General features: G+C 44.1%; 1 protein-coding gene and 1 long non-coding RNA gene across 2 annotated transcripts; one reads left to right on the plus strand and one right to left on the minus strand.

Moving 5' to 3' along the window:
* Window positions 1-1,607: 1,607 nt before the first annotated feature.
* On the minus strand, window positions 1,608-86,282 carry RTTN (rotatin). The gene is made up of 48 exons (XM_087818902.1): window positions 86,116-86,282; window positions 84,921-85,098; window positions 83,045-83,134; window positions 80,774-80,864; window positions 79,404-79,518; window positions 78,479-78,629; window positions 76,161-76,326; window positions 74,261-74,442; window positions 72,025-72,140; window positions 64,934-65,104; window positions 61,206-61,418; window positions 59,861-59,973; window positions 58,135-58,261; window positions 55,522-55,647; window positions 54,912-55,028; window positions 53,905-54,044; window positions 52,740-52,911; window positions 51,619-51,718; window positions 50,705-50,793; window positions 49,960-50,077; window positions 49,023-49,119; window positions 48,326-48,394; window positions 45,372-45,560; window positions 44,558-44,797; window positions 43,289-43,433; window positions 37,076-37,230; window positions 35,058-35,277; window positions 34,601-34,729; window positions 34,025-34,135; window positions 32,059-32,217; window positions 30,919-30,990; window positions 29,060-29,249; window positions 27,574-27,665; window positions 25,453-25,546; window positions 23,579-23,771; window positions 22,355-22,445; window positions 20,467-20,620; window positions 19,605-19,742; window positions 18,931-19,148; window positions 15,622-15,727; window positions 14,840-14,937; window positions 13,656-13,733; window positions 11,026-11,152; window positions 8,946-9,148; window positions 6,566-6,833; window positions 4,007-4,110; window positions 2,948-3,017; window positions 1,608-2,011 (listed from the first exon to the last, which is right to left on the minus strand). Exons 3-48 carry the CDS (start codon window positions 83,106-83,108, stop codon window positions 1,929-1,931), a joined length of 6,264 nt encoding a protein of 2,087 aa, XP_087675028.1. The 5' UTR covers window positions 83,109-83,134; window positions 84,921-85,098; window positions 86,116-86,282; the 3' UTR covers window positions 1,608-1,928.
* An 802-nt stretch (window positions 86,283-87,084) lies between these two features.
* LOC148092736 (uncharacterized) lies at window positions 87,085-92,250 on the plus strand. Its single transcript, XR_015714767.1, has 2 exons — window positions 87,085-87,303; window positions 91,848-92,250. It is a non-coding gene; the product is annotated as an uncharacterized LOC148092736 (long non-coding RNA).
* The last annotated feature ends 17,903 nt before the right edge of the window (window positions 92,251-110,153 follow it).

Genomic DNA, 110,153 nt, shown 5'->3' on the forward strand with positions numbered 1-110,153 from the left:
ACAGGTTCAAGCACAAGTCATGTCAAGCCGACGGTGGGAATGACTACATGCAAATCAGCACAACGCAGGGGAAGAGGCGTGAGTGACATAAAAGCTTAAAGAAGAGACCTAAACTGAGCAGAGTTTCCACACGAAACTCAGAGAAGAACTGCCTCCCAGCTGGGCAGGCTGCCGCAGTGTCCTGGGGAAAGTGACATTTCACGCCGGCCTTTGAAAGCTCGGACGGAGATGGAAATGTGGAGGTGGGTGGGGAAAGTTCAAGACTGAAGTCACAGGGGTGGGAGAGGAAGGGCAGGATGAGCAGCCGGGGCGTGAGAAGGAAAGGGCGCTGAGAGTAACGTCCCAGCAAGCACACGTGTCCCCTGCGGTCTTCGTTCCTAAGAACAGGGAGCCAGGCCAGGACTAACTACAGACACAAACCAGAATAGCTTCAGAGTTGCAGGAAACCTTCAAAGCTCACAGTGGGATATAGCCTCTCGAGTGGGACACCACAGGTGGATTTGCTGAGATTTAACACTTCTCCCCCCTCCTAGAAAGGACAGATCCCACGGGCAGGATGGGTGGACACTCCCCCAGCAGAGGCCCCCCTCTGGCCTCCATGAGGCAAGGGCCGGGCTGACTGAGACCCGAGTGTACCTGCTCCTAAAGCATCTGTGCCACATGGACTTGTGACAGGAATTATAAAATTTGGTCAAATGTTAATGACAGAAGTGAGATGAAAAATAATTATTTCTATAAGAACTAAGCTGAGTTCTTGGCAAAGAACTGGTAACACGGAGTCACTTATAAATTGTTGAATTTTGCTCCAAATGAACTTGGGCTGCCCAGAAACTTCCAAGTTCCTAACTCTACTTGTCCTCTCTAATCAGCGATGTGCAAACACTACAAACTTACCTGCTTCTACTTCAGCACTGAACACATAACTTTTTTCCTGTTAACCATAATTCAAATAGAAACTTTTCCCTAAATGAATGTGTGTATCTGCGTGTGCATGTACATGTACACACATGTATGTACACACACACAGCTTTTATTTCTCATTTCTTACACACAATTTTCTCCCCTTACTTTTAAACGTGTTGGGACCCTGCTGAAAGTGACTAGTACCTGAACTGACAAGGATTTAAACTGAGTCGGCGACTCCCACCAGGGAAGGGGCACGTCACCAAGTGCTCGACGGGACTTGCTCCCAACGGACTTTCAGTCTTTGCCCTTCGTGGTGTTTTGGGCTCAGCTGGAATTTGAACCAAGGCCTACATGACCATAAACTACTTCTTCCCTCGTTATTACACAGCATTTCACAAGTTGAAAGATAAAAAGAGTAAAATATAACATTTACAAATCACATGGAAAGGAGTTAATATCACTAAAGACTGCAGAAAAAAGCTACTCACAAAATTACACACATTTACACACACATATCCCTTCACCAATGCATATATTCTGGACAATACAAAGGTTTGAAAGATAAGGATTTCTTTTGACAAGAATCAAATATCATGTAAAAAAATGTTTTTTAAAAAGGAAATCAGAATACGATGCCTTCTCATTCCTAAAATGTGTATTCATGACCCTGATTAAGCCTGCAGGCAGCAATTATCAGTCAATTTTCAGTTTCTAGAAACATTTGTTTTATTAAATAACTGTTAAATAGGATTTTTACAAAGCAAGTTGCATAGAAAGATGGAAATGTTTGTGTCCCCAGCATGTTCTACGCCTTTTCTCAGTCCTCTGCTAGTCGGCTGCTCTTAACCTAGAGCAGCTGGGAGATGAAGGGACAGAGCTGGACATCACTCAGTGTCCGTCAGGAAGAAAGGCATCACCCCTCACAGAGGGCTCCCTTGTCCTCGGGCCATAGCTGTGCACAGCTGGCTCCACACCTGCCCACCTGTCCAGCCACCGTAGCTGCGGGCGGAGTGTCCGGGTCCTCAGGAGGTCAGCTGCTGCACAAGGTTCTCAAGACACTTCAAATAATAGGCATTCAGGGGGCTTTCTTCTGGGTCTGGAAAAGCTGAGAAACATGAGAGGCTGGAGGAGCCAGCTGCCGGAACCGAGCACCAACCCAGAGCGGGCACACAGGCACAGGGTACATGAGGCAGAGCTGTACTCAGTTCTTTGGCATACTCGCATTAGGATATTCCACATTGTAAAAGAATGAGGAAGTTACAGAATTTATATTTACTTTTAATTAACGGTTTAGCCAAAGAGTGAAACCAAAAGCACTGCACCTCCACAAGGGATCCATTTCCTGCCTCCCACAGGAATGCCCTGTCCTTTCCGTGCACCACCCTCCTAACACCGAAACACTGACAGTAACTGAAGTACCCAGGACCTCCAGGAGTTCATGGGCACAGCTAGAAACAAAACAAAAACAAAACACCCACGAGCCAGTTATAAAACATCAGACTATAAAAACATGGGGAAGACACGTGGTCACAGAACAACACTCATGTTACCTGCATCATTAAAGTGAAAACGCACTTTAAATGGAAGGCCCCCCCACCCCCCAGTGTCCTGATCTCGTCGCAGGACTGGCCGGCACCAGGCAATGGGGTCTATTTTTGGAGACTGATTCAGCTCCCAAAGTCAGATCAGTTTTCTGTTCACAGTCAATTCTAACTGAGCCCTGTTCTTATCACTTAACACACTTGAGCACAGCCGTGGCCACCAGCAAAGTTTTGTATAAGAAAAAGATGACTTGGAGAACGATCACAGACATGTCCTAAAAAACCATCTTATTTCATCATTTTAAAAATGTCACAAAGAAAAGCACGGACCAAATGCCAGCAAACTGTACAACACTTTGACCAAAAGCTCCTCAAACATCACTGTGAAACACTGATGCAGGAAACAGTTATTTTGCTGCGAACTGTCCAAGTATTTCATTCATCACAGAATTAACTTAATCGCTTCAAGTTCAAGGGCAATCTCTCACAATGAAACTTACTTTTCTTTGCTAAGGAATATGCTTCATCCACTCTTCTTTTTATTGATGGATTTTTCAAAGTTGTTTTTGCCTGGAGATAACATGGAACAGTCCGTGAATTAGATTTGTTTCCACGTGTTTGGGATCAGGATCCGATCCTCACTGCCGTTCTGACCACAGCAGTAACCAGGACATTACAGAGTAGTAACAGAGCTGGAGAATTAGATACTAGCACAGGCCATCGTGGTGGCGCCACATCCCTCCCCGCCAACCGGTGCCTTCTCTCCTGTTCCTGTTCCTGCTCCCTCCTCCCACCCCTTCTCCCTTCGAATTCCCTCAGACCTGAAGTTTCAGATCAAGTATAGCAAATATCTACTAAGACGACAGCGTCAGATCCTGTGCTGGGCCCTGGGGACACACTGGGAGAGGCAGAGCAGCAGCCTCAGTCCTCGTGGGCACGGACACCAGCCAGCTGGAAGATCATGCCCAGATAAGGGACAACCGCAGAGAGAGCCTGTGGGGATGGGCGTCTATGCTCACACTGTCACTCAGCCACTATTTAACTGGCCACACAGGCATTTCCCTCAGGAGTGAGATGACTGAGCTGAAAGACAGGCCAGAGGCCAGAGCGAGCAGGCGCGAGTCCCCACCGCCTGCCCCCCGGAGGCCTGTGCTGGAACCTGGGAGCTGAGCTCACTCCTAAACTCAGTGACCATGCACACCTGAGAAAGGGAGACCCCACTCTGGATAAAACTCCGTTACTTGGTTTTGTTTCAAGATGTCTTTTTCCTTGACACGTCGTTTAGCAGAAATAATCTCTAACAACATCGCACCAAGAGGGCAAATCACCCTATAGTAACAGGGAAAATTCACTCAAAAGGGAGACACTTCTGGGATGAGGCGGCTGCTGAGATGAGGAGGGGAGGAGGACCTGCAGTGACTTTTCCTAGCTGTGGAGGCACCCCCGGGCCACATGCTCGCTGGGGTCTGAGCTTGCTCTGCTCGTGCCAACCCTCCTGACAGCCTGCTGCCAGAGAGGCTGGTGTCCGCCCCCGGGTGTGACAGAGACTGAACACTGACCTTCTGGTAGTTGTGAATCAGAGCCCACAGCGCGGCTGCTCCGATCCTCTGGGCACTTTGGCTCTCGCTTTCCAGACAGGCGGCTAGCATGCCAACGACTTTCTCTAATAATAAAGACATAAAAAAAGCTCAGTCCCAGACACAGCACTGTTCTTACCTTAGACTAGTCAGGTAGCCTGCTCTCCCATCAGAGTGCAGAGCTACTATTGCTAGACTATAGCAAAAAGGATCTTTCACGCCACGTAACAGTTTCCACACACAGACAGAGCAGCCAGGAGCAGCCAGGGCAGCAGCAGAGGCCCCATATTTTTGGCCCTAACTCAACAATGGCACATTCATTTAAGGACAACAGTGGAGAAGTAGCACTTACACAGTGAGTCGTATTAATGAGCTCTTCAATTACAGTGCACATTTTGGTGGCAGGGAAACAGGTTGCTAGTGATAAATTATAAAGACTGTTGTAGGAACATATCAATAGCATGGGCTGCTATAAAATAATGAAGAAAAACCATGAGTTAAGCCTTTTACAAAAAGACTAGACATCCTAGAGGACTGCTTGTGTGGATGTGTGTCAGAGGAAAAGTGATTTAAAGGCAGATCGACCCACGAAGACAGGCCCCTTTTTTGCACAGCCAGCCAGAAGATGGAGTCAAGACCCAGAATTATCTGCAGCAGCTACTGGCTCTAGGTGAAGATGCAGGGAAGTTGGTGCCAGGGTGTCTCAGACAATGCATGAGGCCGTTTTATTACTTATTCCTACATGTTACACTGAATCACTTTTCCTCTACAGCTTGTGACTTTAAAGTCCTGAGACACTGTTCCTGGGGGCTCTATGCACTGGCCACACCCCACCTGCTGGACACATCTCATTACAGAGCAGTGTGGCCGAGGGCGAAGTCTGCCCGCTCACTGCTGATATTCCAACCACGGGGCCCCTGTATTCTAGGGGCTCAATAAATACCAGTTGGATGAAAGATTCCATAATTTAAAGCAAACAAAAATGCTGTTTCAGTGATTCTATATAGGGGTTTTAAAGAAATTTTAAAGAATTTAAAGTCTTATAGAAAAAAAAAGCAGCTGCTCCATAAAGTGAGCTCGCTCCGTGGTCCCCTGCTTCTCCTGTATCATGACCCCCATAACTAGCCTGTATCAACAGTTATCTGATCGCGTCCGTCCTGGGAAGTGACCGGTAGCAGCTCATGCTCTTGGGGCATGTCATCGAACGGTGTATCCACCTGAGTATCATCAAGAGATGTTGTTACACGTGGTGCCAACACTCAGGTGCACCGCCCATGATCAGACAGGCTTATCCTAACTCCTTTCACAGTTACTAGCTCGGAAAATGCTTTAATAAAGTACACATACAGGTCAATAATGTGCTGCCCCTTCTGATAATGCAAGTGGATCGATATTTTTAAAAACACATTTTATTGTGAAATATAACATGCATACAAAATGCACGTAAACCTGAAACTAATGCTGTATATCAACCAGTTTTTTAAAAAAGCACATAAAACATTTGTAAGCCTAACAAATAGGTATGAAGTGAATTCCCACATTAACATGTAAATAACTTCAAGAGACTACATAGTAAGATACAGTTAAGTAATTAAGAAGTAAGGGGTTCTGAATATTTATTACTTTTCCTCTTAATGATACGATTTTAAGTACAGGGGTGTCATGCTGGGAGCCTGAAACCACCTACAGTAAGAGTATCTGCACCATGAAAATCAACAAGTGCTGCAAACCAGTTCAAAGCTGACAGACTGAGCTTCTGAGAGCCTCCTCTGCGTTTCCAGGTTCAGGAATCACCACCAGGAAACAACAGCAGCTGCACACACGCGGAGTGCAAGCATCATTCCCACCCGCTCGGGAAACTCCGTTTCATAGAGAAACACCCCAGGGAGAGATTACGTGGGAAACGTGAAGGGAAACGAGAGCATCTGCCATGAACCACACACAGTTCCAGGCCCTCTGCGTGTCTATAAACTGACTTTTACCAAAACCAGGAAAGGGGGCTCATTTCAGAGATGAGGAAGCGGGGCCAAGAAGCGCCCGTTACGCTGAGGGAGCACGTGCGTGGTGTGCGGGGTCTAGAGCCCCCCTTTTCTCCCTCTTTTCATGATGACACAACATCTCCTAATAAAACTCCCCCCCCTACTAAGTTCATGCTCCTCATGGAAAGAGCACACGGTTACAAAAACAGGCCTTTCCGTTTCTGTTTCAAATCTTTCCAACTGCTCCCAGCACTCGCCTCCCCTGCCCGCTCAGGATCTCAATCATCGATATTCACCCAGAGCTGCCGGCACATGCCCAACTCCAGGTACTACAGACGAGCAGGGAGAAATCAGACAATCACCTCCTGGTCTCCATCCCCCAGCTGCTGCTTCCCTCTGTGCCGAGAACACAGCGGGGGCTGAATGAACACCTGGCAAATAACTTGCAAAACCATTTTGTGTTTCAATCTGAATGGAATATGCTATGAGCCACCACACGTGTAAATGGACGTCTGTGTGTTGTGCATGTGCATGCGTGTGATGTACAGAGTGGACTACGCACCATTGGCAAGGATCTTGGGCTTGTTGGTGGGGCTGAAGCAAATGTTATGGAAAATGAGGAGAGGCAGGCAAGGGCCGCGCCGGTGCTTGAACTTGCCCATCTCCGCCAGCAAGTCCAGGCCGCCGTCCAGCCGCAGGATCATCTGCTGCCCATCCTCTGCACAGGACACATTCAGGAGCAGCCTCAGCCAGAGAACAGTCAGGCCGCTGAGACGCTGACTCCCTCCTTTCGGCAACGTGAGAGACAGGAAGTTCTGCAAGAAGTTAGTCTGCGGGAAACAGAGAACATTACTTTCTTCCTGAGTCTGCATTCTTCTCCCGGTCCCACAGAGACCCATTAGCTAGCATTCTGCATTTTTCCCCAGCTTTAACGTTTCCTTCCTCAACCACTTCCAAATACTCCACCTACACTGTTTCCAGGTATGAGTGAACAAGTTAAGGAGAGCAAAACTGCTCAAACTTGAATTCTTAGTAATTCTTTCCTGATGGATAAAGCAGTTACGGTCAACTCCATGATTCAGGACTGATATTTCGGTTTGGGGGTTGCTTCAGGCCTCCTGCGTTTACTCTTTCTGGCAATTTTTCTACTCACTGAAAGCTATCCTATGGGGAGGGAAAGGATCAAAACCCACTGACGGCTGCCAGAGGGGAGGGCCGGGGGTGGGTGGAGAGGGGGAGGGACTAAGAGGCACAGCTTCCAGTTATAAAACCAGAAGGCCCCGGGGTGCAAGGTACAGGGCAGAGAGCACAGTCGGCACCATCGTAGTAACTGTACGGGACAGACGGGCCCACACTGATTCTGGCGATCACATCCTAGGTTACTTAAACGTCAAGTCACTGTGTCTAGCCCCGAAACTAACACAACACTGCATGTCAACTACACCTTAATAAAAAATAAACTAAAAATAAATAAAAACTTTAAAATTAAAAACACCACCACCCACACCGGTCCTGACTACCAGCTAACAATTCTGGGAGGACTGGGGATACCTGATCCTCAGAGCTACCTGTGAGCTAAACTCTGTGGTGCAGCCCATGTTCTGTCCACTCCGCTGCTTCTCTTCACAGATTTCTCAGGCTAATGTCACTCTAGTAAACTTGCAGACGAGAACGTGCGATTGCTCCAAGTGTAAGTCATTCCAACCCCCCAATAGAACCCCTTCCACAAAACCCCAGCTCACACTTCACTGTGTGAAAGGCAGTAACTTACTGTCTGGAATAATCTATATGCAGAGAGAGAGAGAGAGTGAATGAAAGTAACACATGAAGCAGCCCAGGGCAGTGTGGAGACACGGCCAGGTGCCCAGGTGACCAAGGAGCAGGAATGTGGTCACTTAACTACCGTAACTGCCCAGGTCTCACCTCTCTCCCAGTTTAACAAGCTACTCGGGCTTGTTTCCTGGTTCTCCTGCACCTGAATACTGACAATGGCTCGAATCTACAAAATAAATCTAACAGTTTTATGTAAAAGGACTCAGTGTGAGGATGGGATGAGCTACAGAGATACTAGCATCGCCCCAGCTCCAAGAACTCTGGGAACCACATGCACGCTGACTGCATGCACCCTCACTCCACCTACGTCTCAGCTGTCAGCCCAAATCAGTGCTTTTTACATTCGTCCCGAGTCCCATCCAGTTAGATTCTGCTGTGACAGTGGCGACCGGGGCTGACGACAGTGGTAAAGTATATGGCAGTGCTTCAGACTGGAAATAGGCTGCGGGAGCTCCGCCTTTCTGCTGGGCCCACCGATGCTTTTTAACAGGTTCCCACACCAGGTGGAAGTGCAGAAGCATGCCATGCAGAGAGAAAGGGGGCACCTGACAATCTCACCTATGCACAGCACCAGCCACACTTCCTAACGCCTGCAGCTGAGGCAGGGAGGGAGGCTACGAGTGTCTGGGTTCCTACCACTGACGGCAGCAGAGAAATGACGAGGTCAACTGCACCTCACACAGTCTCATTACACCGATAGCAACAGATGCTTAATCACAGACTGAGAGCTGCAGATGCCTTAGATATGGTTTAACCTAATAATTTTTGAAATGAAGAAAGTGGATCTTAAAGAGTAAGTCTCCAGCTCAAAGCCACACCTCAGACCTGAGACTGGCATTCACACTGCACTTGGGCCTTCCTACCTTGTTTCCTGCCTGTGTGCCTGGAAACAATTTGGTCATATTCTAGTTTCTGTCACTTTTCCATGTATCGACTATCAACTCGCTTTAAAAGCAAAGTGAACTCTTAAACCTTTTTACAACCCTTTAAATTAAAATGTCTGAGAGCAGAATAAATTAACCCTGGAAGCTGAGTGTTCAACTCAGCATGTCCTTGATGGCAGGGTTGTTTTCCCACCTTTTCTGTGATGGGAAGGGTTAAGTACTCACTTTCTGAATCACTCCCTTGCAGTCATGAGACAAGGCCAGGTTTGACAGGAACATGAAGAGGGTCTGCTGGACTGCATTGTTCTCAAGAGGCACCTGGGAGGCCAACTTCAGGATGCACAGAATCAGGGAGCTGCCGGGGGCTCCTCTGGACACAGCCGGAACAGGAAACTGTCCAGAACTTGACCAGCAAAGAGAACTGCAACCTTAAAAATAACAGCTTGTCACCATGTCTCCTTGGTTTCGCTGCTCAGTTAGGACCGCCTCAGAGGCGGAGTGCATCAGTCTACTGAGTGACCGGCCCTGCGCCCGCGGACTGCCCATCGGCGCTGCAGCAGGTGCTGGGGTCCACGGCCAGCCCGGTGTGCTGCTGCCCTCACTAGGGGCCTCGGGACTGCACTGCAGTGCTTAAAACACTAGGTTTGTTTTACTTTAGAGAATACAAAAAGCATAACAGGCTTTTTAAACAGCTCCTCAATAAGACATCTAAGTAAACAGGAGCAGAATGGTAGAAATGGGAGGTAACTTGGTCTATTTTATGGAAGAAAAGAAAAAAAGTAGCACAATAATTCTGGAGCGGAGAACAGGACAAATGCAGCAGCCAGGGATGCTGGGTGAAGGTACCAGCTCGGGGGGGTCGGCAACTTGCTCACGGTCACGCAGCGCACAAGCAGCAAGAGCCAGCAGTGGCACCAGCTCGCTCTCTACTCTCGTGCCTTCTCAGTAAGTTACACAACCACGTGGGAGTTATCAAGGGAGAAAGGTCATCAGAGGAACTGGAACCACCTCTGACTGTCCCGCAACATAAACCAGGGTTAGTTAACGTGGGGAGGCTGAACTACGTGTAAGCAGAACAGAGGCAAACTCGTTCTGCAGGTAAACCGAATAAACACAGGGCTCCTTCAGGTTCGCACTTCACAGCAGCGTCCGAGCACCGCTGTGTCCGTGACTGCGACTCAAATCTCACCCAGGGTGCAATTCCACTGCGAAGCAAATCAGACAGGAGAAGAGTCTCTTCCTCAATTTAGTGAACTAATCACATTCTGGTAGTTAGTTACATCAATTTTAAGTATAAAGGTAACGCAGATAATAGTTTCAAATGATTGGTATTAAAGTGAATGCTTTTTGCTCAATATTTAGCAACTGATTCTCTTTTCCTCCTGACTTCCCTGGGCACTGAGGTGAGGAAGGACAGGCCAGGGAGAGGAGACAGAGATGCAACACTCCACACGTCACAGTGAGAGTGCAGAAGCCTGAGGTCTGCTTAGGTCAGTCTGTGCTGGCCACTGACAGGCTGCGTGGACTCTGGACAGGGAGGCTCCAGAGAGGGGCTGAGGCCGGTCAGACGATCAAGGAGGGAGCTCCTCTCGGCCCTGGGTGCTGACTGCATGGGCTCTGACCTGTCTGAGCTCCGGTCCTTTCTCTGTGTACCTTCTGCTACTTGGAGAGCCCAGCTGCCGAGCTGCTGAATGCTGAGAGCAGAAAGCACATGCACTTGCTGACAGCTAAACCTCACATCTGTGACCCTGAGTTTCCAACGGGAAACTGAGTCTCTTCACACCTGCTCATCTCTGCTCAAATCACCGCTACCTGTCCAGGCTCACCCTCAGCTGCTGGCTTCTAAAAACGCATGGCCCATAGCAGGCCCTCAATAAAACGCCTGTCCAATGAATGAACGAAAGAGGAGGCACAGTGGTACCATCACCAAACCAACTGTACCTAGAACTACCTTTCATCATGCCAATGTCCAGCTCTCGAAGCTACAAAAGATTTAACCTTTACTGGTGTTGCTTTCACTCTCTCAATTTTCTGATTAAATTCACTTTCCCACTGATATGATCAGGCCAGTTTCTCCCTCTCTGTTCTCTAAGCTGTGTAATGACTTCTTATCTCACAAACATACAAACATACCTGTCTGCTATCAAGATACCTACAAGAAAGTGTGCCTATAACCAACACACCCCCAATAAGTAGGAAACACTTCAAAACTATGTACTGTTTTTCCAGTCCACCCCAGCAACATTACATAAGATCAGCATTTTAGTATACCGTGTCACTGAAAGGCAGTACTGGCTCCGCTTACCCTTTGGAAAATTTGCAGTATAGACACAAAGTAGCTGCAGGGCAATTTGCATCAATGAATCATCCATCAAAAGCCAAGGCCAGAGGGAGTGCAGGACTGGGACAAGGTGAGCCTCCAGAGCTGCCTCCTGTTGAGGAAAGGAAGTAAGGACAGCATTAGTCTGAATTAGGAAATGTAAAATTAAATCAAATCCAGAACAATCATCACCAACATAAGGGGACAAAAACCAAATTTATCTCTGTTCTGATTAGGGGGAGCTGGCATTGAAGTCCCCACCCCAGGCCTGCCCTGTGAGCCTGGCCAGCATCGGGAGGTCCCTTCCTTCCACACCAGGATGGCCAGGATCTACGCCTTCGGTAAGAAGTGCAGAAAAACAGCTTTGCACACACTAGGGAAGCAGGACAGTGCTATCTCACAACACTAAGCTGTAAGTGCTCTGATGTGGTTAGGAAACAGTATTTTCTGGTTAAGTAAACACTCTGATCTACTCGAGTTCTCCCTCCCGCCCTCCCCCCACCCCCTGGGTGTGAATGTGTGTGCACAGATCTGATACATGGAGAGAGAGAGAAAAAGATCAATCAGTGTGAGATTACTGGTTTTAAATCACCTGAGCATAGTAAAAGTCAGTCAAAATACCATGTTAAATCAATACATCCTTAAGTAACTTGGAGTTTAGTTTTTGTTATGAAGATCAGTTACCATTGGGAAAAATACTATAGGTAACATATAACTATTTGCAGTAAATGCAGCCATTTTAAATGAACAGGAATCAGAAGGCACTTGCGGACCTGCGGGCACACACGCGGGCGTTCCTATCAGTACACACACCCTACAGAACTTTATGCAGCGTCAGGGCAGGAGAGCGGGGAGTTGTTCCCAATGCTGCTCCCAGCCATGCCCCGTGCTCCCCTCTTCCTTGAGCTTGGACAGGACACAGCCCTATGGCTGCAGCAGGTGACCTTGCTCAGTTTCACAGCCGGGGCAGCAACGAGCAGCTCAGCTCCCTCTTCGCTCGGCATTTTGTCCACACAGCTCATCTGTGTGTCTGTCCCCTCGTCCGTCCTGCGGCAGTGAGGACCGGTGGTACCTGTGCTGGGGGCTGACACATCCATCTGTGTCTGTCTGGATCACAGCTGCCTGGCCCTCAGGGCCCTTGACCCATCGATTGGCTCCTTTCTTCCTGTCTCGTTAATAACTAGCCCCAATCTGATTTCCTGTTTACATTCGAGCAGTTTACAGAGAAACAAACATACATACTGACTTCCTTTAATGAAAAGCTACGTGTCCTGAACTGTAACAGTGTTCTCATGACCAAGCCTCTAGGAAGAACACCCTCGTTGCTGCCACTGCGCACCTCCTATTTAGTTTTCAGGTTCCTTCCATATATTTTCTGTCCGGATGGTGCCCGGAAGGCCACGCCCACCTCTGCAGTTACCAAGGCCTCACCTACGACTTCTTCTTTCCTTCCTCGGAGCCATGCTAGCCTGGATCGCCTCCAAGCTCTCAGCAATCCCTTCCCACTGTTTTCTGCCTTCTCTTAATTGTATTTTCCAAGGATATGACCTGGACTTCACTCTACACTCTTGAGAAATTTCAACAATAGTCACGGCTACAAACACCATAACTTTGTGCAAACGTGTCAGACCCGAACGTGAGGCTCTCTCACTTTCGCTTGCTCTGCGCAGCACTCTTGCACCAAACTAGAGTTTGGAGCCCCTCTACCTCTCCCGCCCTCATCTTGGATCGACTCCTCCCCCTCCTTCAGCCTTCACATGCCCCGCTGGGGTCTCGTCATCTCCTGCCTGGACCACTACCATCCCTGCTCTAACCTTGCCCACTGTTTAATCCATTTACCACCTCCCAGTCACCGTGACCGAGTCCCAGAATGAAACTCCTCAGTGTTACACGTATACAGAAATGGGATGGGGGAGGGTGGGTCAATCAGTGAATTACCACAAGAGTGACCAACAGCAATGGGGTGTGTCCTACACCCCGGGTAAGTTGGAACAGAAAAAGAAATTAGGAATCTTTGCCCCATGGGACTGTATTTATACTCAAGGGTAATCTTAATATTCCCCTTTGGGTCTACTCCGTATCGACAACTTGGAAATGTAGAAATGCTCCAGCTTACATCCTTACAGGTGCTAGTGTGTCCAAGTGTGAGCACTGTGTTTATAACTGGGGCCCAAACCAGCAGCATCTACATCCACATAAGCAGGCCTGGCTGGAGCACCCCGGAGCGTCCCCTGGTCAGGAGCAATATTAATGCATCCAGTCATGACGACACCATGCAGCACAAGGGATCTGAAGTTTAATAGATGACACCTCTAATCTGAGTAAAAAGCTCATACAAGGGGGATTTCAATGAAATGTACAAATACTTAAATCCCATCAAACTACTTTGAAGTAAGTTGTCTGTCTGTCCGAGCCGCCCGAACTCCAAGTCCCAGTGATGAAGCGAAAATACAGCCATGAGCAAGAGCCGCCACCACACAAGGTGCAAAGATGCCAAGAGTACAGAGTCCAGGGACACTCAGCTGTGCATCTAAAACAAGCCTTTTCCCCTTTCCCGCCCACGCTGTCTCCTAGAGAGGTTACACCACCATGGAAACCCAAGACGCACTACTTACTTTACCTTCCTTGTGTTGATAGAGGCAGTTCCTCAGGAGCTGCATGGCCAAGCCTAACTCCTTAACAGGGCCGTCCTCCTGTCCAGACAGAAGCGGGTGAGGTGTGAGCTCAGTGCAGCTTTCCCTCCCTCCTCCCCTCCGGCAGGTTACAATGCAGCCGCGCTCCGGCCCTGGCGACCATCACTCTGCAGACTGACAGATAATGTCTCTGAAAGGTGGCCGCATCTCCAGAAGTACACCCGCCATGAAAAAGCTATTTCTGTTCTATCGAGCGTAGAGGAGCCGAGGCATATAATAAGCTCCGTGCTCCATCTCAATATAGGGGAGCAGGACCTGCCTGGTTCTCAAGTCATATCAGGACCAACCGACGCTCTCCACGGTGAAGCACAGGCCTCGGCCCAGAGAGGAAAGGCAGGAACAGAAACTGAAACACTTAACTCCCTGTACCAATGACACCATTAAATATGTTCTCTCGGTTTTTGATCAAATGTAGCAGAGACTGGTTATTACATAAATCACGCTCTCCTGGCCTCAGCTATATACATACATGTATATCTACATATTTATAAATATACACATGTCCATTTGCCTGTGTGGCAAATCTTTCAAGGACAGTTATTATTCGACAGTTTTATGTGACAGCGATGGCTGTTTCACATTTACATGAATATGCCATCTGAACATGAGTCCGGCAGACAATGCTACAGACGTTCAGACGTCTCAGAAGGCAGGCATTAATCAGAGTAACATCAGGAAGGTCAGCTCTGCACCACCTGGAGCTGGGGCAGGTGCTGGCTTTATCAATCACTAGTCACAGGGTAGTTGTCATGAGTGCGCATGGATAGTAAAAGGGAAAACATTTAGAATAGCACCTGGCATACTGAGCTGGAGTTCATGCCCAACTTACTGTGCAAGACTTTCTTTCAGCAGTGTATAAAATTATCATGCATGTTCCAAAACATTTACAACAATAAATATATAATATATGCATTTCACTTAAAGATCCTCAAATGAAAACCAAGACACGCAGTCAAAACCCCCAAATCTACATCTAATGTGGAAATCGCATTATTATCTGGCTGTGCCTTCCTTCTAAATCACTCATGTCAACCAAGTGTTGGTGTTGTTCCGAAGCACAAGGACACTAGGAGAGGGTCCCTACACACAAATTCCAGACCCGCTACCTTCTTCCTGAGCGCGGCTTTCCTCGGCCTCAGGGAATCAAGGCTCAGCTGGGCACCAATGTGCTTCATCTGCTCAATGCAGCTGTTGACCAGATCGGCTGCAAGACAAGACCAGAACTAACGGAAGGAAAAGCCATTTCCCAGTAAGTTCGCCCCACACCTATCAATCTAATTCTCAAAACCAACATTTCACTTCTGGCCAACTCCACTGTAGTGTTTTCAGTGAGAGAATAAAGAATGAGAGGGAAAGTCCACGAGAACCAAACCGTGAAAGCCCACCCCCGAATCTCAGGACATGCTGAGGAATGCATAACTCGTTTACACAGCAAATCTCAATTGAAATTCGTGGGCTTGAGGTGCTGTTACTGCCCTTCAACTCTAAGGCCTGTGTTCTCTCATTCCAGAGGAGAGACTGCAACAGCCTGGGGGAGATTCATATTAAAATACAGGACGATACAATGCTGTTATCATCACCAAACTATGTTTTTACTTTCTGGTCTGTAACATTAACACGTGCTTGTGGTCACTAACATTTAATTATTGTAAAGCTGAGCAATGTTACTGTTCAAGCCTCTATACTATTTAAATATTCTCTACCGCAGGAATTATTGCACACAAAAAATCTACAATACTTTTACTTTAAAAGTAGTGCACATTTAACTATTTTTAGCAACCTTCAAAGTACAAGTTTTTTACATTGAGGCCATAAAAAATTTAAAAGGACAAGCAGTAACCCTGAATTGACATATGCCACAAAAATACAAGGTGCGTGGGCGGCCCACCTTTCAGAGCTAGCGTCTGCGCCCTCCTGCTGACAGCCAGCAGGGACAGCAGTGTGTTCGCAGCCACTCTCCTCAGGACATCGGTGGGGGGCTTCATTTCGTAGCACTGTAAAGATAACAGCACACCCGCAGTTATGTCCCCTAAATCCAGGCCACCCCCTTTCTCCCTGCCCCCTGGACAGCCCCCAGGGTTTTCATCATTGTCGTCACCCCCATGCTGTCGAGTTGCCGAGTAACCCAGACCAGTCACCCCACAGAGGCCCACATGCTGGACGTGTCTGTCTGTCCCCTTGTGAAGGTTTTCACCTATCATCTGTCCTCTGTGCTCCCCACTCACTGGGTGCTCTAGCTCTAAGACTTGACTTGAGTCAGGTGCAATCTTTTGTGGTAAGATCCTCATGTGGATATAAGAACACATTTTTATTACAATTTCAAGGGGTTCACCAATTCGTGTCAGAACAAGAAGGTCCTCATTTGATTTCTAAATATGAGGTAATTCAAATTTCATAACTTGTCCTTCTACAGGTAATTTTCAGAATGATCCAGCTTTATAATATCATGATTAAAATTAAGCTTAAATGTTAATTTTACATAAAATATACTACAACATTATTACTAGCTACAACTTGCCGTACAACTGGGACTTGTACTTGGCAGTGGGAACGGAGGTGCCTGCGGGAGGGGCAGCGACTCCCTCTCAGGCCTCAGTCTGTTGCCTCTGTAGGCAAGTCCCTCCCTGGCCAGGGCTTAGATGCTGGATGCCAGGTCGGGGGTCCTGACAAAGGCCACGCTGAGTGTGCCCGGGAAGAGGGGGAGGGCAGGAAGTGCTCTAGGTGATGAAAGTATTTGCAGTAAATGCTGTAGCCAACCAGAGCACCCTGACTTGTTTATAAAGTCAGCCTTCCCAATGCCAGGATGCTGCTCTTCCACACACACCGGAACCGCAGGTATCAGTGATTCAAGGAAACCCGAACCAACCTCGCCGAAAAATCCTCCTCATCGCTCACTGCAGACCACGGTGCAATGCTCCTCTACTCTGTCCTAACCGTGCTGGGCCTTCTGGCCAGCATCACGTCCTCGGGCCCTGCTGTTCACGTGAACAGGAAGGGCACGACGTATTAGGAAGCACTAAGTAACGGGTTACTATACGCACACCACACGGAGTACTTTACACATGCCGCCATTTGGAGGAAACGGGGGAAATTAGCTAGGCCTTAGGAACATCACCGAGGTGCCCTGCGGCTCATTTTCCTTGACCAAGAAAGTAACAGAAAAAGACTATAAACCAATACCTTTGATAACATCATAGAAAATCAGAGGAAGAGGACAGCACAGTAAGTGGAACAAATCCTGTGCCATTTTTCTACAGACGCTATTTAATTTGGTTCGCCACGCCCACGTGGATCCAGGTTTGTCACAAGTCTAATCGCAGTTTCTTGAAACAAAGCCCCGCCAACAAGCAAGAGAAAGTAGCTGGGAAGTAGAACAGCCCACAGGCAGGTCTCTGAATCCACCCAGCAGGACTGGCTGCAGGAGCCACGGTCCCAGCTGTGGTCAAGGCACCCAGAGCTGCTGTGTTCTGGCCTGGTCAGGGGAGGGCCCAGCTCACGGCCCTCGCTGAGGGGAGAAATCCAGGTGGGCCTGCGAGTGACTCAGGCTCCCTGGAACCAGCAGCGCGTTGCCAGGGCCCCACCCCAATAGAAAACAGCCCCTAGAGCCAAAGTCCAGAACTTAATAATGCTCTGGATGGGGCGGGGAGGACTTTTGTCAAGGTGTGAATCTGAGTTTTCCTGCTCATTATATTCTTTAAAGTGCAAAGTAGGGGTCAAGTGACCAAAAGGGAATGCCGGCGCTGTGACGGTGAGAGAGGGCAGTGGAGCGCTGTCCAGCCATGGTTCTAAAGGAGGAAACACTGAGGGAGGAAACACTGAGCATGATGAGTTGGGGACTCACTGCAGGAAAGCTGTGGCCTCTCGAGAAGGAGAGACACTCAGAAGAGCTTTGAGGACTTTTCCCACTAGAGGCCCTTTCTGAAGGAGCCACTGGAGACAGAGGAGGAAACATCAGGGGACCCCTATCAGCACTCAGAGGCAACCAGAGTCTGCTGGGCAAGAGAGCAGGTCCCGTGAGGAGCCCCATGACCCCTCACAGCAGGTCTGGGCTGGAAGGGTGGCCGCCCTGCCTCTGTCCGCCCGTCTGCGTTCCAGCACACTCAGGCTGCTCTGCGCACGGACATGAGGTCCTGCCGGAGGATCTGAACACAGGACGCTCACAGGCTGAAAAGAGCAAAACCCCCAAATCCTAAGCAGCAAAGGGACGGCAACCCATCGGCGGACAAGAAGCAAGTCCCCGCTGCAAGGGCAATGGGAGCAAGTCCTTGGTGTGCGTGTGCAGGGCCCACGGTCACTGCAAAGGGGGACTCTCAGTATTGGGAGATTATAACAGCTCCTAGTTGTAAAAATCATTGTGCCACTTAGGAAACACTCCAGTCGTCTTCACGGTTAACTTGCTTACAAAGTAACAATACTTTATCATGATTTTAGAATCCTTTTGATGAAACAAACATCTTAGTTCATATTTTAGGGTTGCAAGAAGTAAGTTAAAAGATAAACAGGCATCAGAGCTTCGAAGAGGGCATCTTCTCACAAGTGTGATAACCAGGCCGGCCTCCCTACACACATAACCCCCTTAAACATAGGTGGTTCGCGCATATCAATCAAAAGTCACTTAGGTGAGCGTGTTATCAAACATGTAAACTGTCTTTAAAATGGCAACACACTGTGCTTAAACCTTCCCTCCTGAAGCACCCCAGTGGCCATGACGCTGCTGTGACAAAGGGGGGGGCATAGGTGACCAACACTCCGTTTTGAATTTTTACATCATTCTGGTCAACATCAGAGGGTGGAGCTGGACAGGGAATTGTTAATTTAACTTTACATACTCTTCTACCATTTAAATGGTCATGAATATTAATTATTTTTTAAATCAAATGATCGAAAATATTTTTACAAGACCAAAACTAAAAGTAAAGGGTTTTTTGTCATTTTCTAATCCTTACCTGAGGACACATCTATTGATTTTAGAGAGGAGAGGGAAGAGAGAGGGGAGAGAGAAACATCAATGAAAGAGAAACCAATCAGTTGTTGTCTCCCTTACGTGCCTCGCCCGGGGATCGAGCCCACAACCCAGGTATGTGCCCTGAGCAGGAACTGAACCCACAAACTTGGTGTACAGAACGGCGCTCTAACCAGCTCAGCCCTCCGGCCAGGGCTGAAAGTCAAGTTTTAAAGAAATCAAGAAATCACGTACCTGAATGACGACTTCACTAAGCCGTCCCAGAGCCTTCTGGTTTTCCAGAGTTTTGTCGAGGAGCGCAGCCAGCGCTGGACCAGGACGGGAGCCTGCTCTGTCTTCATCCCGTAGATGCCGCTTTGCCTCCTCAGTCAAGAGGACGGAAAGGAACTGCAGGCCGGCCGTGCAGAGGGCCGGGCGGGTGGCCGAGCAGCCCGCACATTCGCAGACCATGTCTGGAAGACAGTTCCACACACAGGTGCTTGAACATTCCCTCAAGATAAAAAAAGTAAATCACACTGACCTGAGTAATTTTTAGTAAAGTAAAGCAATCAGTAGCTCAAGCATCACAAGAAAAGGATCTATTTACTTTTCCTTCCCTTCTCTTTATACGAGTTCTTTTCTAAATGAATGAGTTTGTACGTGTACAGATGCACAGATACCATTCACGGTCTCTGCTAACACCCCAGCCAAGAGGATTATGTGCAGATGACGACTGACCTCTCCGGGATCTGCTGAGACCCATAAAGTTTCTCCAGTTCTTAACTTTTTGTTATTTCAGTGCTAATCTAAAAAAAGTTAATGTGACTATAATTATTGACTTTACAGAATACGTAATTACATAAAATCGTAAACAATGATCATCTTCATGTATATGAGAAGACCCCAAGCCGGTGATGGCAGCTCCTTACCGACCACAGCCGCCCAGTGCTTGGCCAGCCCCGTCACGATGGGCAGGAGGGAGGCAGCTCCCGCTTTTCTCAACAGTGTGGCCAGTAGGTTAAATAAATGCGTCCACGTCTGATAAAACGCCGATATCAACTCTGCATCTATCAAGTTAATCAAAACATGTCAACTTATTTACAGAAAGGGAAAAAAACCTTTTAAAATACAAAATTCACCACTCATTACACTAAAAATAGAAGGTGCGTACTTGTCAAACGGAGACAAACATAACTCAGCATGAAGCATGAATTTAATTCAATTAATTTATCTTTCTCACTGCTTCTAAATCTCTCTCTCCTCCACCTTCCTACAGGCAAAAAAACACACACTCACACATCCCCTCTTACTAAAGCACACTCAAAAACAAGCAGGAGGTATGGCAAACCCAGTAAGGACTTACTGGACACACTGTAAAAACATGTCGTTTGTGCTACTTCTACAGAAGCAAAGGATCTCTGTTTTATTTCCCCCTCTAGCAGCTTTGCATAGGGATGAAAGGGGAAACAATGCACCAAGGTCAGGGCAGAGTAGAAGAGAATTTTTTGAGGGACCAGAAGAGCACTGCCCCATGAGGAAAGCTGGGCAGAGAAGAGGATCTGCAGCTTTGCCTACAGATGACAATGGCCCAATGAACCTTAAGGGGTAAGGAGAGCATGTCCCTTCTCTCTACTTGGCACAGGGGAGCTGGAGGGCAGCTGCCATCTCAGGACTTCTCTGCACACACCTGTCTTCTCTGCCCTCTCCACCAGCAGTCTCTGCCAGCTTCTGTCTAACCCATCACCACGCAAACCGAGCACTTCCTCCCTACACCGAAACAGGAAAGCTTACCAAACAGATCTTTGGTGCACATGGTGAGAACTCGGAAAATGTTGGTGACGAGAGGTGTCAGAAGCTGCTCCTGAATCACAAGGCCAGGATCTACCAGTAAACAAGACTGCAAAAGCCTGGACAGAGAGGCCAGGTACTCGAGGAGAAAGGACACCTATTGGCAGAAGGAGATGCAGTGAAACAAACGTATCATGTGAAAAGCCCATCTTGGGGACAAAGTACTTTACTTTTCTGTGCATTGTAAGTCACTTCTTTGTACACAGTTAATAAACATCTAATGAAGTATCAATCATAATTTTCAAAGACTATAAATGAATACACAGCCGACAGAGCATTTTTTTTCTCATAAGCATATTGTTAATGGCCACATTAACTGCCCACCAACTATAACAACACCCAACAAAGCAATATTTATAAAGCCAACTACTAAATTCCATTTAGAAAAAGAAACCCTTAGAAAGGTTTATAAATATAATTTTTTAAGCAGCTGAATTGTGGAATCAATATTCTGGGTGAAGCAGAACAGGGCATTCCAAAGCCACGAAGCCTGTAATTTTGTAAAGAAAGAGAAAAATTACAAAATACTCTTCAAAGTGCACAACTGGTCCGGGGACAACAACAATGGACGAACAGCCTAATTCTTGCTATAAGTAAAATGCAAATTGTTCAACATTTGCCCCAACTACCCTTCAACGTGAAAATACTACTCTTAATTACAAAAGGAAAATTCGATCTTCCCCAATATTACCAATAAGGCCATCTCTGGAATGTTGCTTGTAATTTTATAAGTATTAACTGACAAAAACACTTTTCAAAAAAATAATTCCCTGGATATGTAAAAATTAAAGAATAAGCTGTGATATCTCATTCATCCCCAGGAAATGAGATGGTCCAACAAGTCAACTTTAGAGAGATGTTCTGAAGCCCTCTGTCCGCACATGTGTACACACACACACACACACACACACACACGCACACACACTTCTTCCCCCGTCATTCTGAGGCCACTCACAGTACTTCGTGTGACTGTCGTGAGGATTACATATATTATACAAACAAGTTCCCCACATATGTTTCTTACTGCAATTACTCCCTCATCCCACGAGTACTGGACCAGCACCTGCCACGGAGCAGGCATTGTGGCGACACTGAGGATCCAATGAAACACACAAACAGGCAAGGCCCTGCCCGCGTGGGGCTCGCCATACCCCGACTCATCTGCCACTCTGCATTCACGTTCTGCACCAGCCATTCCGGCTTTGTGCTTCTGGGGGAGACCACACATACCCCGTTCCTGGGACCCTGCTCTGTCCCACAGGACTAGCTTCCTCACATACTTCAAGTCACAATTCACTGTCTGAAAGGCCTCCCTTAACCACCATATGTGGAAAACGCTACCCTCCAACTAGGACACCACTCCCTGCTCCCTGCTTTAGTTTTTCTTAGATGTCTACTGGTGACACCATCAGATCTACTGGATTTGCTCTTGATTTTTATGTTCTTAGGGAAGATGCTGGTATACAGCAGGCCCCTGAGAAGGACTTGCTGGCTAGACAGAATGGAGGTGACGCCATTATGCAGACCAGCCCCTCTCAGAGGAAACCCTGCACGGGGCAAGTGCTTAAAGACGCTGCGCATGGTGTTCCCCAGCATCAGGAGTCAAATCTAGGTCTTCAAACCCCACAGCTCTTTTCTATCATCCACAGATATCTCAGATTAAAACGTTAAGTAACCTATTTCAAAGAACCTCATCACACCACCTACAACCTGAGGGATTGTCACCCTCTTCTATGGTTAGTGCATCCATAGCAGAGTTTATGTTTCTGGCACTTGAAGCAAACAGACGTACAGACAGACACAAGACGAGAGGGAGATGTGAGATACCCACCTGAGCCTGCGTGTGCTCCACAGGGGGCGACGAAGGCAGCGGGGCCCTGAGCTCCTGAACACATGTCTCTAGAAGGGTGGCATCCGCGATACTGTCCAGGACAAAAAAAAGAAAGCCCTCCAGATGGTTAGCAGGCTTCTCATTACAGATTAGTCAGAATTTCAAGTCTGAAGGTAACCTTGAGTAGAATTCAAGAGAAAGGGTTTTTGTAAAGAAAGTCAGTAAATGTTTATAAAAAGCTATTTCAGAACACAGGAAAAGATCTCATCAGATGAATGTGGGAAGCAAAGAACTCCAAAGAAACATATCTAACGAAACCTTGTCAAAGCATCTCTCCTAACCTTCACAGTAACCACGCAACAGGTGTCACCAACGACACTCTGGAGGTCAGAGCTTTCCTGAGGCTGCAACATGAGTGGGGGAATGACCTCCAGTTAGCCCGTAAATTGGACTGATCTCAGTAGCTAAGGCCTTTCTTACTGTGCCATTTAACCAATAAGAAAGTCAGAAAAAGCTATGTCAGAGGCTTATTCACATCAGATAAATGAAAGAACCAAATCATGTTCCCTAAATGTTATGGGAATACTTTCTCCTAAAAAGTTCAGTCCCCCATAACTAAAGAACCCCAAATGGCCCGGCCGGGCGTGGCTCAGCGGTTGAGTGTCGACCTAGGATCCAGGCGATCAGGGTTTGATTCCCGGTCAGGGCACATGCCCGGGTTGCCGGCTTGATCCCCAGTCAAGGGCGTGCAGGAGGCAGCCAATCTCAGTCTCTCTCCCTCTCCTTTCCTCTCTCTGAAATCAATATATTTAAAAAAGAAAAGAAAAAAAAAGAAACCCAAATGCGTGTTAAAATGAATTTTAACCCTTGGATGTTATTCTGATAGGACCACTCAGCGCTAAATCCGCAAACTCCTTCACTTCCAGGCAGAATGACCAAGGGATGAACTATTCCTGGACAAAGAGGGTTTAGAGCCTCTGACCTCTACAAGATCAGGGTTGTTTTGAGAGGGGCCTTAAAAGTCAATATGAAAGACCAATACACAGGTGGTTTAATGGATCTAAAATAAAAGTGGTCAGGACATCTCTGGCGAAAGCAAAAACCTGCAGTCTAACGAGCTGCAAAGGATGAAGACTCATCCCAGGACATGAAGCCGTACACAGAGCCATGAGGACAGTGCGCAGGATCCACCCCCCACGTCTCTCTGGAGTACTTCTCTCTTACCCACAGAGCAGCTCAAGCAGCCGAGCCCGTCGGAAGGCAGCTGCCGTGTCCCGTGGAACGATCACCAGGAGGCTGTCGGAGAGGCTGCACAGGGCTGAGAGCAGGGGCGGGGTGACCAGGACGCACGGTCTGGGCACAGGAGCATAAAGGGAAGAGTCCTGAGGGAGCCGTGGAAATGCAGTTTCAGGCTGACCTGGGAAGGAAAACAAGCCCAGGAAGCGTCACTATTGTGTTCACCTTGCACCAAGCGCTGCTCTGGTCTTGCGGCTCAGCCAGCACGAATGTGATGCTCTCCCGTGCCATTCGAGGACTGTGCGGACGCAACAAAAAGGCTCAAACACTTTTTCTGTCACCGAAGGGATCAGCAATCAGTGAGCTGTATGCATACACATTCAAAGCACAGTCCTTCCAAATCGAGTGATGAAACCGCCCCACACGTGTGCGTGTCCACGCAGACATTCGCTGCGTTATCATGCATGGTGGCCAAGGGAAGCAAAGGCAAATAGCCACCAGCTGATGAAGGGGTAAGCAACGTGGTACAGCCAGACAGCAGGACGCCGTGTGGAAACAAAGAGGAGTGGAGCCCTGACACACTCTTCAACATGGCTGAGCCTGGAAAATATGCTATGTGAGAGACCTTAGACACAAAGGCCAAGTGCTGTATGATTCCATGTACATGAATGTCCAAAACAGGCCAGTCTATAGAGAGGGAAAGTATATTAGCAACTGTGTGGGGCTGGGGAGGGCCGGGGAGGGGCAGTGACTGCTAATGGATACCAGGTTTCCCTGGAAGTGATGGAAATGTTCTGAAACTGACTGTGGTGACAGCTGCACAACTCTGTGACGTACTAAGAACCAATGCACTGTACCCTAAAATGGGTGAACTGCAGCGCACGTCAGTAACATCTCAATAAAGCTGTTCAAAAAGGTGACACAACACACTCAGAGATAAATATTTATGAAACCTGTTATCAAATCTGTTCCATTCTGTGTCCTTAGCTACTCAAACAATCTCAGTCTGCTCCTTTAGTTCTCAAGAGAATCAAGTATTTCCCGCAATTAAATACTTTTATGTACTGTCAACATAAAAAACTGCTAAAAGCCAACATCGGAAATTGTTTAGGAAGTTATGGAACAAATACTGAAATAAATTTCAGAGCACTGTCTTGATTAAGCAAGCATTTCTGAGTTTCAGACAGCATTTCCTGAGCAGATGCTTATGCCTCAGCGCTTGAAGTCACCTTCTCTTTAGACAGCATACTCCCGACAGGCCAGGGATTTAACGCTACGCTGTAACCTTCAAGTACAGACATATGTGTTCATGTGCGTGCATATATATTTGGAAGCATAACAGAGTCAGAAGCAGTCCCTAATGCAAAGTGTAAAGTTAATACATAGCCATTAATAAGAATAAGCCCAGGGCTACTCATCACGCACGTGTAATAACAGACTTGATGCATTTTGTGAACTTCAAAATGGAAGCACAGTCTTTGAAAACACTCGGGACCAGGTTCTCCTCCTTTCCAGGGGACGTCTGTGCGAACAGAGGTGCTTTCCGAGGAGGGAAGGAATGGTTACTAACACCCGGCCAGCCCGATGATCGGTGCTTCACTAAGGAACCGGACAGCAGTCAGACTACGTTTTGGACGGTGAGCTCCCGTGTCTTAGCTAAGAGTGTATGTGTTGTTACTTCCTGACATCCTCATTCTAATTTACCCATCAGGTTCTGCGGCATTTCATTCTGTTCTTATCCAGACATTTTGTTCTGGGACTTATTTAATTTTGGTCTTATCCAGACATTTACTTTCAAAATATCTGTCTGGACCAACTTGTCCCTTTTCTTTCTGAAAGTGGGATGTCTTCCTATAAGGTACCTGGAGCCACAAATTGGTCACACGAGGCCTCGGGGAGAGACGCAGCCGAGGGCACCGGTGGTGAAAGTCCCGCACTCCCCGATGAAGGTGCCACCTGTGGGCCAGCAAGAAAACTGTTTTACTCACAACAGTCACTCATTAATGTTGTACCTGGAAAATGAAGCACACGCAGTAGATACAGAAGACAGACACCCTTAAACAGAAGGTTCATAACAAAACTACACTCACTAGTCTAACTGGAAAACGTTCTGTATTTTGAGTTATCAGTTTTTGAACAACATTGTCTGCTTCTTATAGAACCTGTTACAGTTTATGTACATCAGTAACCCGCAGGAGTGAGGTTCTGATCTGAAGCCATGAGGACATTAAGGTCCCAATAAGGCCTGTTTTTTCTTATTACCTGAATGCTGAAAGGCTGAAATATACAACTTCACCTACAATTCACTGTGTCCTTCAGATACTTTGCATTTTCTGCTTTTTATGAGCTTCATTTATCTAGCTATTTACTTTTAGACTCCACACGTAAGAGAAATCACATGGTAGTTGTGTTTCTCTATCTGACTTCGTTCACTCAGCATAATGCCCTCGAGGGCCCCCCTTGTCCTCGCAAATGGCAAGGTTCCCTTCTTTCTTAGGACTGAATAATATTCCACCGTGTGTATACATCCTAATTTCTTTATCCACCTAGGCACCCATGGACAGTCAGGTTGTCACCATGTCTTGCTTATTGTAAACGATGCTGCAATGAACATGGGGTGCCTGTATCTCTGAGTTAGTGTTTTCATTTTCTTTGGATTAATTTCTTGATTTCTTAACTCACAATAAAAGAGTTTTTCAAAGTTTGAAATGGGACCCACACACTTTAATAGTGCCTATGAAAAAATTAGAACTATTAAAAAATTGCTCTCTACTTCTCCCCATACTGTAAAAGAACTGTTTAAAAACTCAGGCAATATGCTGACATTGGGTTTCAGAATACTACATTTTTTAAAACATTAAACTTAAGTTCTGTAGAAGGCGAACACAGTGTCACCACAGGTTATAGGTGGGAAGGCAGAGTAGCCTCCTGCTCTGAAGCAGCCTGCGCTGCTGAGTCTGGCAGCTCCTGTGGGAAATGTGCCTTCTCTAGGGATGGTCACTCTTTTCCTTCCCACCAGTTATTTTCTCTGTGGCAGATGAACTTCCCACACCGGACAGGTCCACCACCTGGGTGCACATACTATTTCTAGCTCGGAAGGGAAAGCATGACATCTAGTGGAGCCAGGGTAATTATTCTAATTTTCCAAGTACAGGTTCAATTTAGGACTAAAATTCAACTCTTCTGAGTCTAAAAAAATAAAAGACTCTTAAAACTGCAGCAAAATGTCCCAGTCCCTTGAGACACTGTGTGGCTCCTATAGCTGCCTGTATAATAGCTGTTATTCTTATACTATTCTGCTCCTGGAAGCACAGGAGACAAGACTCTGCAGTCCCAGGTTCTACAAACGCAGTAACTGTTCCAGAAACACTTTACAATCGAACGAACGAACGCACTATTCCTAATTGAGAATGGCTGATCCCAATGCTTGTAAAACAAATGAAACCTAGTGTCAGTCACTACTTAGAAATACTTAGTGTGTCAAACTTTTTAGAACAGAGCAGCTTATGAATGAGAAGAAACAGGAAAAAAAGGCAGGCGGGCGAATATAAACTTCAGGTATTTCACAGGATCAAGACGAGCTTGTCTGAGGCACGTGTGTAGAGACATGCTCACCAGCACCAGCAGGAATCATTCCAGTGGGTCACCTGTCTCCAAATTGCCTTGGCCTCAAGCAAAATGTCAGGGTAATCAGCATTCTTAATTAGCTGAGATCTGTTTTCTTCTACAACTATTATAAACATGTTAAAGTTTGGTTCTATCAGAAAAGATAGGAAAGAGGGTGAAAACTCATCTAAAAGGATAATCAGTGTGGTGACAAGAGGAAGGCAGCCCCTCCTTCTGCGCAGACAGCACTTCAGGTAAATCACAGCTTTACGATCAAACAAAACTTCACACTTCCTACCAGGCTCCTCTCTCTACTGTGTAAATTCATACTGTTCAGGAGACTCTAAAAGAAGCACTTATGAATTCTTTGGAAGTACCATGGTTTCCGAGGTGGAGAGAGAGCTTGGGTCTCGGTCTTGATTGGGCATTCTGGATGGAGCCCTCCAAAACTCTAGTGAGTCATCCAAACCTGTGACAACAGGTAAACAACGGTCAACGGAAGTCTCCAGGGTACTGTAACCATTAATGGAAAACAGTCATCCTGTGAAACCAGTCAAGACCTAAGGAAAGAGGTCCGCCTAATTTTTATTACCCTAATTAATTTATAGATAAAGCTTGTTTCACAGAAAACTTAATGCAATTAGCTGACTGTGCATTAGCTTAATCTAATGCAATTTATCAAGAACACCAGCCACCAAACTGTAATGTGTGTGAGAACCACAGGGAGCTCGCAGAAGCAGCTCTGGGTCCTCTCCCTCCCTTTCCCCAAATCAGGGCGGGCGTAAGTTTGTACTTCTAACAAACTCACAGCACATGTCAGTGTCGGTGGCTCAAGGGCCCTGCTCTGAGTGACAAAGACCCAAAGACATCCAAACAAATGGGTCACTTTCCTAACAGGGACATTTATTTAGAACGTTCAAAATGCCTTCAAATGTCATTTTCCCAATTCCTCCAAGAAGTGAGCAGAAAAGTGATTTAGAAACTTATGCTTAAATATTTCAAGATAAAGAAACTTCATGTCTGCAATTTACCCTTAAATGTCTCAGAAAAGCATAGACATACATACGTGCATCTAAATTAATAAATTTTATTCATTCACACACACATATACACACACACAGCATGGGGAGCCAAGTATAATAAAATGGTAACATTTGGGAATTGTACCTTTTCCGTAAGTATGAAATTATGTCAAAATTTTTAAAAATTACTTTAAAATTAACGTTAAAATCTCATCCATTTTTATGACTAAGTCACTAAAAATTAATGTAAGACATAATTATTATTTACATATGCTAAGATTTTATACTCAGGAAATGCAAGAGAATCTACAAATAGAAAAGGTTTCAGCAAGATAGTTTGATAAATGAGTAACATGCCAAATATGAGTAACTTTTCAATACATTAGCAAAACAAATGAGAAAACTTAGTAGGAGAAGGTCTTATTCATGGTTGCCTGGGAAGAGCCTCTTAAAGTTCAAGGTGACACCAGAAGAAAGTATAAAACTTTGCTGAAGGGCATGAAGTAACTTATGAAACATTTATATGATTTCAAAAATGATTTCCATGAAGAATTTATAACATAGGAAAATGCTCCGGCGATGTTTAGTGACAGGAGGGGATACAAAAATGTACATAAACTATGAATACAATTATGTAAAACAAACAAGAGCTGCCCAGAGGAAGAAGACTGAAAGGAAACACACCTAACGCAACACAGGTAACGTCTGGGTAGTGGACCAACAAAGAAACCAGTTTCCCTGTGTATTTGTCATTGTTTTCAAATATTCTGTACTAAACACACTGGTCTTTAACAGTTTACAAAGTGTTACATTATATAAAAATAGAAAACGGTGCACTTACCATTTAAATCACTGCCTTCTAAAGTTCCACCAGGAGCAGGACAATTCAAATCAAACATAACCCGCCCCAGGTAACACTGTTTCACCATCTGATGCAAATGCTCATAGAAATGGCAGTGACACAAGAGAGCCTGCAGGGCGGGCTTCCCTATGAGCGACAGCCCCGAGTCCTCGTCATGGACACACGGGCCCTGGAGGAAAAGAGGGAGAGAAAGAGAAAGGTCACTACTTATCACATGAATTCTTCACCAAGACCATGGTCTCCCCACACTCCCCAGGAGCGACGTGGCCCCACCCCTGAGGGTCCTGCGCTCACAGCCAGGGACCTAGGGCCTTACTTCCCAGCACTCCAGGTCTCTGCTGCCTAAGAATCCAGTGAAGGCAGAGGCTACCCTCCACCTCCTGTGGGACCATTTAGTTTAAAATTCTTCTATAAAATAGTAAAACTTTAACCAAGTAATTGTGTACTTGAGCCATAAACACAAAAAGCTATTTTACAACCTACACAGGACAGTAAGTATTAAAATATCAGAAATAACATGGTCTGAGCAATCACATTTGCAATTAGACTTCATACCTATGAACAGGCTAGATAAACGCATGGGCCTATCAACATTCACAGTGAGAGCTGTTGGCCACTTTCCTTCCCGCTGCACTAACCCTGACAAGGGGAAAACAAACACACACACACACACACACACACACACGGGCAGGCACGGCGCACACACTGCTCACCAGGAGGCTGAGGGCATGGAAGCAATGCCCCCACCACCCCACCCCGGAACAAGGAGCACATCTAGAGCCCAGATCTCCACCGACAGAAGTCAGGGCTCTCTGAGCAGATGTGTGATCCAGGCTGGGCTGGAAGAGTTTAGAACATCCTGCTGTACAGAGTGAGGAAGTGCTCAAGGACGGGTGAAGGCGTGTGAAAAGGACCCCAGACTCTTCATGAAGGGGTCCTTTTGGCCAAATCTGGAACAATTTAAACATCTAAATAAATAATGACAGAAACAGATTATAACCCATGAAACAAACTAAGTTTTCTGGAGTCCACCTTGGTGTAAATTTTAAAACGTGAAAAATAATAATTGGGGAAGGACAGCTCTTCCTTACAGTAAATGTAACAAATGGGGTAGAAACGATGGAATGAGATGATCACCACTTGGCAATTATTCTGTAATAACTGCTTCAGACAAGAACCTCAAGTAGAAGTTAAAACCAGTGAAAGAAAGCTGGTAAGAAATAGGTATTTATGCCGTCTCAGAGCACCGCCCTGTGAAGGAAAAACGCACTGCACAATGAACATATGGGTGGACTTGACCTCCACCAGGTGAGCAGAGCGAGCATCCCTGCACCAGGCCAGAGATAGCTTGTGTCCTGCCACCCTGACTAGAGCACACACTTCCATGAAACCACAGCCTCGACGACTTCTGCAATACGTGCACAGTAAACACCGGGTGAGCTACTGTTTCTGTTTAAAATTACTTTATACTACAGCCCTGTCGAGTGGCTCAGGTGCTTGGAGCACCATCCAATACACCAAAAGGTTGGGGGTTCGATTCCTGGTCAGGGCGCTCGGCAACTGATTGATGTTTCTCCCATATTGATGTCTCTCTCTCTCCCCTCCTCTAAAATCAGTAAAAACATATCCTAAGGTGGAAAATAAAAAAGCAATAATAAAATAAGCACTACAGAGCAGAACTTATAAATCTGATCAAGCATAAGAAAATTTCATTTTCTTTTAAGAGATCCTGCTGCCTTGTAAGAACTTTCATCAGTAATGAAATACATACCTGATGAAACTTTATCACCAATTAATTTCAGTACCTACCAGGCTGACCGCTGTTTAAAGTCACCCACCTGCCAAGTATAATCCTTTACAATTGCTGATGGCATTGGGATCACAAGGAGATTCTGAAGAATAAATGCAGCCTGAAATTTAAAAAAAGAAGTCAATACTGCCACCCTGTGGTCGCCGCTGAAATAACCGGCATGTCGCAACAATAGCAGAAAACGTATCACTGGTCCACCACACATGCTGACGGTCACCATGAGAAATGCCAACTGCGTTTCCTGCGGGGTGATGACCTAACAGTGGATGACATTATTTCATTGGGATGTATATTTTCTCCTATTGCAGAAATTTTATTTTTCAAAAAAAAATGATTTGTAAAATATAAACTGTTCTGTAGCACTTAGGAAATACATTTTCATGCTTCTATCATCCCCTACAGACTAAATGTGCAAGTACGTACACACACACCCCTCTCCCGGTCTCCCTCCCTCTCTCATACAAGGTCCTCTCAATAAAAATTTGCTACCTTAAAAAGGGTAACAGAGGGGATCCAAAGAATAAAATTCTCAACCATCATAACTGGAAGTCAGTAGATGATATTTAAAGTGGTCAGCGAAGGATGCTACTGTTTTAAGCATTACATTAAAAACAAACACAGCCCTTGGATTGGGAACTAAGGCAATGGTGAGCGCAGGAGCTGCTGTTTCCTTTATTTGACCCCAAGCATGACTTGATTACTGTTTTTAAAACTAATGGCATCAATCATCACTTTGATAAAAGCAGAAACTAAAAACACCCACAAACTATTTGGAAGAATTAAAGTTTACTTTTCTTCTCATATGGTATATGATAAATACTACCAAGTATCTGGACGGCCCCTTAACTAAAGCTTATAAATATCAGAGACCAATAAACATCGTGGTGATACAAAAGTACTTTTTTCTGTCAACCTTTTCAATGTGTAATAAAAGAGTTTATTAAAAATACCAAATTCTGCTTTGACCATATCAGAATAAAGGACTCCAATATTTACTGTTAATTAATACCTTTTTCTTTCTCTACTACCATTTTATTTGGGTGTTTTGCAGGCACAAGAGACGATGGTCAGGGGTCGTCCACCATGTTCAACGGGGAGTTGGTGTGGTCACAAGGACATCAATGGGTTTCCAAGGGAAAGGGGAAGAAGTGCAGAGAGGCAGGCCTACCTCCCGGCGCACCATGCTGCATTCCAACGGGTCCAGGAGGGTGTTCACCACAGTCCCCCAGAGCCCACCAGAAATGTTCTGGCAGCTGCTGGCCAGGGCCACACAGCCGGTTTCCAGGGTGGTCAGTGCGGATCCCAATCCCAGGGAAGTGAACCTCACCTGTGCAAGTTAAAGAAAAGGTTGTCAAAGCAAAGAATCTGATGCCCTAACAACATAAATTCTTAATTTCTCTGGCACATAAAGTTATCATACTTTTATGATAATTTGATGATCCTAAATTATAAAAGACACTGATTAGAAGACAGTGCCCTGTAAGTTTACAAATGAGTAAAATTCTACTCCACAATTCAAGAAAGCAATAACCAAGGGGGAAAAAAGTTAAATAGAAGCAAATGTCACAAAAGTCAAAACCAGGTATAAATTAGAAAAAATACAACTTTTTCTAGAGAAAGCATAGGGGACTTATATATCTTTACAGAACCAATTCCTGTTTATTCCTCATTTTTAAAGAGATTACCTATTATTTTGTTCCACCTTCCTTAGTGTTTCTTCCAAATATTAATGGTTTTAACTTTTTTGAAACTTGTTTTAGAAAATAATGGAGTTTTTTTTTGGTAAGACATTTAGTACTTTCCCTCAATTTTTTTTTAAATGTTTCAAGATTGATGCGGTGTGACAGGTTTGCCCTAGAATCACTGCTGCTCAAGTTACGCATTTTGGTGAACTTCTGACTTCTGATCCCAAATACTGGGTTTCAAAGATAACTATATGGTATCCAAAAAAGTCCAAGTTCAATGTGTTAAAAAGTGTAACCTCTAGGTTCAGATCAAATACTAGCTCTGTAAATCAAGGTTACCATATAATAGGATATAACTGCTTCTTGCTTGAAATTAATGGACAGTGTGTATAGCCAATAGTACTGTATTACAAACTTAAACATCTGCTAAGAGCAGATCATAAAGTTCAACAAGCAAGCGGATCAAAAGTAAGACAGCAGGAAGCAGCAGCTGCTGGAGGTGGAGGAGGTGTTATTAGCACTGACTGTGGGGGGGTCTCTCCAAGAGCAGGAAGCTGTGCATGTTAAATGTGTACAGCTTCCTGCACGACCACTGAGTGGAAAATTCATCACTACTATGAAGCTGCAGGGTGGCGGGACTATCGACTAAGTGACACTCAAATGTCAACTGGCAGCTGGCCCTCTAAGTTGGTTGAAAATGGCTGGGTTTTTCTAACAACTTTCACTGTTCTTTCTAAAAGTGATAGATTCTGTAATTCTTTTTGTCTATTTTTAATCTATACTCTAATGAGTCTGACTGAAGAGGGGGTGGTATAAAATGAAATCCATCCCCCAGCATTCATATGGTGAAGCCGTAACTCCCGAAGTGACTGTGTCTGAGGTCAGGGCTTTTGGGAGGTCATGAAAGGTCAGTGAGCTCATAGGGCAGGGTCCCAATCTGATGAGAAGGTGGCCATCTGAAGGCAAGAAAGAGAGCCTTCAACAAAGCCAACCATCTTTTTTTTTTAATATATCTTTATTGATTTCAGAGAGAGGAAAGGAGAGGGAGAGAGAGAGAGAAACATCAATGATGAGTCATTGATCGAGCCCGCAACCCGGGCATGTGCCCTGACCGGGAATCGAACCCTAAACGCCTGGATCCTAGGTAGATGCTCAACCGCTGAGCCACGCCCGGCCGGGCAGAACCAACCATCTTATTAGCATCTTCACCTGGGGCCTCCAGCCTCCAGGCTGTGAGAAAATAAAGTTTTGTCCCTTGAGGCCCTCCCGCCCGACTATGGTATTTTGTTACAGCAGCCCAAGCAGAGATGGGATTAAGTCAAGTTTAAGGACAGTTTAAGGAAGTTTAAAATTGTCTCCTTTTGGAACCTACAACTATGCAAATGCATATGTTTTGTTTCATTTGCTCTGTATCTACCCATAATACACTCAACTTTTCTTCACACGGACCTCTGGGTCTCGGTCCACCCACAGTGGGATCAGCCAGGCCAATCCTTGCTGCGTAGCTGTCTGCTCCTCACCGTGAGCACCCAGAGGCAAGAACCAAAGTGACACCCACTCCTAAAATCACACACACACAAAAAAGGAAACAGAAACACATTAGGGGAGTATCTAAGAATAAAATACAAGGTGTTTTAAATAACTCTGAATTTTAAAAAATCAAAACAAAGTAAAAGCGTACTTAAGACTTGGTTTTAATTCATTGTTTAGCCAAAACAAGGCAAACAAAAATATAAGCTTCTCCTTAAAAGTTAAATATACCATTTTTTCTTCAGAACAGCTATTTTCCCCATGATTTAGAAATAACATGTCTACAATGCAGATTTCAATCAAAATAAATTCTGAATAAAATTCAGATTTGTGTACATGCAACTTCTAAGAAACATCTTAGTCAAACATTTTTGTCTCCAAGAAGAAAAGTGACGAGACGTTTTTAGAGAGTAAACTACAGGCTGCAAGTGTGTTAGACGCCCCACACTCCTTTCCTAGCAACTGCTGGAAGACGGGCAGCTCTAGCACTCTCACCGAGCTCGGGTCCTCGGCCATCATCTCATGAGACAAGTGAAGCAAGCAGAGAATTGTGCTCTTTGTGACACCCTTCCCCATGAAGGACATGGCATTTCCTCCACGCTCCACGTAAAACGAAGTAATGACCTGAAAAGCAAACGTAGGCAGGTTCACAGCAACGCTACTCTGAGCAGTAAGGCCAAACCTATCACTTGCTACTGATTCGTCTAAATCAAATCCTAACCACATAAAGTGTACGTAATACATTCAGTTTATACATTTAAAAGGGTTAAGATGGTGAATTTTATGTTATGTTACTTCACCACAATTAAAACATATACTCTCTTACATGTTTGTCAATAAAAATCATTAAAACGTAACTGTGCCTGGCACACAGGAGGCGATGAATATAGTACCCACTGTTATGTGAGGGTTGCGCTTATGGCCGTTACGGCCACTGGCTATTTTTACTTACTTCCAGGAGACCTGCCAAGTACTTCCCACAAATTTCGAGTGGCTGCGAGAGCGGGGAATGCGAGCTCCACCCTGGCAAGGCTGTGAGGTGAGCCATCCCTCGCAGGGTCCTCTCAAGGGAAGGCAGGCCGTAGAAGTGAGGGGCGTCCGTGACCCGCAGGCACTGGAGCAGCTGCAGAGCCAGCTGCGTCTGGAACACGCGGAAAAGTCCCAAGCATTTCCTGTGAGTGCAGAGGAGGAAAACATCAACCACAAAACAAACGTGACAGGCTTAGCAGGTGGTGTCTTCCTGGTGGTAGAGGGTCCCTGACAAACACTGTATCAGAAAAGTCTGAACTCAGAGAAAAGGCAGGAAACATTCTGTCTCAAAAGAAGAGGTCAAAGGAGAGCTCAAAAAAGAGGAGCTCAGTGAAAGCGCCAGCTCAGGCGCCGAATACAAAACACTGGCCATCACTGCGCTGAGAACACACCGTGAGCATCGATCTTGCCACCCAAAACGACAGAAAAACTGCAATGGAAAATTAAATGCATATAGTAAGTGAGTTTATTGCCACACTAAACCTGTACTTTTAATCATTCACTATCATTAAAAATAGAATTTTTAATTAACCAAAATGTATTTTTCCCCAGAAAGCTAAAAGAAAAAGTTTCAATGCATTTGACACATAATTTATACAAAACCATCAGAACAGTCAAGAGGCATTTTCTATTAGAAAACAAAACCTCTGAAATTAAGTAGCCAGGCATGGATCCAAAAATGTAATTCCTGAAAGAAGTAATATCACTGTATAAGAAAATACAGAATAAAATCTAAAATTTCTTCAGTTTTACAGACCTTTAAATTCTAAAACTGACAACGACTGACTGTATTATTACCTATTCCATCCCAATATCAAGTGAGTAAAAGACAACCCACAGAATTGGAGAAAGATCTGCAAATCATATATTTGATTAGGGGTTTATGTCCAGAATATACAAAGACAGCTCAAGAAGAACAAAACAAACAGCCCAATTCAAAAGCAGAACAAGGACCTGAATGACGCTTCCCCAAGGGCGCAGTAATGACAGGTGCTGGGGAGGATGTGGGGAAATGACAGCACTCGGTGTGGCTGGGGGATGTGGAAGATGTGACTGCTGTGGGAAACAGCTGGGCTCCTCCTCAAAAAGTTGAAGATAGATTCACCACGTGAATTAGCAATTCCAGTCTTAGGATAATCTTGAGAGCGGAAGCCTGTATATGGATGTTCACAGAAGCACTATCCAAAATCCTCAAAGTGGAAACAACTCATGTGTCTGTTTAACCAACAGGTAAATGGATAAACAGAATGTGGCAGATCCACACATGACTATTAGTCGCAGGGAGAAGTAAGCACTGACATGGGCTATAAGACAAATGCCCTTGAAAACGTGGTGTTGGGTGAAAGCAGCCAGACACAAAAGGCCACATGTTGTTTGATTCCATTTACATAAAATGTCCAGAGCAATGAAATCCACATACAGAAAGAACATTAGTCACTTCCATGGTCTTGGGTGAGGGGTGACTGGGAAGGGGCTGCTGAAGGGCACAGGGTTTCTTTGGGGGGAAATGAAAATGTTTTGCACAGTGCTGGTTGCACAACACTGTGAACATACACAAAGCCACCAATTGTTCGCTTTGAAATGGTCAAAACAGATAGTAAAATTTACCTAATTTTAAAAATTAAAAAAAGGAAGTCAGAACAACAGACATTTGAAAATCATGAATGCAGAAATATTCATAAAGTCATAGAAACGGACATGGCTGCTCAGGCCAATATGTTCAGAATTAAGAAGACCAAGACCTGAAACTGAGAGAACAGCGAACACTGCGTGTGAGACTGAACCAGGCTACAGACTCAGCTGAAACAAAAACGGCCGCCCCCCATTACTACTGAAGTCCTCCCACCTCTTCACTGAAGCGAGTGAAAAGTAAACTCTCTGGAAATCAAGAGAATCTGGTTCTCTATCCCTGTCCCCAAACCTGCAGGGACAGGCCGGTACCTGTCGGTGACGGCCGAGAAGCTGAGCAGCAGAGTATTGAAGAGCGCCAGCAGTTCCTTCTGGAGCTGTTGCCTGACGGCGGTCCGGACGTCGTCTGCCTCCTCTCGTGCCTGTGACTCTGTCAGAACCAGCAGGTCCAGCAATGGGTTTGGACTCTGAAAATGAAATCAGTAAAGAGTATGTCTACTCTCTACCTGAGCTGTGTGTTGCTTCCTGCAGCGGTATTTGTGGCTCATCATGTTCTGTGTTAACTGAGAGCTGTACACCTAACTGGCAGGTATGGGTCTCTACTGCATTCCTGGGGACGGTCTACATCCAAAGGGTGCTTCATACATCACCTCAACCAAAAGAAAGCACATCTATTCTAGAAAACCGAGGAAAACACAGAGAAGTGCAACGAGAAAAATAACCACCACCCGTAATCACACCTCGCAGAAACAGTGGCTTTCAGCATGCTGGTACACACTTCTTTTTCTGCGTGTGTGAGTATAAATGTAATTATAATTCTGTATTTTTAACAAAACTGAGGTCAAGTGAAAAAACCCACTATTATAACCGTTTTTCTTACTTAAAGTTATTATCAATACTTCTTCAAAAACTTATAAATATCTGATTGTTTTCAACCACGAGGATTTACCACACTGACCACTGAACAGTCAGTGACCTCTCATTTTACTGGGCAGCATCATGGGCTCCACTCTGAGCATGTACCACATACGAATTCTAAGCAATGAAACAACTAAGTCAGAAGATTAGAACCGTCTGATGCTTTTGAGGAGCACTGCCAAGCTGTCCTTGCAGTAAGCATACAACCCACACCGCTCCTCAGGGAGTAAGAAGCCACCATCCCAGCCAACAGTAGTATCACCACTGTTGGCCTCTCTCCAACAAATAAAACTAATGCTGTTTAAAATTTTTCCTGTTTTCCATTTTAAAAATATAACTACAGCCAGGCCAGGCGTGGCTCAGCGGTTGAGCGTCGACCTAGGATCCAAGCAATCGGGGGTTTGGTTCCCGGTCAGGGCACATGCCCGGGTTGTGGGCTCGATCCCCATTCGGGGGCGTGCAGGAGGCAGCCGATCAATGACTCTCTCATCATTGATGTTTCTCTCTCTCTCTCCCTCTCCTTTGCTCTCTCTGAAATCAATAAAGATATATTTAAATATGTATATATATATGTATATATAACTAAAGAAATATAATAGGATTGTTTCTAACGATGCTGAGAGAATAGAAAATATTACATTAACCCCCAGCATTCACTGATACACGGAATCTTTATCAACCATCTATAATGTCACAGGCAGTGTGCTAAAAAGAGGAAGAAAACAAGATTTCATTTAACTTTTTGATTAAAATAGAAAACTAGCATTTTCTTATTTTACACATGGTAAAGGAGGTTTATAAGGTTAATTTGCCCGAAGTCAGAAAAATGGGCAGAGCAAGGATTTAACCTCAGAACCATTTTAATGCAAAGCCAGTTAATATTCTGTCCCCGGCATTATGTCAATCAAAGAGAGATAGTCAAAATGTAATTACTGTTATAAAATCCTTCACCTAAAGAACTCAACTCAAAAATAACCACATTCTCTTTAGCAAAAAGAAATAAAAAATCTGGGAGGAAAATCCCAAGCTGTTTACTTATGCAGGGTGTAGAGCACACTTCAGTCAGGTATACTCAGAGCATACACACAACTGAAAACAATATACCCGAGAGCCCTGGAAAGTACTGGGGAGAGGTTTTGCCTGTAACTTACTTCACTATGCTTCACCTAAGCAGTTCTGTCCCCAGCTTTTCCTTCATCTTGAGCAAGAACTGCCTCATTTGGATCCAGTAAAATTACATGAAACACAGCTACAACTTCCATGTCTCACACATAAATAAAACAATCGAGATACACATTTAATAAAATCATAAAAATAAATGCATAATTTACAGTACTCTTAGCCCCACATACCCAAAGGCAGACTTAGGCAGACCCACAGTGCAGCCAACTCCTCCACACACTGACAAAAATGAACAAGCTCTTGGTAAGGCAAACCACATCGTGGTAAAATACAATTTTACTGTCAGGAATTACTAATTCTAATATACAGGTAAAAATTTAGTAGAAGCTACTGATTGATATATGACTACATTGACACAGTATGTATAACCTGAAGTTAAGATTCCTCTAAAGAATCTCATCTACTGATAACTTGCTTTTGGCTGTAGTTGCTGAGACTTTCCCTTTATAGTCTGGCACAGAGTCACATGTTAACACTGAGATTTGGGGAACCTCAGCGGCATCACCTCTAAACTATGGGATGAATTACCATTCCTCAAGCACAGCAGAGCAGAGCAGATGTCTCCACTAATGCCAGGTGATCTCAATGCTTAATCATACTTGAAGGTTTGTTTTTGGATATTAGCATCCATCCTAATTCTAAACCAACCACTGGGGCCATCATTGTGTCACTGCTGACCTCCTTCGAAAGGCAACAATTTCTGTAACGATGGCTCATTTTCCTTAACCGCTGTTTCCACCCATCACATCCAATTTTCCACCACCAGCAACCGACAGTAGCAGGATGTGCAACGTCCCCATGAACTCTGAGTGCACGTGTTCCTGTTAAAGCAGCCGAGAGAGAGACGCACACAGTGTAGTTCTGAATAGCTACCCCCCAAAAACAATTAGGGTCCCACTTCTATAAACGTCCATCAAAAAATTCATTCTGTCAAGAAAGGTCTTCAAACTCATCACTTCTGGGTTATTTTATATATTAACAAAATATCAATACATGAAAATGTACATTAGCGGTGCAACAAATTCCTGTAGTGCCTGAGAATTAAAATGTTTGTAATAAATGAGAGTTTTCATAAATCACATAAAATTTTCACAACAGAAAGCTCCTCCGCTTTCCCTGGGTAAGTTACCTGACTTTTCTTTATGCTTCCTAGTATTCTTCTGTCTAATCAGGTGTTCATATTAGCCTATTTTTGTTAGTTTTTGCCACCATTACTTTCGCATATATTTTCATATCCTGGCCATACATTCAAAACAATCCCTTGTTTTGACCCTCTTAAATCATTTCTCACTTATTTTTACCCACTTCAAATAACAAACTTTAAAGACACTCGACTTCCTATTTTCAGGCTTCCTTTAGTCTGAACACTGGTCACTGCAAACACTTAATAACTCAATTCCCGTTGTGCCATATTTAGAGAGGAAACCCTTCAGAAAGGGGATGCTTAAGTCCACGCTGCTCCCCCTCAAAAGTATTATTTATAACATTAGTGATGGCAACATATGAGGAAATAAAGTAAAAGCTTTCCAGACACAGCCTTAACACTATACAAAGTCAAATAAATAAATTCAATTATAACAAAAATCCTTTGTAAACCTGAATTAAATAAAATCTTATAGAAATTTCATTTTAATTTCAAAACTATGAATAAATTATACAATATATATCTGCACTCACACACTACAAAATTCACAATCATTTAAATGTCAAGTTTCAACTATCTAGTTGCAGTTACATAATTTAGGCAAATACATTTTATTATGTAGTGATTTTTCAATTGTTATATACCATGTACAGAGTCTTTTATGCTAATTTTTAATTTTTGCACAGATTTTCAAGAAAATGTTCTACAACTAAAGTCCACTATACCTGCCATTTCACAACCCAACAATCAAATTCCCCAGAACACAGAAACTCTAACCTGAGGAGGTTGCTTTAAAGCTTATTCTTTTTTTTAAAAAAGGGGTAAAAAGATTAAAGTTATAAAACTAGATCAAAAATTAGAGTTACTGAAAAACTCATTCAGAGGGAAAGCTTCATAAAGATTCTTTTAATAATATTTTAATATCCAATTTCTAAGATAGTTAAGCATGCTTAAAAGTTAAAAGCATTATGCCAACATTAGGCTTTACTGTTTTGCTTTATTAAAAATGTTCAGAAAATAATTGCCTCTGAACACTTAATTTTTCAAAAAATTACAAGAAGAGAGAAAATTCAAAGTAAATAGGTTTTTGAAATCCTTCTTGAGAGAGGAAAAGAGCAAACTTTACCAAACAGTGAATCTATGTGTTCTGGAAATTGAATCATCTTATTGGGAAGTTGAATCATCTTATTGGGTTAAAATGTGTACTTTAAGGACATTAATCTTTTGCCTCTCATTTGTATTATAAATATTTTTCTGAGTTTATCATATTTTTTAACTATGTTTAAGGTGTTTTTTGCCATGCATACAGAAGCCAATAATACTGACATAGAATGTCCATCCAGTGGACAACTGTTCTGTCCGACATTTCACAAAATGGAAATAAAGTTAATCTGAAAGAAGTAAAAATGGCCAGAAAAATATAGAAAATAAAGCTTATTAAAGAAAAAATTGTCAAAATAATTCTAAAATGTAGTTCTCTAGAAAATATGAGCATATCGAAGGAACATAATACAAAGTCTAACTAAAGAGTCACGCACATACAGGAAATTAGTTTGATTTTTTAAATGGTAGCAGTTAAAATCTGAGGAAGATACATCATATAGAAAAACTGCTAACCATTTTAAAAAATAATCTACACCAAAGGAAATACAAGATGAATAAGGATATAAACAAAACTCTAAAAATTATAAAAGAAAACATGGGAATGTTTACTCAAACTTTGGAATAGAAGAGACCTTTCCAATAAGATACATAATTTAGAACCGACTGCGTAAAAATAATACAGCAGTGAATAAAATAACCTGTCCTATGGCATCTACTTTCTAGTGGGGTGGGGCACACATAAAATCAACAAAGATGTTCTGCAGGTAGAAGTGATAAGTGCAATAAAGAAATATAAAATAAGAGGTAAGACAGAGACAGAGACAAGCATGGAGGGACGTCACAGTGATAATGGTCAGAAGGTTAGTGTTTGAACAGAGCACTGAATTAAGTGTGGTGGTCAGCCATATAGCCATCTAGGGAAAGAGTGTGCCAGCCAGAGAAAAAAGGAAATGCAAAGGCACTGAGGTCATTGGGAATCTCCAGACAAACACATATACACACGTATCTTTGCAATTTGTAACTGACTCAGCAGTTGCTAGGAATTGAGTCTATAAGTATGTACTTGCACATGTAATGTGGCCCACAGTTTCCCGTTTTTGTTAAATTTTAGCAAGTTATGAAATTAAGGTTATGTGTTCTCTTGTAATTAAGTACATAGATTCCTTATTGTCTTAAGTTTACTACTGAGCTAATACATGTCTATTGAGAGCAAGATACTATGGTAGATGATGCACCTGTGAACAAAACAGTCCCCATTTTCACCAATCCACAAAAAGGTAAAAGAAAAGAAACATCTAAAACAAGTGTTATATACACACAAACACTCATACACATAATATGTAGATTTCTTAAATCTATATATACTCTCAATTAGAATTTCTAACTTAAACCAAAAAAGTGTTCTCAATTAGAATTTCTAACTTACACCATATTGGCACTTTGTATTTTTACAGAGAATCATGTTTTTAAATAAGCTTGGTACATGTATTAACATATGATGAAATATATTTGTCTTATAAGGTCTACTATCGTCTTTATCAACTTAGGCCCTCTTTTCTAATTTTTATGTGTTTTGGTTCATGATTACTTGTACAAAGGTTTATCCTTGCTAGGCTAAGTAAATTCATATGTTTGAAAAAATCATAGATAAACCAATGATACATAGTGAGCTAGATTCTTGGCAAATTTTCTTTAGAATACAGTCAGCTAAAAAGTTGAGTAGAGGGGGCTGGAAGGGTGAATCTATGATAAACTTACATTCAAGTGAGCACCTCTGGACTCATTCTTTCCAACCTCCCATCACGATACCCTCACTGCCTTCGCCTGGTTTGGCTCCTTGCCTCTCCACGTTCCTATCTGCACCACCACCCCACCACCCACCACCACCCCCCGCCGCCAAGATCCCCACTTTAAAATACAGCTGCAGCAGAAAGCTCACAGAGAACAGGTTTTGTAAATAGCAAGGTCCCATTCCTCCGTAGATTTTTTATTTCATTCACCTGGTCACAACCACACGGAGATGGCCACATTGCTATGCATCCTCTATTACAACGAGGAGCACTTTACTTAGCACACACAGGCTGTATAAGTATTTTACTTTTCCATGATGTAGTATTAATGATTTTCAAATAAATCACTTGTCGAACCTAAAACCCGAATTCCTTAACAACACTTACAGGTCTAAGAAGTAATTCTAGAAGCCAGTTTAGAAGTTCCACTGATGAATTTTTTCTTTGTTCCTTCAATAACTTATTTAAAAAATGTATGATATCTATTAGCAGTTTCTCATCTTCAGTGCAAGCAGGAAGCACTTGTAAAAACCTATGATAAAGAAGACAATAACTATGGTTTCTAGCTGTTAAAGTGGTGTGTGGATAAATATTTAACAACCACTGAAAAGTAGCCCACTGATTTGTTGTGTTTGCCCATTTCCATAGTGTAAATACCCCCATGGCCAGCTGCAAGCCACCAGTGACACAGCTGTGGAGATGCACAGTAGCATTTCTAAAACACAGATGTAACAGGTACAAATAAACTTGAGCACAGATAATAGTAAAGTGTTGTAAAATAATTAGGAAGTAGTAACTTTTGCATAATCATTACGTTTATTTTCATATAATTTACTTAACTAAGTTTACATAATTTAATATTAAAGAGTGGCTCTGTTTAAATCAACTTGCAAAACTCATGACAATATACGCATCAACTCTTACAAGGCAGCACTGGGGCTCCAGCAGAGCCCAGAAAAGCATGATCAGATGTCTGAATTGTGAGAGCTGACCCAAGTAAAGGAGTTAGCAAGATTCATGCTTAACGAGAAAGTTATCCACTTTCTACTAGAGCCACATGAGGGCTCAAATGTAAAACTGCTGCCAAGCCCTGCTCGTCAGTCTTGCTGGTCTCAAGTGCAGCAACCACCTGCTGCCAGTTAAACCATTACGCTGAGAGCCAGAGCCTTCCCAACAGCTGCTGATGGGCCTCCGCATTGGGCAGTAAGCTTCATGAAACCCACAGTAAAAAGAAAAATGGATCATATACTCATGGAAAAAACAAGAGCAAAACACAATAAAACAGCCTGCTACAAGGGAACCAAACCTGTCAATCAACCCACTGATGTCCTGAGTCATTTATGATATAAACAGGAATAAACATGCAGTTTGTTCATTCACGTCTCAACCTAGTCATTTACTTTTATAAGGTAACAAAACTGCCCATAATAAGAATATTTTAAAAACTGTTACGTTTATTAATAATTCCTTCTAAAATGCAGTGATTAAATTTTTCTCTTTTGCTGTTATATTTATTGCATGTGATAGAAATCCTGAGGTTTTTCTTTCTGTGAAAGCATTTCTCTCATAACAGCAGCAGTAAGAACACAAAGGTGTGGCAATGAACCAAACACACTCAGCCCAGGCCTCTGAAAGGGCAGACCTGAGCACACTGACCTGTTCAGCGCGGTGTGCCAGGCCAAGGACTTCAAGGCAGCCCTGCATGGGCCTGTGCCCCCCTTGAAGGACAATCTGTCATTCAGAAAGTAAAAGTTCATGCTGGTGACAGCGGCCCTCACTTCCCGGTGGGCAGCAGCCTGCACAATGGCCTGGAGACAGTGCTGCAGGCCACTGGCTGTGTGTGTCACCTTCAGAGTGAGGGTGTCCTCTGAGGATAACTTCAGTGTGTCTAAAAATCTAAACAAATTGAAAAAAAGAGTGACATAAAGCTATTTAATAAAAGATCACTTTTATTATAAACTTTTACCCCAAAATTTGTTTTATCGTCATTTTCTTTTAATTAAAGGTGACTCACAGCCCAAAGAAAGCCTGGTTTGTATCTGCCAACACTGGGCTTTTACAATCGCATCCTAACCCTAAGCATTTACATCGACACTTTCCTGCTTACCCAACCAGAGTAACTTTCACTCAAATAAGAGTTCTGAGGCATGAGAACACTGAGATACTACTCAGAAGCAATCCCATCACCACAGCCGTGGTAACTCTGACTTGCACTTACTCACCTTTCACTCTCACCAAAGCACTTTTCCTAGTGAGTTCCATCAGTTCACTAACCACATCCAGTATGACCTCTAAAATAGCATAGGTGCTTTTTATTTTCTAATTTAATTCTGTTGTGTGATAGTTTTTAAAAAGTAATGAGCACATGTAATCTTTAAAACAAAGTAAAACTTATAATCTTCAGTGCAAAAGCAGAAGCAAATGACAATAAGTAAAAAAACTAACTGATTAGGTAAACTTAACGGCTTACTCTTGGACTTTCATCTCGGATTTCACTTGCTGCAACAGATTGTCAGTCCCTCGATACCACGACAGGTTCCAAGCTATTCTCAGCATATCTGAGACTGGCTTCAAGGCCAAACAATCAGCAGATAATGGCAGCACCATGGAGTAAGGGCTCACAGCATGGTGGCCAACTACGTGTACCGGCAGGTGATACCTGAAGAAAATGCAGACCAAGGATCACAGATTGTTAAAATGCTACTCAAAAGGACAAGCCGCAAACCAGGGCTAGTTCTGAGACTCCCTCCCACTCCACAGCGATCCAGGGCTCAGCTTCCAGTTATTCTTTTACCTCCTTCAACCTCCCCAAACCACTGTATCAAGCTCTTCCCCGAGGACTCACCACAGTCCGTGTTGCATCCACGCTGTTTGCAGAGATGACTAATGCCCCTTGAAACCAGCCCTGGGCTCCCGTGAACCACATAATAGGTCCGCAGCTGTGACTGCCTACTTTATGCCAAACACTGTATGTTGTCTACCATTTATTCAGTGATATGCATGGCGATGTGATACACTCTTTACAGATAAGCAAAGTGAGTCTTCACCACGGCCACTAAGCGACAGAATCACAGCGTATTCTCACTTGAGAACATAGTTGCATCAACAATAAACTTAATCACTGTGTGTCACCAAGAGAACCCAGAAATATTTTTAGATCTAAGAACACATTCATAGCCTTATCTCTTAAACCAATCAAAGTCCACTTAACAATGTTTAGCAGGACAGCAATGTCTAGATGTTCATATGTAAAAGAGTAATTTTGCTAATAAAACATATCCCAAACCCCGAATTCATGTATCTGTGACTAATGTGAGATGAATACAATTGGTAGGATTTCCAAAGGGAATTTTTGTACTTTTTCACTTCATGCACCTCAATAAAAGAGGCTAAGGTAGAGTTCTATACAGAAATCAGACTGATAATTTAAGTAGAAATAATGCTTTTTAAAAATTGGAATTTTCCACAGAAGTAACCAGGGCTCCTCAGAGAAGTGGCTAATGCTAGGTCTGAGACCAGGAAATCAAAGGTGAACCTTGGAATCCTCCTTGTGCCAGAAAACAAGAAAGTAGTAAAAGACTCACAGGACTAAACTGACAGGATCCGGGACCTGGAGACAAGGCCTGGGCACACTAACTAGATTGTCTTTTCTAGTGGGACACGGTGCTTCTATGCCAAGATAGTGCCCAGCACCCACACATCATCTCATCCCAAGCATGAACTACTATAGTTGTGTGAGTTTTATTATTTAGCCAAACCCGAAATCATGAAGAGTGGGTGATGTCTATAATCAAGAAATTCCAGTCCTAAGAATGCATCCAAGAGGAACTCTTGTACACATATATCAGGAGACATATACAATCATGTTCACAGGAGTCTATATACCAGCAAAAACACAGGATCAGCCCAAATACCCTCTGACAGGAAAATGAACATACTGTGCTATAATCTAACAAGAGAATATTATACAACAGTGACAACGATTAGGCTACATGTATCTACCAAGCTATGAAATGTTATTTTTAAATTAATCAATTTTGTTAAGCTATATTTACTTATCTTTAAAATACAGATTTTAAGTGTATTGCTGATGAATTTTATGTACGTGTTCATATGTAACCACCACCCAGAATAACATAGAGAACGCTTCCATCCTCAGAAAGTTTCTTTTTCACCTTTTCTTGTCAATTATTTACTCTCCTTACCCTCTTCCAAGAGGTTAACTACTGTTCTGACTTCTCTCACCACAGACCAAGTTGATGTGCTGAAGCACTTTAAGGAAACAGAATCTACAGCACATGCCCTGGTGCGGTTGCTTTCACTCAGCAGTACGTCTACGAGACTCCTGCTGTCCTGTGAAGAGTAGTCTCGGAAGGTGTCTAGTGTTCCCCGTCAGTCCTTCCTATTGTTAGACACTTGGCTACTACAAGTAAAGCTGCTATGAACATTCTCATATATTTTCAACAATAAAGATAAATTTTTAAAAAAGAAAAGAAATAAAGAGTGGGTGCTGCAAATACCAGGGCTGGTGAGGGTGCGGAGCAGCTGGTAATCATGCTGCTGCTGGGAACGGAAACTACCACAGCCACAGGGGATACCATCTGGAAGCATCTACTAAACATATAAATACCCTCTGACCCACGTGTTCAAAGCACGTGCCCACTGATGACAGAACGGTAAATACACTGCTGTACACGCTTACACTGGATCGCACAGAGCAAAAGACATGCCTGGCAGGCAGATTTCTCCATGTGGGGAAACAGAAGCTGAACATAAGAATATACTCTATTTACAAAGTGTAAAACCAGCAAAAATAACATATAGTAACAGAAATTAAGACAGACTTACCTCTGTGGGTGGCAGAAAGTAATGAAGACCCATGAAAGGGTTTCCTGGCATGTGCCAGTATTTCATATCTTAATTCACATGGTACTTATAGGGGCGTATTTGGAAAAATTTATCAACAATACTCTTATGATTTGTATATTTTGTTTATGTTGTATGTTCAGTGGTCATGTAGGAAAATGTCCTTAATTTTTAAGATTTAAGGAGACATATACTAAAATAATCAGGAAGGAAGTAGAAGTATGGCTGAAGCTTATTTTCAAATGGGTTAGAAGGGAAAAATTACATATAAATAAATATGTGAGAGAGAGAGGGGAAGAGAAAGGAAGAGGCCCATGGGCTAACAAATGCCATATCTTGGCTGGAGAGATGCTAGCGTGCACTGCCCAGTTCTTCCGCCTTCTCTGTGGACGGACACACCTGCTGGCCTCTCCAAGCACCACAGTGGAGAGAACACTGGAACACTGTGAGTCGTGTGGTTTAAACATTAGACGAACACTGTGACAGACTATAGACTCTGGTGTCCGTTTCTGTGATGACAGTTTTCCTCCAACAACAACAAAGAAAGCAATGCTTTACCTCCTGAACACGGACACTGGCAAACTGAAGACTGATGGCGAGGCAAGTTGACTGGGAGGATTAACAGACCTGGATCGTGAAGGAAACACAAGAGAAAAGAGGGTTGAGTGGACCTCGCCTCGTCCAGCAGTCCAACAGTACAACAGTCCAGCAGTCCAGCTCGCTTCCCGGCCAACTGGAGAGCGGGCTCAACAGGGTCTGTCAGTGTGGCTCTAACAAACCCACAAGCCGCTGGGTTTGCTCATAAAGCATAAATCCTGCTTTTCTGCAGGAAGTCAGTATGACAAATGATTCCTATCGTGCGGGTCTGTGCCCCCTCCTGCTGACCCTGCCCAAAGTCAGTGGTAAACAGATACTAGCATCCTAAACATCTTCCTACAAGTTTCTTTTTTAAATAAAATATTAAAGGAAACATGCAAAGTTGAGAGTATACACTGAAAAAAGCATTACTGACAAAAATTACTGCAGTGATTTTAAATTTTGTACTTCATAATGTTCACAAAAAAAGTTCAGGGTGACTTTATGAGCAAACGGGCTGAAATTTAATAGTGGTTACTCAAACCCCAAGTCACCCGTGGTGAATCGACCATGGACAGCCTAAGCCTCGCAAGTACAAGTTTCCACGGGCTGCTGTAAGACAGCATCAGAAACCTCAGGTAAGTAACTGTGAGTAAACACTTTAGGATCCTGAGCTCACCACACATCCATTCTCGACACTTCATCAAATAACAGGAGACAAAACAGTGCTCCAACTTCGGTCACGACGGTACAATCTTCGTGAAATATCAAGGAAACTGAGAAATAAAGGGAAGCAGCAGAACATGAGGAAATGTTAGAAACAATGAACTTCAAATTTAAAATATCTTAACTTGAAGGGACGCAATGTCATTCTCAGAGAAACACAATGCTGACCAGATAAACTGACATCACAACCACGGTGGCCCTTAAACCTACAATGTATGCGCAAGAACGGTGTCCGCTTGGTGGGCGTGGGAGGAGCCTGTGGCTCCCGGATGCGGACGCAGCTGCACAGGAACCACACGCCACCCACTCGCTGGACACCGTCCACCTTCAGTGCAACAGAAGCAAACAGATCCAGCATCTATCTGGCTAAAGTTTGCTCAGCGAAAAATCTCTTTAATATCTGCCCTTTCCTAGAAACAGACAATCACAGAACTTGGCCTTGACTTTCAAACACAAGGCTGTACTTGTGCTGGTGTTGCTTTGCTTTGTGTGTCTTGTCCACTACAAACCACTCCCAAAGCCCGTTGAACGACATAAGCAGATATCACACCAAAGGTGTGGCTATAACGGCATAAACAGCAAGGCTGAGGAACCAGATGCTGGGAAGGAGGCTGCAGTGCAGTGGCCACTGTCAGAGCACCAAAGGGCGGCTCCACCCCCGGGCAGACACGAGAGGCTCTTCAGCTCTGCTCAGCCCCAAGGTCTGCTCAGTAACAGGGTTACCAGGAGGCTTCCACAAAAGTACTAAACACTTTCTATTGTGATGGGTTTTAGTGATTAAAAGTTTTCTATTCTGTAAGTAAAATGAAAAGTAAATGTTTCCTACAGCTAAACAGCAACACTTAAAGCTTAAGACTGATCTGGACATTAGCAGAATGTGTTTTACTCACCTCTGAACAGCAGGGTCAGGAGAGAAGCCTGCTGGGCGAGGGAGACACGGGCCCCTGGGTCCCCACAGAGAACCTTCCTCAGGAGCGTGAGGCTCGGCTGGATCAGACATTCTATCAGCTGCCCAGGAGGGAAACACAGTTACTCTACGTTTGTCAATTTTAAGGTGACATAAAATAGACTTCAACAGTACCTCATTGTATTCTTATTATGACCTCATTCTAAATTTTAAGCTTTAACAAAACTGTGTGAAACAAAACTGCAAATATATATTAAGAATTATTTTCCCCTGAAAATAAGATCTGGACATACTGGTGCTCACACATCACATAGAAATTTTAAGATCAGCTTTTCTTTATAGAGACCCCACTCTTAGAAATAAACAAACAAACAAATGAGCAAGGTAGTGGGTAGTAGAACTTAAACTCCAAGGTCTTATGCAGATCCAGCTGAATTCACTTTCAGATCTGATTAATCACCAATACATAAAAATACGTCTAGAGCCTGGCTGGCTTGGCTCAGCAGTTGAGCATTAACCTTTGATCCAAGAGATTAAGGTTCGATTCTCAGTCAGGACACATGCTCGAGGTTGTGGGCTCAATCCCCAGTAGGGGGCATGCAGGAGGCAACCGGTCAATGACTCTCTCTCATTATTGATGTTTCTCTCTCTCCCTCTCTCTGAAATCAATAAAGATATATTAAAAATACAAAAATAAAAATATACATCTAGATATGCAGTAGTCTTACCTCACCATCCTGACCCACACATTCATTTAAATACTCAATTATCTTGTCTATTAAGCGTAGCTTTTTCACCACAGCATGCATTTTAATGTCTGTAGACAAAAGAAGTTACTAAAAGTTAAAGAATGTTTGCTGTAGTTTGAATAACACATAACAGATATGCACGTACCTTTCAAACCATTAAAAGTAGTTGAAATTAGAGGGTAAAGCTTTAACCTTTACTTACTACGTCTCTGAGCAACGTAAAAACGTTGTTTAACAACAGGCAGATCTTATGGGTGAACCATAAAAACAAGATAGTTAAAACAGAGTAATTAAATGAACTAGCTCAGACTCTGAACGGAACTAGAATTTTGTGCATACAAATGAATCCTTTCATGTATATGTGGCAAATGACTGTCTTTATACTGTTTCATCAACAATTCTCTTTTCTAAATCCATTACCTCAAAATGTTCAGAATTCTTTACAAGTTAATGCATAAATATGGTTTGCAACATGATCATTTTCCTAATAAGATCTCTAACCTCAAATTGTTAATAGCAAATAAAAGGGATTATAGCATCCTCTATACATTTCTGAAGAATATGAAATCCTTTTTAATAAGAGTGTGTGTGTGTGTGTGTGTGTGTGTGTACACTGGTATGGGCTCAATATTTGTCCCCCCAAAATTCATATGTAGAAACCTAACCCCCAATGTGATGGTGTCAACAAACTTTTTTTGTGAAGAACTAGATGGTAATAGGTTAAGCTTTGCTGGCCACATATGCTGTCTGTCCCACATTCTTTGTTTCCATTTTTGTTTTTTGCTAACAACCCTTTAATAATGTAAAAACCATTCTCAGCTCAAGGGCTGTAAAAAAGACAGGCCAGTCTGGCGGCCGTAGTCTGCCAGCCCCACACAGCAACCAGACATTACCTTGCATGATCACAGCGAGCTGTTCCGCAGCTGACTTCCTCAAAACAAGGTCGACATCATCTGAGACGAAGATTTCGTACACCTTTTCAACAGTCTCCAACTGCAAGCCAAAAGAAAAATTTTTCATCTACTTCCAATTCTACCAGAACACTTTACAGCTCACACCCTAAGAACAAAAGCTCGAAAAGTCAACTTATGTAAATGACATATTTACATTTAAATTTTCAAAACTAACGTGCGAGGACAGAGAGGAACTTAGGATCTCAAACACAGAGCCATGGTGTCAAACAAGCCTCTTAACGGAGATTTTTGCTAGGAAGTCACTGTGTCCCACTAGCCACCTAAAGAATTTCACCGAAAACATCCCTTACTAAAGTGTTTCCATTTTAAAACTCTTCTGTGGTCAACAGACCTGAGGCTTTGTACCTAAGATTCTCTGATGCTGATCAGAACCTCACTGTCCTGAGGGCTTAATAATCAAGGGAGTTGTCCTTCCAGGGAGGAGGCGGCGGGTGAGTCAAGGTGCTGGACCGGGCCAGTACGAATCAGCTGCATGTCTCAGTCTCCACCTGCCAAGAACTTCCCTAGCTTCTTAGCACCCTGCCTCAACTGTACTCCATGTGGTCTACGCTCCACCACAGGCTTGGCGGCTGCTTCTACATGTAAAGGAGAAACTGCCTTTGCCCCCCCATTTTTCCCTCTTATGATGAAGAGGCTGAAACTGTTAATCACAGGAACTTTTTCTTTTTTGCCCTTAGAGACAATTGCCAACATGAGAACAGGAATTCTAAATGGCTTTATGTCAGTGACATATTGTTCTAAGAGTCACCTCAGAATTCCTTTCCACAAGGTTAGCCTTACGTCATCCTTAAGATACTGTTCAAATTAACTGTTTCCAGTGTATGTGCTAAATGAAAAGGGACACAGTGCCTGGCATTTGGTAGGTGCTCAAGAAATGCATCTGTTCAGTAAATAAATGTATCCGGGAGCAAAATAAAGCCAGAACACAATTTCAAAGCAGCCCTGAATGACCACACATCTCCCCCTCTGGTGCACAATGCAAACCGGAGAATGAAACGTAAGACGTGGTCTACACGTGTATCAAAGAAAGTCACAGTCACCTTAATAATCAGCTCTCTCCTGTCATCCAGCTTGAGTTCAATGGGTTTTTTCACGATGAATAGGTTAGTCGCTCTGGCAAGAACCCTGGCGTCCACTGTGGGGCGCTTCCTCTCAGCCCCCTCCTCCCTGGTGAGGTGACAGGCTAACAGCTTCAGTGCCAGAGAGCGGACCCTGTGGACACACAGATGATGGCAACCTCTGGAACATGCAAACCTTCTGTAACATGACAAATCTCTACGTATCAACACAGCAATCAGCCATGCTTACGCTGACATTATGGATACCCTCCTACTTTTTCTGTTAAAATATTTAGTGTAAAACTACATTCTTTCCATGTTTTTATTAATAAACATCGAAATAAAGAATAATAATTACAAATGGAGAAACAGTCTCATGGAGACGGTGAACTTCAGTGAGTATCACTGTGAACTTCAGTCACCATCCCATTTGACTTCAGAAAGTCAATCTGCTGGTTAAATCTAAGCTCCAGCACCAAGTCCAGTGATGGTCCTCAAACATAACAATGGCCCCAGGCCCTGGAGCAGAGTCATTGTGAGGTCAGGCCTCCAGGGGCCATCACATGGATAACTAGTAACTAATAACCAACATCATATCACCGACGGAGGTGGAGGAGCCCACCTTTCTCCTGCTTTTCTAGTAAAGTAACACCAACAGTAATGGTGCAGGAAAGGACACGGATTCCCACGTACAAAGACAAGCCGGGCAACACTAACCACCTGCACACTGGTGTACGTAGCAACTGGTCCACTGCACCTTCATGAAACACTCAGTTTTCAGGACAGACATTTAGAAAGAATAGCTCCAGGCTAATCATGTCTAAGGAGAGCAGGTAAGGAGATGCTCTGTAACTCCTACGTCCACTGATCTCCGTGTCTCCCCACCTGCCCACAGTACTACCAACAGCACCAGGAGGGGCAACTACACCAGACACAGATCTGATCACCGCGCCTGGGATGGATGGATGTTTCTGGAAAGCACCCATCTGCTTGTAGCTTCACCCACTGGTTCCCTCTCTGTCTAATAAAAGAACCGCTTTTCTGTACCTTCCTCAGTCCTATTCTGTCTCAGGCTGAGGTAATGACTACACTATACTTTCTTAGACTGTCCCCTTAACCTTCCAGTCAGTGCCTCGGTGGTACTCACGATGGCTTCTTCACGAGCAGCAGCCGCAGCAGGGACTTGAGGCGCATGGTGCCGGGGAGGCCGCCCGCGCCGCCCTCAGGGCTGGCCTTGCTCAGGAGGAGAATGCAGTTCCCCAGGGGGTCTTCAGGGTCCGCGTAGCCCTAGCAATTCCATCAAAAAGGAAAGTATCCTGATTTTATATGCACTGCTTAATTTTCTAACTTGAAAATAAGAACTGCATTGACCTGTCAGGCAACTCATAAATTTCTTTCAATGCAGCTGAAAAGTCACTTTTCAAATAACCTACAGGAGGTAAGAAGCCTGCCTGCAATTGGATTTGACAATACTGGAGACCTGTGAGAAAACACACCAGCCCACTGGATGCCTGCTAGCTTTGCTGTGTCCCGGGTTCTAGTAGATGGGGCCCCCCAGGTCTGCAGACCTGTCCCCACTGGACACAGGTGCAGTGTGGCACGCACACCTGCATGGAACCCAACCGAGTGAGCCTCACAGCCCAGGGCCCCGGCGCCTGTTCTACAAGACTATTCCCATGAGGGTGTTGCCCACCTGTACCTTCTCCTCCAAGGAGAGCAGGGGCCTGAACTTCCCTCACTCCTTTACCGCCCTCAAGGACTGCTAAAAACACTGTTTCCAGAGTTCATTAACCAAAGGAAAACTCTAGTTACATATGTGCGTGGAAATCATTCATGCAACAAGTTTAGTTAAGGAAAGTCTGCTTAAAGGCAGTTAGCTTTGCCCAAAAGCCTTCACATAGGCTGATTCTATTTCTCCCGTCACTGCTAAGTGCCAGCACCCCACTCTAAACATCCTGCCCAGCTACACAGGTGAACATCAGTGAGCTGTCCTGGCTCCTCTACCAGAAACAAAACAGCCGCCACTTCCTGTGCACGCGTCCACGGCCTGCGCGGCCTGTCTTCATTTATCTCACATGACAGTCCCACCTGGTGCACGAGTTTCAGTCTGTCATACTCAAAGATAAACGGGATCGGAAACGGACGCACATGTACCTGCAGCACTGGGATGACGGGACACAGGGACTCGATAAACCTGCTCCAGGTCAGAGCAGTCATCATCAACCGTCCCTGCAGCAGGTACAGCAGGATGGCCTTGGCAGCAGCGCTCACCTGCCCAACAACACAGACAAGATACTCAAAAATTAGGAGGCCTGAGGCGCCGGACGCCCTTGGAACACTGATAAAATCTGAAAGATGCTCTGAGTAACACCTCATCCCTCAAGTGTCCCCACTTCTGCAGCATCACCTTACACTGTGCTCTCAGCCAGTCTTTCCCCTCAGGCTTTCCTTTACCCTTAGGACATATTCCTCCACTGAGTAAGTGTCCCTCGATCAAACAACCTGCTAACTAGAACTACTGTATCGTTCTCTATGTCTTACATGAAAAGCATAAGTCAACAGCTTCATCTGTTCTGTATTTTGATTCTCACATTTTCTTCAGCATTTGTTTTTATTTAAACAAACAACTTGACTGGACTCATACATCAAAGACAAGTTTCTTTCGTTTCTCATCATACTCCCCAGTCATCTTAGGGTATTACCGTGAGTTAGCTGAGTGCTTAAAGAATTACAGTTTCTTGCACTTACCTGTAACATGCCATACCTCATTTCTGGGCTCCTGAATGCCAAACGCAGAGATTTCGTACAGGACTTTTGGGTGGAGTAGAAAATGAATTCCACTGCAGAGTGAGGACACCGGCTTAGTGACATTATGGACACCTAGACATTCCTGTAAAATACAACAAAGGGTTTTTAAAAATTAGTGACACTGACTTTTCAAAAGGATCCCTCTTTCTTCTGTTTAAGATTCAATTCCAAAACTCATCTTCACACTTCCCCGAAACTTCTGCCTCAGGAGGATGGAAGACACTCTCGCCCAAGTGTCGGAGTCTGCATGAAAAATTACATACCTTCTGCCAACAAGCAGCCTTGATAAATTAACAAACTGCTGAGGCAACCAAATCTCTTACATTGTTCATAATGATAGACATAAAGAAAATAAATAATAAACTATATATCCAAAAGAATTAAAGCAGAAACTGAAACAGATATTTGTACACTGATGTTCACAGAAGCACTGGTTGCAACAGCTAAAGAGGGAACTCACCCAAACGTCCATCAACAGAGGAACGGATACACAAAATGTGGTACATACAAACAACAGAATATTATGCAGCCTTAAAAAGGAATGCAGTTCTGATCTATGTTATAACATGAATGAACCTTGAAGATACTATGCTAACTGAAATAAACCAGATACACACAAAATACATGATTCCGCTAATATAAGGCACCTAGAATAGTCAAATTCCGATAGAAAGTAGAATGGTGGTTGTGAGGACATGAGGAGAGGGGAAATGAGGACTTACTGTTTAACGGGGACAGAGTTCCAATTTGGGAAAAGGAGTTATGTTCAGGAGATGAAGAATGCTGATGGTTGCACAACAATGTGGGTGTACTTACTGCCACTTAACGGTACACTTAAATTAATATGGTAAATTTTATGTTATGTACATTTTACCACAATTTTTAGAAAGCAAATCAGACATAGCTAAAGAAATAAATAATGTACTGAATGACAGCACTGAAGAATTCCATCCAAATAAAACAAAAAGAGATATGGAAAAACATAAAACAGGGTTTAAAAGACACAAAGGGTAAAATAAGAAGGTCTAACATAGACCATAACATAACATGAGCATTCCACTTGGAGAGAATAGCAAGGCTAAGAGAAATAATAATGACTGAGAATTGCCAAGAAATGAGGGCAGACATGAGTTTTCTGATCCAAGAGTGCTCAACGAGGTAAGTTTAAAAAATGTATACAAAGACACATTGTAATGAGATAAGAAAAAAATCGTGAAACCAACTAGAGAAAAAAATACAAAGCAATTATACTAACTGATAGCAGACTTCTCAACAATGACAACAAGGACAAAGCAGTATCACAAAGAGCAAAAGAAAAACAGCAGTCAACCCATAATTCTATACCTTGCTAAACATCATTCAAGATAAGGTTAATAAACTATCAGTCAAACGTAAGGTAAAGCCAAGATGTTTTCAAACATATGTACCACTAGTCATAGACTGTCATTGAAGATACTGAAAAACTTATTTCAGTAAAAAGTAGACTGAACCTAAATATTTATCAATAAAATAAAGAATATTCAAACTAAAGAGCAGTTAAAATAAATGAACCAGGTAGATCTCAAATCCTATTACATGAAAGAAATAGGCAACAAAAACATATGTACAATATAAAACAATAATATATAGTATTTTTTTTAATACTCTTTTAATTATTGATTTGAGAGAGGGGAAGGAAGAGGGAGAGACAGACACATCAATGATGAGAGAGTCATTGATCTGCTGCCTCCTGCATGCCCCCTACTGGGAATGGAGCCCTCAATCCGGGCATGTGCCCTGACTGGGAATCAAACTAAATCGCCTGGATCAGAGACTGATGCTCAACCTCTGAGCCATGCCGGCCAGGCAATAGACAGTATTTTTAAAGACATACATATATAGTAAAAATATATAAAACAATGGATGGGAAGGAAAAACACCAACTTTATAAATGTGGTTATCCTGGTTCAAGAAGGAAGGGGGAAGAGAAAGGAAAGAAGCTTCTGTTGTAACTGCAACAGTTTTATTTCTCTGAATAAAAAAGAATCAGAAGTAAAAACAGCAAAATGTAAACATCTATTATATATAGATAGTACATACAAGTGTTAAATAAAGGAGGACATTTTCAAGAGTACAGAGAAGCATATATTTTTCAACATTGAATAGTTAATACTCTATGCACTATTCTATGCTGAATTATTTTATAATTTAAAAACACAGAAAACAAGTATGTTTTAAAAGAAAAATATTACTAAGAAAACAGACCTGAAACTACACAATTTAAGCCATAACCTAAAACTTTTCCTGAGCATAAAGATCACGTTTAAATACCTGGTACTTTTCCTTAAAATTTTCCATCACTAAATAACACAATATAAATGTAATTCTTACTAAAACCTCTAATAAAGCAATTCAATTGCTAGACTTACTCAGTTAAAGTAATTTAACAGTACAAATTTCTTAGGTTTGACTAATAATTGCCACTATTTTTATGGCAATAGTTCTTCCATCTCATCCAAAATGTCAAGTTATTTAATCTTAGAGTTATAAGAGGAAAACCCACTGTTAGTTCATAAAACAGAAAACGCACCTTAACAATTTCCAGACAGCAGTGGTAAGTTTCAACTTTCACCTGTAGTAATGGGTGAGACAACATCCGCAGAAACACCTTCTGACTTTCCCCTTGCAGTAATGGACTAGCCTGTGCTGATTTCCAGCTAGTAAAAAGATAAAACATGCACAACATCTAAGGCAAGGAAACTACCAAACAAAAGAAGTTGAAAAGCACTATGGAAGGAATTTCTTCCTATTCCAATTCCTCTAACGGGGATCATATTTAACTAATCCAATACTAGCATTTGCCCAAGGACACACGTGACTCAAGGCAGGGAATGTTCTCTCAAAGAATACTAACACCCAAAATGGCTTTAAAAACCTATACTTGGAATGTCAATTGGTACAACCATCATGGAAAACATATGGAGGTCACTCAAAAAATTAAAAATAGAACTGCCATGGATCTAGCAATCCCACCTTTGGATACAGATCCAAAGAAAATTAAATCAATGTCTTGAAGAGAGATCTGTACACACATGTTCATTCCAGCATTACTCACAATAGTCAATATATGGGAACAACCCAAGTGTCCACTAGTCGATGAATGAATAAAGAAAATACGGTGTGTGTAAATATATATATATATACACAATAAAATATTATTCAGCTTTAAAAAAAGAAGGAAGCCTGGGGGCGGGGCTCAGCAGTTGAGTGTCGACTCAGGAACCAAGTGGTCACAGTTGGATTCCCAGTCGGGGCCCACGCCTCGGCTGTGGGCTCGCTCCCCGGCGGGGGGCGTGCAGGAGGCAGTGGTTGATGATGCTCCTCCCTCATCACTGATGTTTCTCTCTATAAACTCTTCTCCCTTCCTCTCTCTAAAAACCAATAAACATGTTAAAAAAAAAAAAGAAGGAACTCCTCCCATTTGTTATACTGCAACAAGTGAAATAAGCCAGACCCAGAAAGATAAAGATAGGTGACCTCACTGGCATGGGGGTCTAAAATGACCAATCCAGAGAGGCAGAAAGCAGGATGTAACTTCCTGGGGAAGGGAACGGGGAGATGGTGGCCGAAACTGCAAAGTCTCAGCTACGCAGGAGGAGCAAGTTCTCGGATCTAATGGACAGCATGGTGACTGCAGTTAATGATCCTGCTGTAGACTTGATGTTTGTTAATAGAGAGGATCTTAAATGGCACCAGAACAAAATGGTAATTTTGTGAGGTGACAAATAAATGATAAAAACCCACATTTAATTGATATTTCACACCATGGAATTTGCTCTTTCCAACAATAATGAAAATGCTAAATTCTAATAAGAATCTGCTCCGATGTCCCTCAAATAAATTAACCAATGTGTGATGCCTTCCAAAAATCCATGAGCAAAAGGTAGAAAGTAATAAAACTTATGGGGGGAAAAACCACTCAATTTAAGTTATTAAAATTTTAAAGATAAATAAGTAAGTAAACAAATATGGCTGACTACCTGGTTTGAATAGGTACCAAAACAAATGTATAAAATGCAAGGATAATTCACTTTGCATCATGACATTTTAAAAGTTTACTCTTGGATAAAACAGTCAACTGTCCTAATGCAGCTGTACATATATGTTTAAAGGTCAGACACACATAAAAGCAATTTAAACTTAAAAAATAGAAATAACAAGATTTAAGACCAATTTCATCTTCATTGCTTCTAATTTCTCTCTCACACATACACACACATCCTATAACATAATTATATTAAGAAAGAAAATATTACATCTTTGAACAGAGGCAGATGATTTCCTTGATGAGGGGGGAATGCTGATGATAGGAAAAGCTACGCAAGGCGTGGTCTGCCAGCTCCACTAGTTCTAAAAGATTCTTCTCTTCCTAAAAAGAAAAATCAGAACAAAACAGCAAATGTCAAGTTCATGTACAACAAAAGTCTCCACAGCTAACTAAGCAGCTTTAATAAAATTAAGAGTATTCAGAGGCCCTGAGATTGCTCACATTTTCTTAAGTCCATTTTTTCAACAAGCACCTAAAAATGTCATTCCAGGAGGAAACGTGGGAGAATCCCTATCGAATGCCACACGAGGCCGTCTATTATTTACCTCTGGGCAGGCTTAAACTTACAAGCGCGTGGCCAGGTCCACTGACTACTTGTTTGTAGCCCTATCACCCTACTAACTGTGGCTCAAGGCAGGACTTGTATCCTTAGGATCCACCTCCCGCTTCTAACATCCTGACAGGTTCTGAGAACATGAGGACAACCAATACATGTGTGGTTGACTGACAATGCGGAAAGCCACACAAATAATTCAACTTAAAGACAATTCAAAATTCTACCTAGAGGAAACAAGAAGCCAATGGCATCAAGATATGGCAAAAAGAAAAGAGAGGAAAAAAACAATAGTGGATAAACAAAGAAAAATTAGAAATACAAGCTTCTGACAGACTCCACTGCTAGGAACAACAACAACAAAAATTTGTCCCAATTTTTTCAAGATCTTTAGGATCTGATTTAGTATTTTCAGACAATAAGCTATTATTGCAGTCAACGTCTACTTTAAGACGCATTAACTCTTTCACTGATAACACACTAAAGAACATCCTACTAGTATCTCTAAAAGGTATAGGAACAATACATAATTATTGCTATAACAATGCGCCTAAGGGCATCCTATGCCTTCCAATCTAGTTCATGATTTTATTTAACAGCCATATCAGGCTCTCTGTGTGGAAATAAGAGTCTAAAATATTAAAGAAAAGTGTCTACAAGCAAGCACTAAAATGGCCCTGAGAATCCTGCTTACGTCATGTTACTCTTCGTACACAGAACACTGCTTCAAAGATAACTCACTGTTAAATACAAAGACACTAAGAATAATTACTGATTTTTTAATACCACTGGTTTCATGAATATACACCATTCATAGTAATCTAAACTTTTATTTTTATACAAGTCATATCCTAACTTTACTCTAACTGACCCACTAAGTAATAGTATATCCTATTTATAACAATTCAAATTATATGTCCCTCAATTTGAAAAGTATAGGTTACACTTTCTAAATATTTCATCAAAGAAATTTAAAAGGGATATTAATAAAGCTGTCTACCTCCTTCGCAACGTCAGACAGGAAGTTACAGGTGCACTCAATGGAATAGACGGCCTCTGCAGCTTGTTTATAAAGACTGTAGTTTTCAGAGCTCAGCTGTTCCAAGTAGGCCACAGCAGCTTCATGAATGTTTGGATATTCCAAAGAAAGAGGCAGGTCCAGGCAAACTAGAAATAATGCTGCTGACATAGACTCTGGTAGAAAGTGGCTTGCCTGGATAAATTGAAAAAAAGATTAATTAAAAAAACATGTTAGATAAACATGGTAAACTATAAATAGAGTTCAACTTTCCTTTTCAATAATTCTCTATCTCAAAGCCTATGCTTTTCTAAAGAAAACTATTCCCTAAAACACCCATCTATGTGTGTGGCTTCAATCAATACCACCTTTCTCTGCCCAGAGTATCTTAAGTCCAAACCTTACCTCTCCCTTCAAGCCTGGGTGACAGGGTGCCTCCTTCTTCCGTATCCCGACGCCAAGAACCACTCCCTCTAGCCTGCGCCTTGTTTCTACCTCTGCCACCGAACTGAAGGCATGAGGCCTCTTTCGCTACGTATTCTGCACAGGTGCACACAAATCACCAAACACAATGAACTCCTGAGGACACTTCCCCATCACAGCTGAGCACACACCCCAGGGCCCAGGAAGCACATGCTGCTCTCAGTAACACTAAGTCAAGTACAACTAAAGACTGATTTGAACAGAAATTGGTTTTGATTTGGTTTTATTTGTATTTTAAAGGGGAACTTCAATATATTTAAAATAGTTCTAGGACTCTCACAGAAGACTGATCCTTAATTAGCATAAAGTCAGCAGGCACAAATGAAGTATTATGTGTTTTATAACCTTAAATCAAGTGACTTAAACTGAAAGAACTGTGTCTTTCAACAATTCCATCTTCGTGACAGGATTCTCTGCATCAACTAAGAAAATAAAACGGATTAAAATTTGACACTCAGAGAACATCGCCGGGCAGAGCTTGCCGCTCTGGCTGCTCGCTGTCTTTATTAAGAAAGGCTTGACTGTGACTTATTCCACAGATAACTACTTAAAGGTAATCATTAACTGCGTGAAAGTCTAAGAGCTGAATAAGCTAAGCAATGCTTTTAAATCAAAGTTGCCAAGTAAATATCAGAAACTATAGGAATCAAATGTTTAGGTTACTAAGGATGAAAATGAAACGCAACTATTAAGACAGCAGCTATTAGAAAGTCAAGCGAAATTTCATTATTCTGTGACGAACTCTCCTAGTGGGAAAGACAGCAACTAAATTACCTGATCGCCTATTATTAGCTTGCTCAGAAAAGACTCACGGGGCCCTGCTGCATGGCAGACAGCACTGCAGGTCTGCGGACATGGCAGGAAGCAGAACGGAGCCTCTGACCTCGTGAAGCCAACGCTCACGAGGGAGCAAAGAGAAGGAAGCAGAGAGCGAACCGGCAACTTCCTAGGACATCCAGTGTGGTTGGGAATGCTGAGAAATTTAAAAACGGGATGGGAAAGGTGAGAGGAACAGAGGTGACGAGGGACAGGATCGGGGAGGCCTCTCTGATATGGTGACACTGAAGGAGAGACCTGGAGGAGTCAGGAGCCACAGGGATGTCGGAGGGAACCACAAGCACCAAGGCTCAGAGACAGGATGTGGCAGCAAGGAGGCCAGTGGGCCTAGAGCTGAGGGGGTCAGTGCAGGCAGGGGTGGCCAGTGAGGTAAGCTTCATGTCACACGTGTTGGGGAAAGGGGTGTAGTATTGTTGTCTCTGAACCTGCTGCTCAGAGCAGCCATGGATTAGCTGAGGGCTCCTGAGAAATGCTGACCCTCGGGCCCTACCCCTGACCTAGGGATCAGAATGTGGGAGGTCTGATTAATAAGAGCTCCAGGTGACCTGGCCGCACGTCCACTGTGAGAAGCAGGGCTCTGATCCATCAGCTTTACCAGATCGTTCACTTGTACAGACCTCTCTGGAAGTCACGGCCCTGAGGTCGGCATACACTCTTCCTGGCCCTCCGCCGGCTTGTTAGCTGAGTCTCAGGGTTCCTGGGATGCTCTGCATCCTGCCACCAGCACAGAGCCAGTAATTCACCTGATTTCCCAGATGTTTTCCCCAAATAAAGTTACTTTCATTTGTTTTACCAACCTGATTTAACTAATCACAACATTTTTAGTATCACCAATGTAGCACTGTAACATGTACACAGGTATTCTCCAAATTCACTTAAAATCCACAATTACCAATGTTAAAAAGACCTTCCACATCACCTTGTAAAACTTTCAAATTTGAGAAATCGCTCCATAGATTCCTATTACCATTTTCCAACATCCAAATTACAAATCTAAGGAGTACGAAATCAAATATTTAAAAACCAGTTTCACGGCAGAAAGTTTCAGAGTCCAAATTCTACTTCGATTTCTGGTGGGCTAGCAACAGGCAGAGGGCAGCACAGCCTCGTGTTTACATAAACTAGAGGAGAAATCTAACAACAATGCAACTGCATTTTTGTCTAGACCTCGTTTTAAAATTCTTAATCAAAGCAATTATAACTATCTGTAAATCAATACTTAGAGTAAATACAATCTCCTCAGTGACCTTATTAACTGTTTCAATGAACTTCCAAGTTATAGATTTAAACGAGCTACCAAAAATTACAGGCATTGATTTGGCTTCAAAAACAAATAAATAAAAAATAACTACCTGCAGAAAACTGGAGAATTGGTTTTACAGTTTTCTAACACTAAAGCAAGTCAAAATAAAACAAATTACTGATTTCTATATTAACTGATTCCTGCAAAAATAAGCACATAGATGAAAAAAAAATCTACAATCAAAACAGCAATAAATAAGCTATAGGATACAACTGATAATTAAGTTTTCCATCAAAACTTCAACCTCTGGATAGATCATTTGTAACACTTAACAAGTTATTGCAGCACTACTAAGTTTTCAGTTATAGCATTATATAAAGTGAGACACATTTTAAATGCAACTGCAGTCTTATGACTAGAACTCAATTTATAATACTTATGCTGTGAAAAATTAGCACTCCTTAAAGGCAAAAAATTCTTCAGAAACATAACTAATGGCTAAAAGTTAAAAATTAAAACCAAAAAAAAAAAAAAATTTTAAACCAACAGAAATGGTGTTATTTTCCCCAAAGCATATAGTGGAACAGTATTTTGCAATAAAAATTAACAAGCAACTGCTATAAGCAGTCATAGTGATGCATCTTAAAAAAAAATACTGAATACAAACTTTCTAGTTCCATTAGTATAAGGTTTAAAAACAGACAAGCTCATCTATGGCAACAGAGGTCAGAAAGGAGGAGCTTGGCCTGGGGAGGAGGGTGGGGGGTTGGATGGGAAGGGGCCTTTGAAATGCTAGTTCATGTTCTAGTTCATGTTCTAGGGGGTGTCACTTTTTAAACACTATACATTCACTTAGTAAAAATACCCTGAACTATGTACCTATTTAAACATAGGTCATACCATAATTTTTTAAAGTTCCTTAAAAAAAACTTTACAGAATTAATATTTTTCCCTATCAAATGATTTGTCAACAATGTCAGCCATTCGGCCAGTTGCACATTTCCAGTACAATCGCTGCAGTCTGCGGGCTGATCAGAAGGGCCTGACGACGCACATCTGGAACGCAGAGAGCCGCGAGGGAGCAACCCGCCTGCTTCTCCTTTCCCACCGCCTCACCTTTCCCACCTCACCTTTCCCACCACCTCACCTTTTCCACCGGGAGCAGCGTCTGCAGCAGCCGGGCCGCAAACAGCGAGAGGCTGACGAAGGCCATTCTGCGGAGCCCGCGCGTGGCCTCAGCGTGCTCTGCCCCCACGTGGCTCTGATGGAAGCACAGTGTCTCTCCCAGGGACCCCAGCACCACCAGCAGCCTCTCCTTCTACAAACATTTAAACAGAAATAGGAACACCGCCAATGTGGGGGCCAGTAGGCAAATGTCATGGAGAACAACTTAAAATACTATCATTAAATAACAAAAACAAACCATTCCTCTCTACAAGAAGAGGCACGTACCTGATCAAAATAAAAGGGTAAGCACACCTAAATTTTTAAAAAACTAACAGTCTTTAAGCATTTAATCTGATGACTTCTATAATGAATAAAAATAAATGATATACAGAAGCTTAATGAACCATAGATGTCTCCTAGTTTCCTGTGCTCATTGTTCCAATTCTGAACATCCGCAGGTACATGCCTGATCGAGTGGTTATTAGGCTTAGTGTATGCTACACACAGTGGTTGGAATAATGGGAAAAACACATTAGTACAAGACATGATCCTTGCCCTCCAAATGATCCCAAAATTACTACAGAAATGAAACGGGAAGTCAAATAATTAAAAAGCAATTAAATATCCAACTGTATGAGCTCTCTTCAAGTAATAAGGTTGTTTAAGGGAAAATGTTCTGCCATCATCTATTTCTAGATAACACACCACTTAAAAAGAGGTTACATCTTTTTAATGGAAAGGCATACATAAAATACAAAAAGAAATGCAGAAGATTAATTTGCAAATCATGACAATATAGACCAATCGCGGCCTCGACATGGGACACACCCCCATAAGCAGGTATGAAGGGACAGCATCGATCAGATGCAGACACAGGGGACTAGCTTCTCAGTCCTACCTTCCACTGAGAATATCTGAAAATAACAATGGGACAGAACCTGTAAACTACGGGAAAAAACCTCCTGCATGCCAGACACTGCTTTATTCAAAGGTGAATACATGGAAATACAACTAAAAGGTATGAGCACTACAAAAATTACATCAGGATCGGAGCCACAGTGACGAACCACCTCACACCCGTTAGGATGGCAACTGTCAAAAATAATGGAAAATAATTTTGTGCACAAAATATTAAGAATTAAATGTGAAAAATTAACAAAAGTATATAAATAATTTAATAATTCAGAGAAAAAATTGGGTAAAGGGGGTCGTTTTCTGTTAATAAAATGAGTGACTGAGAGTCAAGACCCAACATGAATGGGTCTTGTGGTCTGAACAACACACAGTATCAGGCAAAACCAGTTATTGAAATGAAGATGGGTTTTATAGGCCTTCACTTGGTCTTTCTGAACCTAATTAATAAAATAGATATAAACTTTGAACATTGCAAATACAACTCCTCAAGTTTCCAAGGACACTGACAAAGACTAACCATTTACTTCATCGCAAAGAAAACTTCAACATATATTTAAGGCTATATTCTCTGATCCCAAGGTAATAAAAGTAAAAACAAAAATTTAAACCAAAAGGAGGGCAATGCTTACAAAACTGAAACAGAAACACTGAATAGCCGTTATATTAATATTAATAACTAGTGGTCTAGAGAAGACAACAGGGAAAGACAGTGGCAGTCTTACCATATTGGCTGGCGATTCTTCCCCGCAGTACTGCTCCATTAAAATAATACTTTATATTCCTACAACCTACCTCTGTTTGTCAAGATTAACTTTGACAATTTACAATTTAAATCAGTGAACATATTTACGACTTCAGGATTGTAGGGCTTTTACTAGAAGTTTATCTACTTGTGAAACTGTTTCAAATAACTGTGCTTATTCTAATGACAAATTGAGTGCTTCTCAAAATAGTATGAAAAGGAAGTACTATGTGAATTGGTCTTGTGAATTCCACTATTTCCAGCATTTCTTCTACGCTAAACAAAATTGTGGGGTTTTTTTAACTGTTTTAAGAAAAGAAAGGATTGAAAAACAGTAACTGGTCCACAGTTTTAATTCGTTTGGCTAAAAAATGTTTAAACGCCTGTGAAGTCGTTGATGGGGGGGCAGTTTTCAGAGGATATTCACAGCTTTTACAAAAGAAGGTAAAAGACTGTGGGTTCCGTAGAGCATCTGAAACAGCAACTGGCAGGGGATGTCCCCCACATGCTTCTAGCCTCACACCCTTCTCCCTCCCATGCTGCAGCCGATCACGGTAGCAAGTGCAGACCCCCTCCCCCAGGCTCTGCCCCACTGCAGGGCGGCTTACCTGCCTTCAGAATGACGCCACACACTCGGCACCATGGGGAAGGCAGAGCCTCAGCAAGCCCCAGCCTCTCGCATGGGCCACCTACCTCCCGTTTTAGGCTCCAGTAGCTCGCACTCGCCCATTGGCCCTACCCTTTGCCACCACACAGCACTACCCACTCCTTGTCCTGGTCATTCTCCTCCCTTGAAAGGGAAAAGAGCCGCCCTCCATTTGCTTAGCCAAGTCACAATCACACTCTAAGACTCGGTTCAATCATGATTTACAAGAAACCGTTCCTAAGATCCCAGGTTGGGAGTGTTTTCAAGGCATCCGTGGCGATAAAACATGATTAAAACAGAACTGACCTCAAGAAAGAACCTGCCTCCGTCTCCTCATCGAGAAGTGGGCATCTACCCTATAGGGCGTGAGGGTTAAATGGCCTCATAAACAATGTGTTTAAATAGTATCCGTCACACAGAAAGCAGGATACCTAACCTATCTGTCTTTAGCTATTACTCCTCTACACTTCCCTCCGTTTTGCTAGAGTCACAATATATGTACCCACGTCCCCCAGGAACGAAGGCTGCCACTCATTCATCCTGTCCTGCGGTGCCTAGTACGAAGCAATTAGAAATGTCCCGTGAACTAAGATAACTGTCTCCGACTGTGGCAACAGCAGGGAAGGCCAATGGAGTGAGATCCCATCCACCCGGTTACAAATCCAGCCTGTCCATCCTCCTGTGAGCCCTCACTGGGTAGGAAGCCCGCTCTCCGCCCTCTCAGCCACAAGATCTCCGACCAGCAAGTCTTCCCACAGGCCTGGGCATCTAAGTCACCAGCTCACCGAAGGTCAGGTGGGAATTTAGAAGCAGTGAGTCGTAGAGGAGAGAAAAGACTGCTTTCTGTGGCACTGACATGGCAGGAGTGACAGGGAAGGCAAACGTGAACAGAGCCCAGCCCCACAGTCGGAGTTAGATGGCAGGAGGTGAGGATGCCTTCTCCCTGAACCTAACTGACCACGTGAATTAGAAAACGGACTTGGTTCCACAGGGAAGTGAATCCGGGACGCGCAGGGCAGGTCAGCCCAACGTTTATACTGCTCACCAATGCATTTTTTAACAAAATATAACAATTTCAGTAAAAATATTTTTTTCTTTATTTACTTCAAGTGAAATAAAAAATATTCAATTAGGGAGGTTTCTTTTTGACTATGCGTAACACAAACTGAGGTATGGAGTCCCAGATGTGACTGCTATTAGCACTATTTGGAAAGATCTAGAGATCTGATTCGATACCCTCAGGTATTTAATTTCTGAATTTGGAAAGATCTAGAGATCTGATTCCATATCCTCAGATATTTAATTTCTGAATTGGTAACAACACATTTATTATTCTGTTCCTTTAATCACTCAACAAGAATGCTGCTCCTTTGTTTTTTAACTTGGCAAAAGTAGAAACATTACGGAATTCTACTTCATTGTTCCTTTTTATTAATATATAGCCAAAGTACTAAGATTTTTCCTGAGGCATTTACTCTTTTAAACAAGTAAGAGTAAACCAAATATAATTTCAAACAGTACTGTTTTATTTAACATTTATAACATACCAACTGGCACTTATAAACAGATTTAACCTTTAAAGTAAAAATAATTCATTGAATCATAAAAGATTAGCAGCCAAAAGTTAAAAGTGAACGAATAACTTTTACAGATGAATGTTCTGGCCAAGAGAATTTAATTTAAGAAGCAACTGATAAAACAGTTTTCACACTTCTAAGGGAAAACTCACTGTTGAAAACCTTCAGTATGTGAAAATCTTCTAAAAGTACTACAGAATAGTACGGTAACCTTCAGGATGAAAGAAAAACTAAGATTAAGAACTATCATCTCTATTTCATAGAAATTGAAGGTCCTGAACATACCAACTGTAAAATATTACATTTGTTTTTCTTTTCAAGAAATTTTTGTTCTTAAACATAAGTCTGGGTTTTTTACACATGAGTATTGGTACTAAGCAAACTCAGGATTTTGTTTGTTTTTTGTGTCCTAACCTCTATTCACAAGGACTTTAGGTGGCATATAAAGAAGTTTAATAAAACAGACAGACCTAGATCAGAACAACATAAAGAGAAAAAAACTTTGGTAACCATGAAAGTCAATATATATTTTTATGACTAACAAATTTTGCTTCCACTTCTCTGACAATGCGAGGAAAAAAAGAAAGGGCTAAGTTGCCAATTTACATTATAAGAAAAAATCGAACACCAATTCTTCAAGAAAAGCAAGCTTACTTGATAACTGAAAAATAAAAGATAAAAAAAACAAATGGTTTTGATATATTGGAATGTAAAAGGGATATGATTTATAATCACATGGAGACATACTCTGGTAGTTCACAGGCGTCTTAAATACTATGTTACAATACAGCATCCCTGAGGCTCTAGTGCATGTGTTCATTATTCATGCAAGATATCACTTAATCAAAATCTTTTTTCAAAAAAACAGTAATGCCTTATTTTCCAAAAATAGCTTCCCTACTGAAATACAAATAGCAAAGAACAGGCACCCAACAATAAAATGAACTAATAAATGCAACAATGTAGCTATACCTCAAAGTAATCAAACTAAAGGAAAAATGAGACCAAAACGCATACAAACAACAAGTACATTCATATAAAATTCTAAAAAATGCAAGCTAATCTATATCATGGTGTATCCATAGGCCGAAATGTACCGACAAACTTTAAGAAATATGTGCAACTTATTATATGTCAATTATACTTCAATAAAATCGTTAAAACTCACATCAGTATGTTCACACACATACATGAAAAAACGGTAAGAAACGTGCAAAATCTACATGAGGAAAACACTCCCAAAAGACAAAAATGTAGACGTGAAGAAATGGAAAAAGATACTGCACATTTCCCAAAGTGTAAAGAGAATCTTTCTAACTTTGATCCAAAATCCAGAACCAAGTTTTTGGTTTTTTTAAAGGAAAGAAACTGATAAGTCCAGCTACATAAAAATAAAATAAATAAATGAACAAAAGCTTTTGCATGCCCAAAAGTATCATTAGGAGAGTTTAAAAAAACAAAACAAAAAACTAATGGGAGGAAAATTGCAACTTGTTTCAGAAAGCCAATTTCTTTAATGTGTAAAGAGCTCTTAGAAATCAATAAAAGAACAAAAGAACAATCAATGAGCCCCAAAAAATGAATCAAGGTTTGGAAAGTTTACAGAAAAAGAAATGAAAATGGCTCTTAAAATTACAAAAAGAGCCAGGCCAGCATGGCCCAGTGGTTGAGCATCAACCTATAATCCAGGAGATCGTGGTTCAATTCCAGTCAGGGCACATGCCCGGGTTTCAGGCTCCATCCTCGGTGGGTGGGGGGCGGGGCACGCAGGAGGCAGCCAGTCAATGACTCTCTCATCATTGATGTTTCTCTCTCTCTCTCTCTCTCTCTCTCCCTCTCCCTTCCTCTCTCTGAAATCAATAAAGATATATTTTTTTTAATTACAAAAAGATATTCAACTTTACTATCAGAATGGCAAAAATCTGAGGTGACTATAAACCCTACTGCTGAGCCTGTAGGTTCAACCACATTCCAAGGAACTGCTGGTGAGTGACTAAAATGGCATTGCTACGTGGGATAATGTGACAGTATCTAAAATTAAGAATATTTACATTTTGATGCAGCAATCCCACTTGAAAAAATCTACCCTAGAGAACCTTTGTACAAGTATGAAATGACACATGCACAGTATCCATTTCACATAATTTGCAGCAGCAGTTATGTCCATCACCAGGAGACTGAGTGAACAGACATACCACAGAGCACCTGAAGCTTACAGAAAAGAGTGGCTGTGATCTCCACGTGCGAACTGAATATTCTCCACACCTGTTATTCCAGGCACACAGGAGGCATTTTTAAGTTGTAAAAACAGATGTAAAACTGTATATACTACTTTTTATGTAAGATGTGGGAGAGGAAATAACAATCTACATACTTACTTGCTTACATTTGCAAAAACTAAAATAAAAATGGAAAAAATAAACCAGAGAACACAATGGCAGGGAGACATCTCTGAGTTTGTTTTATGAAGACAAAACAAGCAGGAACAAATCTAAATGCATTTCGTGCTGGGAACAGAGAAAAGAATTCTTTCGAATGACTTTAAGGCACAGTATTCTGACTATATTCTTAGTGAGAGTTAGTCTAAGCAAAAATGAACTGCAGGGAAATCCTGAACGTTATTAGTTATGGGCCACAGTGATAGTAACTTTGCTATTATGAAATTATTTTCATATGCTGAAGATAAAGCTAATAAGAAATTATGCTGATACTATAAAAACTAAGACTTTCTATGAGCAACAGTACAAGCAAAAACACAGAGGCTAAAATCACAGCAATAGCAATCTGAACTCATGATGTTTTTTAAAATGCACATTTCCTAGTTCTATTACTAAAAGGAAAGAATGCTATCACAGTAACTAAAAGCAGTTCTAATGGCCTGTTCTGGTCTTAACAAAATCCCATTAAAAGAAACCAGAATCTCTGGAGAGGTGGCCTGTTCCAGACCATGCACAAAATAGGCCTGGGACATATTGTGTCTAAAAGGAAGAAAGCTTTCAAATACTAATGCAACAATGATACCAGCTTAAAATAAAATTAAATTAAAATAAAATAAAATAATAAAATAAAATAAAATATAAAATAAAATATAAAATAAAATAAAATAAATAAAATAAAATAAATAAAATAAAATAAAATAAAATAAAAATAAAATGCTCCTACCCTATCCCAAGGAAAGCATTGATTCTCACCATATCTATAGCAAAGAGGCTGCTGTCATCCCAGATATCTGCTGAAATTGCTTCACCAATAAGTATCAAATCCTCAGCAAGCAATTCCAGAACTCTCATTATCACCTGTGTGCTACCTAGGGAAACAACCGGGAGAGAGAGAGAAGAAATAGTTAACTTTCAGATCAACGCTGCTCACGCCTTGAGTGAGTCACGCCCACAAACTCCTGTTTCTCTTTTAATATTTCTTGTCTTTTTAGAACTGTTGAAAGAGATAAATAGAAAAGTCACAATCTACAACCACCAGGGAAGATCTGTGTTCTGAAACAACAACAAATGTGCTTGAAGCGGAATGAAGCTCAGGAAGACAGTAGCAGGAATGTAACTACAAGTGCTGTGAGACAGACTGAACTATGTTTCAAATTCAGAGACCATCCATGTCACACGTAACGTGTGACGAAGCATCACGTCAGCTTAGAAAACACATTCATTCTAAGAATTTCCTATTTAGTACCAGGAGGCTTAAGCCTCGTCATAAACTGTACTTCCCACACAGGAGCTGCCTGGGAAGCTGAGCTGAGACTGCAGCAACTGAAGTATAAATGTTTTGCTGGTGGTGTCTGAAGACACTTGGAGAAGTTCCATCTGAAACAGGCTCTCAAGCCTGTGCTCACCTTAACCTCTAAAAAAATTCCCAAAGGAAGTGTGCTATGGGAGCCATACCCCCAGCATAAGGTCCTTCTCCACAGAGACAGAGGGACAAAGGAACACCACCTCGCTCCACAATTCTCAGTGAGGGGGACACTCCATCAGACCTTCCTGTCCGCACACCAGCGGTCAAGTTCTAATGAATGAAAGTAAAACAACTACCTGGTAATAGGGTCTAGATGAACAGTTTCTTTAGAACAGATGGAGAAAGTTCTTTTAGACATCTCTAATGATACTGAACAATTATAAATGATGCCATAATTTCCACAAAAGAGCAAGAGAACATTTAGAAATTTTATTTACCAAGATACAGCTTTATAATTATCAATCTGACTTTCTACAGCAAATTAAGAAAAGGTTAAATGCAAACTCATTCCATCTGAAACTTCTTCTCAGCACCCCATGCAGACAAACATACATGCTCTATAACGCCAAGCTCTGGTTTCCCTTCCCCACATTATCGGCATGTGAACTCCTACGTATCCTAACTCCCAGGAGCAGAGGCACTCTGTCAGAAGTTAGGTGTAGTTCCTTCAGGATAAAATAAAAATTTTAATGCCTTCCAAACAAATACCCACCCCCCGCTTTCCTCCCATCACCCTCGGGCAGGAAGAAAACACCCATGGGACCTGAAGAGCCATCAGCAAGCAATATGTTTTCACTCAGCCAGTGCAAACGAAAAAGGCAAAACTCGTTTGTCTTGCATTCACATCTCAGCAAGTTTATCAACTACTGAAGAACCTTGGATCAGGTCTGTTCTTAGCTGACTTTGGGTAAGTTTCTAAACCTTTCTTGATCTGTGACATGGGGGCAGAAGCAGTGACCACAGTGGGAGGGTGAAGTGGGCTGGTGTGAGGATAGTATGAATCAATGCCCAAAACCAGGCAGGAGACCAAGCACAGGGCAACTCAGTGTGTGGACGCCGTGGTATGATGACCAGACTGTCCGCCGCCTGCCACCCTGGTAACCATTCCAATCCCTCATTCTTAACATCACAACTGCAACCTGGCACATGCTGCGATACACCTTTGCAACTTTACCTAGCACCGTGGAAAGAAAATGCACAATGTTCAGGGTTTTTTCTTAGTTTTGTTATTAGTTTGGGTTGTTTTTTAGGAAAAATCACTGCAAAGGTAAGAAAGCAGTTGCAGTTTGTTTCTGACATGTTTCATAGCTTAAGTAACAACAAGTGAAAGGAATGAATTGAAAGCAAGTCAAAAAGTTCCTAAGGGGCAGAAGCCAGAGATTTTTAATTCTGGTCTATTTGTGCCATTCCACCCCCTGACTGAGCTGTGAGGCCCCGGTGGTTACATTCAAAGCAGCTGGGGGGTGAGGCCTGCGCACAAATGACCACAGGCAGAAGGGACACTGCATGTGGAGAGTGTTCCCTGGCCCCCACGCTTAATTGAGAGATGGTGAAGGCCACAGTAAGTTCTTAGGAATTTCCCCAAAGCATACATAAATGCAGATCCTAAAGGTCCTAGCATAGATAGAAACAGACAAGACAGCCACAAGTTATATAAAAAACTATGACTTCACAAAAGCAGACCTGTCCTCAGGAGGGGCACCGCGGACTCCAGGAGGCAGACGCAGAACTGCGGGAGGCTGAGCTGCTGGAACTGCAGCTGCAGGGCATCCTCAGCCTCCAGCTCAGACAGCTCGATGTGCGCCACATCCAGAGGCGAGTGCACGGAGATCCTGGAGTTCACATGCGCGTGGCCACTACTCCCGCTGTGAAACAAACAGGACAAACCCTGTATAATGAGAGGCCCACACACAGACTGACCAAGTCTGCGCCTGGTGCGTCAGGAGCCTCAGACTGGACATAACTCTAGTGCTTCACATAACAGTTTTGTACGGATTTGTAGAAAATGACAAATTCATGAGATTAAATTCCATCTACATGGCTTAAACTTGTACAAGAAACTAAAATACCTTTCTATTTTACTTCTCAAACTGATGTTCTAGAAATGTGTCAACAGTCTCATGGTAGCTGTCAGCATTAGCACCGAGAGCCGGTCACTTGCTAAGGAAAGCAAGCAGATCCATTGCAAAGTTCTGAAATCAACTCACAAAGGCAAAACTAAGTAGTTCACACAGTTGCCTAGATTTTCTGTAATTTCCACCAAATGTTCTAAGTAAGCTAATGTTAACAACTAAAGAATGCTAGAAAATGCCAGGAAAACCTGAGAAATTGATTCCTTTATTTAGTACATTCAACATCACCTAGTGATTTTGAAAATACACCAAAAGATGGAACATCCCATCTTTGTTGCTTTCTTCATAAAAACTTCTCATCTTGGGTGTAGAGTGGTAGGGTGGGGACAAACGTGCACAGAAAGGCTTGAACCTACATTTGCAAAGACCCTAAAATTGTGGGTTTTGATGTCATCCGCAAGTGAAGCTGAGTCACAGAGGTACAGTAATGTTACTGGACATATAGAACTCCCAAAATTTAATACATGTTCTGTCACTTCTTCAATTTCACTATCCCAAGCATCCAAAATACGGAAATGAGCCAAGCTTCTCAAACTCTGAAAGGTGCGTAGCCCCTGGAAACCTCTGGTTTTTCTGTAAAATGGTAATGACAACTCTACCAACCTTCTCACAGGACTGTTACGAGGACGACTGGAGGAGATAAAAACCATGGTGGCACCTGGCATACTGCCAAGTGTACTACAAACACGACTCAGTGTCAGCCATAGCTGCAGCGTCACAAGAACACAGGCCAACTGACAAGTGTTCACCTTATTATGCATTTATTAGAATGACACCAGAGAAGAGATTCATGTTTTTAAGATGCTTTCAGCCTAAGGATGAGGTAACAAGAAAATACCATGGTAATCCCTTTAAGAAAACTTGAAAATAAAAATCAGTATTAACACAAACAAGTAAAACACCATACATTGTACAGTCTTTGTTTTTTAGATTCTCCAACCAGTCCCTTGAACTTGGTGAACACTGGTGCATTTAAATTAAATTATAATTTAACCTATAAAAATGGGTTTATGATACTATCAAAATGTATCTATCATTTAAATCTAAATTTTAAACTAGATCACATTCCATTTGGGGCTGGTAAAAATAACTTAGCGGGTCAAAATCATCGTTTTTTAATGAAATACAATATAGTTCACTATGTAGCATTGTTCGCTATGTGGAACCAGAGAGCTATTTTGTGAACATTTTGCTTCAGTGGATACACACACTGAGGCACACACAGGCACACACACAGGTACATACACAGGGTATATGTCTATATGCTGAGGTCAGAGTTGCAGTGTAATGTTTATGTCTTGCTGTGGGTTATGGTGATAAAAGTATGAAAGCCATTGGTCTAACATAAGGCCAAAACCTGTGGTAATGTTTCAAAGGAGAAGACAGAGAAAAATAATGATATCCCTGTGAAATTAAACCCACACACAAGCTAACCAGACTTTCCCAGTCACCTGGAAGACACCGCATCCCAATCCTGGCCATCTCCCCTGGGGCGCTGGCCTGTGCGTCCAACCACAGAAGGCCTGGGGCTGCTGCTTCCTGGAGACGCATTCTGAGAATGATGAGTAACCCTTACTTCATGACAGTAAGACAAGGAAGAATTCTGGGAAACTGTGTCTGGGGGGAAAAAGGAAGAAGGAAGTTATCTCTTAGTAGAGGCAGATTACTGATTACAGTAGTATTTCTAACAAACTGAAGGTAGTAGGAATGCTTCTATAGGGGTAAAAATAAAAATAAAGGTCAACCACTTCTGCAAGCGTTTGCTTAGCACATCTAGGTTTCTATCTAACCTGACTCTACAGAGGCTTCTAGCCCACATTATTCACTTACAACACTGGACAACCAGGGCAGAACACCAGATCATGCATGCACACACGCACAGATATTCACACCACCTCCCACCCCCCACAAACTCTCCAAGAAACCCACCTCGAACCATAGGCAAAAACTAAATCAAAATGGATCAACCCCCTAAATATGAGAGTTAAAATCATAAATCTGAGAGGGAAATACAGGGACAAATCTTCATGACCTTGCATTTGGCAATGGATTCTTAAACACCAGAAGCACAAACTCAGGAAACATAAACTGAACTTCATCACAATTAAAAAGTCCCACATGTCAAAAGACATTATGAAGAAAGTGACAACCTACAGAATGGGAGAAAGTATTTGCAAATCAAATATCTGATAAGGATTTAATATCCAAGATATATAAAAAACTCCTAAAAATAGTTTAAAAAAAAAGAAACTAATTTAAAAATGGACAGTGGACTTTAATAAAAATTTCTCCAAAGATGACACATGAACGGCCAGTAAGCACATGAAGAGCATCAAGAGAATGACCAGCATTGACCAGTGGTCATGAGGGGAAACACAAATCAAAACCACAATGAGGTGCTATATCCCACCTACTAGGACAACTACGATATAGAAAAAGAAAATGACAGATGTTGGCAAGCTGTGGAGAAACGGGAACCTCACACACTGCAACTGGGATGTAAAATGGCACAGCCACTGTGGGGAAAGTGGAGATTCCTAAGAAAGTGAAACATAGAATTAACAAATGACCCAACAATTCCGCTCTCAGGTTTATACCCAAATGAACTGAGGACAGGGCTTGAACAGATAGGCCACGTTCATTGAAGCATTATTTACAATAATGAAAGGTGACACCATAAGTGTCCATCAACACAGGAGTGAATAAACAAAATGTGGTACATGCATACAGTGGAATATTATTCAGCCGTAAAAGGGAAGTTCCGGAATATGCTACAACAGGGATGAACCTTGAAAACACTATGCTAAGTGAAACAAGCCAGGTTCCACTTGTATGGATTCCACCTGTACAAGGTACCTAGAATAGACAAATTCAGTGAACTACAGCAGCGGTTTTCAGCCAGTGTGCCACGAGAATTTTTAAAACATGCAATACCAGACTATTTAGTAAAGGGCACTAACCTCTTTTCCCTTAGATTGTCAAAAAAAAAAAAAAAAATGACAACAGCCAGCACAACAGCAGCCACCCGATGTGAAATGAATCAAAATTATATCTTTTTTTTTTTGTCAGATAGGCAAAAAACATAACGTATTTTTTGGGTGCCGTAGAATTTTAGTAATTAGGTGATGTGCCATGAGATTAAGAAGGTTGAAAATCACTGGACTGGAGGTTACTGGTGCTGCAGGGGGATTAACTGTGAAGCATGTTCACCAATCAATCTGATTTAGTATTTGACTTTCAATGCACACTGCCTACGTGCACAGAAATCCTAAACTGTAAGCAGTTTTGACAAGGGAGCCTAGTACTCTATTTGTCCCTTAGATGGTGCTTTTTCCATGAAAAATCAAGCACTATGATCATATAATACTTTGACAACATCTCAAGTTGCATAAAAATAGTTGTCATAAAGTAAAAATCGGTATTTTCCAATCCAAACAATTTAACACAACATATAATCTGCTAAATTACCCAAAGAACGGCTGGAATCAGAATCCTAGTCCCGGACTTCCAACAACACTATGCATGAACAAGTAAGTAAACAGCTCACAAATATCTCTTATTGAAAAAAAAAAGATGGTTGGCTCATGAGTGGCTCTGTCATTCACAAATTGTTTTCAAAGGTGATGACGGATTACGCTGAGGAATGGGAGCTTACCTGTGACGATTTATATTTATATATAGTAACCCCTAGCAGTACGTATAATGGGTTCTTTCTCAGAAGAATCTGCAAAAGACTGCCCGTGACTAGAGGACAAATAAACATAAATACCTTGTCTGCTAGAGAAAAAGCCTGGATCTCGATGGAAATGAAGTCGGCTTCGCAAACACGTGCACAGCTGCTGCAAGCAGGATGCCGACTGCAGCGCCAGGCGGGGTGTCCCCTCCTCTCCGCAGGCCAGCTTCAGCAGAGAGAGGAGGCTCTGGAATGAAGAGAGCCGGAAAAGGAGCACAGGAACCAATTACTCCCCATTCTGGACATGCATTTTCACGGTACTTTTTAAAAATCTCATCAAGGTTTCTGCATCTCAAATAGCTAAATCATTTTGCCACGTTTTGGTAATTAATAGCTTTTCCTCTTCTGTCATGTGACAGCGGCCACAGTATGTATTAATAGCTGCCGTTCACTGGAGTGATTTTCAGCCCTGTGGCTGCAGAGCAAGGGTGCGAGGCTTTAGAGACACTGCGGATATGCCCCAATCCCAGCCCTGGGTCCTAATGCCCCTCCTGTACAAGCCCAGATCCCAGAGCCCCTCCTGTACGAACGTGGGTCCCAATGCCCCTACTGTACAAGCAACAGGCCAGACTGCAAAGAACCCACCTCTACTGCTCACTCATTTCCACAGCGTCCAGCACTGTGCCTCACACATACCAGATTATTGAAGAGACATGCTATTCTTAATGTTAGGAGGGCTCCTGCTGCCCAACTCAACTTGTGAATCCTATTCATCCCTTTAGTGGCCCAGGAGTGGTAAATTCAGGGCGGTCAAACTGGACTGCACGTGTCTAATGAGACTACCTCTCAGAACCACACTATCCAAGTAAGTTGGAGAGTAAGTGGCTTCAGTAACCAAATACTTTGTTCATTGAGTATGGCAGCGCATGCTTTCTTCCTATGGACTCCTACATTGCAAAATTCGTTTCATTGCCAAAAGTTCTCTATTTAAAAACCTAAAACAATTAAAGAGGAAACGCACCTGAACAATTTTCGGCCTCTGAAGGAAAATCTCAGCAGGAAAGTCCTGCATGATAACGTCCTTCAGCAGTTCACAGGTGCTCCAGATCAAAGTGTGGTCACTACTTCTTAAAGAGCTACAAAACAGAGCATGAGTATCTTTAACAAGAGTTTACCTGTCCCAGATTCTAAGTAACCAAGTGGTGAATGAATGACTCGACTCACATCCTCTGTGTCTCAACTGAGACATCGCTTCCCCTGGGAAGCCTTCCGGGATCTCATCCCTAAACAATAATCAACTCCGGGCAGGGGCTTCTTCTGGAGCCCTATGCTGCATCTGCTGCTATGGCAACTGCGTGCTGACTTTGTATCCCCACTAGACCCTTCTCCAGACAGCAGCAGCCCATAGACTACCACAATGCTACAAAATTAGATTCAGAGGTCAAAGGGCACAGAACTCAATGACATCTGTAATGTAAATTAAGAAAGAAGACAAAAAATAACAGTAACTATAGAGTTAAATTCTAGGAATTAGGCTCCTTACTGCTCTTCCCTATTCTAGATGAATCAAGTGGGGACATCCCTCAACTTCTCAGACAATATTCACCCTCCTAGGGATGTAGCAGTGGTCCAGCCCTCACCCCAAGAAGGCAAACCCCCTGTCTCAGCCCAGCTCCAGCCTACCATCCACAGGTATGCACTGGGAGCATCTCTCTCCTTAGGGACTAACTCAGAACTGCCAGATCATGTCCATCCTGCTCCTTTCCCATAAGCTACCTCTTCAGTACGCTGTTACAAGCCAAGAGTCTATTGAGGCCTCAGAAGGGCGAACATCAAAGATCATTTAATAGCAGCCCCCTGTCTCTGGCCCTAACGCTAGCAAGTTGGTCTTTATTTTCAAGATTCACACACACAAACACACACGCACACACACACACACAGACTACTCATTTGTTGTAATATCACAGAAACAAAAATTTCAGCAAAAAAAATGAAATGACATTAAGACACTCAACAACCAATTAACATCCATTACATAAGATCAGTGGTCCCAACCTATCACGGAGCCCAAGTTTTGGAATATATACTGTCTACTAAATGGACTGCATTTATGTTTAATTTCTCCATCTGTATTAAGCAAAGGCACAGCAATAGCCAACTGGAGACTCTGGAGATGACCAAGGAGCTCACGAGGCTTCAGCCTCCTGAAGCCTGATTAGAGGCAAACTCCCTGGCTTGCTTTCTGAAATACTGGAAATCATTCATATATTCCCATTACTCCATTCACAGCCACTTGGTATCTTTTTTTCCTGGTGAAAATGTATAGTAATAACTGACAGGTATAATGGCTGAAATGAACCAAAACTACCTGAAGCACATCAGGCACCGTACCTTTCATTGGATGAGAGAACGTGTCTGTCAGTTGTGGTCAGGGGTAGCCACGGAAACGTAGAAAACTTCCAACACCTTGCCCTCTGAGTCGCTGTTAATGGAAGAGCAAAACTTAAGCCATCAAGAAGACAATGTCGACAGACTCATCTTTAAACAAAGTCCCCAGATGAGGTTACATATCCAGGAACCTAAAACACACCGCAAGGCCAGCTGCAAATGTACCCTCTCGGGATAAATAACAGAAAGATTATTTCACGATTTCAACAGAACACACAGATTATTATCAGAAGGAAGAGCATTAAACACAAACCCCTACTGAATGGCATTCAGTTTCAATTACATCTCTTATATTACTGGCTGACCAGAACACAGAGAAGAGCTTAAATTTAACATCAAAAGAACTAGCATTTGGAGATCTTTAATTACAGAAATTTAAAATGATAAATCTAATCACATACTATATTTAATTAGTCATGTTTAAATATACTAAATGGTGTTAGATGTTTAAACCTCTTTGAAGATGACTTGAAGACAAAAAGGTTGAAGATGACATATCTTTAACTTCAAGGAAGATTAAGAGAAATCAACACATTTTTAAACGACCGCTGTTCAAATTATTTTTTAACAGGTTTATTACCCCAGGTTTATTGAGATGTAACTGATATTTAACACTGTATAAGTTTAAGGTGTACAACATGACAATTTGATATACATATACTGAAAAATGATTATCACAACAGAGTTAGTTAACCTCTCACGTAATTACCAACTTTCTCCTGTGGTGAGATCATTAAAGGTCTACTCTCTCAACATTTTAACAGATCTCCTATTGTACAAGTTAAGGTGGCAACATTGAGAAATAGTATCTATAAAAGCCCTTCCAAGTGGCACACAGTTCTTCTACCAAGTGTTCTGAAAAGAGCATGGAGTCGTTAAACTCAGGTAATTATTATTAATTTCCCCTATAGAGCACAGGTGCCTCTTTCAAAAGTGCTAACATAAAAGCAGGGTTTGCTTTCTCAGGAAAAGTGGTGGGTGGAGAGAAGGATACGCTTATACTGCACATAAAAATGTGTCCAGAACAAGCCAGACCACGAATCCGCAAGCTGCAACTCACCTGCAAAGCATCACCACCTCGAATGCCTCATTGCTTTCGGCAGCTTCATTCAAGCACCACACCCCAATCCCCTCCCTGCAGATGCCTCTCACTGCCACTCAACTAAGCCGCTCAGCCACAAACACAAAGGACTACCTACCTTCTCAATACAAAGCCCCTATAAGCCAAACACCATTTTCCAGAAAGGGGAGATAGATGAAAAAGTATTTTAACAGCTGAACAAGCTTTCTGTTCTTTCTCATGCTGTTATTCAACCTGAGAGTTTCTAAGGAAACTTGAATAACATCCAAACTGGGTTAAACTGAATCCCCGACATCAGCAGATACACCCTTGGACACACATTTTTCCAACCACACTGGCAATAAAGTGTGAAGCACATGCTTACCTAACCATTCCCCACTGCCCAGGGCACCGAGGACAAGCCCGGGTGTCCTCCTCAGTAAAATGGAGAATATGATCACCTCAGTCTCACTGGGACTCTGCAAGGATCCACTCACTCACCTGAAGAATATACACTGAGTGCCTAACACACAGTTGGCATCGTTCTGCACCTGGGGATAGAGCAGTGCCTGCAGCTATCACTAAGCGTATCGTGACGGAAACAAGAACGAAATACGTATATAACTTTAGATCACGTATGTATTAGAGAGAAAACTAAACAGAAAGTGACCACTGGCGAGAGTCCTTAGGTCTCTTTAGGGAGGTGGCATGGGAGCAGATCCAGACACAGCCAGACATGAAAAGACCCATCTGAGATCTCTCAATGGAACTCTAGAACCAGTGCGTGTTGGGATAAATATAAAGAAATGAAGATGGTGCTGAGATTTTGGCCTGAGTGGCTGGTCGGACAGTACACTGAGTGAGCTGGAGAATGAGACGAGGAACGCAGAGCCCACAGCACTGTCCCTGGCGAAGGATGTGTGTCCGACAAGCAGGCAGCACGACTGCCTCCACTACCACCCCCCTGTACAGCTGCTCAAATGCAGGCAGGATGACGTAAGATGTTCCCACTTAGGCTCTACACCTTAAACTAACTTGAGGAAACAGAAACACTCAGCTTGGTGCTGCAACATTAGAGTCTGACCACAACAAGGAGGAAGGATACATCAGTTTCTGAGGCAGCAGGTCAGGGGGACCTGCTTCCAGACACATACCCACGGGGGCCGCAGGCACTTCCATCCGCTGCAAATGACTGCTGTCCTGAGGAAAATACCCCATTAAGATTTCAGGGGGTTGTGGCAATTCTGAAAAAAAATATATTATTGTATGTATTACTGATTCATTATTTGCTAAAAGTGAAAGTTACTCTTTTCAAAATTAATGTTTTGAGTATTTTAATCATTTTAAAAACTAGAAAAATAATCCAGTTTTTCCCCCTGAATAGTCTGTCTTCCTAAAGAGGAAAAAGTGTGAATGCTGAGCCAACCTGAAATTGAGGGGTTTTCTTCCTTTCTCTTTCACTTTTAATATAATTATTTGTTAGAATGAAAATATCCACAACCTCCTCTTTCACTCCGATCACATAGTTTCTGGTACTTGCGATTTTCATTAATATCTCTTTAAAAAGTTGTCCAAGTCAAAGGGGTCAAGCACTGCCCCGCCAGCATGGCTCAGTGGTTGAGCATCAGCCTAGAATCCACGAGATCACAGTTCGATTCCCGGTCAGGGCACATGCCGGGGTTGCGGGTTCAATCCCCAGTTGGGGCCGTGCAGGGGGCAGCTTATCAATGACACTGTCATCATTGATGTTTCTCTCTCTCTCTCCCTCTTTCTTCCTCTCTCTGAAATCAATAAAGGTATGTTTTAAAAAAAAATTTTAAAGGGTTGTCAAGCACTATCTTCCAAGATCCTATCACGATTAACATTCAGCAGGGCAGATGCAGTGACAGTCAGAATGAGAAAAAGGCTAAGGCTAAATTTCCAATTCTGTTTGAAGTTTTCTTGCCAGTGGTTCTCAATATTAACACAGACAACTGGATATCAGCCCTAGACCACACCTCCAACCTCACCTGTAAGGAGCTAGCTTGGAAATTCACCATTTACGATTCTATGTTATTTGTTATGGCTTAGACAGAAACTATAAAGTACGTTGTTAAAAATCAGGATCACGCAAGAAGCCAATAAATGGCATAGACCACTGTTCCTCTTAACGGCAGGAATAGTCACAGTGCAGCAGAACTGCACTGATACAGAGAAAAATGTGGCCAACAGACTAAGCAAGAAAAACGCTTCTTATACTTTTACCACTCCACCACACAGATTTCATGGGCCTTTTACTTTTCTTCAAATCAGTTCAAATGCCTTCCATATGCAAGGCACTCTCCTGAGCATAAAATAACAAGAACACAACTAGAGGCACCAACACCTCCGTGCCTAATAGATGCTAGGCCTCATGCTGAGCTCTTTTCAGGCACTGTCTCGTTTAATTCTTGAAACAATTTTATAAATGTTCTTTCTCGCTGTCTCAGTTTTGGGATGAGAAAACTAAAGCTGCAGGGATTAAGTACCTTAGCCTAAGTCACACAACTAGTGGCAAAACTGGGACTTAAATCCATGTCTCTTTGACTCTGACTTTATCCACTACACCATGTACAGCTCACTTTGATCAGACCCCACACAAAAACGGTGAACTAGGGCAGATACCAACATACCCCTATGTGAAGAACAGCCCACAAATTAACGTGCAAAACTCTGAGAACAATGTCTGGCACATGGTAACGAGTGCTCACGGGAAATTTGTGGTGATTGTAAAAGAAATAATCTATCAAACTGGTCTCAACAAAAGAAAATCACTACATCTTTTAGGCCCCTTCACCAAAAAAAGCAATAAATACAAATGTATCCTTGTCTGAATGACAGTAAAGGAGGGGGAAGGGAAGGTTCACATAAGTCAAAACAAGAAAAATATGTTGGGGGGATGATTTTTTTGTTTGTTTTTAATCAAAGGTCCCTTTCCTTAGAATTAACCACTAGAACCAATATATTTATATTTTAACCAATGCATCAGGATGATTCCAAAGAGTTACCTACCGATCTGATTGGTCTGGTAAGATGCAGAGCACAGTGCAGGGGCCTCTGAAGGAAGAGTGAAAAGTCCGTCCAGGATGCCGTCAATCTCAGCCTGCAGATCGGGCTCCACATTAGCTCGAAGTTTAGATAAGAATTCGACAGCACCGAGATCAACCAAGTGCTGGACTGCTGGGGGGTACTGAAAGGAGAGGAGGGGTGGCTTAAGCAAGGGTAAATATCAACATCTCTAGACTTTCTCTTCAGCACCTTGGGATACCAGATGCTCCTTTTTAAAAAACTAAACCTTGCACTGATATAACCAAAAGTAAAGAACTTCATAAATAGGACATAGATTTATAGAGACGTAAAACATTTAATAACAGCTAAGGGAGAAAACCCCAGAGACTGAACAACAGGAATGCACACTATCAATTCCTACTTTTATTTATCAAAGGTTTACTTCTGCCCAGCCGGCGTGGCTCAGCAGTTGAGCATCATCGTGGGATCCAGGAGATCAAGGCTGGATTCTCAGTCAGGGCACAGGCCCAGGTTGTGGGCTCCATCCCCAGTGCAGGGTGTGCAGGAGGCAGCCCATCAGTGACCACTCTCTCATCATTGCTGTTTCTACCTCTCTCTCTCTCCCTCGCCCTTACTCTCTCTGAAATCAATAAAGATATTTAAAAAAAAAAAAAGGTTTACTTCTGTCCACTGACATTCACCCCTCTCTCCTACCTCCCACCAGCCAAGGATCTCAAAGTAGTGAACATCACCCACGCCTGCACAACGATTTACAGTTCTGAAAGGTGACACTTGCACTTTGACATCTGACCCTGGCAACCAACTCTTTTGCAAGACGCACTGAGGATCACAAATATGAAAAACGAAAACCCCTGCGTGGCTTAGGAGTCGTGGACTGTAACATGACCTTTAAACGTGCCCTTTTTCATAACAGACCAAGTCCGATTCTAAACAGGACACAAGGAAAAGCAGGAAGACGAGTGTGAACCTCCCCCAGGGCCCAGAACCCCCGGGAGGCCCGAGTCACCACTGGGCACAGGGCAGGCGGCGCGAGGGGTCGCCCCGCACATCAGAGGAACGGGAGGCGGGGCCGCGCACCCGCAGCAGTTTCGATGCAACGCCCCCCGGCGGTTTCTCAGCACTGTTCGCACTCGCTGAGCCCGGGCGCCCCAGCGAGGCCCGGGCCCGACCCGCGTACCTTCACCAGCCGGCTCAGCAGGCCCAGCGCCTCCGCTCGCAGGGGCGCCGCCGGGAAGCTGAACCAGCGCAGCAGGAGCGCCAGCAGCAGGCGGTCCTGGGCCAGCTCGGCGCCGCCGACCAGGCGCAGCTCCTCCTTGCACAGCAGGGTCCTCAGCGCGCGCTCGCGGATCTCCGCCAGCGGGTGCCCTGCGGGGACAGGTCGCTCGCCGCCGCTCCCGACCGACCCCGACCCGGACCCCGACCCGACCCGGACCCCGACCCCGACCCGACCCCGACCCGACCCGGACCCCGACCCCGCCCCCCGGAGACAGCCAGACACCGCGGCGACCCGGGGCGGGGCTCAGAGGGACCGAAAGAAACCGGGTTTTCACCCGCCCGGCCCGGGGGCGCTTGGGCCGAGCCCTGCGGCCGTGACACCGAGGGGGACACGGGTCCCCGCGGGCCGCCCTGCCCAAGCCGGGACGAGCACGGACATGTGACACCGCCCGGCTCCGCAGGCGTCCACGGCCGGAGCGCGAATCCAGCGGCGGCGGGGGAGGCCCCGACAGTTACCGAGTTTCCTGATGAGCCCCGTCAGGACCATCGCGTCCCGCTCCCTCAGCCGCCGCCGGAGAATTAAACCGCCGCGCCACAGCGTCCGGCCGCGATGGACGTCCCTCCGGAAACGCGGGCGGCGTGACAGCGGGTTCCGCCACTCCGCGGCGGACCTCCCGACCGGCGGGAGCCATCCCGCGCGCTGCCCCCGGCCTCTGCGCCCCAAGAGAAGCCTTCGGTTTTTCTGTCACGACCGCCACGCAACCCCCACCCCACCCCTGTCCCCAGACAGCCGTCCCGCAGGTAGGACCCGAAAGACTGAGGAGGCACGTAGAGGCGGACCGGCTCTGGCCGCCGTGCACGCCGGGAGTTGTAGTCCAGGCGCGGACGTGCCCCCTTCCGGGAACTCCGGGCCCGCCCCCGCGCCCGCGGCCTGGGTTCCCGCGTCCGAGCGCGGGCTCCGTTCGCCCTGCGGGGCTTGCTCACCCGACCCGGTCACCTGGCTCCTCGGGGCCAGGACTTTACAGCTTAGAATCTAGCGTTCGGTTCTGTTCGGTTCTGCTCTGCTCTGCGTGGACTCCCCCGTTCCGCGGCGCTGAGTGACTCGCCCTCTTTAACGGGCGATGCACCTGCGGAGCCCCGCAGCGGCCCGGTAAGGTCAGTGCAAACAGGACCCGGGGGAAAGGGCTGGGGAGGGAGCCGGAGGGCGGCAGTCGGCGGGGGCTGCAGACGGAGACGGGGGGGGGGGGGGGGGCGTGTGAGTTAGTGTTTGAATGCACCGAAGCTGAGCTTGGCACCGACAGGGGCGAACAAATAGGCGGGCATTCTACGCGGCGGGAGAGCAGCGACAGAACAATTTGTGCAATGCTTTGCATTTGGGAGAGCGTTTATCTACTGACTTTTTCCAGGTCCCTGGGACAGGGACGGCAAGGCGGCTATATTCCCATTCTTATTTTGCAAAAAAAAAAAAAGAAGGAGGGGGTGGCTTAAAATCAAAGCAGTGTCTCACCCAAGGTCACATCCCCTGACCTTAATTTTCTTTGTACTAAATATTCCTAGGACCTTGCTGCCTCTGCTCGTGTAGAGAGTGGGCGTTGTAGGACGAGTAGGAGTTTATTTGCCAGGCAAAGGAATGGAGTAAAGGATTCCTGCCAGAGAACAGACTCCACGCAAAGGCAGAGGGTTCAGAGGGAGCCTGTCAAAGTAAGGGAAAGGAGACCTTTTAGGGGGCCAAATGAGCTCAGGGAGGGGAAGGGGGCTGCCAGGGGCTGGTTCTTCTCGAGTTGCTCCCCCTGCCCCTTTCTGGCTCAGCCAGCCTCCACAGTGCGTGACCTGCACCTTCCCGCCTCCCAGGCCCTTGGCTTCCAGTCGCTGTGGAGATCAGAGAGTGGGAGGAGAGAAGGGCCTGGATGTTTAACCAAGACTCCACTGGCCCGTACCTAAGCCTGCCTGGCCGAGATGGTACCAGTGGCTACCTTCCTCCACCCTAGGGTGACACAGCGCCTGAGGGACAGGGAGCCAAATGGACCGAAAAGTAGAAACCGCAGAGGTAGTTCCACCAGCCGAGAAGTTTCAGTGGTTATCCGGGCAGGCCGGTTTTAGTTGTGGATCTGAAGTGTCGAGGTCTAAATACACATGACAGTACAGAGCAATAAGGGAAAGACGTTTCCAGTGATATTTCTAAGATGAACAATTTTCGATGATAAGAAACTGGGGCCCTGGCCAGTGGGGCTCAATTGGTTGGAGCGTTGCCCCATGTACCCGAAGGTGGCAGGTTCAGTTCCCTGTCAGGGCAAATACCCAGGTTACAGGTTCAATCCCGGGTGACAGGCACGCCGGAGGCAACCAATTGATGTTTCTTTCTCACATTGATGTGTAGAAGATATTCGCAGCCCCCTAGGGCAGGCAAACATTCTGTGCGTCTTCCAGGAAAGTCGCCTGGACACCAACCTGCCTTATTTAAAAATAAAGATAATTTATTAATAATTCTGATCTCTAACAAGGAAAAATGGTTGGGGCCTGAGACTTCATCCCCGACAAATCAAAAAGCCAGAATGACCTACCACTAGGATGGCTGTAATCAAAAACAGGGGAAATAACTTTGTGGAGGAAACTGGAAACCTCACACATCACAGCACTATTTACAAGAGCCAACGGTAGAAGCAACCCAAATGTCCCCCAGTGGAGGCGTGGGTAAGTAAAATGTAGTATATCCATACCCGACTAACATTCAGCCTTAAGAAAGAATGAAGTATGGGCACACGCCACAACATGCATGAACTTTGAAAACATTACATCAAGTAAAAGAAGCGAGTTACAGACGGCCACATACTGTGTGAGTCCGTGTATCTGTCTGTCAGTCTGCTCAGGCTGCCATAAAATGCCACAGGCCGGGTGGGTTAAACAACAGAAATTTATTTTTGCACAGATCTGGAGGCAAGAAGTCCAAGATGAAGGTGCCGGAAAACTTGGTTCCTGGGGAGAGCCCTCTTCCTGGCTTGTAGAGAGCGGCCTCCCAGCCGTGACCTCCCGTGGCCTCTCCTCTCTGCTTGCAGAAAGGGAGAGAGAGGCGCTCTGGTGGCTCTTCCTCTTATGGGGGCACCGAGCCGTTGGATTAGGGCCCCAGCTTTTTGACCCCATTTATCCTTAATTACTTCCATAAAGAAACACTGTCTCCAAATACAGTCACATCAGAAGTTAGGGCTTCAACAGATGAATTGGGGGGGAAGGGGACAGTTCGGTCTATAACAATACGAAGTGGCCAAACAGGTAAATTCATAGAGCCAGAAGGCAGACTGTTGGTTGTTAGGGGCCAGCTGGCACAGGGAGTGACTGATAAATGGGTGCAAAGCCTGTTAGGGGTGATAGAAATGTTTTAGACCTACTTATGGTGGCTGTACAGCAGTGTGAATTTACTAAATGCTGCTGAGTTGTACACTTTGCTTTTTTAAATAAAAGACAGTTTTATTAGCAAGGAAAATCCATAGCCAATTGGAAAGCTGCTGAAGCCAGGTCCTGTAAAAGGTATATTCTTACGGGATGTACAGATGTCTTTGTTCAGTTTTCAGTGAATTGTACAGTTACAATTTTCAATTTTGTGTTATGTGGATTTCCCCTCAATTAAAAAAAAATAATAATAAGTGACACTTTTTGAAAAAGTCAGGGAATAACAAGTTTTGGCAGTGATGTGGAGAAATTAGAACCCTTGTGTAATGAAATGTAAAAGGCTGTGACAATTTTGGAAAAGAGTCAGCAGTTTCTCAAAAAGTTCAGCATCGAGTTACTGTATGACGCAGCAATGCCACATCTGGGAATATACGCCCCAAAATGAAAGGCAGATGTGCTCGCAGAAACGTGTACACGGACGTTTATAGCAGCATTACTCGTAAGAGCCAATGTGTAGCGACAGCCCAAGCGTTCATCAGTGGGTGAAGAGATAAAATGTGGCTCATATACACAAGGACGTATTATTTAGCCTTTGTAAAGAATAAAATTATAGGCCCTGGTCGAGTAGCTCAGTTGGTCAGAGCGTCATCCCCATATGCCGTGGTTTCAGGTTCAGTCCCCGGTCAGGGCACATTCAGGGATCAACCAACGATGCATAAACAAGGGGACAGCAAATGGATGTTTCTCTCTCTCCCCACCTCCCTTCCTCCTTCCCTCTCTCTCTCCCCTCTCCCTCTCTCTAAAATCAATAAATTTTTAAAAATTGTAATACATGCTACAACGTGGATGAGCCTTGAAGACATTATGATAAGCCAAGCCGGACACGGAAAGACAAATACTCTCTGATCCCACGTATAGTATTTGAGGACATTCAAGTCAGGTCAAGACGTGGGTGAGGAGGGTAGAGTCGCAGAGTGTAAGGCTTCCAGATGAACTTAGAGATCATTTTCGTGGGTTTTTTTCTTGTTTGTTTTAACCCAGTGGCCACGGACCTCCAGAGAGCCAGTCAATGCCTGGCCTGTTTATCATTTTTTTTATCTGCACAAGCGCCCTACCTCCTGGCTTTCCTCCGTCTCCCCGAGCATTCTCTCCACCTGCAGGGAAAGAAAGAAGCGGATCTGTCCCGCTCTCGCCTTTGTCAGACGTGGAAACTGAGATTTGAAGAAACTCGGCTTCAAGGCCAAGGTCACAGGGTTAACTCGAGTAGATTCCACTTCTCTTTCCCACTAAGGTGCTCCGAGTTTCAGGTGACGTTCCCTGTGGGAGCGTTTCCGTTTTTAAGGGCACTGCTGGAACTAGCTGTCCCTGGAACAAAGGAGCGGATTGTGGCGCAACCCCTGACTCCGCGGGTGCTGCCTTCACGGCGGGCAGTGGGAGTCCTCTAACGAGGGGGGAAGGAGGGCGACCAGAATAGAAGCTGAGAAAGGGCACAGTGTTTGCTGACAGCGACGGAGGGGGAGGTGCCCACTGCAACTCCTTGGATGTCCTTTGGCCTGAACGACTCCCCTGAGACAGGCAGGAACTGGAACAATGGTCCTGGTATCGGAGCACAGTCTAGAAGCAGCGCCGCGCACAGCGGGGTCGGGCGTGCAGGGGAGAGAACGGAGAGCTCTCTGCAGCTCTCCTTCCCAGAACCAAAGGGGAAGGAAGAAACTTGGCCTCGGCACAAGGACCGCGAAGACCAAACAGGCCGCCTGATAAAGCCTCGAGCCGGCCAGAGAAACGTAAGCCCTCTTCTTGGCGAGAAGTAGCTGCTCTAGTAATAAGACCCTTTCCCAGGAAGGCAGGTGCTCTGTAGACCATTCGCCTTCATGAGCACATGGGTAGGTTTGGCTGAAAACCTCGCAGCACCGAAGAGCAGGATAGTTCGATGCAGTAACAAAGGGGCCAGAATGATCCAGGAAATGAATGCACGATGCCCGGAGCCCTCTTCCGATAAATCTCAAAAATGTGCCAAGTGACACAGTGCTCAAAAGACGTGTTAATTCGCCTGGCCATCATGGCTCAATGGTTGAGCATCGACTTAGGGTCCAGGAGATTCCCGGTCAGGGCACAGGCCCGGGTTGTGGGCTCAATCCCGGTGGGGGCCTGCAGGAGGCATCCGATCAGTGATTCTCTTATCATTGATGTTTCTATCTCTTCCTCTCCCTTCCTCTGTCTGAAATCAATAAAGACTTTAAAAATTAAAAATAAAAAGTGTTAATTAAATTAGTAGATTGGAATGATCATCTAATTATATCGTGGGCATAGTCTCTCCAGCAGGAAGCAGTAATCAGCAAGAGCCAATTCCAGTGAGCTGGGAGCAGCGTCGTTGCTGGGACCCAGTGGGGTGACCTCCACTTTGCTGTTTGTGCAACAGATTCTCCAGCGTCCACTCAGGGGACTCCCTCGGTGATGGTGAGAGACATGGTCAGGGATTTGGAAGATCCCAGCAACAACTCACTTTCCTGTCCGTGACTGTGAACCTGCCTCTTTCAGCCGACGTGGGCGGCAAACACAGGGTACACGGGTTTGTTTCTTGTATCCGGGAGACGGACAGTGAGAAGCCCTGAGGGCCATTAGCGAGGCTGTCCTGACAACCACCCTCTAGGCTGCAGCCAGAATCCGAATTATTTACTCCTCGAAAAAATTAAAAAATTATTTTCCTGCCATGTCCTGCAATGGACAGATTTCTGTTGATAACAATTTTTTTACAAATCATATACTGACTCCTAAGCTATGTAAGGATATTCTATAATAATATGTAACATGAATAAATTTTAATGGGGAATAAAAAAGAAACTAAACATCCATAGGGCAAAAAAAAATCCAACATGTAGTATGTAGGTACAGTTTGTATCTAGACATCCTGTAAGTGAATGTTACTCCTGCTGCTTAGCATTAGAAGTCGCAAGAAATATCTCGTGATTAACTGGTGTGGATTTGACAGCAGATGCAGCAATTTCGTTTTTAGCATCATAGGAATAAACATGCGCCCCGGCCGGTGTGGCTCAGCTGGGCGGGCACCGTCCCACAGGCAGAGAAGCCTCAGGTCGGTGCCCTGCTGCAGGCTTGATGCCCAGCAGGGGGCATGCAGGAGGCAGCTGGTGGGTGGTTTGTGGGGTTTTTTTTCCTCTCTCTCTCTCTCTCCCTTCTTCTCTCACTAAAATCAATAAAAACTTTTTTTAAGTGCACTGAGTAATGTGTAAGTTCCTCTGTGGCCACATCTCCGCCTTACTCAGCGTCACCTTCCATGAAAGAACCGAAACCCTCCTTCCCAGTGGCGGTCGCTGAAGTCCTGTGGCTCTTGGCAGGTAACCTGTGCAGGGCTCACCCTTCTTCACAGGCTGTAAGGGGCGATCCCGTTTATTTTATCAAGCTTGGAGTTATTGCTCGCTTCAGGCGGGGAATCCTGCTTGTGCTGGGGCGGGGGTAGTTATTTTACTGCAAAAAAAAAAGGGGGGACCCATTTCTCTTGGAAACTGTTGGCCTTTTTCCCAAGCAAGCTAAACCCGGTAACACGTTGGGAAAATAAAACAGGTTCATATCGTGGAGCTGCCAGGGGTGCACTGTGGGGGAGGAACACGCTTCCCTGTACCCCGCAGGTTCTTCTGGCCGGTTAGTAAACAGCCCTGAGGCGGATTAGCAAATAACCAAATTTAATACACGCCTACATACGTGTGGGAACCGCACATACATGAGTCAGGGACCCCGCGTGAGGGGTTCAGAGACCGACGGTACGCGGCCTATAAGACATGCTGAGCTGGGGATGAGCTGAGGTGCCCTGGGGGCTTCTCAGGGTCACTGCAGGGCCGTGAGATGAGCAGATGCCTAGTGACCAGGAGTCCGACCGGCCGCACAGACGGACAGGTCAAAAGAGGCCATCTCCCGTCATCGCTTTTCACGGGCAAGGCTCCTGACTCACGCTCCTCTGGGCAGTCGAGGGAGGGGCAGGAGTTTCTCCAGCTCCGACCAACCTGCACACCACCGAGGCAAGTCTTGGGGTGGCCGGTTCGAGCCCCCACAGTGGGATGTCTGATGAGATGTCATCGCTGGCTATTTCAGTGGCCTGTCCATAATTTCTCTGCCCTGGGACCTGAGAGCCAAAGCGCCCGGCCAGTAACTATCCCGGTAATATTTCAGTGACTGTCCATGCCGGTTGTTTTTTTCTGTCTCTCTTCTCCGATACCTGCACGTGTTGGGAGGAATTAGTAACACAGTGGAGGGGTGGGGAGTGGGCCCCCCTGCCCGAGTCAGAGGGTGAAGGGGGCTGGGCTGGGCTGGGCTGGGGAACCATCGGAATCCTGGGGGTACCTCCCCCACCGTGGCTCAGGGGGCATCCTGCCCTCTCCGTCGGAGGCACCATTGGGTAGTTCCTCCTGTAAAGACAGAGCACAACTCTGGAAATTCAGTTTGTAAACCATTCCTCTTGGCCTCCTTAACTCCAGCTCGTCAGGAAATAAAGTTGACGGTGAGATAAAAATCTCTTTGAAGGGCGTGTTAGGTAAATGAATGAAAGCATGGGGTGGGGGGGGAGTCCAGTTCCCATCTGAACATTCCCCGCCTTTCCCAGCAACTGCTCTTTCATAAAGAAGCAGGCCTTTGTTCGCCGCAGATTTACTTAATGGCTCTAGCAACCCGGCCACAGGGAGATTTTATACCGAGGGGAAAGTCCGTCCTGCATACTTTTCAAAGGTGTGTCGGTGTTAGGAAAACAAAGCAGGGTGTGGGAGAGGCCACAGTGGGAAGCTTCAGGCCTATCCCAACCCAAGGGTTAGAGGACACCCCATTCCCAGGCCAGTGCCCTGCTTACTGGGAGGTTCAGACTGGGGCCAGAAACAAACAAAAAACTGTCTTATTGAAAACTTTGAACTAATTTTTAAAGTCTTTTTTTTTTAAAATTCTGTTTAACCGTGATACATTTCTTTACACAAATTTGTAGGGCATTACGATGCAAAGCAAAATACTAGCCAAGCTTGAAGGAAGTCCAAACAATACAATAGCTTGAATTGGTGTGAAAACCAGCAGCGCAGAGTGAGTGGCAATAAGTGACATTGCTCACTCACTCGGCCGTGCAGGAAAACTTGGCGGAGTCTGGCTCAGGCTGCGAGAGAACTGCCCCGTTTACCTTTCCCGGCCCCAGAAACAAATGTTTTAACCGTGGTTACGAATAAAATACCTGGTGCTTTATCTGTGTTTACTCAAAATTATTTTTCTCAAAACGTAATTGCAAGTGGTACCTAAGACAAAGGGCTCCAGCATGCTCTTCACTCCCTTTGACCCTAGCAAAGGATTTTTAAAAAGAAAAAGTGTCAGGGGTTTCTGCCAATGTTTTGGAGGAAAAAAGTGTGACATTTTTTGAGTAGCAATGGAATGTTGTTTTAGTGGGTGGAAACAGCAACAACACACACTCAGAAACATAATACTTTTTTCATTTAATGGAAAATACTTTTCAAACATACTGCAGTTTATCCATAGAAAAGTCAATGTACAGGAAAGGGAAATGTATTGCTCCTTTTCAGAATCATGGAAATCAGACAAAGACTTAAGACTTTAGTTACACAGACTGGATTAAAAACTCATGTAAAGCAGCATTTTCAACACAGCGATGGTGTTAATATGGTCTGGTCATTTGTGCTTTTCTTGTCTTTACAAACGTTATGATATAAATACATAGAGATAAATAGGTAGATAAACGATAGGTAGGCAGACGGACATGAAAAACCAGTTTACATCAGTGGTTTTCCATATGTATATTCTAAGTATGGGAACACATGTAAAGCAGAATCATTTATTTAACTTTAAAAGCTGTATTGTAGTCCCTGGCCGGGTCGCTCTGTTGGTTAGAGTGTCGTCCTGATAGGCCAAGTCTGCGGGTTCGATCCCGGGTCAGGGCACATACACGAATCAACCCATGAACGCATAAATAACCGGAGCCACAAACTGATTCTCTCTCTCTCAAATCAATAAATAAAAAAATTTTTTAAAGCTGTATTGTATCATCAGCTGTATTGCATGCTTAGGATCACAGGTAAATTGTTGATATAATCATCAATATCTATTCACGTCCACATATAAAAATGTACTCAGAACATTTTGCCAAAAATGCACTGAGTGAAAAAACAAACATGAATTCCAAGCGTACGTTTCCTTTTGTGACACCCACCTTCCCACATGCCCTACGGGAAGACTTCCGCAGGATTCCCGTTTGGCCACGAAGCCTTTGCTGTCATCTCCACAAACGGAGTCAATCTTCCAATATTCCAGTGAGAGGAGAGCACAGAAAGTAGAGGGCGGCCAGTGATTCCAGGTCTACCTGGACATCAGAACTATAACGGGGCTGATAAATAATGAATATTTCAAGGATAAATATATCCCAAATACCATATGCACACTCATGTATAAAATTGTTTGTTTGTTTTCCTGAAATTCAAATTGAGTGGGGCCTCCTATGTTTTTTGTCTGGCAACCCGATACGTGTGGCTGTCGGTAAAACCAGCTTAACACACACGCGACCCCTACTCTTTACTCGAGTGCCTTTATGAAAATCGCATCAGAGGACTGCAACATGAAGGTGATTTTAATCTTACCGAGCAGACGCTTCTCCTTAACCGGAGATCACCATTTGTATCACCAGATACCACTGTGCGCTGGTCAATTAACATGCAGATGGAAGCTGCCTTTCCTGAGGAACAGACTTCAGAGATGGATAAGACTCATGAATAGCTGATTAATGGTGGAAAACGGCCCCGTTAGCTAAGTGGATCAGTGAAATCGGGGGCAGGAAAGGGAACAAATGGCTGTGTAATTGTAAGATGCTCTGCGGATGATTCGGCAGCAAGGCATCTCCTTAGGGGAATGTGGCCCACAGGGCGACTTCTAGGAAGTATTGGGGCGCACATAATCTCATCATGGGCGTATTTCTCTTCCTAACCGTCCACTTTTGTCCAGCTGGAATCCAGTTAAATAAACCTCAAAGGCTCCCCTGAGGGAAAAGAAAGGCCACAAGAAGGCAGAGGGTTTGTTTCTTTCTGTGCTTCAGAAATGGGGGGGTGGGGGGAGTGAGTGTGTGTACTGATCAGCTTTGCAGTAACCAACGGGGAGAGGAGGTGGGGGAAATGGAATCAATCTTTATTTTCTCCTGTGCGTCTCCAGCACCGGGCCCCTCAGAGACAAAGGACTGATGCCATCGACAGTCAGGAAACTATAAAATATGGTCGGCTATCATTTATAACCGATGCCAGCGTGCCAGGAGGTATAGATTTTCGGGAGCAAGAAATACATCATTTGTAACTGAAAAATAATAGGTACATCTTGACTATCAACCTTGTGCAGAAGAACCATCCCCAAGATGTTCCCATTTGTCAGGTCGGTGAAATGGACTCGTTCTCACGGGCGATGGAGCAGATTGAGACAGTTGCCTTCCTCTCTCTGGACGTTATAGTTCTAGTAAAGCAGCCCAAGGTCAGCAGAGCTTTGCTAAGGTCATATCTTACTGTTGATGCAGATTTCCACTGAAATTGCTGAGCTAAATTCCCTTCAACCCTATGGCTCAATTTTTTTAGGACCAAGTAGCAAGAGCTTACTGTGTTAAATTCAATCTTTTTTTTTTTTTTTAATATGTCCTTATTGATTTCAGAGAGAGGAAGGGAGAGGGAGAGAGCGATAGAAACATCAATGATGAGAGAGTCGTTGATCAGCTGCCTCCTGCAGGCCCCCTGACTGGGGATGGAGCCCACAACCCAGGCATGTGCCCTGACCAGGAATCAAACGTCAGTCTCCTGGATCCTAGGTCAATGCTCAACCGCTGAGCCATGAATCATCTTAGAAGATTCAGCCCAATTGTCCAGCTCTTTTATTCAGCTTTTGTATATTACCCAGAAAACTAAGGGGCTCTATATTTTTATCCAAGTCATTAATTAATGTGATCAGCAAAGGGCCAAGGGCAAAGCTTGCCCATGATTCTGATCATTTGGCATTTTTTTATTATGATCACTCATCCTGAGTTCAGTCTATCAAACCATTCTTGCCTGAAGCTAACATTTCTCCATTGAATCCTCAAAGGTATCATATGAGAGATCTTAAGTCTAAATACCCTGGGTCCACAGCATGTACCCTAATTACCCCTTTGGTCACACTGTCTAAAAAAGAAATAAGGTTAGTGTGACATCCCTTGTTTTCAGTGAAACCATCCATAGTCTCATGATCCTGGCTTCCTTTCCAAGGAGCTCACAAACCACTAAGTATCAAGCAACTCATTCACCATTATAACAAGAGGCCTTTTTAAAAAGTAGACGTGAAATTCATGCAGGGAGCATCTTAAAATTCAGACAAAACAGTAAGTTGCAATGCTTGCTTTTTTAAAATTTTCTAAATTTCTACTGTGCCCTGGCAACAGACGGATATTGTAGAAGAATGAAAATATAATAAATGGCAATAAAAATGATAATTTCAAAAGAAAGCCTTTCGTTTGTGTTTTTGATGCAGTTACATTTTATTGTTACGTATTTTTAACACTCTCATTACCTTCAAGGGGTTGCGGTTTCCCAAAGGAAAACCATGTTGAAGTCAGTCCTAGTCTCCAAACCTGCTTGGAAAAGTTTATTGTGATTAGTTTGCAACACTGCTGTGCAACCCTGTTAAATACCGTTTCTACACCACCAGTTTTATGTGTCTGAAGGTCTATAAATCTGTCTAAACCGAGTGAGGAGGGATCCGTGAACAGAGTCCAACCAAAGGGATGATCATGGTAATTTCACGGCAGGCAATCCGAAAAAATAGACTGGTCTGTGTTAAAGCCTTAGTGTCGAAGTTATATTCCAGAGGGAAAATTCATGCTGTGGAGTCGACATCACGTTACTTCATAATATAAAAAATATGAGTGAGGAAAAGTCCAGTGACTATTTTTGCACAGCGTAGAGCACTGAAGACGTGTTTCTGGCAATGAAGTTTCCCAGATCTGAAACAGCACAGTCTTTGTCTTTGAATTCATGTAGGAGATCAGTCAGTAGTGAAACATCCCAAATTTCCCTTGTGAGTGAGTGATGCTGAAAACCAGCAGGGCGAGGTGCTTAGTGGACACTGTAAAGACGTATAAATATACTCAGACTGAGGCGCGTAAATGTTTGTTCTGCCTAGCTTAAGGTATTAAGATAAAGAGCTACCATCCCTGCTTAAGCTTTAGGGGATTGGCAGTGGATACATAAATAACTTGATTTGGACTCTATTGTCACAATATGAGAAACAATCATTTCATTGTTACAAAATAGAAAATATTGAAGTCAAATAGTATCAATTCAAAAGTAATTGTTTGTCCTGGGCGGTGTGGCTCAGTTAGATAGAGCATCATCCATACAATAAAAGGTGACGGGTTCGATTCCCAGTTGGGGCACATACTCAGGTGGTGGATTTGGGAGTGTGTGTGGGAGGCAGCAGATCCATGTCTCTCCCACTTTGATGCTTCTCTCTCTCCCCCCTTCCTCTCTCTAAAAATTAATTTAATAAAAAAGGCTACTTGCATTTTTTAAAAAAAGAAAATTTTTAAAAATCCTACTTAAAAGAGGATAATTTCATTACTTTCTTTTCCTGAAAAGGAAATTCGCGCTTTACCTTTATTGATGGGAATTCCATTAGGAATTCTGGCTCTAAATATTACTTGGTAATTTTCATCTGCTGTTGAAATAACAATGCCCCCCCCCCCAAATGTCCAATAATTGTCACAGTAAGCAAGGAATAAAATTTACAAGGCAAATGCTCTCTTCCTTTCTCTCCACACTGAAAAGAGAGCAGAAATTGCTGCTTTTTCAGTAATTTTTTAAAATCTAGGAAATTACTATGGTTTTAATATTATTGTTTATCGTGATAGCCTATATTTTAGAAAATTATGGAGTACATACCATACAAATGAAATCAGTTTGCTAGCAGTAAATTACACACAGTATGTTTTACTGTGGAAAGTTTAATGTTATTCCATTGACCCTCCTATGAATTTGTTTCTCTTTCCTTCCGTGGCCCCATCTAAACAAACGTTAATGTTAATTAGAAATTAAGCTCTGGCTCAGGAAGTGACTGACCCTGCTTTCATCTGTTTGTAGTGAGCTCCCAGGACTATAAAATTAGTGGAATAGAACATGGTCCAGGCTCTGTGCCAATTACTTTTAAAACAGACATTTTTAAACTAAAATGAACACCGTACCCATATATGCATTTGATTTAGAAAACAGTTTTTAAAATCAGAAGAAAGTCTCGGCTTAGTTTCTGTATTGGTGTGACATTCCCCAAGCCCATTCTCCGCAGACTGACGCGCTCCCTGGCGGACAGCATTTAGCTAAATAAGATAAGGCATGCTCTTATTAATGTGAATGTGCTTATGTCTCCCGTAAGAGGCAGTTCCCATAACAAAGCCTCATTTTACTAATTATATTAAATAATGTTTTTTCAGGCTGGCGAATATAAAAGGACTTTACAGTGCAGTTGTTTGCTAAACAGATACTGTGTTAGACTCGATAACTCAAAATTGTGTTCATTTCCCAAACCGACAAACTAAGATGCTACTTTTTCTCCCTCCTACTCTTCCTGAAATAAAAGGCCTTGTGATTCTTGGAGATGCCGGTCATGTTTATGATCCTTACCTTTACTAGAATAAACTTTTTCCCTTTGCTAGTGTAAAAATATTCAGGCATGATCCACAATATTACACAACCTGTAAAAGTGAAAGCATTCGTAGAAAAGAAAGCCCTGGCCTGATTCGTTCTGACAGTTACTACCTAAGGTCACGCCACGTTTTCATCAGATTCGGATACCAGGCAATCAGTATACTCCAGGCTGTAGAGTCTTAACTCTGAAGAAAAAGTTCCAAGAAAGACAACAGGAGTGTAGCCACCTCCAGACGACAAAAAAGAAAAGAGAGAGGCTAGTGAGGACCCTTTGTTTCACACAGACAGGGGACACGGGTGACGTGATGGGCTCATCAAACACGTGAAAAAGTCCTGTGAGAAGACTAGGGAACGTTTGTCTGTTTGCAACAAATACCGCGATCAGAAACGAGCTCGCACGGAGGGACTTTTATTGGCCCTGTGACAGCAGGTCTTCACCTCCCATCGAATCAACACTGGAATGAAGCGGGTGGCTCACTCGGGGCAGTTTAACGAAAGAATAAAGAAAATTCCCAACCAGTTCAGACGCCCATAAACTAACGAGAGAAGGGCTGAAACGGCTGGGGCGACTCGGGTCCATGAAACGCACAGGTCATTCAAATGTACGAGTTCGTAACTTTTGTAATATTTTTACGACACCTAATAGCTATCAGACAATCGTTTGAGAAATAACAGAAACAGCTCGTTTGGATTTCAGCTGACGCCCAAACCTTAGCCTCCGTGAGGATGCCCACGGCCTCGGCAGGCTCCCAGGCTGTTAACCGGAGCGTTACGTGCTCACAGAGGCCTCGACTCTGGGTCGTCTCTAAGTATCCTAGAAGCTAACGAGGCCCTGCCGCTGGAGCTGAAGTGGCATAAATGGAGAAAGGTGCTGTGTTTTATCAGGCGCGCGTGGGAGGGAACGAGGGTGGTGGCTGGACTACGGCGGCTGCATTAGAGACATAGACCACTGTGCACATCCCCCATCAGACAAGCGTTGGCACGAGGGCTGACCTCACACGGCCACGGGAACTGGTCGGACAGCCTTGGGCAGGCAGGCAGGCAGTTGTCTTTCTGCCTGGTGTCTGACCTTCTGTCTGCAGGGCCAAGGCAGGCGTGGAGGAGAGTAAGGGACCAGGGGCCCATGAGCGTGAGCCGCTGTCCCCAAAGGCACACGAGCCCTGCGAGCCTCTCATCACTGCCAACGCTGGTGACGCGGCGTCCTGCAGGGGAAGGTGGCATCTTCATCTTAGAGCTAAACGCACCTGCCCGGGCATCAGAGAGGGGGTGGGGGATGTGGGGAGGCGAAGCGGCTGCCCACCCGGGCACTGCCCACCTACCCACACCGGGGAGGGTCCAGCAGGGAAATGACCACAGGCCTGAGCCACCACATACCTGTGCCTCTCCTTGGGTCTCTGGAGCTGAAGAGGAACAGGACTGTGCCTTGGCTTCCCCCAGACGTCCCTGTGGCCTGTCCTAACTAGAGATCCACAGGGACAGGAATCCCCAGGACTGTCGTCCAGCCTGGCCAAGTTAACGCGTGCCAGGCCACCGAGTGTGCTTAGGGATCACCCGGGAAGCCGACGGGACGGCGAGGTTCCACAGTGCAGCGCGCGCTCCAGCGAAACTCCACCACGCCGCACCCCTGACTCGCTCCCCTCTGCCAGCCGCGAGGAAGCGGTTTTCCGTCGATCAAGTGCGGGCAGAAACGGAAGCGGGCCCGAAGGGGTGAACCCCAGACGGCATGAGCAGGGACAGTGCACAGAGTGGGGAGCAGAGTCACGGATAACGGGGGACAATGACACCCAGGAACTAGCCACAGTAGGAAGCCCCCAGAGCAGCCTGATCTGGCCAGAGGAGGGGACGCCTCAGTGAGAGAGGAGGGGTGGCTGAGAGGCATCTCTACTGGACCTGGAGCCAAGGCAGGCAGCCTCTGTCCAAACTGCAGCCCAGCAAGAAGGGCGCGGGGGGGGGGGGGGGAGCACCCCGATTCTCTCTGCTCCGGGTCTCCACTCACATACCATCTAACAGCTGGGCCTAGTCGGGCACCGGCGGGCAAGGAGGCCCGGGCGATGAGGCCATAGCGGGCAGCCTCCCCGACAAGGCGCCAGCAGAGAAGGGCGGGGGGTGGATGTGAGTGGAAAGCACAGGGGGTCCCCTCAAGCCAGGGGCCCCTTCATAAGCGGAGCTGTTTTACAGATGGCATTTGCGGACCCTACTGGAGTTCTCAGTGGGTAACAGAACCGTGTCGATCACTGAAGATAACACATTTCTGGGAAACGCTAAATTACTCAAAAGCTTCCTAAGGGTCTGTCTATACCCATAACGCCGGCTTTTATTTGCTGTTTGATGTCATGCGGCCTCAGGGACCGGGACACTGCAGAGCAAGGGCAGGCCCTGCCAGGTGCCTCCTACCCCACCCGGTGCCCCAGCCGTTCACCTGCGGGTCCGCTTCCTCCCTAGCTCTCCGCCCCACCGCATCCCAGCATCAGATCGGCATTCCTTGGGCCTGCTGCCTCGCCCAAGGCACTGCAGCTTCGCCCAGGGATGCCCTAAGTGCCCGAAGGAGGGAGCGCAAGAGCCTGGCCCTGTCGGTCGCCCGGATGAGCCACGGTGCTGCCAGCCCAAGGGGGAGACAGCTTCTACCATGCCCCAGGCCAAGATGCTGCGGGCCCTTGCCCTCGTCAGCACCCAGGTGGACCCTAGGCAGCCAGGAGGGGTTGAGCAGGTGGGTCCCGGGGCCAGGGGCCAGGAGCAGGTGACTTAGAACCCAAAAGGTGGAAGCTGGACCACGTATGAGCTGAGCTTCCAAGCCCCTATGGTGTGTTCCATGGGCCCACGGGGTTTCATTTACTGAATTCAATTCAAAGAGAAAGTTGTTCACAATTGCAGGGCAGAGCATTGACCCACAACTGTGAGACCCTCTGATCGTGGGACCCCGGGGGACTGTGCTGGTCCCCAGCCCATGGAGCCAGCCCTGGGTAGGGCTTTGGAGTAATTTCTTTTTTTTCTAGAAATTCTCTCAGGGATTTTAACCACGGTTAAAATGCAGCCCATTTCCTGTGTCTGGAACATCTTGCAAATATCCATGAAATGAGACTGAATTGTTGAATTATTAAATGTTTGGACCTTGATATAAAGATTTTTTTGTTTTTGTTTTTTCTAATTTAGTGATGGGGTTTTCTATTTATTAAGTGATGTTTTCTTATAATCTGGCTATATTTCCAATAACGAGAAATGTTTAATACTGACATAGAACGAGAAGGGTTTTATTTTGAAAGACCCTTGGGACCACTGTGACCTCGGGGTGGCTTCGATATGCAGCCGGAAGAGATTTGACAGGGCCACAGTCTTGGTTCTGATTCTAGAAAAGCAGCTATTTTACTTCTTTCCAGATGTTAAGGTTTTGAGGTTTACTTCTGACACTGATAATGTGAACTCTTGGACAAATATTTGACTCTTTTTGAAAGAAACACTAAGAATAGAAAATCCCACTCTGGCTGGTGTGGCTCAGTTGGTTGGGTGTCATCCTGTGCACAGGAAAGTCGCCAGTTCAATTCCCAGTCAGGGCATGTGCCCGGGTTGCGGGCTTGGTCCCTGGGGGGGGGGGGGCGGTGTACAGAGGCAACCAATTGATGTTTCTCTCACATCAATGTTTCTCTCTCTCTCTCTTCCTCTCTAAAAAATCAATAAAAAATATTAAAAAATAAAATTAAAATGGAATATCCCATGTAAGCATTTCCACAGCCCACTTGAGTTCCTCATAGCAGAGCTATTGGTATCAATTAATTTAATTAAAACTGAATGTCAATTTCAGTGTGTCTATTTCTACTGATTTGATAAACTAAAAGGAATTATCTAAAATTTTCCCACTATTTTATTTTTATTTTTATTTGGTTAAAAAAATTAACAGGAAAGCCCTGATCTTGCCTTATAAGTATGAATTATTTATAAGTGTAAAGTAATTTGTACTGTTTCTTTCCTCCCTTGGAGTAATTACGTAGGAAATACTTCATTCTTGCAACAGTCCTGAATTATAAGATGGAATTTTTTAAAATATGTATCAAGTAATTGATTTAAAAGCCTCTGATGTAGAGACTAAAAGGTATAGATAAGATGGAGGAAAATAACTTTCAGATACTTCTATTCTCCAATTTAAGATAAAAATAAAAATCCAACCCACATGTTTGAGGCAATGGTTCCTTCTCACTGAGCAATATTAATGTTAAAGCATTTAATCATAGTGTTTCCGAAAATCAGCTGTTATTTAAACCTGCAGTTGTAGTTCTTAATTTTTACCATATAGATCTTCACCTTTTCCCATCAAAGTGTATAATAGACACAAAATAGTAAATAAGGTCCTAGAAAATATAAAGAGAATTCACTTCATCTCTCAGAAAACGTCTGAGTTCCGGGTTGCTTTCCAATGGCCTCACGCCTGTTTTAGGGTAAAAGTTTTTGCCGTGGGGAGAGCGTGGTTTTGAAACGGGGGCTTTTGTTCCTTGTCAGGGTGACAGAGCAGAAGGGAACCTGCTGGGAGGTGTTTGCTTTGCCCTCAGGAGGGCCCTGGGACAGCCCCTGGGCGACATGGGAAGAGTCTTCCATTTAGAGGGATTGATCCTAGTCTGGTCTCCAGCTTTTTATTTTATTTGTTTATTTATTTATTTTGGTTAATCGTCATCAGAGGATATTTTTCCATTGATTTTTAGAAAGAGTGGAGGGGGGGGGAGAGAGAGACAGAGACTGATGTGAGAGAGACTCATAGATTGGCTACCTCCGCACACGCCCCACCCAGGGCAAAGGAAGAACCTACAACTCTGGTACGTGCCCTTGGCCAGAATCGAACCCGAGGCCCTTCTGTGCACTCAGGCTGATGGTCCTCCACCGAGCAACACCGGCCAGGGGGTCTCCGGCTTTTACGTGCAAACAGGACAGTCCTACCCTCGACCTACCTAAAACTTACGACCAATTCTCTGCATCAGCTGGAGATAAAGGCTTACATACACTCCAGCCAAGTTTCAGGAATAAATGTTCAATCCCACGGCCACTCGATTTCAGCAGTGACTGGGGGATCCAGCGGGTCCCCTGCAAAGGAGAGCCGAGTGCTTGCACTGCTATTGTTTGTGTCACCACCTCCCCAGGGTTGTTTCCAAACAAACCTGAACCTGAAACAGTCACTGGGAGGAGGAACCGTGAGTCGGGGTGCTTCCTCGCGGGCGGCCTGGGCCTCCTGCTGCCGTCTCTCTCCAGGTTGAGCCCTGGAGATGCCACGTCTTCCCTGCGTTTCCATGCCCACTCGGCACTACTTTACAGGGAGACTCTGTTAGAAAACTATTCTAGGAGATCTGAGTCAAAATTACTCACTGACTATTTTTAACAGTTTGCTATTAGCTTGAAGCGCACACTGTATGCCAGTGAAAACGTAATACTGAAACAGGTGTCTATTGACAGGCTTTCATTAATTTCCTGCCTAATGAAGCCTTGTCTTTGCCAAGTGGTTTTCCTGGGTTGGTGCACAGCCTCTTATACTTCTGCGTCTCCTGAAGTCAGACTTTCCCAGGATGACGACCTAGGGGCAATAAAGGGAGAGAGGAAGGGGCACATAGGTGGCCGACCTAGCGTTCATCGTCTTGTGATAATTATTCATGATCACGGCTAACCGTGAACTCTACGGTTCAGCTGTTCTCAACTTCTCTTGATCAAAAGTTCAGGAACGAGACGGAGTTGAGAGCTGGTTTGCTCCGCGCCTCAGTCATGTCATTGTCCCATTATTTCTACCCTACAAAATACGGTTTCCAAGGACACGGTGAGGGATTGTTCCAGTGTCAACAGCAAGAGAAAACAGGTAAGGACGTGCTCAGGATTCTTTATATGTGGACGACACGGGGTTAAAATTAAGCAGTTTGTATATTTGAGACCCTCACCAGTGGATGCTGAATCTCATCTTCTTAAGATGTTACTTCATTAAGTCACTGAAACATCTCATCTGTGACAAATTAAATGTCAACAATCCAGGTTCATATTAACGGAGAAGGAAGGTAATTCAGGGTAAAAGAAATATATTTCCCTCTGCACACATACAAAATTTTGAAAGAACACAGAAAAATCTGTATTAGGAAATAATCAATTATTATTGGCTTCTGAATAAGTCCAAATACATGCAAAGGCTAGATGGTTATAAAATAATAGTCATTTCTGCTCAATGTTGCTGTGAGCCTAGATAAAGTGTATTTAAAATCCTGGAGAAAAAAAATTACCAAAATTGGGTGTAGTCACGTACCAGCTGGGCACTGGGAAATCACCCCTCGCTTTCTCTAAGGGGGAAAGGGCAGCATGGGATGGTGAGGGAGGGGTGGGGCGCTAAGCCAACCGCCTGAGTTCACATCCTGATTCTCCCACTTTAGCTGCAGGGCCCCGGACAAATTATTTAACCTCTCGCCCAGTTATTCTCATTTGTAAAATGGGGGTGTTAGCTATCTACTACAGCAAACAGATCACCCCAAACCCTATGGGAGTTGAAACAAACTTATAGTATCTCACGGAAATCTCTGGGGCAAAAATTCAGAAACAGCTCAGCTGGGTGGTTCTGGTCTTGGTCTGGGGTCTCCTGTGAAGTTACGTCAAGGCGTGGGCTGGGCTGCCGTCATTCCCAGGCTCGTCTGGGGCTTGGGATCCCAGGCGGCACCCTCATGTGGGGCTCCTTCTCGGCGGGAGGTCTCAGATCCTGCCCACTTGGGCTTGAGAATAATTTTTTCTCTGACACCCTCTAGGGCAGACGGTCCAGCTCAGGTCTGCAGGCCCACAGAGCCCGCAGGTGGCTCCCTACCTTGGCCAGCCTCGCTCCCAGGCGCAGGCCTGTCCCTTTGCTCTGCTGCTGGGTGAGGGCAGCTCCAGTCAGTCTACGCTCTTGGGTATTCTCCGTGCGAGTCTGACACCAGGCCCTCCACAAACCAAGGGCATGGGGCAAGCTCTCTTTGGTTTTCTTTTCTTTTTTAAGATTATTATTATTATTGATTTTTAGAGAGGGAGAGACAGAAACATCAATGTGAGAGTGAAACATCAGTGGGCTGCCTCCCGAACACCCTGACCAGGAATCGAGCCCACGACACAGGCATGTGCCCTTGACTGGGAATGGAACCAGCCACCCTTTGGTGCACCAGATGATGCCCAACCAACTGAGCCACACCGGCCAGGGCTCTCTCTGTTTTTCTTGAAGTTTCTCATCTTTTGGCTTAAAACGGGGAGGCGACAACCCCTTTCCTCCCTCGTTGGAAGAGAGAACGAACAGCCTCTTCTCTTTTGTTCCCTGAAGCTAGGTCAGTTGGCCAGTTCTGGGTAAACAGGTTTGGAGCCACTCCTTTTGCAAAGCTGGCCTAGTTTAGCCCTCAGTGTAGGATGCTCAGCACCTACTGTTCCCCAACCTCCAGCCAAAACTCTGAGCCAGGGCGACGTTAACATGGGTCCTGGAGGAGCCATTCCCTGGAAGCGCCTCACAGAGCTGCTTTCACGGAGAGTGCCTTTGATCTCCAGCCCTTGGCCAGCCCCAGCCGACACGTGACTGGGGAGAGGAAGTCTGTGCACACCAAGGCCAAAGGTATGCTCCTTAGACACAGCCAGATGTTTGAACGACCAGTAGTTTTTTTTTCTTGCCCCAGCACAAATCTCACACTTTCCAAATATATCTGCTGTTAACTGAAACGCGTAAAATTAGTTCTATATAAGTTACACTCAACCTAAATGCTTCCCTCATCATTTACTGGTGGCCTTGTGTATCACCCCACGACTTACATTCTATACACTCATCTTGGGTTGCTCACTAAGTGATCTAACACTGCACCCAGGCAGCTCCAATGTCGGTCCCTCTAATTAACGAGATAAACCTGACTTTCAGCACAATGAAGGTGTTTTGAAACCTGTGACTGGTTTCATTCTCAAGAATATACCTGAGCGGTAAAATCAAAGACAACTAACTACCCTAGAGTAATTGTTGCCAATCCAGCAGTTTTTAACTTTTGAAGGGGATCAGGATATGCCAGCCCCACATATGTCACGTTGGCACATTGATTATTTTGAGCTGAAGGCAATTGAGAAACAATGGCAGACACGGGAAGAGTTCTCTGCCCTTCTCCTTAAAAACTGGGCATAAAGGTGACATAAATTTCCATTTATAAAGGTGTTTCCCTCTCCAGGAAAATTGAGATGAGATAAAAGATGAGTCTGCATGACAAATCTTACTAACCAGCCCTTAATTACCATACATTTCTTAGTCACTTTTCCATAAGTTTCCGCCCCTGGAACCTGAACACCCTTCCCTTTGTCTGGGCACCTCTCCATAATTTACCTCCTCTGAAAATTCTACATAAGCCCTTAAGTCTAACTGCCTCTTTTGGCTTTCATTTCTTTTCTGGGAAGCCCCTGGGCACATGAAAATATTAACATCAGTTAAAAATATTGTCCTTTCATCTGTTCATTGGTCTTTTGTCAGTTTAATTTGCATGCCCCGGGGACAGGACTTAGGAGATGAGAAGTTTTTCCATTTACACTTTGGGTTACTATTGCTCTGAAAAAATCACAGGGAAAAGCTAAAAGATTTGGTAATGAATTAGGTTTTTATTGATGGGGTTCAGAACATGTTAACCAAACTATGGCACCCCAATATACTGAGTATTTCAGGCTGATTACTTGATGAATGGCATGTGTAGTGTTTGACCTTCCCCTGAAGCAGGTCACGAAACTAAGGAAAGACTTTCTGACCCACCTCTGCCGCAGGTCACACACGCCCTTCACACCTGGAGAAAAGGAGTGTCCTAATCTCCAAAGACTGAGGGACGCGGAGAGGAACCTGAACCAGCCCCTCGCTAAGCTTCCTCAGTTTACACACTTAACTCAAAGCCTTTGTCCTAGCATATCTTTCTACAACTTTCCAGTCCTCATCAAACCTCGATGAAAACACTCAGATTTAAATTATATTAAATAAATTTGTATGCATGGGGAGGGGTGTTTAAAGTGGATCATAATAGCCAGGATTCAAGGGCAGGGGCCACGTCGAGGGAGCGTCAAAGGACTTTCAGGTAAGTTTTGCAACCACAACTTCATCTTGCTCTTAAACTTTCTCACCTGTTAATTTTTTTTTTAAAGAAGTATTAAGAGAGAGAAACGTCAATGATGAGCGAGTCATTGATCGGCTGCCTCCTGCTCGCCCCCAGACTGGGGACAGAGCCCGCAACCCGGGCCTGTGCCCTGACCGGGGATCGAACCGCAATCCCCTGGACTCTAGGTCGATGCTCAACCGCTGAGCCAGGCCCGGCCGGGTTCACCAGTTAAACTCTTAACTCCAACCAAAGCCGTTCACTTTACCTCCACCTCTACCCTAGTCCAAGTTGCCATCGCCTCTCACCGGGGCTCCCAGCTCCGTCCCCCGAAAACCCATTCTCCACGCAGGCAACGGGGAGACCCGGGAACCACGGGAACTAGCCTGCACCGTCCCCCGACTGAAACACTCGCTGCTTCCCGTTGCCCCTGGACTGAAACCGGAAGCCCTGCCGCTGAGGCTGGTGAGGGCCTCCTACCTGCCCCATCTTCTCACCGCGTCCCCGCCAGTCCCACCTCCCTCGTCCCGCAGATGTGCCAAGTTCCGCCACAGCTCCGAGATTTTCCTGGAAGGCTCCTTGGCAATGTCTCACCATCCTTCCAGTCGCCTCCTCGGAGCGCCTTCCTGGACCACCTCCCGCAGCGCCGCGGCCCCTCCCCAGCGTCTGTGAACCCCACGGCCCTCCTTACTTCCCCCGGTGTAGCTGTGGTTTCTTGTCCAGCTGCTTAATAACTGGAGGCTGACGCTTCCCTCCCCTCTCTTCCCCCATTCCCACTAAGTTAACCTCTTTAGGGTCAGACACCCGGTCTGCCCTGTCCCTTCCCTCATCCCCTGCGCCTAGAACGATGCCGG

Source organism: Miniopterus natalensis, chromosome 7 (assembly GCF_054644295.1).
Source record: "Miniopterus natalensis isolate mMinNat1 chromosome 7, mMinNat1.hap1, whole genome shotgun sequence".
In the NCBI taxonomy this organism is placed as follows: domain Eukaryota; kingdom Metazoa; phylum Chordata; class Mammalia; order Chiroptera; family Miniopteridae; genus Miniopterus; species Miniopterus natalensis.

Coding starts and splice junctions, on each gene's coding strand:
- RTTN (XM_087818902.1), bottom strand. CDS start 83,108: ATGGGGTATTTTCCTCAGGACAGCAGTCATTTGCAGCGGATGGAAGTG. Junction 58,262..59,860: donor ATCTGCCTCTGTTCAAAGAT/GTAATATTTTCT, acceptor TCTTTTTACTAG/CTGGAAATCAGCACAGGCTA. Junction 48,395..49,022: donor GTGTCGAGAATGGATGTGTG/GTGAGCTCAGGA, acceptor TTCACGATCCAG/GTCTGTTAATCCTCCCAGTC.